Genomic DNA, 140,854 nt, shown 5'->3' on the forward strand with positions numbered 1-140,854 from the left:
AGTAGATAACCAACAAGTACCAAATATATCACACAGGGAACATTACTCAGCATCTTGTAGTAAGCTACGATAGAAAACAACCTGAACAGAATATATACGTATGTATGTATATGTGTGTGTGTGTGTGTGTGTGTGTATAACCAAAGCACTTTGCAGCACTGTGAAACTAACACAACATTATAAATCCATTAACTACAATTTTTAAAAATAAACATACAGAAAAGTGAAAGTGAAGTCGCTCAGTCGTGTCCAACACTTTGGGACCCCATGCACTATAGCCCACCAGGTTCCTCTGTCCATGGGCTTCTCCAAGCAAGAATACTGGAGTGGGTTGCCATTTCCTTCTCCAGGGCATCTTCCCGACCCAAGGATCGAACCCAGTTCTCTCGAATTGCAGACAGGCGCTTTAACATCTGAGCCACCAGGGAAGCCCAAACATGAAGAACTCAAATCCTTTTTTTTTTTTTCCAAAAAAGGCTGCCCAATTTTTAGTATTAAATGAACAAGAAACCAAACAGGGATTTCACAAAAGGAAAGTCAAATGGTTCAGCATCATTGTGAATGGTTGTTGCGCTGAGTCATGAAAGACACCAGGATTCTTGACCTCCAGAGGAGAGGAATTCAATCTGGGGCAAGGATTGATCCCACAGAGCTTTTGCATAATAAAGTTTTATTAAAGTATAAAAGAGAGAAAGAAAGCTCATGACATAGACATCAGAAGGGGCCAGAAAGAGGGCCCTCTGCTAGTCTTTAGCTGGATGTTACATAGCTACTAGCAGGCTGCTAATTGGAAAAAGGAAATGTGTCAAAACTCAGAGACTGGCATCAGGCCCCTCACCCACAGCATGCATTTTGAGATAACATTGGCACAAGGTGAGCTGTCCAGGGCCATAAAATGATTGACATGAATCTTGAAGAAAGGCAGGTTTCCAAGCATATACAGTCTCATTGACAAAGCTTAAGAGAACATTTGCATGAGTAAAACATACTGGTTTGTCAAGTCAGTTCTGAGTTTTAGGCAGAACTAACTTGAAGATAGAAGTGAAGTGAAAGTTGCTCAGTCATGTCTGACTCTTTGTGACCCCATGGACTATACAGTCCATGGAATTCTCCAGGCCAGAATACTGGAGTGGGTAGCCTTTCCCTTCTCCAGGGGATCTTCACACCCAGTGATGGAACCCAGGTCTCCCACATTCCAGGTGGATTCTTTACCCACTCAACTATGAGGCAAGCCCATAGCCTGGAGATAAAGATTTGAAGGGCTGACTCATTTGAAGAGACTCTGGTGCTGGGAAAGATGGAAGGTGGGAGGAGAAGGGGATGACAGAGGGTGAGATGGGTGGATGGCATCACTGACTCAATGGACATGAGTTTGAGTAAATTCAGGGAGTTGGTGATGCACAGGGAGGCCTGGCATGCTGCAATCCTTGGGGTCACAAAGAATGGGACACAACTGAGCAACTGAACTGAACTGAACATAGTTCATTAACATAGCTTAAGACAAACATTTCCATAAGAAAAATGCATTGGTTAGTTCAAGGTTTGAGGAAAGTTAAGTTCAGGTGGAATCAGGTGTCATCATGGCAACAAAGAATTTTAAAAGAAACCTCTTTTTAAATTTGTGTAAATAAGGGGGAAAAAAATCTTACACTTGTAGTTTGTTTCCTCTTGCTGCTTAAGGGAGAGATAACAAATGTCTGAAACTTGCAGCCTCCTTCCCCCATTTGGTGACCACTGGCCTTTCTGCCTTTTACCCTGTCAATTGCACCAAAGGGAAATAAATGAAAAGGGCAACAAGATACTACCAAGTGGAGTGCAGCGCTGAAAACTGACCCTGCAGATAACCCAAGTGCAGCTGAGAATGAAGAAAGCTCAACCCGCCTAGATGATGCTGGGATGGAGATTCAGTTGGCTGATCAAGAGAACTCTTGGAGGCTACCTTCTAGAATTAAATAAATGCCGGCCTTATGGCAAAACACGTGCATCCCCACCAGGAAAGAAGAGCTGTGCTGCTGTGCTTATTACCAGGCATGTCCTACACTTTGCGACCCCATGGACTGTAGCTCGCCAGGCGCCTCTGTCCATGGGGATTCTCCAGGCAAGCATACTGGAAGTCAGCTGCCATGCCCTTCTCCAGGGGACCTCCCCAACCCAGGGATCAAATCCCAGTCTCCCCGATTGCAGGTGGATTCTTTACCAGCTGAGTCACTAGGGAAGCCCAAGAACACTGCAGTGGGTAGTCTATCCCTTCTGCAGGGGAACTTCCTGACCCAGGAGTTGAACCAGGACTCCAGCACTGCAGGCAGATTCTTTTCTGACTGTGTGGATCACAACAAACTGTGGGAAATTCTTCAAGGGATGAGAATAACCTGTTTGCATGTCAAGAATCAACAGTTAGAACCGGACATGGAACAAAAGACTCGTTCAAAATTGGGGAAGGAGTATGTCAAGGCTGCATGTTGTCACCTTGCTTTTTTAACTTATATGCAGAGTACATCATGAGAAATCATGGGCTGGACAAAGCACTAGCTGGAATCAAGATTGCTGGGAGAAATATCAATAACCTCAGATATGCAGATAACACCACCCTTATGGTGGAAATGAGAAGGAAACTAAACAGCCTCAGCATGAAGGTGAAATAGCAGAGTGAAAAAGCTGGCTTAAAACCCAACATTCAAAAAACTCAGATCATGGCATCTCGTCCCATCACTTCAAGGCAAATAGATGGGGAAACAGTGACATCCTTTATTTGGGGGGCTCCAAAATCACTGCAGATGGTGACTGCAGCCATGAAATTAAAACATGCTTGATCCTTGGAAGAAAAGCTATATTTTCTTCCAAAGCTAGACAGCATATTGAAAATCAGACACATTACTTTGCTGATAAAATTCTGTATAGTCAAAACTATGGTTTTTTCAGTAGTCATGTATGAATGTGAGAGCTGGCCTATAAAGAAAGCTGAGTGCCAAAGAACTGATGCTTTTGAACTGTGGTGTTGGAGAAGATTCTTGAAAGCCCCTTGGACTGCAAGGAGATCCAACCAGTCCATCCTAAAGAAAATCAATCCTGACTATGCATTGGAAGTGTTGCAGGAAGGGGATCCCTTCCAGGGCCCGAAACTGGGCTCTTGTCTAACACTCAGAAATGAGTTGTCTGAGGACACACCTGTGCTGACAAAGCAACATATTTTATTGGGAAAGGGTGCCTGGGTGGAGAGCAGGAGGGTAAGGGAACCCAGGAGAACTGCTCTGTCACATGGCTCACAGTCTTGGGTTTTGTGGTGATGGGGTTAGCTTCCGGGTTGTCTTTAGCCAATCATTCTGATTCAGAGTCCTTCCTGGTGGTGCATGCCTTGTTCAGCCAAGATGGATGCCAGAGAGAAGGATTCCGGGAGGTGGTCGGACATGTGGTGTCTCCTTTTGACCTTTCCTGAACTCTTCTGGTTGGTGGAGGCTTATTAGTTCCCTGTTCCTTACCAGGACCTCCAGACGTAGAACAACTCAGGCAAATGGTTACTATGGTGCCTGGCCAGGGTGGGCGGTTTCAATCAGTGTGCTTCCCCGAACAGAAGGAATGATGCTGCAGCTGAAGTTCCAATACTTTGGGCACCTGCTGTGAAGAGCCAACTCATTAGAAAAGGCCCTGCTGCTGGGAAAAATTGAAGGCAGAAGGAGAAGGGGACAACAGAGGATGAGACGGTTGGATGGCATCACGGCTAAATGAAAAAGAGTTTGAGCAAGCTGCGGGAGATGGTGAAGGACATGGAAGCCTGGCATGCTGCCCTGCAAAGAGTCGGACATGACTAAGCAACTGAAGAGCAACAACAAGCCTTGTCTCTCCCGAGGAAACTCGAAGAAAGGCTTCCCCACTCTCCTGCTCCTTGAGCACAGCCTGGTGCTTCCCCCTGGGCCCTGCCCTGATGAGGGACCATGTATCCTTGGAAAAGGAAAGTAATAAAAGTCTCTTTTCAATGGAATTTACTCTTTGGGACATCGCACAATCACTTCTACAAATTAAAAGGTTAAAACCCTTGGGTGGAAATGAGACAGATTTGGAGTCAAGCATTCCAGGGAGAATCAGACAGTGATGTCCCCATATCTGTCCTCTGGAAACGTGCTGGGAGAAGGGAGGGTTCTGAGTTCGCCAGATGAACTCTCTGCAGGTCCTAATCCCTGCATCTCCAGGATCCCGGTGCTGGAGTTGGGGGCAGTGTCCAAGGAGGGAGTCCCTGGACACCAGCTCTGCTGTCCACGGGGGTTGCCGTCAGCAACACAGATCAGCTGCGGCACCTGGCTCTCTGCGACGAGAAGGGATGAGGTGTTCTGCAGAATCGAGGGTTTTGGGGAAAAGCACAGCAGGAGAGCTTGGGGAGGCTGAGGTCTCCTCCTCCCTCCGTCCCAGGATCTATTAATATCTGTGCATATGTCTTTGTGTGTTTTGCAGATGTGTGTGGTCTAGTGCATGGGAGGTGGGGCAGGGTGGTGATTTTCTCCTTGCTCTTCCCATATCTGATCACACTCAAGCCCACTCCCCCCGACCCCCACCGTGGCGGCGGTCCCAGCAGCAGGACCCACGCCTGGAGAGAAGTCGTGTCCTACCTGTGACAGTTCTGAAGGAGAGGCTGATGCGGAGGTGCCTGGGGGCATCTGGGGCAGAAAGACATGGGCTTGCTGCAGAGAGAGGAGTGGGATGGAAACTGACCAGCACCCCAGGAGGGAAACCAGGAAGGGGGGTGGTGTCCTTCACAGCCACTCCCCACCCCAGCTCCCAGGGCTCAGACCCATGGAGGAGTAAGGCTGGCCTTCTCCTTACACACACACACCCCACTGCCCTCAGGGACTCAGCCACCCCTCCACACTCACAGGAGACATTGAGCTGGATGTTTCTCTCCATGGTCACCTGATATCCTTGGAGATTCACCCAACAGGTGAGGTCGGTGCTGTGGTCCTGGGCCTTGGGGTGGGGGTGAGCTGCAAGGAGAGGAGAGTCTCTGGGTACAGCAGCAGGGGTACCATGTCCACATCCTCCAGCCCAGGTCCAGGTGCCTCCGCCAGGGAGGAAGTGCCCCGAATGCGGGGAAGGAATGAGGAAGCCCCAGCAGGAAGCCAAGAAGGCAGCAGGTGATGAAGACTGGCTGGTGAAGAAGGGGAAGGTGGCCTCCATAGGCGGGGCTGGGGGAGTCGATGAGAAGTCTGGCTGTTTCAAGTTCTCCCTCCAACCCCTCCCCGCTCCGCCCTGCTGCAGGCTGCAGGGGAGAGCATGAAGCCCCCAGAGCTGGCGAGTTTTCACCAGATGTGAGGCTGAAATGTTGTTGCTTACTCACTATGTTGTGTCCGACTCTGCGACCCCAGGGACTGTGTAGCCCACCGGGCTTCTCAACCCAGGGATTTCCCAGGCAAGAATACTGGAGTTGGGTTGCCATTCCCTTCTCCAGGGGATCGTCCCAACCCAGGTACTGAACCCGCATCTTCTGCATTGCAGGCTGACTCTTTACCACCGAGATACCAGGGAAGCCCAGATGTGACATGATCACCTTCCGAATGATGTTCATGTTCACCATGGGATCGCCCCATGAGCAGCACAACCAGAAAAAGAGAAACGGGGTCCAGCTCCGGTCATCCGGTGGGACCTACCTGCAGCTGTAAAACACCGAAAGTTCTGGAAAAGAATATTGAAATTTTTCTCAAAACCATTCCACTTCAGGCAGGAAAAAAGTTCCCAGACCCAAAAACAGTGGAGGATGGTGCCCAGGAAGAAAACTTCATTAAAGATCCTTTGCCCAGAAGGGTTCTCAGAACATGGCACAGGCCTACGGGTCTTCGTGGACCTGAGGGTGTGTCGGACCAGCCCCGGGGCACAGGCCCATGCAAAATGGGGTGGCTGAAGTGAGAGCCTTGTCCCACTCTCTGCGGACCCCAGAAGCCTGGACTTCACAAGAATGGCATTCAGGACCCCTCACACTGCAAAGTCACATGAAGGCTCAAGCCATCTGTGGAAATAACCTGTGATCTCGATGGTCTTTAGGATTGATATTTCATAAAGGTTTCCTAAATTTGGCAGTGCCCGTAAACATTTTACACTCCCCCCCGACCCAGTAACCAGTCCTGGAAACCAAAAAAAAAAAAGCTTTCTTTAATATTGATTTAGAAATACTCTGTTTACATTTGTTACTTTCTTAAGGTATAAATTTCTTCAAATTTTTTCAGAGACAAGAAGCATCAATCGGGAGATTGGGATTGATAAATACACACTACTGTATCTGAAATAGATAACCAAGAAGGACCAACTGTACAGCCCAGGGAACTATGCCCTCAATCTTTTAAAAAACTATAATGGGAAGGAATCCGAGGAGAATATATGTATATAACTGAATCACTTTGCCGTGCTGTGAAACTCACACAACATTATCAATCAATTCTATTTTAATTTTTAAAAAGTCACATCCAGAATAAAGAACTCAAATTAATAAGAAAAAGGCTGTCCAATTTTTATTTTTAAATGGGCAAAGATCCAAATAGGAATTTCACTCAAGAAGATATTCAAATGGCTCAACATCATTGCAAATGAGAGAAATAAACTAAAAAGGCAAGGAGATACTGCCACAGAGGAGTGCAGCGCTGAAAGCTGAGCATGTGGGTAATACAAGTGCTGCTGAGGGTGTAGAAAGCTCAGAGCCCTCGTGTATGACCATGGGATACAAACTCATCTAACGACTCAAAAGAACTCTCTCAGGCTACCTTCTAGAACTAAATACATGCCAACTTTATGATGAAGCAGTTCCACACCCACCAGGAGAAAAGTGCTAGCCCTCCTATTTTCATCATACCATTCACATCAACATTACTTTGAATGAGCCAAAATTTGCAAACAAATGCAATGTCATCGTATTTTAGAGTCCATACATAACTGGAGGAATAGTCATACGTAAAATACCATTTTCAAGACAAAATCCAAGCAAAACCAACAATGAATTATTGATACTTGCAAAACCATGAGTAACCTCATACTAAGCGAGGTAAGTCAGAAAGTGTCCTTTCAATGGTATTGACTCTTCCTGCTGTCACAAGTCATCTCTACAAATAAAGGCTCGTGGATGCAAACGACACAGGGTTGGAGGTAAGAGTTTCCAGGAAAAAGCACACAGTGATGTCCCCACGTCTGTCCTCTGGGCTCTGCATCCTCAGGTGAATCTCGTCATGACAGGGAGCGAGGCTCAGCCACACCCCTCAGCCCAGCTCCCTAGTGGCCGCCACACCTGCAGAGCCAACGCGGTCTCAGGTCAGAGACTCAGACCCATTTCACTCATTCTGGGCTCTGCCTCATGGCATGTGGGATCTAAGTTCCCCAACCCGGGATCGAGCCCCTGCCCCCTGCAGTGGAAGCCCGGAGGCTTAACCACTGGACCCACTCGGAAGTCCCTGGAGAGTCACACACTTTAGCTCCAGGCAGGACAGGACCGCCCAGCCCCACTGACAACTCCGACCCATTCCCAGGACTTCCCCGCAGGGGGACAGGTGAGCTCACCTGGTGTAGTAGATCCAGGTGAGCCCATAGGTGAGGAGGAAGCCAGCCCCCATGAGGGCCCCTCTGATCAGGGTGACGACCAGGGGCCAGGAGCCCTGTGGCTCCTCAGTCTCACAGCTGCAGGAAGGGGGGCCTTCTGGGGAAGGGAGAGGGGGTGAAGCTCAGTCCCCAGACCCAGCTCTCCCAAAAGCACACACCTGCCCCGGCTGCCCGCCCCCAGCACCTGTCCTGCAACTCACTCTGCACAGAGAGGCTGAAGGAAACTTGCTGGGAGCCCAGCGGGTTCTGTGCTTGGCAGGTGACTTCTCCTTCATCTCCAGCCCCTACTTGGGTTATCTCCAGGACCCCGGTGCTGGAGATGGGGGCAGCCTCCAGGGCTGGGGACCCCTGGAACCAGCTCAGCTGTGCAGGGGGGTTGCTGTCAGTGACACACAGCAGCTGCACCGCCGGGCTCTCCGAGATGAGAAGGGACGAGGTGTCCTGCAGAATCTTGAGGGCTTTGGGGTAAAGCGCAAAGGATGAGCTGGGGGAGGCTGAGGTCTCCTCCTCCCTCCTTCCCAGGATCTCCTGGCCTCACTCTCTTCTCCCCAGCCAGCCAGCTGGGTTCCCTGTGGTCCCAGGGCTTGACCTTCCCACCCTACGCAGGCTGACCTAATGTGTCCAGCCTCGTATCTTCAGGGGAGGCATGGTGTGTCAATGGGACAGGCCTGGGCTGTTTGGTGGAAAGAAAACAGAGAGCCTCAAGGCTTGAGAAGTTGATTCAGTGAAGGCACCAGGAGATGGGACTAAGGAGGCTTTTGTGGGGAAAACCACACAATAGAACCATGGAGAAGGGAAATGGGCTTTGAACAGAGTGTGTTAGTGTGTAAATGTGTGGGGTGTGTGTGTGTGTGCCTGTGTGTATGTGTGCATGAGTGCACATGTGTATGTCCATGTGTCTATGTGTGCGTGATGGGTGCTTGAGCTGTGGGTATATCTCTGTGCATATGTGTGTATGTGTGATGTGTATGTGCCTGTGTGTATGTGTGCATGATGGGTGCCTGAGCTGTGGGTATATCTCTGTGTATCTGTGTGTATGTGTGATGGGTATGTGCCTGTGTGTATGGGCGTTTCTGTGTGTGTCCCAGTGTATGTTCATGTGTATGTACTGTATGTGTGTGCCTGTGTGTGTGAGTCTATGTGTGTATTGCATGTGTGTGTGGTCTAGTGCATGAGAAGTGGGGCAGGGTGGTGATTGTCTCCTTGCTCTTCCCATATCTGATCACACTCAAGTCCACACCCCCCTCCTTGGAGGCGGTCCCAGGAGCAGGACCCAGCCCTGGAGAGGAGAGGTCCTGGCCTACCTGTGACGTTTCTGAAGGAGAGGCTGATGCGGACATTCCGCGGAGCATCTGGGGCAGAAAGACATGGGCTTGCTGCAGAGGGAGGAGTGAGATGGAAACTGACCAGCACCCAGGAGGGAAACCAGGAAAGGGGGTGGGTGTCCTTCACGGCCCCTCCCCACCTCAGCTCCCAGGGCTCAGACCCATGGAAGAGTAAGATGCCCTTCTCTCTGCACACACATACACACACACACACACACACACATACACCACCGCCCTCAGGGACCCCGCCACCCCTCCACACTCACAGGAGACGTTGAGCTGGACGGTTCTCTCCAGGGTCACCTGAAGTCCCTGGAGTGTCACCCGACAGGTGAGTTTGCTGTCGTGGTCCTGGGGCCTCGGGGTGAGGGTGAGCTCCGGGGAGTGGATGGTGTTTAGATTCATGGCATCAAGGGCATCCCCCACCCAGGAGAACAGGAGAGGGTGTCTATCATCACAGGCTAGCGAGAGGCTGCAGGTCAGCTTTGTGGGGCGGCCAGACTCCAGAGGCTCCAGAAACTGGATGTTGGGTTTCTCTGGAGAAAGGGAGATGAGGAGACAGAGAGAGATGCCTGGACACAGGGGTGTGGGGACCCAGAGGGTCAGGGTCACAACTCATTCCCAGTTCTGGCTCTCTTCTGAACCCTCAAACCCCAAGACCCGGAGCAGCGAGGGCTCCTGTGCCCTGGTCCGGTTCTAATAGAGGCGTCTCCATGTGCCAGGGTCCTCTCCTAGGCCCCCTCTCATACCTGTCACCTGCAAATTCAGCTTCTTATCAAGGTAACTATATTTCTCATTAGGTGCTTTCTCCACTCGCAAGTAGTAGGCTCCTGAGTCGCTCAGCCTGGCCTCTTTGATGATCAGGGAGCAGTCCTTGTCCCTGGGGTCCCCGACGAGGCGGAATCGGCCCCGGGTCTCTGGCTTCACTGGTTTATTTCGGTCGTTTGTGGCCACAGCATCATTGTATGGCTTGTCTCCTTCCCGGAACCAGTAGATGGAGGTCACAGGAGACCAATACCCCCAATTCACGGGGTAGGAGAAGGAGCAGGCCACGCAGACGTCCATGCACGCCTGCACCGTCACGGATTCCTGCACTCGGAGCTCGAACCCTGGAAACTCCTGCAGGGACCCTGGGGGACACAGAGGCTCAGCGGCAGCTCCAGCCCCTCCCCACGCGTGCCCCCTCCCCCAGCCGTGCCCCTTCCCCCCACCCCTCCCCCACTCACCCCCCCAGAGCAGGGGCAGCAGCAGCAGGGGCCCCATGTCGGCATCCGCCAGCACAGAGCCGGTTCGGGTCCCTCTGCTGGGGAGGGAGGCGCCCCGAATGTGGGGAGGGAACGAGGAAGCCCCAACAGGAAGCCAGAGGGTGACGGAGACAGAGCCGTGGGCAGGCACAGAAGGGGAACTTGGACGCCCCGGACCGTGGAGGAGGGGCGGCCCTGGGAAGGCAGGAGGTCCCAGCCCACAGCCCACGCCCCACGCCGCAGGGGGAGATCCTGAGGCCCCCGGAGGCCGAGAGGCTTCACCGCACGGGGCTCTGACATGCCCACCCGTCCAGGGATGCTCGGGTCCACGGTGGGACCGCCCAGCGGCCGGCGCACCCAGAAAAGACAAACGGGGTCCAGCGCTGGTCCTCGGGTGGGACCGACCCTGCAACAGAGAAACGCTGGAGTTACTGAGAACGGTTTTTCAAAACCGTTCATACTTGGGTTGGAAGAGTCACACACGGTGGAGGGTGGAACCCAGGAAGGAAAGCTGAGCGTGAAAAGCTCCTTTGTCCAGAAGGGTTTTCAGAACAGGGCACATGGGCTGAGGGTCTTCATGAATCTGAGGGTCTGTGGGACCAGCCGACCAGGACACAGGCCCACGCAAAATGGGGTGGTAAAGGAAGAATTTTGCCCCATTCAGCTGGGACCCCAAAGTCTAGACCTCACACAGAAACACAGTTCACGAACCCTCACTCTGAATGGCCTTCTTTTCAAAGCCACATGAAGCCTTAAGTCATGTGTGGAAACAACCTGTGAACTTACTGCCCTTTCGGGAAAAAATTCTTTAAGTTTCACAAGTTTGACTACAAGCGTAAATGTTTAGACACTTTCAGGAACAAGCTGTGGGACTGACTGGACGTTTCTTTTATAGTTAGATAGAAATGTTAATGTATTGTTTACTTTCTTAAACTACAGAAACAGATTATCCATCAATCAACCATGCCAGTCGAAATACTGTATCTTCTTTCTATTCTATTTTAGATATAATTAATCTTATTTCTTCATATAATGGTTTTCCCTGCTAGCTCAATGGTAAAGAATCTGCCCTCAGTGCAGGAGACCAGGGTTCCATCCCTGGGTCAGGAAGATCCCCTGGAGAAGGGAATGGCCACCCACTCCAGTATCCTTGCTTGGAGCATCCCATGGACAGAGGATTCTTACAGGCTACAGTCCACGGGATCACAAAGTCAGACACGGCTGACTAACACTTTATTAGTATGACACTCATGTTAATTAATATACATGCAATTCCCCTAAAAAGAGGCAATCAAAGAGGATCAGGCCAAAAGTATGGGGAACAGGTGTTATGCAGGTGTGATACAGGTGCCTGACTCCTGAGAAAAATGGTATGGTGGCCCAGTGCTTAGGACTCCACTCTCACTGCCTCTGGCCCAGCTTCAATCCCCGGTCTGGGAACTAAGACCCTAAAGCCCTAGGTCCTAGTTCATGGCTGAAAAAGAAAAAGGAAGAAAGAAAAATAGTCTGCAATAAATGTCTTTTGGTTTTCAGCATTTTATGTTTTGTGATTGATTACATAGGTTTCTCATTTCGAAAGAAACTCAGATGTGATGTGCCTGTGATAATGAGACTTTTAGGAAATATATATTATATATTTGGCCTTCATCCACAGTTCCTGGCTCACAGATTCATGAATTGTTGGAATTCTCTGACTGATAAGAGACATGGCCGCTTCTGTGTTCACACATTTACTTTGTTCTCAGGCCCTGAAAACACTCCAGGGCCACACCGGACCTGGGGGTCACATTCTGTATTTGGGGGCCATGTCTGTGCTCTATTCAGTGACACCATTGTTTTGCCGAAGGAGGCATCTGAATGCTTGAGTCAATGTCAGGCTCCACAGAACCCAGGACCGGCCCTGCCCAGGGTCCAGGTGAACAAGCGGGGACGGGCTCCCCCCCTCGCTCCTGAGCTGCTGCGGGAACATTGCTGGACAAGCAGGCACTGGAGAAGGCCAGGATCCGAGGGCCGGGCAGCACACCTTCCCAGCGGCCGGCGTCTAGCAAACGCCAAGCTGGGCCGGTCAAAGAACAAGAAACAAGCGTGTTGGTGAGGACGTGGGGTAAAGGGACCCTTGGGCACTGCTGGTGGGAATTGAATTGGTGCGGCCACTATGGGAACGCTCTGCAGTTTCCTCAAAACTGAAATAGAACCTCAAGCACTTTCACTTTTGGGCCTTTACAGAAAATGAAAACAGCAATTTTTTTGTTCTTGGAAGCGTTATGTACAGTAGCGAAGACATGGAAACAACTTCCATATCCAATGATGAATGAATGAATAAAGAAACCGCGGTGTGTGCATACTCATGATCATTCTTCAGCTGTGAAAGAGAAGGAAATCCTGCTTTTACAATACATGGATGGTATGCCAGGGCATTAGGGTAATGAAATATGTTAGACAGAGGAAGAAAAATACTGTATGGTCTCACAGGTGGGTGAAACTGAAAAAAAACAAACATTATAAAGTCATAGATACAGAGAAATAACTGGTGGTTCTCAGAGATAGAGAGCGGGGTCATTGGCAAAAATGGGTAAAAATGATCAGAAGGTACACATTACCAGGAATAAAATAAATAAGTCATGGACATGTAATGTACACCATGGTGACTATATTTAAAATATTAAGGACACTAATACAGTTAACAATACTGTACTGTATATTGGAAAGTTGCTAAAAGATTAGATCTTAGAATTTCTCATCACAAGAAAAATATTTTAGCCTTATAGATATAAATGTTAATTAGGCATATTTGGTGATCATTTTGCAATATGTACATATATTAAATCATTATATTCTACACCTGAAACTAACACAATGTTATACCTGTATCTCAAAGAAAATATGTATCTATATATGTAAAAGATTTGAAAAATGTCAAGTTGGGAGCTTAGATTCGAGTGGTCCCAAACTAAGAGAGTGTTCCCTGGTTGACAGGCTCCACTGGCCTTTCAACACCTGCATAATCAATTACTTATGTTACATTTCCTCTGTGGAAATATACAATATGTAGTGTGGCTTCTAGTGTGGCTACTGTCCCTGATTTTCTGATTAAATCTCTAGAGATGAAAAAATGAACACTGGGTGATTTCAAATGCCTTTGTGATAAAATTCAGAGTGCATTGGAAATAAAAGAGAAATTCCCTAAAACGATGAAGGGTGTCTTTAGAAAACATCATACTTAATGGAGTAGCATAGGTTCCACCCTAGCAAGTCATAAATATCGGTAAAAGATATGACAATTGAAAGGAAAAAAGAAAGTGATCTCTGTTCATAAAAGTTCTGCTTGTAGAAAAATCCAAAAGTTTATACAGATACATTTAGAGGTTTAACAAGAGACCACGATGACTTGAGACAAATTCCAATTTAAAAAATCCATTGCAGAATTCGCTGTGGTCCAGTGATCAAGCATCTGCCTGCCAAGGCAAGGGATGGGGATTTGATCCCTGGTAAGGGAACCAAGATCCCACATGCCTTGCTACTCGGCCAAAAAAGATCAATTACTTTCTCACATCAATTACTTTCTTGTAAAACATTCTCTCTGTATGAGAGCCATGGACACTTGCATCAAAAATTAGGAAATACCTGGAATCTATCTGACATTTAGAAAGGTATACAACAAAAGGATATACAAGACCTCAATGGAGAAAATTATATATCGGTTTTGAAGGACATTAAAGATATAAACAAATGGGAAAATACACCACACTAGGGGTTTGAAAAAAGAATATAAATGTCCATTCTACTCAAAATAATATGCAGAATGAAAACATATGTCACCACATCTCCAGTGGACATCTGTGGAACTCAATAACGCCACTGTAAAATGTATAATGAAGCAGACATTTCAAGGATGGCAAGGGTACCTTGTAAAAGAATAATGTGTGAGTCTGGCTCTGCGAGCTGTGAAAATATAAAAAGCCTGCCTTCTTGCTTAGTTGCTCAGTCGTGTCTGACTCTTTGCCACCCCATGGACTGTAGCCCCCAGATTCCTCCGTCCATGGGATTCTCCAGGCAAGAATCCTGGATTGGGTTGCCATTCTCTTCTCCAGGGTATATTAGAGCATAGTAGAACAAAACTTTTGGACCGAAAGAGAAATGGTCCAGTAGACTAGTGGAACAGAATAGGGAACCTAAAAATAAACCCCAACCACAGGAAGCATCATGTGTAATAGAAAAGGTGATAGAAAGAAGTGACAAAGAGATAGGCATTTCAATCACTCTGTGGTCAACAGGGGATCTGAACCCAGTCAGATGAAACTGCACCCCTAGCTCATATGGGAAGCAAAATCAAGTGCAGATGGGCTGAAGATCTATTTAGAGAGACAAACAGTAGACCTGCTGCAAGATACTGGAGCAGGTATGTCCATGAACGGTGGTGGGGAAGGATTCCTGAACAACCCAGAAAGAACACCATGTCTAAGAGAGACGCTGAAATCTCGAGATGTATTAGAATGAAGAACTCTTCATGTCAGACATCCCTGGGAGTGCTGAATTGAAAGCCATCAGGTGGGAGAGGATACGGATGACACAGATAACGATCAGAGTAACAGTAGCCAAAATATGAGTTTCTAGAATGCCTAAGGTAAAAGAAATATACAGATATGGGCCCAAACGAGCAGGAATTTCATCGAGGACAACGTACAAGGAGACTGTCAAGGAATGGAAAGCTGCCCCACATCACTGCAATCAGGAACCCGCACATTAAGACAATAATAGGGTATGACTGTATGTGCTCCAAGTTGCCACCTATTAAAGTCTCTCAAAACACCAACTGCTGGGGAAAGTGTGGAGCAGTGGTTATTCAAATGTAAGTTGGCCCTCACATGTGAGAGGAAAACAGCTTCATACAGCAAGCCAAGCATGTTCCTACATGAGGACCCAATATTTCCACTCCTTGGATGCATGTTCCAGAGGGGGCATGACTAATGGTGGCCAGTCCCCACATGTGCCAATTGAGGAGTTTAAGGACGGTTATAAGGATGGGTGTTGGGAGGGGCCACAGGAGGTGCTCTAACTTTAAACGACACTGGGTTTCCAGATTTAGTGTAAGAAAATGAATGCAGATGATTCTGGGCCCAATTCCAACGTGTCTATCAGTTCGACCACATCACCCACAAGCAATTCTGAGACACCAGCAGTGCATCCCAGAATTCAACTCAACTCAGTCCAACTCAATGTTGACACTGTCTACCTGTAAATAGCATCACATACTATAAGACTTCAGTCCTTCCAGGCTGCCCCTCCAGTTTCAGATGCCTGTTTCACCTCCAGGTTGTCACATGTACATCTGACTGCTGGTTACACATGATTCAGTTCAGTTCAGTCACTCTGTTATGTCTGAACCCTTGAGATCCCATGGACTGCAGCATGCCAGGCCTCCCTGTCTATCACCAACTCCCGGAGTTTACTCAAACTCATGTCCATTGAGTTGGTGATGCCATCCAACCATCTCATCCTCTGTCGTCCCCTTCTCCTCCCACCTTCAATCTTTCCCAGCATCAGAGGCTTTTCCAATGAGTTGGCTCCTTGCATCCGGTGGTCAAAGTATTGGAGTTTCAGCTTCAGCATCTGTGCTTTCAATGAATATTGAGGACTGATTTCCTTTAGAATGGACTGGCTGGATCTCCTTGCAGTCCAAGGACGTTCAAGAGTCTTCTCCAACAACACAATACAAAAGCATCAATTCTTCAGCACTCAGCTTTCTTTATGGTCCAACTCTCACAACCATACATGACTACTGGAAAAAAACATGGCTTTGCCTAGACAGACCTTTATGGGCAAAGTAATGTCTCTGCCTTTTAATATGCTGTCTAGGCTGGTCATAACTTTCCTGCCAAGGAGCAAGTGTCTTTTAATTTCATGGCTGCAATCACCATCTGCAGTGGTTTTGGAGCCCAAAAAACAATGTCTGCAACTGTTTCTACTGTTGCCCCATCTGTTTCCCATGAAGTGATGGGACTGGATGCCATGATCTTAGTTTTCTGAATGTTGAGCTTTAAGCCATTTTTTCACTCTCCTCTTTCACTTTCATCAAGAGGCTCTTTAGTTCTTTTTCACTTTCTGCCATAAGGGTGGTGTCATCTGCATATCTGAGGTTACTGATATTTCCCCCAGCAATCTTGATTCCAGCTTGTGCTTCATCCAGTCCAGCACTTCTCATGATATACTCGCCATATAAGTTAAATAAGCAGGTGACAATATACAGTCTTGATGTACTCCTTTCCCGATTTGGAACCAGTCTCTTGTTCCATGTCCAGTTCTAACTGTTGCTTGCTGATCTGCAGACAGATTTCTCAAGAGGCAGGTCAGGTGGTCTGGTATTCCCATCCATCTCTTTAACAATTTTCCAGAGTTTGTTGTGATCCACACAGCCAAAGGCTTTGGCATAGTCCATAAACCAGAAGCAGATGTTTTCCTGGAATTCTCTTGCTTTTTCGATGATCCATCAGATGTTGAAAATTTGATCTCTGGATCCTATGCCTTTTCTAAATCCAGCTTGAACATCTGGAAGTTCACAGTTCAGGTATTGCTGAAGCGTAGCTTGGAGAATTTTGAGCATTACTTTACTAGCGTGTGAGATGAGTGCAACTGTGCAGTACTTGGAGCATTCTTTAGCATTGCCTTTCTTTGGGATTGAAGTGAGAACTGACATTTTCCAGTCCCGTGGCCGCTGCTGAGTTTTCCAACTTTGCTGGCATATTGAGTGCAGCACTTCCACAGCATCATAGTTTAGGAATTGAAATAGCTCAGCTGGAATTCCATCACCTCCACGAATTTTGTTCCTAGTGATGCTTCCTAAGACCCACTTGACTTCCCATTCCAGGATGTCTGGCTCTAGGAGAGTGATCACACCATCGTGATTATCTGGGTCATGAAGATCTTTTTTGTATAGTTCTTCTGTGCATTCTTTCCACCTCTTTAATATCTTCTGCTTCTGTTAGGTCCATACCATTTCTCTTCTTTATTGTGCCCATCTTTGCATGAAAAGTTCCCTTGGTACCTCTAATTTTCCTGAGGAGATCTCTAGTCTTTCCCACTGTATTGTTTTCCTCTATTTGCAATGATTACTGAGGAAGCCTTTCTTATCTCTCCTTGCTGTTCTTTGGAGCTCTGCATTCAGATGGGTATATCCTTCCTTTTCTCCTTTGCCTTTCACTTCTCTTCTTTTCTGAGCTATTTGTAAGGCCTCCTCAGACAACCATTTTGCATTTTTGCATTTCTTTTTTGGGGGATTGTCTTGATCACTGCCTCCTGTACAATGTCACGAACCTCCATACTCCATAGTTTATCAGGCACTCTATGAGATCTAATTCCTTAAATCTATTTGTCACTTACACTGTATAATCGTGAGGGATTTGACTTAGTTCATACCTGAGTGACGTAGTGGTTTTCCCCAATTTCTTCAATTACATTCTGAATATGGCAATAAGGAGTTCATGATCTGAGCCATAATCAGCTCCTGATCTTGTTTTTGCTGACTGTATAGAGTTTCTCCACCTTTGGTTGCAAAGAATATAATCAACCTGATTTCGGTATCATCTGGTGATATCCATGTGTAATCTTCTCTTCTATTGTTGGAAGAGTGTGTTTGCTATGACCAGTGCGTACTCTAGGCAAAACTCTATGTGCCTTTGTCCTGCTTCATTCTGTACTCCAAGGCCAAACTTGCCTGTTACTCCAGGTATTTCTTGATTTCCTACTTTTGCATTCCGGTCCCCTATAATGAAAAGGACATCATTCTTGGGTCTTAGCTCTAGAAGGTCTTGTAAGTCTTCATAGAACTGTTCAAGTTCAGCTTTTTCAGCATTACTGGTTGGAGCACAGACTTGGATTAATGTGATATTGAATGGTTTGCCTTGGAAATGAACAGAGATCACTCCATCATTTTTGAGATTGCATACAAGTACTGCATTTTAGACACTTTTTTTGACTATGATGGCTACTCCATTTCTTCTAAGGGATTCTTGCCCACAGTAGTAGATATAATGGTCATCTGAGTTAAATTCACCCATTCCAGTCCATTTAGTTCACTGATTCCTAAAATGTCAATGTTCACTCTTGCCATCTCCTGATGACCACTTCCAATTTACCTTGATTCACAGACCTGACATCCAGGTTCCTATGCAATAACGTTCTTTACAGCATTGGACTGTACTTCCATCACCAGTCATATCCACAACTGGGTGTTGTTTTTGCTTTGGCTCCGGCTCTTCATTCTTTCTGGAGTTATTTCTCCACTGATCTCTAGTAGCATATTGGGCACCTACCGACCTGGGGAGTTCATCTTTCAGTGTCCTATCTTTTTGCCTTTTCATACTGTTCATGAGGTTCTCAAGGCAACACTGAAGCGGTTTTCCATTCCCTTCTCCAGTGGACCACGTTTTGTCAGAACTCTCCACCGTGACCCATCCGTCTTGGGTGGCCCTAATGGCATAGCTGATAGTTTTATTGAGTTAGACAAGGCTGTGATTCATGTGATCGGATTGGTTAGTTATCTCCCACTGAAACGTGAAACTGAAATATGCTCCCGGAACCAAAGGATGAATTCTGTAAACTCAAAAATACTCCCATGCGCAAAGTTTATTTTAAAAGATAGAGATGCAAAGTTCTCAGCATAGACAATTGTTATGCCCGATGTCCGAATCCCGAATGGAAGAGAGAAGGCTTCCAAGACAATGCAACTCGCAGGAAGGGAAGTTTATTACTGATTCCAGCCAGGACTCTCCGCCCGCAACCAACGCAGTGGTGCGGGTCAGAGAGCCCCCAGCCCAAGTCGTTACACAAATTTATAGGGTGAGAAGCGGATTGGTTACATGATTGCAAAGCAATTTCATTGGTCAATACTTTTGCGCGCGGGACTTTCCTGGGGGTTTCCGCCCCGTTCCTAATTTCCTAATTGGCAAACATCGGTGAAAGCTAATTGGTCCTAATTGGCAAACAGTGGTCATTGTTAATCGAAAGCTACCTGATAGTAGGAAGGCCTACTCCTAATCTAAGTTGCTTACTTCTGCTCGCCTCACACAATGAGAGGGTGTGACATAACCACAAAGATGGGAATAACAGCAGATGTGTGTCTTTGTTAGAATTGATCTGTTCTCTTTGGTTGGCTCGGGGCTAGCGGTGTATGATTTCTGACCAATCATTCTCAATGTTCCCATACCCTGCGTGTCATTTTATGGCTTTCTTGGATCCCCCAGTTTCTCAGTATCTACAGACATCGTGCTGCCATCTGTCAACCCTTCTCAAGACCCCACATCATTGTTTAGGGACCAAATGCATCTTTAAGTGGTAATGCCCATCCTATTAGAAAATAAAATAACCCAAACAATTGAGCGGGGGACATGAAGCAACCACTTTTACATTCCAAAAGAGTTACAACTTCCTGTCAGTGAAAAGTGTATATATTATACCTTTTAAAAGATTTATTCCTTTATTTACTTACTTTTGCCTGTGCTGGGTCATAGTTTCAGACAACAGGGTCTACACTCCAATTGTGGTGTTCCCATTGCAGTGGCTTCGCTTGTTCTGGAGAACAGACTCTGGGCCCACAGGCTTCAAAAGTTTCCACTGTGGGCTCAGTGGCTCACTTGTGGTTCTCGGACTTAGTTGCTCAAGGACATGTGGAATCTTCCCAGACCAGGGATCAAACCGGTGTCCCCTGCATTGGCAGGTGCATTCTTGACCACTGGACCACCAGGGAAGTCCCATGCATAGATTTTTAAAAAACAAATCAATAGTAATGTTTTATTGAGGTGGTATTCACTTGACAATGAAATACTAATGACAGTTTTGGATGTGTAACCTTTAAAAAGATGAGATGAAGAGGAAACTAAATGACCTTGGATGATAAAGTAATGTGGCCCGGGAGCCTCCCTCTTGTGGAGGAGAGAGGAAGTGCTGTTGAAGTTCTAGACCCCAGGACAGTGGGAGGAGGACTGGGGAGATGACTCGGCCCCACCAGATGGGAACCAGACAGACACCCGGGGAAGGGCCTTCTCTGGGAGAATGAAGGGTGAGTTTTTGCAACATGATACCTAGTATCTGATTGAAGCTATTTCCTGTCCTCAAGGACCATTTTCTCCTGCTGTCCCCAATACATTAACCAAAAAATTGTGTGTAGTGCTGGGGAAATGCAGGAAGATATCTACCAGAAAGAAAATCTTTAAAAACATTCCCATGGACAATTGCATCAAATGAATAAAATACCCAGGAATACATTTCATCAAACAGAAAAGACGTAAGTATTGATAAAGAAACTGAAGAAGACACAAGGAAATCGAAAGACATACCATGCTCACAGATTGGAAGAATGAATACTGGGAAAAAGTCCATTGTAGCCTTGCAATACAGATTCAATTCAATCCTTATCTAAAATACCCATGGCATTTTGAAGAATGCTAGAACAAATAATCCTCAACTTTTATTGACGCCATCAAAGACATCAAATAGTCAAAACAACTTTGAGAAAGAAGAACAAACCAGGGAAGCTGGAGGCATGACACTCTCTGATGTCAACTCTACTACAAAGTTATAGTAATTGAATACAGTCATTAACACTGTATATGCTGTCAGCTGGTAACTGGGTTCTGTCAAGGTGATCATTTATAATATATTTTGTGTGGGGCATTCTGTTGTACACCTGAAACTAACATCAATTTATATATCATCTATACTTTGATTTTAAGAAGATACTGAGATATGCAAAGATTCCATAATTGGACAGCCAGCACACAGCATACAAATGAAAAGACTGACGAGAGGATTTCATAAAATCATTTTTAGACTTCTGCCCATCAAAGAAGAGAGAGAGTTGAGGGGAAAGAAAGTCACAAGTCAAAAGACTCACGTTGTAAAGGGTAAATTAGAAGTTTGGAATTACCATGTACCCACTACTATATATAAAGTAGATAACCAACAAGTACCAAATATATCACACAGGGAACATTACTCAGCATCTTGTAGTAAGCTACGATAGAAAACAACCTGAACAGAATATATACGTATGTATGTATATGTGTGTGTGTGTGTGTGTGTGTGTGTATAACCAAAGCACTTTGCAGCACTGTGAAACTAACACAACATTATAAATCCATTAACTACAATTTTTAAAAATAAACATACAGAAAAGTGAAAGTGAAGTCGCTCAGTCGTGTCCAACACTTTGGGACCCCATGCACTATAGCCCACCAGGTTCCTCTGTCCATGGGCTTCTCCAAGCAAGAATACTGGAGTGGGTTGCCATTTCCTTCTCCAGGGCATCTTCCCGACCCAGGGATCGAACCCAGTTCTCTCGAATTGCAGACAGGCGCTTTAACATCTGAGCCACCAGGGAAGCCCAAACATAAAGAACTCAAATCTTTTTTTTTTTTTTTCCAAAAAAGACTGCCCAATTTTTAGTATTAAATGAACAAGAAACCAAACAGGGATTTCACAAAAGGAAAGTCAAATGGTTCAGCATCATTGTGAATGGTTGTTGCGCTGAGTCATGAAAGACACCAGGATTCTTGACCTCCAGAGCAGAAGAATTCAATCTGGGGCAAGGATTGATCCCACAGAGCTTTTGCATAATAAAGTTTTATTAAAGTATAAAAGAGAGAAAGAAAGCTCATGACATAGACATCAGAAGGGGCCAGAAAGAGGGCCCTCTGCTAGTCTTTAGCTGGATGTTACATAGCTACTAGCAGGCTGCTAATTGGAAAAAGGAAATGTGTCAAAACTCAGAGACTGGCATCAGGCCCGTCAGCCACAGCATGCATTTTGAGATAACATTGGCACAAGGTGAGCTGTCCAGGGCCATAAAATGATTGACATGAATCTTGAAGAAAGGCAGGTTTCCAAGCATATACAGTCTCATTGACATAGCTTAAGAGAACATTTGCATGAGTAAAACATACTGGTTTGTCAAGTCAGTTCTGAGTTTTAGGCAGAACCAACTTGAAGATAGAAGTGAAGTGAAAGTTGCTCAGTCATGTTTGACTCTTTGTGACCCCATGGACTATACAGTCCATGGACTTCTCCAGGCCAGAAGACTGGAGTGGGTAGCCTTTCCCTTCTCCAGGGGATCTTCACACCCCAGTGATGGAACCCAGGTCTCCCACATTCCAGGTGGATTCTTTACCCACTCAACTATGAGGCAAGCCCATAGCCTGGAGATAAAGATTCGAAGAGCTGACTCATTTGAAGAGACTCTGGTGCTGGGAAAGATGGAAGGTGGGAGGAGAAGGGGATGACAGAGGGTGAGATGGGTGGATGGCATCATTGACTCAATGGACATGAGTTTGAGTAAATTCAGGGAGTTGGTGATGCACAGGGAGGCCTGGCATGCTGCAGTCCTTGGGGTCACAAAGAGTGGGACACGACTGAGCAACTGAACTGAACTGAACATAGTTCATTAACATAGCTTAAGACAAACATTTCCATAAGAAAAACACATTGGTTAGTTCAAGGTTTGAGGAAAGTTAAGTTCAGGTGGAATCAGGTGTCATCATGGCAACAAAGAACTTTAAAAGAAACCTCTTTTTAAATTTGTGTAAATAAGGGGGAAAAAATCTAACACTTGTAGTTTGTTTCCTCTTGCTGCTTAAGGGAGAGATAAAAAATGTCTGAAACTTGCAGCCTCCTTCCCCCATTTGGTGACCATTGGCCTTTCTGCCTTTTACCCTGTCAATTCCACCAAAGGGAAATAAATGAAAAGGGCAACAAGATACTACCAAGTGGAGTGCAGTGCTGAAAACTGACCCTGCAGATAACACAAGTGCAGCTGAGGATGAAGAAAGCTCAACCCGCCTAGATGATGCTGGGATGGAGATTTATGTGGCTGATCAAGACAACTCTTGGAGGCTACCTTCTAGAATTAAATAAATGCCGGCCTTATGGCAAAACACGTCCATCCCCACCAGGAAAGAAGTGCTGCTGGGCTATGCTTATTCCCTCAGTCAGGTCCTACACTTGCAACCCCATGGACTGTTGCCCGCCAGGCTCCTTTGTCCATGGGGATTCTCCAGGCAAGCATACTGGAAGTCAGCTGCCATGCCCTTCTCCAGGCGGCCACCCCAAACCAGGGATCAAATCCCAGTCTCTCCCATTGCAGGTGGACTCTTCTCTGAGTCACTAGGGAAGCCCAAGAACACTGCAGTGGGTAGTCTATCCCTTCTGCAGGGGAACTTCCTGACCCAGGAGTTGAACCAGGACTCCAGCACTGCAGGCAGATTCTTTTCTGACTGTGTGGATCACAACAAACTGTGGGAAATTCTTCAAGAGATGAGAGTAACCTGTTTGCATGTCAAGAAGCAACAGTTAGAACCAGACATGGAACAAGAGACTCGTTCAAAATTGGGGAAGGAGTATGTCAAGGCTGCATGTTGTCACCTTGCTTTTTTAACTTATATGCAGAGTACATCATGAGAAATCATGGGCTGGACAAAGCACTAGCTGGAATCAAGATTGCTGGGAGAAATATCAATAACCTCAGATATGCAGATAACACCACCCTTATGGTGGAAATGAGAAGGAAACTAAATAGCCTCTGCATGAAGGTGAAATAAGAGAGTGAAAAAGCTGGCTTAAAACCCAACATTCAAAAAACTCAGATCATGGCATCTCGTCCCATCACTTCAAGGCAAATAGATGGGGAAACAGTGACATCCTTTATTTGGGGGGCTCCAAAATCACTGCAGATGGTGACTGCAGCCATGAAATTAAAACATGCTTGATCCTTGGAAGAAAAGCTATATTTTCTTCCAAAGCTAGACAGCATATTGAAAAGCAGAGACATTACTTTGCTGATAAAATTCTGTACAGTCAAAACTATGGTTTTTTCAGTAGTCATGAATGAGTGTGAGAGCTGGCCTATAAAGAAAGCTGAGTGCCAAAGAACTGATGCTTTTGAACTGTGGTGTTGGAGAAGATTCTTGAAAGCCCCTTGGACTGCAAGGAGATCCAACCAGTCCATCCTAAAGAAAATCAATCCTGACTACACATTTGAAGTGTTGCAGGAAGGGGATCCCTTCCAGGGCCCGAAACTGGGCTCTTGTCTAACACTCAGAAATGAGTTGTCTGAGGACACACCTGTGCTGACAAAGCAACAGATTTTATTGGGAAAGGGTGCCTGGGTGGAGAGCAGGAGGGTAAGGGAACCCAGGAGAACTGCTCTGTCACATGGCTCGCAGTCTTGGGTTTTATGGTGATGGGGTTAGTTTCCGGGTTGTCTTTAGCCAATCATTCTGACTCAGAGTCCTTCCTGGTGGTGCAGGCCTTGTTCAGCCAAGATGGATGCCAGAGAGAAGGATTCCGGGAGGTGGTCGGACATGTGGTGTCTCCTTTTGACCTTTCCTGAACTCTTCTGGTTGGTGGAGGCTTATTAGTTCCCTGTTCCTTACCAGGACCTCCAGACGTAGAACAACTCAGGCAAATAGTTACTATGGTGCCTGGCCAGGGTGGGCAGTTTCAATCAGTGTGCTTCCCCTAACAGAAGGAATGATGCTGCAGCTGAAGTTCCAATACTTTGGCCACCTGCTGTGAAGAGCCAACTCATTAGAAAAGGCCCTGCTGCTGGGATAAATTGAAGGCAGAAGGAGAAGGGGACAACAGAGGATGAGATGGTTGGATGGCATCACGGCTAAATGAAAAAGAGTTTGAGCAAGCTCCGGGAGATGGTGAAGGACATGGAAGCCTGGCATGCTGCCCTGCAAAGAGTCGGACATGACTAAGCAACTGAAGAGCAACAACAAGCCTTGTCTCTCCCGAGGAAACTCGAAGAAAGGCTTCCCCACTCTCCTGCTCCTTGAGCACAGCCTGGTGCTTCCCCCTGGGCCCTGCCCTGATGAGGGACCATGTATCCTTGGAAAAGGAAAGTAATAAAAGTCTCTTTTCAATGGAATTTACTCTTTGGGACATCACACAGTCACTTCTACAAATTAAAAGTTTAAAACCCTTGGGTGGAAATGAGACAGATTTGGAGTCAAGCATTCCAGGGAGAATCAGACAGTGATGTCCCCATATCTGTCCTCTGGAAACGTGCTGGGAGAAGGGAGGGTTCTGAGCTCGCCAGATGAACTCTCTCTCTGCAGGTCCTAATCCCTGCATCTCCAGGATCCCAGTGCTGGAGTTGGGGGCAGCGTCCAGGGAGGGAGTCTGTGGACACCAGCTCTGCTGTCCAGGGGGGTTGCCGTCAGCAACACAGATCAGCTGTGGCACCTGGCTCTCTGAGACGAGAAGGGATGAGGTGTTCTGCAGAATCGAGGGTTTTGGGGAAAAGCACAGCAGGAGAGCTTGGGGAGGCTGAGGTCTCCTCCTCCCTCCGTCCCAGGATCTATTAATATCTGTGCATATGTCTTTGTGTGTTTTGCAGATGTGTGTGGTCTAGTGCATGGGAGATGGGGCAGGGTGGTGATTTTCTCCTTGCTCTTCCCATATCTGATCACACTCAAGCCCACTCCCCCTGACCCCCACCGTGAAGGTGGTCCCAGCAGCAGGACCCACGCCTGGAGAGGAGAAGTTGTGTCCTACCTGTGACAGTTCTGAAGGAGAGGCTGATGCGGAGGTGCCTGGGGGCATCTGGGGCAGAAAGACATGGGCTTGCTGCAGAGAGAGGAGTGGGATGGAAACTGACCAGCACCCCAGGAGGGAAACCAGGAAGGGGGGTGGTGGGTTTTCCTCACAGCCACTCCCCACCTCAGCTCCCAGGGCTCAGACCCGTGGAAGACTAGGCTGGCCTTCTCCCTACACACACACACACACCCCACTGCCCTCAGGGACTCAGCCACCCCTCCACACTCACAGGAGACATTGAGCTGGATGTTTCTCTCCATGGTCACCTGAGATCCTTGGAGATTCACCCAACAGGTGAGGTCGGTGCTATGGTCCTGGGCCTCGGGGTGGGGGTGAGCTGCAAGGAGAGGAGAGTCTCTGGGTGCAGCAGCAGGGGTACCCTGTCCACATCCTCCAGCCCAGGTCCAGGTGCCTCCGCCAGGGAGGAAGTGCCCCGAATGCGGGGAAGGAAGGAGGAAGCCCCAGCAGGAAGCCAGGAAGGCAGCAGGTGATGAAGACTGGCTGGTGAAGAAGGGGAAGGTGGCCTCCATAGGCGGGGCTGGGGGGAGTCGAGAAGTCTGGCTGTTTCACGTTCTCCCTCCAACCCCTCCCCGCTCCGCCCTGCTGCAGGCTGCAGGGGAGAGCATGAAGTCCCCAGAGCTGGCGAGTTTTCACCAGATGTGAGGCTGAAATGTTGTTGCTTACTCACTATGTTGTGTCCGACTCTGCGACCCCAGGGACTGTAGCCCGCCGGGCTTCTCAACCCAGGGATTTCCCAGGCAAGAATACTGGAGTGGGTTGCCATTCCCTTCTCCAGGAGATCTTCCCAACCCAGGTACTGAACCCGCATCTTCTGTATTGCAGGCTCTTTACCACCGAGATACCAGGGAAGCCCAGATGTGACATGACCACCTTCCGAATGATGTTCATGTTCACCATGGGATCGCCCCATGAGCAGCACAACCAGAAAAAGAGAAACGGGGTCCAGCTCCGGTCATCCGGTGGGACCCACCTGCAGCTGTGAAACACCGAAAGTTCTGGAAAAGAATATTGAAATTTTTCTCAAAACCATTCCACTTCAGGCAGGAAAAAAGTTCCCAGACCCAAAAACAGTGGAGGATGGTGCCCAGGAAGAAAACTTCATTAAAGATCCTTTGCCCAGAAGGGTTCTCAGAACATGGCACAGGCCTACGGGTCTTCGTGGACCTGAGGGTGTGTCGGACCAGCCCCGGGGCACAGGCCATGCAAAATGGGGTGGCTGAAGTGAGAGCCTTGCCCCACTCACTGCGGACCCCAGAAGCCTGGACTTCACAAGAATGGCATTCAGGACCCCTCACACTGCAAAGTCACATGAAGGCTCAAGCCATCTGTGGAAATAACCTGTGATCTCGATGGTCTTTAGGACTGATATTTCATAAAGGTTTCCTAAATTTGACAGTGCCCGTAAACATTTTACACTCCCCCCCCCACCCAGTAACCAGTCCTGGAAACCAAAAAAAAAAAAAAGCTTTCTTTAATATTTATTTAGAAATACTCTGTTTACATTTGTTACTTTCTTAAGGTATAAATTTCTTCAAATTTTTTCAGAGACAAGAAGCATCAATCGGGAGATTGGGATTGATAAATACACACTACTGTATCTGAAATAGATAACCAACAAGGACCAACTGTACAGCCCAGGGAACTATGCCCTCAGTCTTTTGAAAAACTATAATGGGAAGGAATCCGAGGAGAATATATGTATATAACTGAATCACTTTGCTGTGCTGTGAAACTCACACAACATTATAAATCAATTCTATTTTAATTTTTAAAAAGTCACCTCCAGAATAAAGAAGTCAAATTAATAAGAAAAAGACTGCCCAATTTTTATTTTTAAATGGGCAAAGATCCAAATAGGAATTTCACTAAAGAAGATATTCAAATGGCTCAATATCATTGCACATGAGAGAAATAAACTAAAAAGTCAAGGAGATACTGCCACAGAGGAGCACAGTGCTGAAAGCTGAGCATGTGGGTAATACAAGTGCTGCTGAGGGTGTAGAAAGCTCAGAGCCCTCATGTAAGACCATGGGATACAAACTCATCTAACGACTCAAAAGAACTCTCTCAGGCTACCTTCTAGAACTAAATATATGCCAACTTTATGATGAAGCAGTTCCACACCCACCAGGAGAAAAGTGCTAGCCCTCCTATTTTCATCATACCATTCACATCAACATTACTTTGAATGAGCCAAAATTTGCAAACAAATGCAATCTCATCGTATTTTAGAGTCCATACATAACTGGAGGAATAGTCATACATAAAATACCATTTTCAAGACAAAATCCAAGCAAAACCAACAATGAATTATTGATACTTGCAAAACCATGAGTAACCTCATACTAAGCGAGGTAAGTCAGAAAGTGTCCTTTCAATGGTATTGACTCTTCCTGCTGTCGCAAGTCATCTCTACAAATAAAGGCTCGTGGATGCAAATGACACAGGGTTGGAGGTAAGAGTTTCCAGGAAAAAGCACACAGTGATGTCCCCACGTCTGTCCTCTGGGCTCTGCATCCTCAGGTGAATCTCGTCATGACAGGGAGCGAGGCTCAGCCACACCCCTCAGCCCAGCTCCCTAGTGGCTGCCACACCTGCAGAGCCAACGCGGTCTCAGGTCAGAGACTCAGACCCATTTCACTCATTCTGGGCTCTGCCTCATGGCATGTGGGATCTAAGTTCCCCAACCCAGGATCAAGCCCCTGCCCCCTGCAGTGGAAGCCCGGAGGCTTAACCACTAGACCGACTCGGAAGCCCCTGGAGAGTCACACACTTTAGCTCCAGGCAGGACAGGACTGCCCAGCCCCACTGAGAACTCCAAGCCGTTCCCAGGACTTCCCCGCAGGGGGACAGGTGAGCTCACCTGGTGTAGTAGATCCAGGTGAGCCCATAGGTGAGGAGGAAGCCAGCCCCCATGAGGGCCCCTCTGATCAGGGTGACGACCAGGGGCCAGGAGCCCTGCGGCTCCTCAGTCTCACAGCTGCAGGAAGGGGGGCCTTCTGGGAAAGGGAGAGGGGGTGAAGCTCAGTCCCCAGACCCAGCCCTCCCAAAGGCACACACCTGCCCCGGCTGTTCACCTCGAGCACCTGTCCTGCAACTCACTCTGCACAGAGAGGCTGAAGGAAACTTGCTGGGAGCCCAGCGGGTTCTGTGCTTGGCAGGTGACTTCTCCTCCATCTCCAGCCCCTACTTGTGTTATCTCCAGGACCCCTGTGCTGGAGATGGGGGCAGCCTCCAGGGCTGGGGACCCCTGGGACCAGCTCAGCTGTGCAGGGGGGTTGCTGTCAGCGACACACAGCAGCTGCACCGCTGGGCTCTCCGAGATGAGAAGGGACGAGGTGTCCTGCAGAATCTTGAGGGCTTTGGAGGAAAGCGCAAAGAAAGAGCTGGGGGAGGCTGAGGTCTCCTCCTCCCTCCTTCCCAGGATCTCCTGGCCTCAGTCTCTTCTCCTCAGCCAGCCAGCTGGGTTCCCTGTGGTCCCAGGGCTGGACATTTCCACCCTATGCAGGCTGACCTAATGTGTCTGGCCTCCTATCTTCAGGGGAGGCGTGGTGTGTCAATGGGACAGGCCTGGGCTGTTTGGTGGAAAGAAAACAGAGAGCCTCAAAGCTTGAGAAGTTGATTCAGTGAAGGTAGCAGGAGATGGGACTAAGGAGGCTTTTGCGGGGAAAACCACACAATAGAACCATGGTGAAGGGAAATGGGCTTTGAACAGAGTGTGTGAGTGTGTAAATGTGTGGGGTGTGTGCCTGTGTGTATGTGTGCATGAGTGCACATGTGTATGTCCATGTGTCTATGTGTGCGTGATGGGTGCCTCAGCTGTGGGTATATCTCTGTGTATCTGTGTGTATGTGTGAAGTGTATGTGCCTGTGTGTATGTGTGCGTGATGGGTGCCTGAGCTGTGGGTATATCTCTGTGTATCTGTGTGTATGTGTGATGTGGATGTGCCTGTGTGTATGGGCGTTTCTGTGTGTGTCCCAGTGTATGTTCATGTGTATGTACTATATCTGTGTGTGCCTGTGTGTGTGAGTCTATGTGTGTATTGCATGTGTGTGTGGTCTAGTGCATGAGAAGTGGGGCAGGGTGGTGATTGTCTCCTTGCTCTTCCATATCTGATCACACTCAAGTCCACACCCCCCTCCTTGGAGGCGGTCCCAGGAGCAGGACCCAGCCCTGGAGAAGAGAGGTCCTGTCCTACCTGTGACGTTTCTGAAGGAGAGGCTGATGCGGACGTTCCGCGGAGCATCTGGGGCAGAAAGACATGGGCTTGCTGCAGAGGGAGGAGTGAGATGGAAACTGACCAGCACCCAGGAAGGAAACCAGGAAAGGGGGTGGTTGTCCTTCACGGCCCCTCCCCACCTCAGCTCCCAGGGCTCAGACCCATGGAAGAGTAGGCTGGCCTTCTCTCTGCACACACACACACACACACACACGCCCCACCGCCCTCAGGGACCCCGCCGCCCCTCCACACTCACAGGAGACGTTGAGCTGGACGGTTCTCTCCAGGGTCACCTGAAGTCCCTGGAGTGTCACCCGACAGGTGAGTTTGCTGTCGTGGTCCTGGGGCCTCGGGGTGAGGGTGAGCTCCGGGGAGTGGATGGTGTTTAGGTTCATGGCATCAAGGGCATCCCCCACCCAGGAGAACAGGAGAGGGTGTCTGTCATCACAGGCTAGCGAGAGGCTGCAGGTCAGCTTTGTGGGGCGGCCAGACTCCAGAGGCTCCAGAAACTGGATGTTGGGTTTCTCTGGAGAAAGGGAGATGAGGAGACAGAGAGAGATGCCTGGACGCAGGGATGTGGGGACCCAGAGGGTCAGGGTCACAACTCATTCCCAGTTCTGGCTCTCTTCTGAACCCTCAAACCCCAAGACCCAGAGCAGCGAGGGCTCCTGTGCGCTGTTCCTGATCTAATGCAGGCGTGTCCATGTGCCAGGGTCCTCTCCTGGGCCCCCTCTCATACCTGTCACCTGCAAATTCAGCTTCTTATCAAAGTAACTATATTTCTCATTAGGTGCTTTCTCCACTCGCAAGTAGTAGGCTCCTGAGTCGCTCAGCCTGGCCTCTTTGATGATCAGGGAGCAGTCGTTGTCCCTGGGGTCCCCGACGAGGCGGAATCGGCCCCAAGTCTGTGGTTTCACTCTTTTCTTTAGGTCGTTTGTAGCCACAGCATCATCGTGTGGGGTGTCCCCTTCCCGGAACCAGTAGATGGAGGGCTCAGCAGGCCAATACGCCGAACTCCAGGGGTAGGAGAAGGAGCAGGGCACGCCGACGTCCATGCACGCCTGCACCGTCACGGATTCCTGCACTCGGAGCTCGAACCCTGGAAGCTCCTGCAGGGACCCTGGGGGACACAGAGGCTCAGCGGCAGCTCCAGCCCCTCCCCAGCGTGCCCCCTCCCCGCGCCGTGCCCCCTCCCCCACTCACCCCCCCAGAGCAGGGGCAGCAGCAGCAGGGGCCCCATGTCGGCATCCTCCAGCACAGAGCCGGTTCGGGTCCCTCTGCTGGGGAGGGAGGCGCCCCGAATGTGGGGAGGGAACGAGGAAGCCCCAACAGGAAGCCAGAGGGTGACGGAGACAGAGCCGTGGGCAGGCACAGAAGGGGAACTTGGACGCCCCGGACCGTGGAGGAGGGGCGGCCCTGGGAAGGCAGGAGGTCCCAGCCCACAGCCCACGCCCCACGCCGCAGGGGGAGATCCTGAGGCCCCCGGAGGCCGAGAGGCTTCACTGCACGGGGCTCTGACATGCCCACCCGTCCAGTGATGTTCGGGTCCAGGGTGGGACCGGCCAGCGGCCCGCGCACCCAGAAAAGACAAACGGGGTCCAGCGCTGGTCCTCGGGTGGGACCGACCCTGCAACAGAGAAACGCTAGACTTTCTGAGAACGGTTTCTCAAAACCGTTCATACTTGGGTTGGAAGAGTCACTCACGGTGGAGGGTGGAACCCAGGAAGCAAAGCTGAGCGTGAAAAGCTCCTTTGCCCAGAGGGGTTTTCAGAACAGGTCACACAGGCTGAGGGTCTTCATGAATCTGAGGGTCTGTGGGACCAGCCGACCGGGACACAGGCCCACACAAAGTGGGGTGGAAAAGGACGAACTTTGCCCCATTCAGCTGGGACCCCAAAGTCTAGACCTCACACAGAAACACAGTTCATGACCCTTCACTCTGAATGGCCTTCTTTTCAAAGCCACATGAGGCCTTAAGTCATGTGTGGAAACAACCTGTGAACTTACTGCCCTTTCGGGAAAAAATTCTTTAAGTTTCACAAGTTTGACTACAAGCGTAAATGTTTAGACACTTTCAGGAACAAGCTGTGGGACTGACGGGACGATTCTTTTATAGTTAGATAGAAATGTTAATGTATTGTTTACTTTCTTAAACTACAGAAACAGATTATCCATCAATCAACCATGCCAGTCGAAATACTGTATCTTCTTTCTATTCTATTTTAGATATAATATAATTAATCTTATCTCTTCATATAATGGGTTTCCCTGCTAGCTCAATGGTAAAGAATCTGCCCTCAGTGCAGGAGACCAGGCTTCGATCCCTGGGTCCGGAAGATCCCCTGGAGAAGGGAATGGCCACCCACTCCAGTATCCTTGCTTGGAGCATCCCATGGACAGAGGACCCTTACAGGCTACAGTCCATGGGATCGCAAAGTCAGACACGGCTAACACTTTATTAGTATAACACTCATGTTAATTAATATACATGACTATTCTCCTAAAAAGAGGCAATCAAAGAGGATCAGGCCAAAGGTATGGGGAACAGGTGTTATGCAGGTGTGATACGGGTGCCTGACTCCTGAGAAAAATGGTATGGTGGCCCAGTGCTTAGGACTCCACTCTCACTGCCTCTGGCCCAGCTTGAATCCCTGGTGTGGGAACTAAGACCCTAAAGCCCTAGGTCCTAGTTCATGGCTGAAAAAGAAAAAGGAAGAAAGAAAAATAGTCTGCAATAAATGTCTTATCTTTTGGTTTTCAGCATTTTATGTTTTGTGATTGATTACATAGGTTTCTCATTTCGAAGGAAACTCGGATGTGAAGTGCCTGTGATATTGAGACTTTTAGGAAATATATATTGGCCTTCATCCACAGTTCCTGGCTCACAGATTCATGAACTGTTGGAATTCTCTGACTGATAAGAGACATGGCCGCTTCTGTGTTCACACATTTGCTCTTTGTTCTCAGGCCCTGAAAACACTTCAGGGCCACACTGGACCTGGGGGTCACATTCTGTATTTGGGGGCCATGTCTGTACTCTATTCAGTGACACCATTGTTTTGCCAAAGGAGGCCTCTGAACACTTGAGTCAATGTCAGGCTCCATGGAACCCAGGACCGGCCCTGCCCAGGGTCCAGGTGAACAAGCGGGGATGGGCTCCCCCCCTCGCTCCTCAGCTGTTGCGGGAACATTGCTGGACAAGCAGGCACTGGAGAAGGCCGGGCTCCGAGGGCCGGGCAGCACACCTTCCCAGCGGCTGGTGTCTAGCAAAGGCCAAGCTGGGCCGGTCAAAGAACAAGAAACAAGCGTGTTGGTGAGGCCGTGGGGTAAAGGGACCCTTGGGCACTGCTGGTGGGAATTGAATTGGTGCGGCCACTATGGGAACGCTCTGCAGGTTCCTCAAAACTGAAATAGAACCTCAAGCACTTTCACTTTTGGGCTTTTACTGAAAATGAAAACAGCAATTTGAAAAGATATATGCACCGTATGTTCTTGGAAGCGTTACGTACAGTAGCAAAGACATGGAAACAACTTCCATATCCAATGATGAATGAATGAATGAATAAACTGTGGTGTGTGCATACACGTGATTATCCTTCAGCTATAAAAGAGAAGGAAATCCTGCTTTTACAATACATGGATAGGCCAGGGCATTAGGGTAAAGAAATATGTTAGACAGAGGAAGAAAAATACTGTATGATCTCACAGGTAGGTAGAACTGAAAAAATAAAAACCAAATAAAATAAAGTCATAGATGTAGGGTAAGGGAGTTAGAGAAGGTGAGGTTCAGAAAAAGATTGAGACCAGCACTTTACAAGAACAGATGACCTTTAATGAGGCGAGAAGGGGCAGCAGTCATAGTAGTGAGCTGCTGCACTAAAACAAGAAAAGAGTAAGTATATATAGGCATAGATGTGGAAATCTACTGTCTTAAGGGGCCCTGTTTTTCCCCAAGGTTGTTCAGAGTAGTTATCTCTCAAATGGCTGGGGCAAGTCTTTTCTTCAGATGAGAGAGTTCTCTGTTTTGCATAGAATGGTGGGAGGACCTGGAGGGGAGTTTTAACTCCAGGCTATTTTGAGCCATGTAACTTTCCTTCATTTTAGACCCTAAGGAATATATACAAAAGCAGAAAGAGATGTGGGCAACATTAATGTTCAGGGCTTCTTCGAGCTGATAAATGAGGGTCAGGGGTTTGTGGTCTGGGAGGAAGGAAGTCTAAGGCCCGTAGTGTTGATTTTCTAGTCTAGCTGTCAGGGTCTCAAGCAAAAGAAGAGTCTTGACTTGGTCTTGAGAGATGCCCCAAATCCGTTCTTGGAGAAGCCTTTGAAAGAGATTGAAGAGACAGTGTCCAAATAAGAGGAATAAAATGATAAGTACCAATGGTCCCAAGAAAGGGAGCAACAAAAGGAAGGCCTGTTGGAACAGGTTTTGGGGAGTGTAAAGGTTTTGTAACTCTTGTCTGCTGTGTTCAATTTTGTCTCTAAGTTCTTTGACTCTGCCCTGGACTATGCCCGTCTCATTAACAAAATAGCAGCAGTCCTCTCCTAGGAAAAGGCAGGTCCCTCCCTTTTCTGAGGTGAGAAGGTCCAGGACTCACCTATTTTGTAGGGCCACAGAAGCTAATGAGTTAATTTGTCTTTGGACTGAAACGAAGGACTCCACTATCTACTCCATATCCTCATTAAGTTCTTGGGACAGCTTGTAGTAAAAATGGGCCAAGGTGGAGATGCCCGCAATCCCGGTGTCTAGGGCTGCTGCTGTGCCGATCCCAATCAGGAGGGGGGCTATGATAGCTCATCTTTTTCTGTGAGAAATTTCCCCTTGGGGGTAGACTATTGGTTCTACCTCTTCTTCTTTGAGGAATGTTAGACCTGGGGTCAGGAAGACGAAGATGAAAGGTCCAGGGGGGTCCCAGGGGAGACATGAATATGCATAGGTCCTGCAGAAAATGAAGATTCCCAGGTTGGTGCAATTGTTTGTGCTGTTCCAGAGAACCCAAATAGAACAGAAGGAGGGAGCAGAGTTTGTAAGACCAGTGTAGTTGGGACTAGAGTAGTTGATACAGGTTAGGTTTGAAGAGGCTGAGAGTGGGACATTGTCAGAGACTGGCCCAATGAGTTGTGTAGTTTTCTGTTGGGAAGGGGAGGTATAGTTGCTCTCTGACAGCCAGGTTGAGGGTAAGGGAATTGCTATGTGTGGTGAGGGAGACAGTGACATGCATATCCAATGCTGGGATGTGTGTTGTGTGTACTGGAAGAATTGGAAAGAAGACTTGAGAAGGCAGGTAAGGTGTTGGTTGTCGGAGGGAGGCTCTAGGACAGGCTGTAATTGAGAAAGGAGGTCTAGGTGTTTATAAGGCTCAGGGGTTGCCTGTAACCGGGAAATTATGTTCTTTATAACTTGTTCTTGTTTCTTTTCCCGATATTGATCTAGTACTCCCTGCTGTCTGAGTACCCACCCACCACCCCCCCCCTCCCCCCGCAGTGGGTAATGGGATAGAAACATGTGATTCTTCCATTTGGCTTATGGCAGGTACTCACGAAACTCCCTCTCTTTTGTACTTTGACAGTGAGTAGGGATTTGGACTTCCCGCCCCTGAGGTTCATGGTGCATGGCCTTGGAGCTGTATTATAACATGAGGAATGTACGTAGGAATAAATGTCTGAGCAGGGGCAGGGAGTGGCCAGAAGGCTGGGGAGCGCAGCGAGGATAAGGAACCAGAGGAGCCATGGGCTGTTGGTTAGGCAGTGCAGGGGAAATAGCGCCCTAGGAGCAGAACACAGCCAGCAACGTAGGCGATGCCCACGGAAAGACGAAGGATAGGCGGCCAGTCCTGAGGGGAGATGGTTACTAGGCCTACAGCAAGGACTAAGATTAACAGTGAAGTTATGGTTAGAGAGATGGGGAGAGGCCAGTCAGGGCGAGGGGCAGAAGGCCCCAAGTTGGTGGTTGCTTGAATCTGAGGAGGAACAGTGTTCATTAGGATGAAGAATGATGTAGAGGATGAAAGTAAAGAAATCAGTTTCATCTGGAGTCAGGTTGTAGAAGGTTCCCTGAAGCCACAGTTGAGATACCAGTGGTCAGGTTTTTGAAGGAGGTTCCTGTCGGGGCACTGGTCCAGAGGTCTTGTAGTAGTTGGATCAGGAACAGTTGTAGGTTGAGGAGTGTCCAGGTCATTCAGTGTCTTCTTCGATGGTTGACAGAGGTTGTTGCCAGGTGATTTTTAAGGAGGTGGGCCCTGTGAGGGAGACCTGATAGGGGTCACTTAAGGAGGGCAGCACAGGATCGGAGGTGACCCATTTTAGGAGAGAGAGGTGTACCCAGGAGGTGACCTTCTCGACTTTAGCTGCAGTCGGGGTAAGGAGGATAATTTTGAATCAATTCAGTTCAGTTGCTCAGTCATCTCCGACTCTTGGCGACCCCATGAACCACAGCACACCAGGCCTCCCTGTCCATCACCAACTCCTGGAGTCCACCCAAACCCATATCCATTGAGCCAGTGATGCCATCCAAGCATCCCATCCTCAGTTGTCCCCTTCTACTCCTGCCTTCAATCTTTCCCAGCATCAGGGTCTTTTCAAATAAGTCAGCTCTCTGTGTCAGGTGGCCAAAGTACTGGAGTTTCAGCTTCAACATCAGTCCTTCCAATGAACACCCAGGACTGATCTCCTTTAGGATGGACTGGTTGGATCTCCTTGCAGTCCAAGGGACTGTCAAGAGTCTTCTCCAACACCACAGTTCAAAAGCATCAATTCTTCTGCACTCAGCTTTCTTTATAGTCCAACTCTCACATCCATACATGACCACTGGAAAAACCATAGCCTTGACTAGATGGACCTTTGTTGACAAAGTAATGTCTCTGCTTTTTATTATGCTGTCTAGGTTGGTCATAACTGTCCTTCCAAGGAGTAAGCGTCTTTTAATTTCATGGCTGCAATCACCATCTGCAGTGATTTTGGAGCCCCCAAAAATGAAGTCAGCTACTCTTTCCCCTGTTTCCCCATCTAATTGCCATGAAGTGAAGGGACTAGATGCCATGATCTTAGTTTTCTGAATGTTGAGCTTTAAGCCAACTTTTTCACTCTCTTCTTTCACTTTCATCAAAAGGCTCTTTAGTTCTTCTTCACTTTCTGCCATAAGGGTGGTGTCATCTGCATATCTGAGGTTATTGATATTTCTCCTGGCAATCTTGATTCCAGTTTGTGCTTCCTCCAGCCCAGCATTTCTCATGATGTACTCTGCATATAAGTTAAATGAGCAGGGTGACAATATACAGCCTTGACGTACTCCTTTTCCGATTTGGAACCAGTCTGCTGTTCCATGTCCAGTTCTAACTGTTGCTTCCTGACCTGCACATAGGTTTCTCAAGAGGCAGGTCAGGTGGTCTGGTATTCCCATCTCTTTCAGAATTTTCCATAGTTGTGATCCACACAATCAAAGGCTTTGGCATAGTCAATAAAGCAGAAGTAGATATTTTTCTGAAACTCTCTTGCTTTTTCAATGATCCACAGATGTTGGCAATTTGATTTCTTGTTCCTCTGCCTTTTCTAAATCCAGCTTGAACATCTGGAAGTTCACAGTTCACGTATTGCTGAAGCCTGGCTTGGAGAATTTTGTGCATTACTTTACTAGCGTGTGAGATGAGTACAATTGTGCGGTAGTTTGAGCATTCTTTGGCATTACCTTTCTTTGGGATTGGAATGAAAACTGACCTTTTCCAGTCCTGTGGCCACTGCTGAGTTTTCCAAATTTGCTGGCATACTGAGTGCAGCACTTGCACTGCATCATCTTTCAGGATTTGAAATAGCTCAACTGAAATCCATCACCTTCACTAGCTTTGTTCCTAGTGATGCTTCCTAAGGCCCACTTGACTTCGCATTCCAGGATGTCTGGCTCTAGGTGAGTGATCACACCATCGTGATTATCTGGGTCGTGAAGATATTTTTTGTACAGTTCTTCTGTGTATTCTTGCCACCTCTTCTTAATATCTTCTGCTTCTGTTAGGTCCCTATCATTTCTGTCCTTTATTGAACCCATCTTTGCATGAAATGTTCCCTCGGTATCTCTAATTATCTTGAAGAGATGTCTAGTCTTTCCCATTCTATTGTTTTCCTCTGTTTCTTTGCATTGATCGCTGAGGAAGGCTTTCTTACCTCTCCTTGCTATTCTTTGGAACTCTGCATTCAAATGGGTATATCTTTCCTTTTCTCCTTTGCTTTTTGCTTCCCTTTTTTTCACAGCTATTTGCAAGGTCTCCTCAGACAGCCATTTTGCTTTTTTGCATTTCTTTTTCTTGGGGATGGTCTTGACTCCTGTCTCCTGTACAATGTCACAAACCTCCATCCATAGTTCATCAGGCACTCTGTCTGTCAGATCTTGTCCCTTAAATCTATTTCTCACTTCCACTATATAGTCATAAGGGATTTGATTTATGTCATACCTGAATGGTTTAGTGGTTTTCTCCACTTTCTCCAATTTCGTTCTGAATTTGCCAATAAGGAGTACATAATCTGAGCCACAGTCAGCTCCTGGTCTTGTTTTTGCTGACTGTATAGAGCTTCTCCATCATTGGCTGCTAAGAATATAATCAGTCTGATTTCAGTGTTGACCATCTGGTGATAACCATGTGTAGAGTCTTCTCTTGTGTTGTTGGAAGAGGGTGTTTGCTGTAACCAGTGCATTCTCTTGGCAGAACTCTATTAGCCTTTGCCCTGCTTCATTCTGTACTCCAAGGCCAAATTTGCCAGGTATTTCTTGACTTCCTACTTTTGCATTCCAGTCCCCTGTAATGAAAAGGACATCTTTTTGGGGTGTTAGTTCTAGAAGGTCTTGTAGGTCTTCACAGAACTGTTCAACTTAGTTTCTTCAGCGTTGCTGGTCAGGACATAGACTTGAATTACCGTGATATTGAATGGTTTGCCTTGGAAACGAACAGAGATCATCTGTCATTTTTGAGATTGCATCCAAGTACTGCATTTCAGACTCTTTTGTTGACTGTGATGGCTACTCCATTTCTTCTAAGGGATTCTTGCCCACAGTAGTAGATATAATGGTCATCTGAGTTAAATTCACCCATTCCAGTCCATTTTATTTTGCTGATTCCAAAAATGTCGATGCTCACTCTTGCCATCTCCTGTTTGATCACTTCCAACTTACCTTGATTCACGGACCTAACATCCAGGTTCCTATGCAATATCATTCTTTACGGCATTGGACTGTACTTCCATCACCAGCCACATCCACAACTGGGTGTTGTTTTTGCTTTGCCTCTGGCTCTTCATTCTTCCTGGAGTTATTTCTCCACTGATCTCCAGTAGCATATTGGGCACCTACCAACCTGGGGAGTTCATCTTTCAGTGTCCTGTCCTTTTGCCTTTTCATACTGTTCATGGGGTTCTCAAGGCAACACTGAAGCGGTTTGCCATTCCCTTCTCCAGTGGACCACGTTTTGTCAGAACTTTCCACCATGACCCATCCGTCTTGGGTGGCTCTACATGACATGGCTCATAGTTTCACTGAGTTAGACAAGGCTGTGGTTCATGTGATCGGATTGGTTAGTTATCTCCCACTGAAACGTGAAACTGAGTTCTGTTCCTGGAACTGAAGAATGAATTCTGCAAATTCAAAAATACTCCCATGTGCAAAGTTTATTTTAAAAGATAGAGATGCAAAGTTCTCAGCATAGGCAATGAGAGAGTGTGACATAACCACAAAGATGGGAATAACAGCAGATTGTGTCTTTATTAGAATTGATCTTTTCTCTTTGGTTGGCTGGGGGCCAGAGGTGTGTGATTTCTGACCAATCAGTCTCAATGTCCCAATGTCCAATGTATCATTTTATGCCTTTCTCGGATCCCCCAGTTTCTCAGTATCTCCAGACATTGCGCTGCCATCCGTCAACCCTTTCTCAAGACCCTACATCATTGTTTAGGGACCAAATGCATCTTTAAGTGGTAATGCCCATCCTAATAGAAAATAAGATAACCCAAACAATTGAGCGGGGGACATGAAGCAACCATTTTTACATTCCAAAAGAGTTACAACTTCCTATCAGTGAAAAGTGTATATATCACACTTTTTAAAAGATTTACTCCTTTATTTACTTATTTTTGGCTGTGCTGGGTCTTAGTTTCAGACAGCAGGGTCTACACTCCAATTGTGGTGTTCCCATCGCAGTGGCTTCTCTTGATGTGGGGAACAGACTCTAGGCCCACAGGCTTCAATAGTTGCGCCTGTGGGCTCAGTAGTTGTGGCTCATGGACTTGGTTGCTCAAGGACATGTGGAATCTTCCCAGACCAGGGATCAAACCACTATCCCCTGCATTGGCAGGTGCATTCTTAACCACTGGACCACCAGGGAAGTCCCATGCATAGATTTTTTAAAATCAAATCAATAGTAATATTTTATCAAGGTGGTATTCACATGACATGGAAGTTCTAATGATAGTTCTGGATGTGTAAACTTTTAGAAGATGAGACAAAGAGGAAACTAAATGACGTTGGATGATAAAGTAATGTGGACCTGGAGCCTCCCTCTTGTGGAGGAGAGAGGAAGTGCTGTTGAAGTTCTAGACCCCAGGACAGTGGGAGGAGGACTGGGGAGATGACAGCCCCACCAGCGTGGGCACCAGACAGACACCCAGGAAAAGGCCTTCTCTGGTGAGAATGAAGGGTGAGTTTTTGCAACACGATACCTAGTATCTGATTGAAGCTATTTCCTGTCCTCAAGGACCATTTTTTCCCTGCTATCCCCAATACATACACAAAATACAATTGTGTGTAGTGCTGGGGAAATGAAGAAAGATATCTATCAGAAAGAAAACATTTTAAAACATTCCCAAGATGGTAACGATAACCCTACATGCAAGACAGCAAAAGAGACAGAGATGTATAGAACAGTCTTTTGGACTCTGGGAGAAGGCGAGGGTGGATGATCTGAGAGAATAGCATTGAAACATGTATATTATCATGTATGAAACAGATCACCAGTCCAGGTTTGATGCATGAGACAGGGTGCTCGGGGCTGGTGCACTGGGATGACCCTGAGGGATGGGATGGGGAGGGAGGTGGGAGGGAGGTTCAGGATGGGGACACATGTACACCCGTGGCTGATTCATGTGAATGTATGGCAAAAACCACGACAGTATTGTAAAGTAATTAGCCTCCAACTAAAATAAATAAATAAAACGTCCCCGTGGATAATTGCATCAAAGAGAATAAAACACCCAGGAATAAATTTCATCAAGGAGAAGAGACATAAGCCATTGATGAAAGAAACTGAAGAAGACACAAAGAAATTGAAAGATATACATGCTCACAGATTAGAAGAATGAATATTTGGAAAATGTCCATTGTAGCCTTGCAATACAGATTCAATTTGATCCTTATCTAAAATACCCATGGCATTTTGAACAGGGCCAGAACAAATAACCCTCAAATTTTTATGATGCCATCAAAGACCTCAAATAGTCAAAACAATCTTGAGAAAGAAGAACAAAGCTGGATGCATGACATTCTCTGATGTCAACTCTACTACAAAACTATAGTAATTGAATGCAGTCATTAACACTGTATATGCTGGCAGATGGTAACTAGGTCCTGTCAGGGTGATCATTTTGTAACATATTTTGTGTGGAGCATTCTGTTGTACACCTGAAACTAACATACATTTATATATCATCTATACTTTAATTTTAAAAAGGTATTGAGATATGCAAAGATTCCATAATTGGACAGCCAGCACACCGCATACAAATGAAAAGACTGATGAGAGGATTTTCATAAAATAATTTTTAGACTCCTGCACAGCAAAGAAGAGAGAGAGAAGAGGGGGAAAGAAAGTCACAAGTCAAAAGACTCACTTTGTAAAGGGTAAATTAGAAGTGTGGAATTAACATGCACACACTATTATATATAAAGTAAATAACCAACAAGGACCAAATATATAGCACAGGGAACATTACTTGGCACCTTGTAGTAAGCTATGATGGAAAACAACCTGACAAGAATATATATGTTTTATATATTATACATGGAAAAGAACCTGAAGAGACTATATATATATGTAAAACTGAATCACTTTGCTACACTGTGGAACTAACACAACATTATAAATCCATTAACTTCAATTTTTAAAAATACACATACAGAATAAAGAATTCAAATTTTTTTTCCAAAAAAGACTGCCCAATTTTTATTATTAAATGAGCAAGAAATCAAACAGGAATTTCACAAAAGCAAATATTCAAATGGTTCTACATCATTGCACGGAGGGGAAAGAAATGAAAAGGGCGATGAGGTACTACCACAGTGGAGAGCAGCGCTGAAAACAGCCTGCGGGTAACACGAGTGCTGCTGAGGATGCAGAAAGCTCAGAGCCTGCACAGATGATGCTGGGATGGAGATTCACATGGCTGATCAAGAGAACTCTTGGAGGCTGCCTTCTAGAAGTAAATAAGGGCCAGCCTTAGGACGAAACACGTCCATCCCCACCAGGAAAGAAGAGCTCTGCTGCTGTGATGTGCTTATTCCCTCAGTCAGGTCCTACACTTTGCGACCCCGTGGACTGTAGCCCGCCAGGCTCCTCTGTCCGTGGGGATTCTCCAGGCAAGAATACTGGAAGTCAGTTGCCATGCCCTCCTCCAAGGGATTTCCCCAACGCAGGGGTCAAACCCCAGTCTCTCGCATTGCAGGTGGATTCTTTCTTTACCAGCTGAGTCACTGGGGAAGTCTGAGAACACTGGAGTGGGTAGTCTATCCCTTCTCCAGGGGAACTTCCTAACCTAGGAATTGAACCACTTCTCCAGCATTGCAGGCAGATTCTTTACCAACCGAGCTACCTGGGAAGCCCAGAGAAGTGCTAGCCTTCCTATTTTCATCACAACGTTCTGATCAAAGTGGTTTGAAAGAGCCAAAATTGGGAAACAAATGCAATGTCAGAGTATTTTAGACTCGACACATAACTGGAGGTGTAGTCCCACAGAAAATATTATTTGAAAGGCAGTAATTATAGCAAAACCAAAAAATCCTTGATACATGTAAAAACACTGATAGCCTGAAAAACAGTGCTGAGACACAGCACACAGTCTGGCTCACGGATCTATCAGGAGAGAAAAATGAGAGCCTGACACTCAAGGTTGCAAAACATCTGACCTGCTTTCTCTCAAACACTGTTGTGTCCCTGCTGCTCCTGGACCTTCCTGCCAAGCTGGAGATATAGGTGTCTCTCCCCTCACCCTATAAGCTGTCACACCTCTTAGCACATCACCATCTGAGCTGCCCACCTCCTTCTCTTTATCCCGCTTTCAGTCTCAGCCCAGCCCCCTTCTTTCTGACAGTGTTAGCTGACCACCAGAGGGAGGTGGAAAAATCTGGTTGCTGAACTTTGTGCTATAAGCACGGTGTTCAGTTCAGTTCAGTGCAATTCAGTCGCTCAGTCGTGTCTGACTCCTTGCGACCCCGTGAATCACAGCACGCCAGGCCTCCCTGTCCATCACCAACTTCCAGAGTTTGCTCAAACTCATGTCCATAGAGTCGGAGATGCCATCCAGCCATCTCATCCTCTGTCGTCCCCTTCTCCTCCTGCCCTCAATCCCTCCCAGCATCAGGGTCTTTTCCAATGAGTCAACTCTTCAGATGAGGTGGCCAAAATATTGGAGTTTCAGCTTTAGCATCAGTCCTTCCAATGAATACCCAGGGCTGATCTCCTTTAGTATGGACTGGTTGGATCTCCTTGCAGTCCAAGGGACTCTCAAGAGTCTTCTCCAACACCACAGTTCAAAAGTATCAATTCTTCTGCGCTGAGCTTTCTTCACAGTCCAACTCTCACATCCATACATGACCACTGGAAAAACCATAGCCTTGACTAGATGGACCTTTGTTGGCAAAGTAATGTCTCTGCTTTTTATTATGCTGTCTAGGTTGGTCATAACTTTCCTTCCAAGGAGTAAGCATCTTTTAATTTCATGGCTGAAATCACATCTGCAGTGATTTTGGAGCCCCCAAAAATAAAGTCAGCCACTGTTTCCCCTGTTTCCCCATCTGTTTGCCATGAAGTGATGGGACTGGATGCCATGATCTTAGTTTTCTGAATGTTGAGCTTTAAGCCAACTTTTTCACTCTCCTCTTTTACTTTCGTCAAGAGGCTCTTTAGTTCTTCTTCACTTTCTGCCATAAGGGTGGTGTCATCTGCATATCTGAGGTTATTGATATTTCTCCTGGCAATCTTGATTCTAGCTTGTGTTTCTTCCAACCCAGCGTTTCTCATGATGTACTCTGCATATAAGTTAAATAAGCAGGGTGACAATATGCAGCCTTGACGTACTCGTTTTCCTATTTGGAACCAGTCTGCTGTTCCATGTCCAGTTCTAACTGTTGCTTCCTGACCTGCATATAGTGTATATACATAAACCTCCATCCAACTGTACTCTTCAAAACTGCAACTTTGCTCAATTTAAGGTAGGCATCAAAAATAAACAGGAAACCTTCATGTTTGAAACAGATCAACCAAAAATATTGGTGCAATAAGAGATTATTTTGCTTTAAAAAGTCTCACAAGAAAACCAAATGGTAAGATTGATGTTCATATTTGTATATTGCTTAATAAAATGCTTAAATTTTAAATGTTGTGATAATTTTACCAGTAATGAAGAAGTAGGTGACTTGACACCAGAAAGAAAAACTGTGTTACTGATTCTACTCTATGTGGACCTCCACATTGATAGGGAAGTTGAAGACCGGTAACTCAGGTGTTAACCAGGTCACTTTTGGGTCATGAGGGGAGAAGGTGATGTAGGGCTTGACAGGGAGGGAGAGGATCAGGGCGGGAGGGGCGGGTTCAGGCAGGACCAAGAGCAGAAGCAGGTAGTAGATGGTGAGTGGACTTCAGAAACATGAGGAGGCAGTAGTAGGTGGGGGGCGGTGTGTTCAATAACCATATTTTATTTTCTATTCCTTATGATGATTTCACATCTTAAAAATCCTGATGGCCCATAAAGGACACTGCCTCCAAGGGTCAGCCAATTCTTAGAAACAGAAAAGGGCTCTAACAAGACCTCATCCTGCAAATGAAAACTAACCAATCCATACCCCCATAATGCCCAATCACCCCCTTTGATCTACCCCTCAGTCCCAAACTCACTATTTCCCTTAGCCTAAATCACCCACTACAGACAATAGCTACTGAAGGTCACCCCTTCAACCCAGAGGCCAAAAGAATCATTCATAGGAGAAGATCCTAAAGAATTCTCCCCTCTCAGCCTTGCCTCCTTCTTTGGGATTGGAATGGGAACTGACCTTTTCTAGTCCCGAGGCCACTGCTGAGTTTTCCAATTCACTGGCATATTGAATGCAGCACTTCCACAGCATCATCTTTTAGGATTTGAAATAGCTCAGCTGGAATTCCATTAACTCCACTAGCTTTGTTCATAGTGGTGCTTCCTAAGGGCCCACTTGCCTTGCACTCCAAGATGTCTGGCTCTAGTCGATAGACTGCACCATCGTGATTATCTGGGTCATGAAGATCTTTTTTGTATAGTTCTTCTGTGTATTCTTGCCACCTCTTCTTAATCTCTTCTGTTTCTGTTAGGTCCATACCATTTCTGTTCTTTATTGTGCTCAAATCTGCATGAAATGCTCTCTTGGAATCTCTAACTTTCTTGAAGAGATCTCTAGTCTTTCCCATTCTATTGTTTTCCTCTGTTTCTTAGCATTCTTCACTTATGAAGGCTTTCTTACCTCTCCTGGCTATTCTTTGGAACTCTGTATTCAGATGTATATCTTTCCTTTTCTCCTTTGCCTTTTACTTCTCCTCTTTTCTCAGCTATTTGTAAGGCCTCCTCAGACAACCATTTTCCTTTTTTGCATTTATTTTTCTTGGGGATGGTTTTGATCACCACCTCCTGTACAATGTTATGAACCTCCATCCACAGTTCTTCAGGCCCTCTGTGTATTAAATCTAATCCCTTGAATCTATTTGTCACTTCCACTGTATAATCGTAAGGGATTTAGGTCATACCTGAATGGTCTAGTGGTTTTCCCTGTTTTCTTCCATTTCAGTATGAATTTGGCAATAAGGAGTTCATGATCTGAGCCACAGTCAACTCCTGGTCTTGTTTTTGCTGACTGTATAGAGCTTCTCCATCTTCAGAGGCAAAGAATATAACCAATCTGATTTCAGTATTGACCATCTGGTGATGTCCATTTGTAGAGTGGTCTCTTCTGTTGTTGAAAGAGGGTGTTTGCTATGACCAGTGCGTTCTCTTGACGAAACTCTGTTAGCCTTTGCCCTGCTTCATTTTGTACTCCAAGGCCAAACTTGCCTTGAAGTTACTCCGGGTATCTCTTGACTTCCTACTTTTGCATTCCGGTCCCCTCTAGAATGGCATCTGATGAAAAGGCATCTTTTATGGTGTTAGTTCTAGAAGGTCTTGTAGGTCTTCATAGAACCATTCAACTTCAGCTTCTTCAGCATTACTGTCAGGGCATAGACTTGGATTACTGCAATACTGAATGGTTCATCCTGGAAACAAAACGACATCATTTTGTCATTTTTGAGATTGCACCTGAGTTCTGCATTTCAGACTCTTTTGTTGACTATGATGGCTACTCCATTTCTTCTAAGGGATTCCTTTCCACAGTAGTAGATGTAATGGTCACCTGAATTAAATTCGCCCATTGCAGTCTATTTTAGTTCACAGATTTCTAAAATGTTGATGTTCACTTTTGCCATCTCCCGTTTAACTATTTCCAATTTACCTTGATTCATGGAACTAACATTCCAGGTACCCATGCAATATTACTCTTTGCAGCATCGGACCATCACCAGATACATCCCTAACTGGGTGTTGCTTTTGCTTTGGCTCCATCTCTTCATTCTTTCTGGAGTTATTTCTCCCCTCTTCTCCAGCAGCATATTGGGCACCTACTGACCTGGGGAGTTCATCTTTCAGTGTCCTATCTTTTTGTTCATGGGGTTCTCAAGGTAAGAATACTGAAGTGGTTTGCCATTCCCTTCTTCAGAGGACCACATTTTGTCAGAACTTTCCACCAAGTCCCGTCTGTCTTGTGTGGCCCTACAATGCATGGCTCATAGTTTCACTGAGTTAGACACTGAGTTGTGATCCATGTGATCAGTTTGGTTAGTTTTCTGTAAGTGGTTTTCATTCTGTCTGCGCTCTGCTGGATAAGGATAAGAGACTTGTGCATGCTTCCTGATGGGAGGGATTGGCTGTGGGTAAAACTGTTAAAGTGCTCAACTCAATGTGCCACCAAGTGTGGAGAACTCGGCAGTAGGCATAGAACTGGAAAAGGTCAGTTTTCATTCCAATGCCAAAGAATGCTCAAACTACCACACAATTGCACTCATTTCACACGCTAGCAAAGTAATGCTCAAAATTCTCCAAGCTAGGTTTCAACAGTATGTGAACTGAGAACTTCCAGATGTTCAAGCTGGATTTAGAAGAGGCAGAGAACCAGAAATCAAATTGGCAACATCCACTGGATCATAGAAAAAGCAAGAGAATTCCAGAACATCTACTTCTGCTTCACTGACTACACTAAAGCCTTTGTGTGGATCACAGCAAACTGCAGAAAATTCATAAAGAAATGAAAATACCAGACCACTTTACCTGCCTCCTATAAAATCTGTTTGCAGGTCAAGAAGCAACAGTTAGAACTGGACATGGAATAACAGACTGGTTCCAAATTGGGAAAGGAATATATCAAGCCTGCATATTGTCACCCTGCTTATTTAACTTATAGGCAGAGTACATTATGTGAAATGCCGGGCCTGATGAAGCACAAGCTGGAATGAAGATTGTTGGGACAAATATTAATAGCGTAGATATGCAGATGACACCACCCTTATGGCAGAATGTGAGGAGGAACTAAAGAGCCTCTAGATGAAGGTGAAAGAGGAGAGTGAGAAAGCTGGCTTAAAACTCAACATTCAAACAACTAAGATCATGGCATCCAGTCCCATCACTCATGGCAAATAGATGAGGAAACAAAGGAAACAGTGAAGACTTTATTTGTGTGTGTGTGTGTGGGGGGGGCTCCAAAATCACTGCAGATGGTGACTGCAACCATGAAATTAAATGATGAATTAAATTAAAATTAAATATTTCCTTCCAAAGCTAGACAGCATATTGAAAAGCAGAGACATTACTTTGCTGATAAAGGTCTGCATAGTCAAAGCTATGGTTTTTCCAGTAGTCTTGTATGGATGTGAGAGATGGACTATAAAGAAAGGTGAGCGCCAAAGAATTGATGCTTTTGAACTGTGGTGTTGGAGAAGATTCTTGAGAGTCCCTTAGACTGCAAGGAGCTCCAACCAATCCATCCTAAAGGAAATCAATCCTGAATATTCATTGGAAGGACTGATGCTGAAGCTGAAACTCCAATACTTTGGCCACCTAATACCAAGAGCCAACTCATTAGAAAAGGCCCTGATGATGGGAAAGATTGAAGGCAGAAGGAAAAGGGGACGACATGGTTGGAAGGCATCACCAACTCAATGAAAAAGAGTTTGAGCAAGCTCTGAGAGATGATGAAGGACATGGAAGCCTGGCATGCTGCGCTGCAAAGAGTCAGACATGACTGAGCAGCTGAACAACAACAATAAGCCTTGTCTCTCCCGTGGGAACTTGAAGAAAGGCTTCCCCACGCCTGCTGCTGCTTCTTAAGCACAACCTCGTGCTTCCCCCTGGGCCCTGCCCTGACTGAGGGACCATGCATTCTTGGAAAATGAAAGTAATAAAAGTCTCTTTTCAATGGAATTTACTCTTTGTGTCATCACACAGTCACCTCTACAAATTAAAAGGTTAAAACCCCTGGGTGGAAATGAGACAGATTTGGAGTCAACAGTTTCCAGGGAGAAGCAGACAGTGATGTCCCCACGTCTGTCCTCTGGGCTCTGCATCCTCAGGTGAATCTCATCATGACAGGGAGCGAGGCTCAGCCACACCCCTCAGCCCAGCTCCCTAGTGGCCGCCACACCTGCAGAGCCAACACAGTCTCAGGTCAGAGAGTCAGACCCATTTCACTCATTCTGGGCTCTGCCTCATGGCATGTGGGATCTTAGTTTCCCAACCCGGGATCGAGCCCCTGCCCCCTGCAGTGGAAGCCCGGAGGCTTAACCACTAGACCGACTCAGAAGCCCCTGGAGAGTCACACACTTTAGCTCCAGGCAGGACAGGACCACCCAGCCCCACCAGCAACTCCGAGCCGTTCCCAGGACTTCCCCGCAGGGGGACAGGTGAGCTCACCTGGTGTAGTAGATCCAGGTGAGCCCATAGGTGAGGAGGAAGCCAGCCCCCATGAGGGCCCCTCTGATCAGGGTGATGACCAGGGGCCAGGAGCCCTGCGGCTCCTCAGTCTCACAGCTGCAGGAAGGGGGGCCTTCTGGGGAAGGGAGAGGGGGTGAAGCTCAGTCCCCAGACCCAGCCCTCCCAAAAGCACACACCTGCCCAGGCTGCCCGCTCCCAGCACCTGTCCTGCAACTCACTCTGCACAGAGAGGCTGAAGGAAACTTGCTGGGGGCCCAGCGGGTTCTGTGCTTGGCAGGTGACTTCTCCTCCATCTCCGACCCCCACACGGGGTATCTCCAGGACCCCGGGGGCTGAGCGCTGGGAGGGGCTCAGGGGTTTCCCCTCCCAGAGCCAGCTCAGCCTGGCAGGGGGGTTGCTGTCGGCCACACAGACCAGGCGCAGGAACTGGCCCTCCAGGACGGGCAGTGACGTGCCATTCAGATCTGGGTGACAGATGCACACATGAGTGGGTGGGGCCAAGGGCTGTCTCACTCTCGCTCCGCCCACTTCCTGATGCGGAAAGACGGGCCGTGAGCCAACAGGCCTGGTGGTCCTTTCAGGCTCCCAGAAGAAATGGGAGCTGATCTGAGGATGGAAGGGAGCAAAGTGGGTGGGAAGCTCTCGGGAAGATGTGCCAAGAGACAGAGAGCCAGGAAGATGGGGAGAAAGACACGTGTGTCTGCATCGCTGCAGAGAGGACCCGGAGCAACAGAGACACCATAAGAGTGGGAGAGAGAAGGGAGGGGCAGATGTGCTGGACCCCGACAGCAGCCCCAAGAGCGCTGGGCTTTGCTCCAAGGTGACGGGCAAGCAGTAGGAGCCTGTGAGGAGGGGAAGTTTCGGAGTCAGGCGCTGACTCTCACAGGACCCTGCTGGGGCCGAGTGGGGCCTGGACTGGAGATGAGACTGGAGGCCGGGAGGCTGAGGGAGGAGGCTGATCAGTGGCCCAGGGTCCAGGACAAGCCTGCAGCTGGCCCTGGGGCCAAGGGCATGGAAAGGGGGAAGTGATTTGAGCAGTGAAGCTCTGCAGAGTCCCTGAGTCATGGGTGCAGCCGGTGAGAAAGGGAGATGGGTAGAGGGCTGTCCAAGCACAGCCTGGTTAAAGGGGGCACAGGGTGCAGTTGACAGGCATCAGCAAGAGGTGGTTCCTCGCATGCTCAGTTACTCAGTCATGGCCAACTCCTTGGAACCCTATCATCTGTAACCTGCCAGGCTCCTCTGTCCATGGAATTTTCCAGGCAAGAATACTGGAGAAGGTTGCCATTTCCTGCACCCGATCATCCCCACCCAGGGTTCGAACCCATTTATCCGGTGTCTCCTGCATTTCAGGTAGATTTTTACTATCTGTGCCACCAGGGAAGCCTAGTAAACAGGGGTGGCTCCTGGCAAAGATGGTGCAATCAGAGCTGAAAGAGGGCGCAGATCATAGGAGATGACAGACAAAAAATTTTTTTTTACAAAGAGCAGAATGTACACAGTAATACAAATCACAGAGACAAAAAGCGGAATGCTGGTTGCCAGGGGCTGAAAGGGGTAGGGCAAGGGGAGACCATATCTGATGGGTTTCGAGTTTCGATTCTGCAACATGGACGGGGCTGTGTGGATGGATTGCACAATACCCTGCCTGGATGGACTTCCCGCGGCTGGGCTCTACCCCTAAAAATAGTGAAGATGGTAACTTTGATCGTCTGTGTGTTATCTCACAGTTAAAACTAAAATTTTAAACAGAATAAAAGGAAAGGGAGCAGGCAAAAGTAATAGTCCATGGATGCGAGACATTGGGGAGAGAGGAGGACAGGTCCAGAGCTTGGGGGCTGAGGAGTGAGGGATCGTCTCATCTCCAAGCCCTGAGCCCTGAGCTGGCAGAGACCTGCTCCCATCACAGCCCCAGAGGAGAGACCATCTTTCCTACCTGTGAAGCTTTCCTGAGATATTCTCGTGATCACCAACTGTGGAGCATCTGGGAGGAAAATGGGAGAGGCAGGGAGGCATCAGTGCTCCACCCTAGGAGCCACCTGAGAGGACGGGGCTTTATTGCCCCAATCTCGTCTGGAAAGGGATGCGGGGACACCACCCGCCTCCTGCCAACACCGCCCCCCGGGACCCCGCCGCCCCTCCACACTCACAGGAGACATTGAGCCACACGGTTGTCTCCAGGGTCCCCTGAGATCCTTGGAGTGTCACCCGACAGGTGAGGTTGGAGCCATGGTCCTGGGGCCTCGGGGTGAGGGTGAGCTCTGAGGAGTGGAGGGTCCCTGGGTCCAAGGTGTCAACTGCCTCCCCCGCCCAGGAGAACAGGAGAGGGTGTCCCTCATCAGATTCCAGTGACAGGGTGCAGGTCAGCTTTGTGGGGCGACCAGCCTCCAGAGGTTCCAGAAACTGGATGTAGGGTTTCTCTGGTGGGGCTGAGGAAGAGAGAGGGAGATGCCTGGGCCCCATGGGGTGTGGGGACCCAGAGGGGGACCCTCAGAGGGACCCGTGCTAAGGGTCACAGCTCACTCCCTGTCCGGGGTCTCTTCTGCACCCGCACATCCCAAGACCTGGAGTGGTCCTACGTCCTGTTCCTGTTCTAACAGGAAGGTCCCCACGTCCCAGGGTCCTCTCCTGGGCCGCCTGCCGTACCTGTCACCTGCAAATTCAGCTTCTTATCTCTGTAACTATATTTCACATCGTCTCTCTCCACCCGGAAGTAGTAGACTCCTGCGTCGCTCATCCTGGCGTCTCTGATGCTCAGGGAGCAGTCGTTGTTGCCGGGGTCCCCGACGAGGCGGAATCGGCCCCGGGTCTCCGTCTTCACTCGCCTCTTTGGGTTGTTGGTGGCCACAGGATCACTGCGTGGGTCGTCCCCTTCCCGGAACCAGTAGATGAAGGGTTCCACAGAGGAATACCAGGAGCTCCAGGGGTAGGAGAAGGAGCAGGGCACGTGCACGCCCAGGACCGCCCGCACGGTCACGGATTCCTGCACTTGGAGCCTGTATCCTAGATTCTCCTGCAGCGATTCTGCGGACACGGAGGCCGAGCTGCAGCTGCAGCCCCCGCCCCACCTGAGCCGCCCCTCCCCCACCCTGGACCCCCCCGCCCCCCGCCCCCCGCGGCCACTCACCCCCCCATAGCAGGGGCAGCAGGAGCAGCAGGGGTACCATGTTCGCGTCCCCCGGGGTCCAAGTCTCTCTGTCGCGGAAGGTAGTGCCCCGAATGCGGGGTGGGAACCAGGAAGCCCCAACGGGAAGTCAGTTGCTGCCAGAACAGAAGGGGAACTCGGAAGCTAAAGGCTGTGGGGTTGGGGTGAGGGCTGGAACGTCATGCCATCCCCCACCCCCCACCGCCTCCCCATCCCCCCCTACACTGCAGGGGGTGATCATGGGGCCCCCCAGAGTCCCAGAGGCTTCCCAGCACGTGGCTCTGACATGATCGCCTTCCCAATGATGTTCGCGTCCACCGTGGGTCGCCCAGCCCGCAGGGCAACGAGAAAAGAGAAATGAGATCAGATCCATTCGGAGCCACCCACCCTACAGCAGAAAAACTGGACTTTCCGGAAAAGATACTGAAAATTTTCTCAAATATGTTCCACTTGGGGCAGAAAACAAGCTTCCTGACCCAAATGCGGTGGAGGGTGGAAGCCAGGCAAGAAAGCTGAAGGTGAAAAGCTCCTTTGCCCTGAAGGGTTTTCATAACATGGCACACGGGGCTGTGGGTCTTCCTGGATCTCAGGGGCTGTGGGACTAGCTCTGGGCCAAAAGACCATGAAAAATGGAGTGGGTGAAGGGAGACCCTTGCCCCATAATTGGGGACCCTGGGCTAGACCTTACCTGAAACACAATTCAGGACCCCTCAGTCTTTCTTCACCATTAAGAAGGGTGAGTGCAAAAGAATTGATGTTTTCAAACTGTGAGAAGACTGTTGAGAGTCCCTTAGACAGCAAGGAGATCCAACCAGGCAATCCCAAAAGAAATAATCCCTGAATAGTCATTGGAGGGAATGATGCTGAAGCTGAAGCTCCAATACCTTGGCCACCTGATGTGAAGAGCCGACTCAATGGAAAAGACCCAGATGCTGAAAAAGACCTTGATGCTCAGAAAGATAGAAGGCTGGAGGAGAAAGGGAAGACAGAGGACGAGATGGTTGGATGGCATCGCCGACTCAATGGACGTGAGTTTGAGCAGTCTCCAGGAGATAGTGAATGACAGGAAGCCCTGCCTGCTGCAGTCCATGAGGTCGCCAAGAGTCGGACATGACTGAGAATCTGAACAACGACAATCCTCACAGCCTTGTTTTCAAAGCCACGGGAAGGGCTCAAGCCACGTGTGGAAACAACCTGTAACCTTACTGTTCTTTAGGGGACAAATTTCATGAAGATTTCCTTTTTAAAAAATTTATTTATTTTAATTGGAGGCTAATTACTTAACAATATTGTAGTGGATTTCCTAAATATGACCATAAACATAATACAGTTGAGACACTCCCAGGAACAAGTTGTGAGAACAAACGAATATTGGTTTCATACTTATTTGGATATATGTTTACATCTTTGTTTCTTAAAGAATGAACACTTTTAAAAGAAGGAGGGATAAATTGGGAGATTGGGATTGACATGTGCACACACCTGTGTATAAAATATGATAACCAACAAAGACCAACTGTATAGCACAAGGAACTCTACTCAGGATCTTGTTATAACTTATAGTGGAAATGAATCTGAGAGAAATATACATATATAATGGAATCACTTTGCTATACTATGACACGAACACAACATTATACATCAATTATACTTTAAAAATAAAAATCATACCCAGAACAAAGAACTCAGTAAGAAAAAGATTGCCCAGTTTTTATTTTTAAATGGGCAAAAACTCAAACAGGAATTTCACCAAAGATATTCAAGTAGCTCAATATCACAGATAAAGGAAATAAAAAGGTATGGAGACACTGCCACGGTGGAAGGCAAGACTGGAAACTGAGCCTGCTGGTAATACAAGTGATGCTGAGGATACAGACAGCTCAGAACCCTCAAATATGATGGGGGGGATGGAAATCCACTTGACCACTCAAGAGAACCCTTTGAGGGTACCTTCTAGAACTAAATATATGCAGTTCCATACCCACCAGGAAAACTTGCTAGCCTTCCTATTTTCATCACAACATTCATATCAACGATATGTTGAAAGAGCCAAAACATGGAAACAAATGCAATGTCATCGTATTTTAGGGTTCATACATAACTGGAGGAATAGTCATACATAAAATACCACTTTCAAGACAAAAACCATAGCAAAGCCAACAATGAGTTATTGATATAAAAACATGGATAATCTCATACTAAGTGAGGTGAGTCAGAAAGTCTCCTTTCAATGGAGTTGACGCTTCCTGTTGTCATGCAGTCATTACCACAAATAAAAGCCCATGGATGCAAATAACACAGGGTTTCACTGGAGGGTCTCCAGGGAGAAGCAGACAGTGATGTCCCCAGGTCTGTCCTCTGGGCTCTGCATCCTCAGGTGAATCTCATCATGACAGGGAGCGAGGCTCAGCCACACCCCTCAGCCCAGCTCCCTAGTGGCCGCCACACCTGCAGAGCCAACGCGGTCTCAGGTCAGAGACTCAGACCCATTTCATTCATTCTGGGCTCTGCCTCATGGCATGTGGGGTCGTAGTCCACAACCCAGGATCCAACTCCTGCCCCCTGCAGTGGAAACTCGCAGGCTCAACCACTAGACCGACTCGGAAGCCCCTGGAGAGTCACACACTTTAGCCCCAGGCAGGAAAGGACCGCCCAGCCCCGCTGACAACTCCGAGCAGTTCCCAGGACTTCCCCGCACGGGGACAGGTGAGCTCACCTGGTGTAGTAGATCCAGGTGAGCCCATAGGTGAGGAGGAAGCCAGCCCCCATGAGGGCCCCTCTGATCAGGGTGACGACCAGGGGCCAGGAGCCCTGCGGCTCCTCAGTCTCACAGCTGCAGGAAGGGGGGCCTTCTGGGGAAGGGAGAGGGGGTGACGCTCAGTCCCCAGACCCAGCCCTCCCAAAAGCACACACCTGCCCTGGCTGCCTGCCCCCAGCACCTGTCCTGCAACTCACTCTGCACAGAGAGGCTGAAGGAAACTTGCTGGGAGCCCAGCGGGTTCTGTGCTTGGCAGGTGACTTCTCCTTCATTTCCAGCCCCTACCTGGGGTATCTCCAAGACCCCGGTGCTGGAGATGGGGGCAGCCTGCAGGGCTGGGGACCCCTGGAACCAGCTCAGCTGTGTGGGGGATGTTGCTGTCAGCAACACACAGCAGCTTCAGCGCCTGGCCCTCTGAGATGAGAATACATGAGGTGTTCTGCAGAATCTTCAGGGCTTTGGGGGAAAGCGCAGTGGGAGAGCTGGGGGAGGCTGAGGTCTCCTCCTCCCTCCTTCCCAGGATCGCCTGGCCTCTCTTTCTCCTCCTCTAGCCGGCCATCTGGGTTCCCTGTGGTCCCAGGGCTGGAACTTCCCACCCTAAGGAGGCTGACCCAACGTGTCTGGGCCTCGGATCTTCAGGGGAGGCTTGATGTCTCAATGGGACAGGCCTGGGCTGTTTGGTGTAAAGAAAACAGAGAGCCTCAAGGCTTGAGAAGTTGCTTCAGTGAAGGCAGCGGGAGATGGGACTAAGGAGGCTTTAGCAAGCAAAACTTGGGGCCAGGCTGCCCCCCCACCCCCAGCACCTCTCCTGCAACTCACTCTGCACAGAGAGGCTGAAGGAAACTCGCTGGGAGCCCAGAGGGTTCTGTACTTGGCAGGTGACTTCTCCTCCATCTCCGACCCCCACACGGGGTATCTCCAGGACCCCGGGGGCTGAGCGCTGGGAGGGGCTCAGGGGTTTCCCCTCCCAAAGCCAGCTCAGCCTGGCAGGGGGGTTGCTGTCGGCCACACAGACCAGGCGCAGGAACTGGCCCTCCAGGACGGGCAGTGACGTGCCATTCAGATCTGGGTGACAGATGCACACATGAGTGGGTGGGGCCAAGGGCTGTCTCACCCTCGCTCCGCCCACTTCCTGATGCAGAAAGACGGCTGTGAGACAAGGACCAAGGATGAGCTCACTGGGGCCGATGAGCCAACAGTCCTGGTGGTCCTTTCAGGCTCCCAGAAGAAATGGGAGCTGATCTGAGGATAGAAGGGAGAGAAATGTGTGGGAAGCTCATGGGAAGATGTGCCAAGAGAGAAACAGCCTGGAAGATGGGGAGAAAGACACGTGGTCTGCGTCGCGGCTGAGAGGACCCGGAGCAACAGAGACACCATAATAGTGGGAGAGAGAAGGGAGGGGCAGATGTGCTGGACCCCGACAGTAGCCCCGAGAGCGCTGGGCTTTGCTCCAAGGTGACGGGTAAGCAGTAGGAGCCTGTGAGGAGGGGAAGTTTCGGAGTCAGGCGCTGACTCTCACAGGACCCTGCTGGGGTGGAGTGGGGCCTAGACTGGAGATGAGACTGGAGGCCGGGAGGCTGAGGGAGGAGGCTGATCAGTGGCCCAGGGTCCAGGACAAGCCTGCAGCTGGCCCTGGGGCCAAGGGCATGGGAAGGGGGAAGTGATTTGAGCAGTGAAGCTCTGCAGAGTCCCTGAGTCATGGGTGCAGCCGGTGAGAAAGGGAGATGGGTAGAGGGCTGTCCAAGCACAGCCTGGTTAAAGAGGGCACAGGGTGCAGTTGACAGGCATCAGCAAGAGGTGGGTAAACATGCAGAACGTCTCTGGATGTACAGAGTAGGGACAGGACAGGGTGGGTCAGGATGGGGCCACGACCGCAAGTGGAGACTTGGGATGGGAGGAGTCCACCCAGGAAGGTAAAGAGAGGTTGGAATGGGGTCCAGGGTGGAGCTGTGGGCAGTGGGAACATGAGTCCCTCTGAAAGATGATGACATCAGAGCTGAAGGAGGGTTCCTATCATAGGAGGTGATGACAGACAGAAACTTTTTTTTAAAAAAAGCAGAAGCTAGAGTAGTCCAAATCACAGACACTAAAAGTGGAAAGCTGGTGGCCAGGGGCTGAAGGGGGAGGGGGCGGGGACACTGTGTCTGATGGGTTTGGCGTTTCGGTCCTGCCAATCAGGAAGAGCTCTGCGGATGGGTGGTACAAGACTGTCAGTGGACCTCACCCTACTGAGAGCTACCCTTAAAAGTAGTGAAGATGGTAACTTTGATCGTCTGTGTGTTATCTCACAGTTAAAACTAAAATTTTAAACAGAATAAAAGGAAAGGGAGCAGGCAAAATAGTTCATGGATGCGAGACATTGGGGAGAGAGGAGGACAGGTCCAGAGCTTGGGGGCTGAGGAGTGAGGGACCATCTCATCTCCAAGCCCTGAGCCCTGAGCTGGCAGAGACCTGCTCCCATCACAGCCCCAGAGGAGAGACCATCCTTCTTACCTGTGAAGCTTTCCTGAGATATTCTCGTGATCACCAACTGTGGAGCATCTGGGAGGAAAACGGGAGAGGCAGGGAGGCATCAGTGCTCCACCCTAGGAGCCACCTGAGAGGACGGGGCTTTATTGCCCCAATCTCGTCTGGAAAGGGATGCGGGGACACCACCCGCCTCCTGCCAACACCGCCCCCCGGGACCCCGCCGCCCCTCCACACTCACAGGAGACATTGAGCCACACAGTTTTCTCCAGGGTCACCTGCGCTTCCTGGAGTGTCACCCGACAGGTGAGGTTGGAGCCATGGTCCTGGGGCCTCGGGGTGAGGGTGAGCTCCGAGGAGTGGAGGGTCTCTGGGTCCATGGCGTCAAGGGCGTCCCCCACCCAGGAGAACAGGAGAGGTTGTTGCCCAGCACAGGCTACTGACAGGGTGCAGGTCAGCTTTGTGGGGCGACCGGCCTCCAGAGGCTCCACAAACTGGATGTCATGTTTCTCTGCTGAGGTTGAGGAGGAGACAGAGGGAGATGCCTGGCTCCCGGGGTGTGAGGACACAGAGGGGGACCCTCAGAGGGACCCGTGCCTCACGGCCACAGCTCACCCCCAGTCCTGGGTCTCTCCTGAACCCTAAAACCCCAAGACCTGGAGCAGGGAGTGGTCCTACATCCTGTTCCTGTTCTAACAGGAAGGTCCCCACGTCCCAGGGTCCTCTCCTGGGCCCCCTGCCGTACCTGTCACCAGCAAATTCAGCTTCTTTTTTCTGTAAGTATATTTCACATCAGGTCCTCTCTCCATTTGCAAGTAGTAGACTCCTGAGTCGCTCAGCCTGGCCCCTTTGATGCTCAGGGAGCAGTCATTGTTGCTGGGGTCCCCGACGAGGAGGAATCGGCCCCGGGTCTCCGTCTTCACTCGCCTCTTCGGGTTGTTGGTGGCCACAGGATCGCTGTGTGGGCCGTCCCCTTCCCGGAACCAGTAGATGAGGGGTTCCACAGAGGGATACCAGGGATACCAGAGGTAGGAGAAGTAGCAGGACACGCGGACGTCCAGGCACGCCTGCACCGTCACGGATTCCTGCACTCGCAGCTCAAATCCTGGAAGCTCCTGCAGGGACCCTGGGGGACACAGAGGCTCAGCGGCAGCTCCAGCCCCTCCCCACGCGTGCCCCCCTCCCCCCGCCGTGCCCCCTCCCCCACCCCTCCCCCACTCACCCCCCCAGAGCAGGGGCAGCAGCAGCAGGGGCAGCATGTCGGCATCCGCCAGCACAGAGCCGGTTCGGGTCCCTCTGCTGGGGAGGGAGGTGCCCCGAATGTGGGGAGGGAACGAGGAAGCCCCAACAGGAAGCCAGAAGGTGACGGAGAGAGAGAGCTCTTAAGATCCATAGAAGGGGAAGTTGGGTACCACAGACGGGGGGCGGGGGCTGTCTGAGAAATCTCGTTTCCCCATCTCTCTCATTTGCACCTGCAAACTGTGAGCCTAAAACATGAGGCTGGAGACTCCCAGGGCCCCGCCTCTGCCCACACTTTCCCCGTGTACTGCGCTTTCTACATGGGGTGGGGTGGAGGGTCACCTGGCTAGCTCCCCAGGGATCAGAGCCCCTGAGACGTCCAGAGGCAAATTCATGATCGGGGTGGGGAGGAGCCCAGGCTGAGCATCCAAGAGACGGAGGGCTGCCCCCAACTCAGGAGAGACGCTGAGATCTCAGGGACAAGTGTGTCTAGATCCCCTGAGATACGGTCCCTGCTGCGAGCCTGGAGCCTCCTGACCCCTTGGAGTTTGGTCCCCATTCCCATCAGTGCCCTAGTCCCAGGCAGGCTCAAATTCTGGTCCTGCTGTTGACGGTTAAAGCAGACCTGAGCAGCCCGGTGTTTGGAATGCAGAAGCTGAGGGCATAGAGTGTCTGGTTGGGAACCCAGACGTCTGCCACTTCACCTGCCACCTGTTCAACTTTCCCAGAATTACTTCGCCGCTCTGTGCCTCAGTTTGCGCATCTCAAAAACAGAGACACTAGCAGAAATGCCGATTAAATGAGTTCATGTCTGTCACATGCTTAGGACAGAACCTGGCACTGGCACTTATTCATTCAATTAAGGCTTTGGGGATACAGAGCTTCTGCACACTCCCAGGCTCTGTCTAGGGGACAGACCAGAGCAGGGCCAGCCCCACACCCCACCTCACCCACCTTCGGGGGTTACCCAGTCACTAGCAGGGAGGGCAGAAGCATCACTAGGTTGGAAGGTCAAGACCCTGCCCTTGAGACAGACTAGGACCCAGGACCCTTTATGGCAGTGCTTGTACCTGGACAAATGTCTCCCAGAGGGACAAAATACAAAGAAACTATAAGGGACTAAAAATAACTCCACGCATCTGCAGTTGGTGCAAATTATGAGCAATAAGATACAAAAAGACCAAAACCTAACTGCCCCTTCTGCAGTGTAGGGAGCAAAAACAGGGTACTGGGCCTGATCCCTGCACACGGCACCACGGAGGACCTGGGCAGACCACCTAAACCATGCCCCTGACCCCACCCACTTATCCACCCACTCCCATCCCATTTAAGGGACCAGCTCGCCCCACTTTGGAGTGTCAATAAAGCCTGCCCTGAATTGCTTCTCTGGCCTCTCATCAATTTCTTTTGTTTAGAGAGCCCAAGGACGCAGTTCCGTAACACCCTGTGATTACATCATTATCTTACCCCGTGCTCTGATTCATCTGTCAGAGTCGGGAACACAGATAAGATCAGTTTTTATCTGGAAGGAAGTTGCATCTAGAAGCCACAACCTGTAGAAAGAAGGACCATGATTTTGAACAGAAGAGGAAATTTTCCTGTAACCTTGTTACTGAAAACAAGTTCGCCTGTCTGAGGAACAGTCAAGTGTCAGAGTTTGAAGGGAAAAAGGTTTACTGCAGGGCCATAGAAGGAGATAGGTGGCTTGTGCTCAAAAACCCCCTGAAATCCACAAAGGGTTTTAGCAAAGCATTTTTAAAGGCCAAGTGAAGGAAGGTTGCCCAGGGTATGTGATCAGCTCGTGCAAAATCCTCTGATCGGTTGATGATGATCAATACTCAGGTGTCAGAAGGCCTGGGGGCTACTTGCTCCTAATCTTCAAGTGGTTAATTTCTTCCCTTTGGTGGCGGTTTTTAGCATCTGAAAACACCCGGGGAAGACACTCTGGAGGGGGAAATGGCAACCCAGTCCAGTAGCGCCTGGAGAATCCCATGGACAGAGGAGCCTGGCGGGTACAGTCCATCGGGTCGCCACGAGTCGGACGCGACGGAATGACTTAGCACTCAACGCACGCGTGGATGAGATCCTGCTGTCTGGGTACTTCAGAGAGGGGCTAGAGCAGAGGGTGTGGGCGAGGGTTTCTCCCAGGAAGGCCCCACAGGGTGCTGCTCAGTCGCCAACATCTCTAGGGAAGGAAGAGTCTGGATTGGAGGTCCCCAGAGCTGAGTATGTGGGGAGAGCCTGCCTGAGAACAAGGCCAGCAAAGCCACAGGGTTGACAACTTTTTTTTAACATATTATATATTTCCCTATGCTCTTTAGGAAAAAAAAAAAAAAAAGATCTGTTTGTTGGCCGTGGTGGGTCTTCTTTGCTGCACAAGGACTTCCTCTGGTTGTGGAGAGCGCAGGGCCTCTTCACTGCGGTGTGCGGGCTTCTCACTGCCCTGGCTTCTCTCCTGTAGTTCAGCACAGGCTCTAGAGTTGGGGCTCAGTAGTGCTGGCACACGGGCTTAGTTGCTCCTCCTCATGTGGGATCTTCCCAGACCAGAGATCGAACCTGTGTGCCTTGCATTGCAAGGTGAATTCTTAACCACTGGACCACCACGGAAGCCCACCGCCCCCCCCCCCCCCGTTATTATTATTTTTTTAAGGCGTTTGCTGACATTGACCAAGTTCCAAAGCCCTCAGTGTCTGAAGCCATGGCGTGTGTGTGTGCATTTAGTCACTCTGTCGTATTCGCCCCTTTGGACAACAGCCCCCCAGGTTCCTCTGTGCAGGGGATTTTTTAAACAAAAAACTACATATACACCATGGAATACTACTCAGTCATGAAAAGGACGGCATTTGAGTCAGTTCTTATGAGGTGGATGAACCTAGAGCCTATGATACAGAGTGAAGTAAGTCAGACAGATGAAAACAAATATCATATATTAACACATATATATGGAATCTAGAAGGATGGTACTGATGAATCCATTCACAGAGCAGCACTGGAGATGCAGAAATAGAGAACAGGTTTATGGACACAGACAGATGTATGGAATTGGAGAGAGTGGCATGGATGCATATACACTAACATATGTAAAACAGATTGCCAATGGAAATTTTCTGCATGACCCAGGGAGCTCAAACTGGGGCTCTGTAACAACCTAGAGGGGTGGGAAGGGGTGGGAAGGGGTGGGAGGTGGGAGGGAGGTTCAAAAGGAGAGGACATATGTACACCTATGGCTAACTCATGTTGATGTATGGCAGAAATGAAACCAATAATGTAAAGCAATCATCCTTTAATTAAAAACAAATAAATGTCATTTACTTTAAATAGATTTTTAAAAGGAAAAAAGAATACTCCAATGGGTTGCCACTTCCTTCTCCAGAGGATCTTCCTGACCCAGGGGTCAAACCTGAGTCTTCTGTGTCTCCTGCATTACAAGTGGTTATCTTTACCCGCTGAGCCCTCAGGAAGCCCAAAGCCCGTACACTTCAGAGATCTTCAGGTTAAGTGAGTCAACACTCTGCTTTGTTTTGTTTTCCTCATCAGGTCAACTGGAGCTGGAATGATCTCGGATGTGCCTAACACAACCTTGCCCCTCACCACCAGGCCCTCACACCCGCACCTACTCAGCCTCAGCACCCAAAACTGCCCCACACCTCCCCACAAGACTTGCCTTCAATGTCACAGCTCACAACCCTTCCATGGACTTCTGGGAAACCTGCTGACATATGTTCATGCTTTTTGGCAAGTCCTTCTCTGATGCCCATTAACATACAATAAAAATGACCAAAATCTGCTGTAGAAAGAAATAAGGACCAGTGTCTTAGTCAGTTCAGGCTGCCATAATGAAATACCAAATCTGGGAGGCTTAAACAAAAGGAATTTATTTCTCACAGTCCTGGAGGCTGAAAAGTCCAAGATCAAGGGGCTGGCTGATTCAGTTCCCTGGTGAGGAGGCGCTTCCTGGCTTGCAGACAGCCACCGTCTCACTGTGTCTTCCCGTAGGGGATCAAGAGAGAGCACGCACAGTGTTCTTTCTTTTCATTATTTGCTGTTGTTCAGTCACTAAGTCGTGCCCCACTCTTTGCGGCCCCATGGACTGCAGCACATGAGGCCTCCCTGTTTTTCACTGTCTTCCGCAGTTTTCTCAAACTCATGTCCATTGAGTCAGTGATGCCATCCAACCATCTCATCCTCTGTCGCCCCCTTCTTCTCCTGCCCTGGCTCTTTCCCAGCATCAGGGTCTTTTCCAATGAGTCGGCTCTTTATATCAGGTGACCAAGGTATTGGAGCTTCCGCTTCAGCATCAATCCTTCCAATGAATATTCAGGGATGATTTCCTTTAGAATTGACTGGTTTGATCTCCTTGCAGTCCAAGGGACTCTCAAGAGCCTTCTCCAGCACCACTATTGGAAAGTATCAATTCTTCAGTGCTCAGCCTTCTTTATGATCCACCTCTCACATCCGTACATGACTACTGGAAAAACTATACCTTTGATTATCGGGACCTATGTCAGCAAAGTGATGTCTCTGCTTTTTAATACGATGCCTAAGTTTGTCATTGCTTTTCTTCCAAGGAGCAGGCATCTTTTAATTTCATGAGGGTAGAAGCTCCACGATGAAATTAATGTCCTTATTATGATAAATACTAAAACCAAATCCAGGTACCATTTGTCATAACACGTGCCCAGTTGTCCTTCTTACACATTTCTACTTCACTCATTAACCATAACTGCCTTATCCATGTAAGGGATTAAGCAGGGAGGCCCTGAAACTACCAAGAAAAATCTTACAAGCTGGAGTGTTTCTCTCTACCTGGATTTAGCAGCAGTTGATCACACCTTGAGAAAGGGGAAGAAACCGATGCTCAAGAGCTCCTTCTGCTGGACATAGTGAACTTAGCACTTTCAACATACTTCAAAGATTAAGTTTACAAAGTTTCTTAGTTCCTTTTTCAAGAGGCAGTAGTCATGTATGGATGTGAGAGGTGGATCATAAAGAAGGCTGAGCACTGAAGAATTGATGCTTTCCAACTGTGGTGCTGGAGAAGACTCTTGAGAATACCTTGGGCTGCAAGGAGATCAAACCAGTCCATCCTAAAGGCAATCAATCCTGAATATTCATTGGAAGGACTGATGCTGAAGCGGAAGCTCCAATACTTTGGCCACCTGATGCAAAGAGCTGACACATTGAAAAAGACCCTGATGCTGGGAAAGATTGAAGGCAGGAGGAGAAGGGGATGACAGAGGACGATATGGTTGGATGGCATCACCAACTCGAGGGACATGAATTTGAGCAAGCTCCAGGAGATGATGAGGGACAGGGAAGCCTGGCATGACGCAGTCCCTGGGTTTACAAAAAGTCAGACATTACTGGGTGACCAAACAACAACAAAGTTTAGGAAAACCATGTTCTCAATGTGCAGATGGGCAAGGTCCAGCTTCCAACAAAAATAAAAAATATTCCATACACACACACAAAGAACAGAAATAACATAGCAAGAGACTTCTGGTTTCAGTCCTAATGTTCAAATTGCTTGGAAGTTGTCACTTCTATTCTTACAAGGAGAAAAAGGTGAAAAAACTGGGTGATCAATTATTTTTCTTAGAGATCACAGAGCAAGGCATCATCCTAAAATCTAGACACACTGGAAAATCCAGGAAGTTACAGCTGAGATCTTTCTCTTCACTTTCTGCTCAGTTTTGCTGTGAACCTAAAACTGCTCTGAAAAATTGTCCATTACAACAGCGCCACTACCACAGTCTAAGGAGACAAACCAAGGATCATAACAAGACTCTGACACGACCCAGATGTTGGAATTATCACACAGGGGGTTTAAAACAGCCATGATTACTGCGTTAAGGGACATCACTCGAGGCTCAATGGTAAGGAATCCGCCTGCTAATGCAAGAGACTCATCACTAGGTAGGGAAGATCCTCGAGAGAAGCAAAGGCAACACACTCTGGTATTCTTGCCGGCAAATCCCAAGGGCAGAGGAGCCGAGCGGGCTACAATTCACCGGGTCGCAAAAGAGTCGGACATGACTTAGCAACTAAACAACTATATTAAAGGTTCTAAGAGAAAAAGTAGGCAACATGCAAAAACAGACGGGATTGTTGCAGAGAGATGGAAGCTCTAAGACAGAATCAAAATGAAATGCCAGAAATAAAAAACACGGTAACAGAAATGAAGAACTGACTCCTCTCCTCAACACTGAGATGGGTCCAGGAGAGACGAGCCCTCAGTACCTATGGTCCTGGCTTGAGGAAGTATTGGCTTTTAAAAAATATTGAATATTCTAATTCCTGAATATGATATATCTCCTATTTAGGGCTTCTTTAATTTCTCTCTGCAATATTTTCCAGTTTTCAGTGTAGAGGTCTTGAAACTGTTTTACTAATTTTACTTTTAGAAACACTGTGGAGTTTTATGGTTTTTTTTTTTTTTTAAAGCATTGTACTTTAATTTTCTGCTCTTGCTAATATGAACATACAAGCTATTTCTATATGCTGATTTGGATAAGCGACTCTGTTAAATTACATACTAATTCCAATAGTTTGCTTGTATATTTCGTTTTCTCTGTACACTATCTCATCATTGGAAACAATGAGATTTTACTTCTCCCTTTCCAATCAGGATGCCTTTTATTCTTTTCATGTTTCATTGCACCCTCTAGTAATTTCATTACAATGTTGAGTAGAAGTGGTTGGGAAGGATATCCTTGTCTTTTCCTTGACCTCAGGTGAAAGTATTCAGTATTTCACTATTTAGTATAACTGAAAGCCCATGCTACATAAGGACAGTGAATCCAGGGCTGCTGCTGCTGCTAAGTCGCTTCAGTCGTGTCCGACTCTGTGCGACCCCATAAACAGCAGCCCACCAGGCTCCGCCATCCCTGGGATTCTCCAGGCAAGAACACTGGAGTGGGTTGCCATTGCCTTCTCCGAATCCAGGGCTACTCACCCAAAAAAAAAAATCTAGATCATAAATTGTATTGAGTTTACATACAGGATTTTCTTAACATTTATTTGGCTGCATCAGTTGTGACACTTGGTGAGGCCATCCAACCATCTCATCCTTTATTGCCCCCTTGTCCTGCCCTGCCCTCAATCTTTCTTAACACGAGGGTCTTTTCCAGTGATTCAGCTCTTCGCATCAGGTCGCCAAAGTATTGGAGCTTCAGCATCAGTCCTTCCAATGAATATTCAGGGTTGACATATTGTTTTTAAAACATTTGAAATTTATCTGTCACTGTTTAATATCTGGACACATCTAGCAACACTCTGAATGGCTAACTTCTCTTGAAAATCTTGACTCTCTGGCATTCCCACGTGTTAGACATCAGCTGAGCTAAGAGCTGTCCGCCTTTATTCTGCCACATTCTCCCAGCAAGTGCTATGGTTTCCCCTGCACAGAGGCCAAAGTTCAGGTACCACTGGTCATACACTTACCCTGCTGTTTTTCCTACCCCAGACCTCCTGCACTCATTTTTATACCTGCTTTACTACCGTGGGGACTTAATTTTGCATCTCCTGGAAAAATAGATGCACTGACTCCTCTAACAAAAATCCCTCCAGCCAGAGGCTTACTTCTAACTTCCTTTCTCAGGAGGGAATTTGCTCACGGTCAGGCACGAAGACAAAGTCCAAGCCTGCCCCCTGCTGGACGATGTGCACTCAGCAAGCTCGACTGGTAAATTCAAGGAGACTCAAGATCTCCAGTTTCTTCCAACACATTTAAAAAATATATATATTTATTTATTTGGCTGCTCCAGATCTTAGCTGCTGTGCTTGGGATCTTTAGTTGTGCATGTGGCATCTAGTTCCCTGACCAGGGATTGAACCTGAGCCCCTGGCACTGGGACCACGGAGTCTTAGCCACTGGACCACCATGGAAGTTCAACACACTTTCGAAAAATAAAATTTTACAGAAACTTATTTTATTGAAGTATAGTTGATTTGCAATGTTGTGTTAATTTATATTGTACAACAAAGTGATTCAGATATAGATATAGATATAGATACATTTATATATATGTTTCCTATTCTTTTCCATTATGGTTTATCACAGGATCTTGAATATTGTTCCCAGTGCTATACAGTACAACATTGTCATTCATCTATCCTATATTGAATAGTTTGCATCTGCTAATCCCAAACTCCCCATTCGTCCCTCCCCCACCCTCCCTCCACATTTTACAAATAATAAAATATAAAAGGAATATAGAGTGAAAAAAATTGTAGAGTATTTTAATTGATTAACTTTTTCAAACAAAAGATGGTAGACTTTTGCAGCTTCCCACTTACTGGAAATTAAAGAAAGTTCTCTTTTTAGATAGAAGCAATGAGGCAGCCCACTCCAGTATTCTTGCCTGGGAAATCCCATGGACAGAGGAGCCTGGCGGGGTACAGTCCATGGGGCTGCAAAGAGTCAGACATGACTAGTGACTAAACAACAACAAAAAGCAAAATGATAAGACAACAAAATCAAAACAGAACTAGAAATGCTCAGGGAAAAATTAGTGACAATTAAAAATGAAATGTACGTATGAGCATAACATACAGTCCTTGGCACACAGAAAATGAAAACCAGGGGCATAGACTCCAAGGTCTGTACAATCACACAGTGTGCAGAAGAACCAAGCATGAAAGTGATAAGAGAGAAGCGGGTAGCTCTGGAGAAACCTAGTTACTCAGAGAATTCTTCGCTTAGTTCATTGCTAAAAACTAGAACGCTGGGGGTAAATGGATGATTTTTTAGGACCATGTAAATTTCAAAAATATTCTCAAGAAGAGATGAACATGTTAAACAGATGGTGCTCAGTCACTCAGTTGTGTCTGACTCTTTGCAACCCCGTGGACTGTAGCCTGCCAGGCTCCTCTGTCCATGCGATTATCCAGGCAAGAATACTGGAGTGGGTGCCCATTTCCTTCTCCAGGGATTAAGTAGATTAGTAACTATACAATAAACTGACAGAATCATATCAAATTATTTCAAACTGTCCACAAACAGACGATGCTGATTCAATGTAAACTAAAGATAAAAATTAAAAGTTGGGGTGGGGTTGGGAGGGAGGTTCAAGAAGGAGGGGGCGTACACATACCTATGGCTGATTCATGTTAATACTTGGCAGAAAACAACAAAATTCTGTAAAGCAATTATCCTTCAATTGAAATAAATAAATAAAATCAGAAAAAGAAAAGTTGGAGTGGGGGTGGGAGGGAGGTTCAACAGAGAGGGAACATATGTATACTTACGGCTGATTCACGTTGTTGTATGGCAGAAACCAACACAACATTTTAAAGCAATTATCCTCCAATTCAAAATACATTTTAAAAAAGAATGAAAAGTTGGGGACATCCCTTGTGGTCCAGTGGGGAAGGCCCTGTGTGTCCACCACCAAACTGGGAATGAATGGTGGTTGAGACAGGGAACAAGTTACACTCAAGAGAAACTAACCCAGGGTTAGAACTCTGAGCTTCCATGCTGGGGGGCTTGGGTTCAATCTCTGGTCAGGGAGTAAGAATCTGTGTGCCATGTTGTGTGGCTGCTAAAAAAAGGGGGGGGGGGGAACGAATCAAATAAATAAACACATGATTGATAATGGAGAACTGGTTTCCCTTTCTCAGAGAAGGGATTTACACATATGGGAAGGCAGAAAACCAGAATGACCCAACTGGTATTGGGTTGGAACTAGAAATAAAGGAGTTGACGCATGAATTTCAATATGTGTTTTACGAATAGATGAATGAATGTGTACAGACTATTTCCAACTAAGTCAGAAACTAGGCAATTAGCTCACTATCACAATGAATGGGCTTCCCTGGTAGCCAACTGGTAAAGAATCTGCCTGCAATGTAGGAAACCCTGGTTCCATTTCTGGGTCAGGAAGATCCTCTGGAGAAGGGTTAGGTTACCCACTCCAGTATTCTTGGGCCCCCCTGGTGGCTCAGATGGGAAAGAATCAGCCTGTAACGCGGGAGACCTGGGTCTGATCCTTGAGTTGGGAAGATCCCCTGGAAGAGGGGCAGGTCAACCCACCCCAGTATTTTTGCCTGGAGAATCCCATGGACAGAGGAGCCTGGCAGGGTCACAAAGAGTCAGATACTACTGAGTGACTAAGCAAGCAATCACAATTACTATTTAACATTCTCACTGTGGGATTCTTGGTTGTGAAGGAAACCAATTCGGGTTAACTTAAGCAAAAAGGGGGTTCATTCATAGGACACTGGGCAGCTGACAGAGAGGATGAGAAAGCTAAACTTCCAAGTTTAGAAAGTGGGTCAAAACCCAAGGAAACAATGGGAGGAGAAGCGTAGCCAAGTTTGCCAAGGGACAGCCTGGTTCAGTGCCAAGGCCATCAGAGGGTGCACAGGGCCCTTCCTGACGTCTTTGTTGCTGTCGTTTAGTCGGTAAGTCATATCTGACTCTTTTGCAGCTCCATGCACTGTAGCCCACCAGGTTCCTCTGTCCATGGGATTTTCCAGGCAAGAATACTGGAGTGGGTTGCCATTTCCTACTCCAGGGGATCTTCCCAACACAGGGATCAAACTTGCGTTTCCTGCATGGCAGGTGGATTCTTTACCACTGAGCCACTCGGGAAACCTCCTGAGGTCTTTTCAGAGTCTCAGTGCAGACACCCGCACACTAGGCCCTCCGTTTCAGGAAAAGCAAGTATCTAGCCTTGGTGGTAGGAAGTAGAATCTTACCCAATGATGGAATTCCCAAACAGAAGTATCGTTCAGTTCCTGGGTGCATTGTTCTGAGAGTGCTCAGTTCAGTTGCTCAGTCGTGTCTGATTCTTTGCGACCCCATGGACTGCAGCACGCCAGGCTTCCCTGTCCGTCACCAACTCCTGTAGCTTACTCAAACTCATGTCCATCGAGTCGATGATGCCATTCAACCATCTCATCCTCCTCTGAGGAGGATGCAATTACGAAACAGAACCAAATAAGAGGAATAAATATGGGAGGATGTATCCTTATCATCTGTAGTTAGTATGATTCTATACCTGGGACATCCAAAAAGTAACTGGAAATCTATTAGAAGCAATCCGATAACTCGTTAAGGTGTCATGTTACACCACAGTCTTTCCACTTTAACACTACCGGTATTTGGAACGGGCAATCCTTTTTCGGGGGAGAGGGAAGATGTTCTGTGGGATATTTTGCAGCTTCTCTGTCCTCTACTCACTAGATGCCAGTGGCATCCCCCTCCCTGACTCAGCTGGGACCAAAAAAACTGTCTCCAGCTTGTGCCAAGTGTCCCCTGGAGGGAGAACAAAATCCATCCCATTAGCAGCAGATTAATTCATTTGTCAAATTCAATCAGTTTCTTCCATTAAAAAATAATGGAAAATCATTTTTGTTCCACCTGGAATGGCAGTGTGTGGTGTGAGACAGGGATCTAATTTTACTTGTTGCTTCCTCATCAGATCTGAACTAGTGTGTATAACTTATAGTTTGCCAGCTCAAAGAACCTGATAATGAGTTCTATTTTTCTGCAAATTCTCTTGGGCTTTCTAAGTAGGGGATCTTATCATCTGCAAATGATGATGCTTTTGTCTTTTCATTTCTCACATTTACACTGCTTGTTTCAATTTCCTGTCTAGCTGCTTTTCCTGGCACTTCAGGAGCAATTATAATCATGTTAATAGTAAAACTCTGCCTCATTTTAACAATAGCCAACATGTGGAAACAATCTAAGTGTTCATCAACAGATAAACAGATGAAGATGTGGTATATATATACACAATGGAATACTGCCGCTGCTGCTACTGCATAGGCGCTTCAGTCATGTCAGAGTCTGTGTGACCCCGTGGACCACAGCCTGCCAGGCTTGTCAGTCCATGGGATTCTCCAGGCAAGAATACCAGAGTGGGTTGCCGTTTGCTCCTCCAGGGGATCTTCCCAAGCCAGGGATCGAACCCAGGTCTCCTGCATTGCGGGCAGATTCTTTACCACCAAGTCACCAGGGAAGCCCAATGGAATCCTACTCAGTCATTAAAAAAAAAAAAAAAAGATGACATGCTGCCATTTGTAGCAACATGGATGGACCTAGAGATGATCATACTAAGTGAAGTCAGTCAGACAGAGAAAGACAAATATCATATGATATCTCTTATATGTGGACTCTAAAAAAAGTCATACAAATGAACTTATTTACAAAGGAGAAATAGAACCACAGACAGAAAACGAACTTGTGATTACCAAAGGGGAAGGGGAGGGATAAATTAGGGGGTTGGAATTAACACATACACACTACAATGTCTAAAACAACAAACAACAAAGACCTACTACATAGCACAGGAATTGTATTCAATATTTTGTAATAATCTATAAGGGAAAAGATATAATTGAATCTCTGTACACCTCAAACTGACAAATTGCAAATCAACATTTCAATAAAATTTTCAAAAATATTTTAAAAGATGAAAAAATCTTAGATTCTAGTCATCTCTGTTAGGGGATCACAGCTGAATGAATGAATGTTCTGATTGGCCCATAGTGGTTCACTTGTCCAGGGGGGAAGGAGGAAGGGCATTTTATTAGAACATTCTTGTTAGAATCACCTGGAATGGGTTTCTCATGGGAAAGGCAGATTCTATCACCAGAGGAAGGAGAAGTGGATGACTGATGGGCTTGAAGAAACAGTATCCACTCCCACTCCACTCTCCATGAAGCTCAGAACCATCTTCTCTCCCATTTGCTGAGATGTGAAGAGTGGACTAGTTGAAGGCCCTTCACCATTCAGATGACTAGAAGGCATGGCCGTAAGGGAAAGAGATAGGCCGTGGAGAGACCCTCCTTTAAAAACCACACCAACCCTCCACCCAGAAAAGAGTTAATAGTGGGAATAAGATCTGTCATCTTCTGGGTCTTCCCTGGTGGTCCAGTGTTTGAGAAGCCACCTCCCAATGCAGGAGACACGGGTTTGATCCTAGTTCCAGGAAGATTCCACGTGCCACGAAGCAAGTGGACCTGCGAGCCACAACTGCTGAGCTTACACACCCATGCTCTGCAATAAGAGAAGCCACCGCAATAAGAGACCTGCACACCACAACTGGAGAAAGTCCTCATGCAGCAACAGAGACCCAGTACAGCCAAAAATAAAAAATAAATTGAAAATTTTTTGTCATCTTCTTCCCACCCACTACCAGCCTAAATGCACAGAAAAGGTGGCCCCCTCCCCAACTCCTAAAGTCCACTGGGGTAAACTGCCATTTGGGATTACTTAATGGCATGATCGGAGAAGGCAATGGCACCCCACTCCAGTACTCTTCTTGCCTGGAAGATCCCATGGACAAAGGAGCCTGGTAGGCTGCAGTCCATGGGGTCGCTAGGAGTCAGACATGACTGAGCAACTTCACTTTCACTTTTCACTTTCGTGCTTTGGAGAAGGAAATGGCAACCCACTCCAGTGTTCCTGCCTGGAGCCTGGTGAGCTGCTGTCTATGGGGTCACACAGAGTCAGACATGATGAAGCAACTTAGCGGCAGCAGCAGCCATGGCATGATGGGAGCATCTGTTGCATTTGGATCATCTGACATTAATATTTTGGGTGATCTGCTGTCTGAGGATTATCCCACCTGTGGGGATTAAGCGGTGTTGTGGGGCACTGTCTTGAGTTTGGAAGCATTCTCTGATGGTGCTATAGGATTATGTCAGGTTTGGGGTTGATTCCTCCCATGGAAGGATCCTCTGCTACTTGGAAGTTCTTCATAATTTCTTCATAACCTTCGTGTCCCTGTTTCTACAGCATTAATAAGTGAGTCCTTGATTCAGACCTACTTCAGGGCAGGTTGAAGTGTCTTCCTGGCTCACAGTTTCTGTTCCAGGGAATGGCGGACAGCCTTGTGAAGGGCGGGGGGTTTGTATTTTCCATTGGCATGCTGTTCTAAAGGGATATGGGCTTCCCTGGTGGCTCAGAGGTTAAGGCATCTGCCTACAATGTGGGAGACCTGGGTTTGATCCCTGGGTTGGGAAGATCCCCTGGAGAAGGAGATGGCAACCCACTCCAGTATGCTTGCCTGGAGAATCCCATGGATGGAGGAGCCTGGTAGGCTACAGTCCAGGGGGTCGCAAAGAGTCGGACATGACTGAGTGACTTCATTTTCACTTTCTAAAGGGATAACAGGAAAGGTGGAACTCCTATCTCAGGAGTTGATGGGAATGGTGGTCGCCCTGTATTGTAGTAGGATAGAAATTATGGATATTGGGTACCAAGGACTGACAAGAACTGTGGTACTGTGTGTCAATATCAGATGGAAGTGGTGGACCCTGAGTCCCAGGGGCTGATGGGAACAAATGGTGGATCCCGAGTCTCAGGGGCTGATGGGAATGAATGGTGGGTTCTGAGTCTCAGGGGCTGATGGGAATGAACAGTGGATCTTGAATTTTAGAGATGTGTGGAAATGGCAATAGTTCAGTATTAGCTGTCAAGGGAGTTATGAACTCTGTATATCAAAGACGATGGAAACGGTGCTTCCTATGAGTCACTAACAAATGGTAACTGAGGCCTTATGCTTCAGCAACTAACGGAAATTAAATTCTTTTATCCCAGAACTTAGGCAAGTCTCAGCCTAACCCATCAACCACTTGTTATTCATCCATCTCTCCATTCATTCATTTGGCAAACGTGTTCCCGAGCCCTTCCTCTGAGCCACACCCTATGCTGAGTGATACTGAGGACGCAGAGATGACTCAGATCTCCATGGCGCCTTCAGTGAACTCTGAGACAGACCCAGATGGCGAGAATCACCAAACAAGGGAATCGGGGCAAGGACAAGACAGCAGGGTGGTGTGGTTTTCGTCCTGATATGAACGCAGGGCATCTGAAGATGAGAATAGACTGCCAGTCATTCTGGATGCCAAGTAAGGTGCAGGGGCTGACAAAAGATCCTTAATCAAGTGTGAATCTACCTGCATGACAAGTCTAACCTGTGCTGGACAGCAACCCCCAGCAAGTTGGACATTTTCACATAGGCAGCCCGTCTCCAAAGAAAGGGCATAGAACGTGGACCCAGAGAAGCCTGGGTTCAAATCCTGGCTCTGCCATTCACTTTGTAAGCATGGGCAACTCACTATTCAGAACCTCAGTTCTCTCATCCTTACATGGAGATAAAACAATCCTTAAAAATAAGACTGCTGCTGGGAAGTCCCTGATGGTCCAGTGGTTGAGACTCCATCCTTCCTGTGCAGGGGGCATGGACTTGATCCCTGGTGAGGGAACTAAGATCCCACAAGTAGCAGGGTGTGGCCAAAAAATACCAAAAAAGTTGACTGAGATAATGTGTAACAAGTACTCAGCCCAGAGGCTGTCCTTAAGTAGACATCTGAGAAAGGATTGGCATTTGTTATTATTCCTATCATTAGTAATTAGTGACAAAATTTAAAGAACCTAGAAGTATTTATCAAATAGCTGGGTCCAGAGGCTTCAGAGCAGTGGAAGAAATCAGTTTTAAAAATAACAGTAAAAAAATAAATAAATATAACAGTAATTTGCATATTCATAAGCATTAGTTTCTTTATGTGAAAAACCCCTCCTAGTTGATAACAAGTATGGATGAATAAGGGTTTCCCAAGTGACACTAGTGGTAAAGAACCCACCTGCCAATGAAAGAGACATAAGAGATGAGAGTTCGATCCCTGGGTCAGGAAGATCCCCTGGAGAAGGCCATGCCACCCACTCCAGTATTTTTGCCTGGAGAATCCCATGGACAGAAGAGCCTGGTGGGCTACAGTCCGTGGGGTCGCAAAGAGTCGGACAGGACTGAAGCGACTTAGCATGCACACATGGATGAATAAATTTATACAATGGAATACTACTGCTGTTTAATCACTAACTCGTATGCAGCTCTGCACGACCACGCAGACTGTGGCCTGCCAGGCTTCTCTGTCCATGGGATTTCCCAGGCATGAATACTGGAGTGAGTCGCCATTCCCTTCTCCAGGTGATCTTCCTGACCTAGGGCTCAAACTACATCTTCTACACTGGCAGGCAGATTCTTCACTGCTGAGCCACCAGGGAAGCCATGGAATACTATAGAGCCACTAAAATGAATGAGGTACCTCTATAGCTACATTGACATAGGAGGATCGTCAGGATATAGTGTTTAAAAAAAGCAAAGCATAGAATAATGCGATCCCACCTGGGGACAAAATAGAGGCGGTTAATATAATACATGCGTGAAAGTGAAAGTTGCTCAGTCGTGTCCAACTCTTTGCAACCCCATGGCCTCTACAGTCCACGGAATTCTCTAGGCCAGAATACTGGAGTCGATAGCCTTTCCCTTCTCCATGTGATCTTCCCAACCCAGGGATCAAACCCAGGTCTCCCGCATTGCAGGTGAATTCTTTACCAGCTGAGCCATAAGGTAAACCTGATACGCAAGAACTGCTGCTGCTGCTAAGTCGCTTCAGTTGTATCTGACTCTGTGTGACCCCATAGACGGCAGCCCACCAGGCTCCCCCGTCCCTGGGATTCTCCAGGCAAGAACACTGGAGTGGGTTGCCATTTCCTTCCCAATGCATGAAAGTGAAAAGTGAAAGTGAAGTTGCTCAGTCATGTCCAACTCTTCGAGACCCCATGGACTGCAGCCTACCAGGCTCCTCCGTCCATGGGATTTTCCAGGCAAGAGTACTGGAGTGGGTTGCCATTGTCTTCTTCATATGCAAGTACAAAAGAATATTCTTCTGGAAAGATACAAAAGAAACTGGTAAGCATGAGCTGTCCCCAGAGAGGAGTGGGTGGCCAGGGACAGGGCAGGAGGAGACAGCATTTTTCACTGCTGGGACCCCAGGACTTTACACTCACCACTGCCTCAATAAGTCCTCAATATGTCCTCTGGCCCCTACTGTCCACTAGGTCCCAATCGGCACACAGCACCTGCCCTCTTCTGCACCCCCTTCTGCCTCTGGTTCCCCATCCAGAACAACTCCTGTCCCCGCCAGTCTCAGGGCCAGGCTTCTGATTGTTGCATCTTCCTCACCCCTTCCATCCTCATCACCCTCCTCACATTCTCTGCCCCGCCCCTCCTCTGGGTCCCCAGGGTCCCAGCCTCGGATCAAGCAACCGCCTCATCAGCCTCCAGCAGTCTCTTCGCCCCAACTCATCCCCCACAGGCCCCAGAGGGATCGCTCTGACACCCCAAATCTGGCCCTGCCCCTCCCTTTGCTCCCAGACACCCACAAGGGGGAGTTCCCCCGCCCCCGGACAGCCTAGCGCTGGGCACCTGGCCCCGCCCACCACCTCAGCCTCCTCTTGCAGGCTCGGGAGTTCCCATCAGACTTGACCGCCTGCCCTTCTCCCAGAATCGGCCCCTGGTTTCCTTTGGGCCTCTGCTTCAGCTGTGCCCTCCGCCTGCAACGCCCTTACGGCCGCCTCTCTCTCTCTCTCACAATTCAGATCTAACTTCTCCTAGTTCTTGGAGGTCACAACCACCGCCTTGTCTGGAGGCCCTTTCGGCTGTCGCCAGCTGAAAGGATTCCAGCCCCCTACCCCGGAGCTCCCACAAGCCGCTGGTCCCTCCCTTCGTCATACCCCGATCGCCCAGGATTGGAACTGTCTGCGTCTGGGTCTGTCTCCTCCATCAGACTGTGAGCTCCGTCTGCAAGGGCAGATCTGGGTCTGATTCACCTTTCTGTCCCCCAGTGGGTGGGTGGCTGGAGAGACCGAAGCGGAGGGAGGGGAAGGAGGCTGGGAGAGCAGAAAGGGGGAGACAGGGGGGAGAGGAGAAGACCCTGATTGCGGGGGGGGGGGGGGGGGCGCGATGTAAGGAGAGAGAGAGACGCGGAGACGGAGACACGGGGGCGGGGGTTTGGGGGGAGCACAGGGCCAGGAGGAGGCAGGCATAGTGAAGGAAAGGGAGGAGAGGTGGAGGGGACGAAAGAAAGCGGAAAGCAGAGAACCGGCCCCGGCCCCGGCCCAGGGAGGAGGGAGGGAGGGAGGAGCGGGAGCGCCACCGGCTCACCCTGCCGCCTCCCGGCCCCTTTTGTCCCTTCCCTCCTCCCTGCGTCACGCTCCCCGGCCCGGCCTCCCCGCCCCACTCCCTCCCCCGCCCCGCTCCCTCCTCCCCGGGGCTGGATGGAATTTTTTCCCCTGGACCGGGGCCAGCTCCGGGGCAGGGGCGGGGCGGGGGGAGCCGGTGGTGGTGGTGGTGGTGGTGGTGGTGGAAGCCAGGCAGGACTGGGCCGGGCGGTGGGGAGGGGCCGGGGCGGGGGCCCCCTGGGTAGGGGGCTGGTCCGGCGGGGTCCCAGGCGGGGGAGCCGGGCCCGCAGAACCGGGAGGAGGCCCAGGCCAGCGGGAGTCGGGGAGGAGGCAAGGAGGATGGCGGGGACGCCGGGAGGAAGGGGAGAGGCCGTCGGGCGGCGAAGGCGGGGAGAGGATGGAGAGCTGGCGGCGGCGGCGGCGGCGGCGGCGGCAGCAGCGGGGCCCGGCTCGGCCCGGCCCCGGGGGGCTGCCCGCCGAGACCCTTCCCCCGACGCGGGAGCGGTGGAGCCGTGAGTCTACTGAGAGGGAGTGGCGTGGGACCCGGGGCCCGGATCCAGGGTCCCTGGATTTCTGGGTTCCTGGAGGAGGAGGAGGAGGGGGCTGGGGACCCAGAGTCCCGAATCCTTGGAGGTGGGGATTGGGGGGCTTGGATTCCGGGGTTCTGGAGGAGGAGCGGGCCAGGAGCACCTCCTGGATTCCACTGGGAGGGGAGAGATGGGGCTGGGGTAGCTAGCGAGGCTCGGAGCCGGAGGAGACTCGGGAGGGATGCCCTCCTGCGCCCTCAGGGGAGCTCGAGGGAGAGGCTGGCTCTGGAGGTGCCTCTGGCCGCGGAAGGGTTAACGTCTGGCTGGAGGGGCGGGGGAGGGGCAGGGAAGGGGCTGCGGGGCTCTGAGGGGTCAAGGGTGAGCCGTGCCAGTGGGAGGGGGCTGCCGAGGAGGGGGAGGTTGTCTGGGCTGCCAGACAGGCCAGGGTCAGCGGCGGGGGCAGGGGATGTCTGGCGCAGGAGAGGCCCAGCGTCCAGACTCCCTTGGGGACCGGGATTCCAGGCCCTGGCCCCCTCCTCCCTCAGACCGGTGCGTCCGCGACCCGGCCCCTCCCGCAGAATTCCAGCGTCCGAACCCCCAGCCCCCCTTTTTTAGCCCCGGACCCTGGAGTCTGGGCCTGCAGCCTCTTCTTCCCTCAGCCCTGGGCGGGGAGGGAGGGGCTGCGCATCCACATTCCAGCCCCGCGATGCTCCACGAAACCCCAGAGTTCGGGCCCCCAGACCCTTCCTCCCGCGAACCCAGGCGTCCCCACCTCCTCCTCTTTGGCCCCAGCTGGAGTCCAGCCCTCTGGGGGTTAAGGGGGCGGGGCCACTGGTTGCCATGGTGCCAGACTGTTTGGGTCTGCTCTCTGACCCTTGGGGGCTCCCCAGGGTCTGCGGGGAGGGGGAGGGGGGCCCAGACCTGGGCGAAGTCCCGCGCCAACCCTTTCCCTGGGTCGGGCCTGCGGGCCCGGGGAGTCCGCGTCTCCGCCGAGGCCCGGTGCGGTGACCTCGAGCGGGTCCTGACCACCCCCCGCCCTCCCCTCTCTGCGGGCCTCAGTTTCCCCAGGAGAGACGAGCGGAAGCCGCGGGGCGATGCTGCGGCCCCGCGAACCCTGAGGACGCTCGGCTTCCCTCGGCTCGCACCCCCTCCCCAGGCCCCCGGCAGCCCCGGGGCATGCTGGGAGCCCGGGCCTGGGCTCCGGGCCAGGTTGGGGGGGCGGGGGGGCGGGGGCCGCCTCCTCCCTTCCCCTTCCTCCCCACCTTGGCCCGGCTCGCGCCCCCGCCGGAGGGTCGGGGAGGCCGGGAAGGAGGGAAGCGGGATGCGAGCGGGGTCCGCGGACCCGTCCCTGGGCCCCCCCACCTCCGCCCTTCCCCCCGGCCTCCCCCGCCCCTCCGCGCCTCCCCGCCTCCCCAGCAGGTCGCTACCCCGGCCCTGGGCCCCTGCGCGAACCACCCCCACCCCACCCCCAGCTCCAGACCTGGCTCCGAGCTGCGGCGAGGGGGAGGGAGAGAAGGAAGGAGAAAGGGGGGGGGGGCGGGGAGGGAGGCGAGAGACCCGGGAGGGAGAGAAGGAGAAAGAGAGAGAGAGGCTAGGAGGGAGACGGAGGGGGAGAAGGAGGCCGGGAGATGGAGAGACGGGGGAGGGAGGCAGGCAAGGGGGAAAAGGCGGGGAGGAGAGGAGAGTGAGACGGGGAAATCGAGGGAGAGACGAGAGAAGAGGGACAAAGACAGAGGGAGGGGTGCGGAGCAGGGGAGGGGGCAAGACCGGAGGGAAAGGGAAAGAAGCAGAAAGGAGGAGAGGAGAGAGCGCGAGGCGGGGGAGGGCGGAGAGACACGGCCCGAGAAAGGCCCCTGCGAGCCGGGGACGGCCGCGCGCGGGGGGAGGCGCGGATGGGCAGTGCAGAGCCGGGGAGGAGCACACGGAGGCTGCAGGAGACGGGGGCCAGGTGAGGCCGAGGGCGAGCGGGCCGGACCGGGAGAGAGGACCGGGAAGATGGAGCTGGAGCGGGAGACGGCGGGAGCGAGACCGCCGGAGCCCTGGACCGAGGCGGAGGTTCTCAGGTGCACTGTCTCAGCCCCGGGCTGGGGAGGGGGGGCGCTGGGCCCTCTTGCCTGGAAGGCCTGGCCCCTCCCACTTCTCCCCCCAACCCCGCCACCCCACCCTACGGCTGGCTGGGGATCAGCCTTCCCACCTGCGAAATGGGGGTGCCGATGGCACCTCGCGCCCCGCCGGAGAGATGACACGGGCCTGGGGCGGCATCCGCGCGCAGGCATCCCAGTTGTCAGTGTGGTACTTGATGAGAGGCCAAAAGCAGGGGTGAGAGAGGAGCAGATACCCAGACAGGCTTTCACGGCGGTTTATAGCCCCTGGGCGGCCTCCGCCCCGCTCCTGAAATTTCCGACTATCTGACAGGTAGGGAGGGAGGGAGCTGGCCCAAGTGGCCAAACTCTGAAACTGGTGAGGTTCTCTCGGACCGGGGATCCAGGAAGCCGGGCTGCGTCTTCTCCAAAGGAGACAGGCTTGGCTGGATTCCCGGGTCTGAGGGAGGGGCCGGGGGCCTGGCCTCCTGGGTCCCCTAGGGAGAAGAGGGACTTGAGGACTTGGACTTTTGAATCTCAGGGAGCAGTGGGAGCTAGGGGGCCTGGATTCCGGGGATCTTCGGGGAGGAAGGGGCCGAGAGACTGACTCCTGGGTTCCTTGGGGAGGAGGGGGCCGGGGGCCCGGATTCCTGGGTCCTGGCACCCACCCGTAGAACCGACCTTGCGGGGCCTTCGCCGCACACAAGCTCGTGTCTGTGGGTCCGTGTCGGGGGCTCACCATCGCGGCTGGGGCCTCCCCGGCCCTCCCCGCCCTCCCTGGCCCCCGTCTGTCCGTCCATCCGTCTGTCTGTCCACCTGCCGCGCCCCCCGGGCTGAGGTAGGAGGTTGTATAGTTGAGGAGGACACCCACGGAGATCACTATACGGCCTCCTAGCTTTCCCCAGGCTGCGCCCTGCACGGGACGGCCCGGCGGGGACCCCTGGACCCCGGTCCCTTGCCCCACCCGGCCAGGCTGGGGAGGGGGGGGCTGCCGCAGGGACCCTGGGAGAGAAGCAGGCCTGTCCCTCCTGTCCTCGTCCCTGTCCTTTCTCCCCTTTCCTTCAGGGAGTTTCTCTCCCATCCGGAAATCTCTGCTTGGCTTTCTCTGTCTCTCCATCTCCACTGGGCCTCTGTGCAGTGGCCTCTGAAACTCTGTCTGCATTAGTCTCTTATGGTGCTTTCTGGATCTCTGACCTCCCGGTGTCTCTCTGTGGCCCAGTTTCCGTCTTTCGGGCCCTTACGGCGTCTCTGTGCCATGTTCATTTCTCCGGCACCGCGTCCCCACCCCAGGGCCTGGCAGGCACCCCCCACCACAATGCACTGCCGGCCTCTGCGTCCCTGAGACCCTTTAACCTGTGAGGACGTCCAGGGTCACAGGTGAGGTTCTTGGGAGCCTGGCGTCCGGCCCAACCACCAGCCTGGGGCTTGCCGGCCTGACCCCCTGTCCCCTTGCTCCCTGAAAACCCCCACGGGTTGGGGGAGCCTGACACTGGATTGGTGACTGAGACCTGACCTCTGACCCCTGCATCTTGAGCCCCTCCCCCACACCACAGTGACCTCACAAAAGTCACCAGCTTCTCCCCCAGGCCGCGACCCTCTGCCATGGCCTGGCTGGCCCCTTGGAGCGCCATCCTGCCCTCCCTGGCGGCCCTCGTGGTCTTCGATGCCTCGGCCTGGGCCTGTCTCCTCTGCTTCACGTCTTACGAGGAGCGCCTCCAGATTTGCCAGATCTTCGCCGGCCTGGACAGCCCCGACCTCGGGAAGTGTGAGGAGGCCTTCGAAGACGCCTTTAAGGGGCTGCTGGACACTGAGATCAGTGAGGAGACCGCACCCCCTCCCCAGCATCCTCCCCAGTGGGGGGCGGGGGTACACGGAGGGAGGGACCTGAGAGGCCTGGAGAGACTTGAGAGGGACAGAGATGCAGAGATGGGAGAATGGAGGCGTGGGGAGCAGAGATCGGAGACCAAGGGATGACCACCTCAGGGCCGTGGTGCCGGGGGAAGCGGTTCCCCCCAGCCCCTGCCTCCCACCGCCAGACTACGAGGAGAGGGGCCAGCTGCACGATGCCTTCACCCAGATGACCCACTCCCTACAGGAGATGGCCGCCGCCCAGGGTGAGTGGGGCGGGGTCCGCAGCGCTGGGAGATGGATGTCTGAGCCTTTGGCGGGCGGGGGGCAGGGGGGAAAAAGCCCAGAATGTGACAGTGATCTTGATGGTAGGACGCCAAGGGAGCTGGGTGATCTTGTCAGGGAACAGAGACGGGCAGGGCCTGGTGGGTTCAGGGCAGAAGGAACTTGAGAGTCTGAGGCCAGTGGGGCTCGGGGAGGTGAAAGCCTGTCCTCTCTGTGTGGCTTGCCCTCTCCCTGGCTGTGAAATTCTGGACGCATCACTGCCCCCGTCCCCAACTTCGGGCCTCAACTTGCCCATCTGAGAAAGGGGACAAGGGCTTTGCCTTCCTGCAAGGCATGGGAACTCAGTGAGATGGAGGGGGCTCCAGCATGGAGACAGACTTCAGGGAGGAGAGCTTCCTTTAGGATAAAACATATTCCCTACAGTTAGCAAAGTGGTTCCACATCTTTGACCTATGGAAGCTATCAGGGGGTCAGGGGGCCGGAAGACAGGTGGGAGCAGGGAGGGAGAGGATCACTGGGGAGACACGCACATGTGACAACCTCGAGGGAATGAGAAACACACGCCTTTGACAGCGTGAAGGGACCACAGGGCTGGGGTGACCCTCGTGGCCAAGGGCCAGTGTGAGCAGTGATCACACCAGGCCGCCGTGGTCATGTCACACAGGACTCCCCCCAACCCCCAGCCCCACATGCTGGAGACTGGAACCATGGGTGGGGGAGCATTCATGGCCGTGTCCGTGGTCTGGGGGCTGCACACATTTCTATATCTCGGTTCTGTTACTTCTTTTGCTTCCTACTCTTGCCTCCGAACTTTTAGACGAACATGATCCCCAAACATGAGGAGGTTCCCATCCATCAGGGGGGCTCCCAGGGCAGGGTGGGGGGTTGTGCAGCTTGGAGAAGACTTCAGCTGCAGATTCCCCCACCCACAAAGGGAGAGCTGAGGAACTCAGAGCTGGGGGGTGCGGGGAGAATTCCGGGAGATGCCCTTCTCCCCTACGTCAGAAGGTTTCGAAAAGAGCAGAAACAAGTCCTGTTCTGGGTGCAGAAGACCCCCGAGGGCAGTGTGTGGGACCAACTGGAGCAGGGGAGGGAGTGGAGGCCGGGAGGCCCAGGGTGGAGGCTGTGGTGAAGGAGGCCAGACCTGCGGCGGGGAATCTGTGCAGGTGGAGAAGAGAGGACCAGGCCTGGGTCTGATGAGCTGTTCAGGGAGAGGGGTTTGGGACTGTGTGCCGGGGCTGGCTCTGTGCCTGAGGGGGCAGTGGTCATCTCTGGGATGCGGGAGTCTAGGAGGAAGAGCAGGAGTGGGGGTAGATGGGCAGGATGTAGTGACTGCAAGGGGCCTGGGGGACATCCAGGGTTCAACTGGGAGTCGGGGAGATTTGAGACTGTCCCGAAGGAACAGGGCTGTGAGCCAGGGAAGGGCAGGGTCAGCTCAGGGTGTAGAAAGACCCTCAGGGGCCATATGGAGGATGGACTGGAGGGAGAGTCTGGGGGCCAGGAGAAGCTGGGCCTTTACATTCCATGGGTATTTATTGACTGTGCCAAGAACACCACCAGGGACACAGCTGTGACCCAAACTGCAAGCCACCTGCCCTCAGGTTGCTTGCATTGATTATTAGGCGTAATCAGTGAAATGCCGTAGATGTCAGCTGGTGATCCATGCTATGGAGGGAAACAAAAGGGGGAGGAAAAGAGGGGGTGAACTGTGGGGTGATCATTTTACTAAACAGGTTCATCAGGGGAGGTGCAAATGAAAAAGATCCAGTTGTGCAAAGACTAGAATGAGGGGAACAGAGACAGCTGTGCACGTGACCTGGGGAGAGAGCTTCCAGGCAGTGGGAAGAGCCAGTGCAAAGGCCCTGGGGCCAGTGGGGCTGGCGTGGACCATGTAGGCTAATGGTTCTCCAGCCCCACAGTGTATGTCAGAATCTCCTGGAACCTTATTAAAATGTAGGCTCCTGGGCCCCACCCTCTGTTTCTGACCCTTAGGTCTGAGGTAGGGCCCAGAAATGGACATGTCTAACAAGTTCCCAGGTGCTGCTGCTGCTGTTCTGGGAACACACTTGGGGAACCCCTAGGGTGCGTCCCCAAGCCAACTTCAGCCAGAAGACCCCCTCTTTCTAGCTCATACCCAAAGATCACTTCAGCTGTTGCTCTTGATGTGGGGAAACCCTTTGGAGGATTTTTAAGGAAGGAAGGGTTCTGACTAAGGTCATGTGGGTCAAGGGCAGAAGCAGAAAGTCCAGGGAGGAGACAGTCAGTGGTGACTTGAACCTGTTGTGATGGTTGGTGGGGGCTGAGATGAACCAGCCCCTTGCATGGAAGATGCTGTGACTGCAAAAAGTGATTTATGTTAATAATCCTCCCAAAGGATGTCCTTGTACCAGCCCTGTGAGGTGGAGTTTTATAGCCCCATTTTCCAGATGGGGAAGTTGGAGCTCCCCTGGATGGACCCAGGGGATGTCTGGACCAGACGTATGTAGGGTGATGAGGATGGGAAGAATCAGGATGACTCCTGGGTCTCTCCCGAATGGAGAGATGGACAGGTGGACTCAGAGTGGCTCCCGGTGGTGGCTGCTGACACTGTTAGAGTGGTGTTGAGGGCAGTGTGTGTACTGCAGATAGGGGCCACCCGTGGACGCTCTGGAGTTTGGCCACATGGATTCCAATCTAGCTGTGTGACCTTGGGCCAATTTCCTAACCTCTCTGTGCCTGGGTTTCCCCATCTCAGATTAGGGGAAGATAATGCCAGTAGTTGACTCTTCTATAACACAGACATTATCCCATCATGTTCATTAAATGGTACCTAGCACATAGTTTGGGAGGAGGAGGCTTTTATATTGTATGACATGAAATCCTCACCACCAGTGCTGTGAAGTAGACACCGATGTTGTCCCCATTTTATGAACGAGGAAACCAAGGATCAGGCAGGTTAAATACCCGGCCAAGGTCACACAGGGAGGGGTGTGTGTGATGGGTAGCATGGAAGTGAGACAGGTGTGCGCATAGTTGGAAGAGAGAGGACTCAAATTCAGGTGATCAGCAAGTTGAGGCTCCCAATGAAGCACCGCTTTGGAGGAGACGTTATAACTCGTGCCCCTTTGTGGTTAGTACAAACCTGCCTCTTGCCGCTTTGGACATTTTGCTCCATCCCTACTTGACTCCCATGCTTCTCCCCTGCCCCATGGCTGACTTGGTATATCCCACACACCCTCCCCCGAGAGTCATTTGGTTTGGCCCATAGATATCCCTTGGCTGCCTTCTCCAACATCATCCCGGCCTCTCATTTGAGCACTGCTACTCGGACCACATCCTCCTGACCATCCTGCCATCACCAGACCACAGCTCCTGCCTGCCGTGTGGCCAAGGAGAGACTGCTAAGTCCTTGACCCCTCATTGTGCACCTGCTTCCTGGCTTCAGAGCCCCCCTCTCTCCAGCTTCTACCATCACTTCTACGATCATTACTTCAGCAGATTCTTATCAGAATCCTCAATTCCCTCCCTTTACGTATGGTTTAACCTAAGGTTAAAAGCTGCAGTGTCTTAAGCAGGTAGACGTTTATTTTGTCTATATAAAATAAGTCTTGAGGTAGGCACTTGAGGTAGGCACTTGAGGTATGGCAGCTCCATTTTCCTGGGGACTCCGTACTCTTCCAGCTTTCTGCCTTACCATCCTAGGGTATACTACTTATCCTCATGGTCCTATATAACTGCCAGAGCAGCAGCCATCAAATCCAAGTTTCAGGCAACAGGATGAAAGAAGGGGAAAGGGGCCAATAAAATGGCACCATATCTCTTTTAAGGCTACTTTCTGTGACTCATACATCACACTTAAACTTACATCTCAACCATCAGAACTTGGACACATGACCACAGCTAGGTCACATGACCACAGCTAGCTGCAGTGGAGGTTGGGAAATGTAGTCTTTTAGCTGGGGCAGGGTGGGGGTGCTTTCTCTGCTGAAACGTGGTGATATGTTATTAAGGAGAAAATAGGTATTTTGAGGCAACTGGCAATCCCTATGTATTAGTTTGCTAGGGCTGCTGTAACAAAAAAAAAAACAAACAAAAAAAACAGAGACTGGGTGGCTTAGCTAAAGGAAGTTTATTTGCTCACAGTTTTGGAGCCTAGAAGTCCAGGATAAAGGTGTCAGTGTCAGCAGGGTGGGTTTCTTCTGAGGCCTGTCTCCTTGGCTTGCAGAATGACTGTCTTCTCTCTGTGTCTGTGTCCAGATTTCCTTCTCTTCCAAGGAAATCAGTCATGTTGGGTTAAGGCGCACCCAAAAAAACCTCATTTTAATGTCATTGCCTCCTTAAGATTCCATCTCCTAATACAGTTGCATTCTGAAGGACTAGGGCATAGGACTTTACCGTATGAATTTGGAAGAGATGAAATTCAGCTCATAGCACCCCACCAGTACTGGGGGCTCAGCGGTAAAGAATCTGCCTGCAGTGCAGGAGACACAGGTTCGATCCCTGGGTGGGGAAGATCCCGTGGAGAAGGAAATGGTAGCCCATTTCAGTATTCTTGCCTGAGAAATCCCATGGACAGAGGAGCACAGCAGGCTACAGTGCACGGGGTCACAGAGTCAGACCTGACTTAGCGACTAAATAACAACAACAAAACCCTGCCACATTTCTGACTTCCAAAACCACCTCCACCTGTAAATCATTGCAACCATCCACTTTGAGAAAGTCCCCAACCTTTTTTTTTTTTTTTTGAAGACCATTACAGTGGTGAAAACTCAAACATCCATAAGAGCAGAGAACATAAAAAGAGTGAACTGCTGCTAAGTCACTTTAGTCATGTCAGACTCTGTGCGACCCCATAGACGTCAGCCCACCAGGCTCCCCCATCCCTGGGATTCTCCAGGCAAGACCGCTGGAGTGGGTCACCATTTCCTTCTCCAATGCATGAAAGCAAAAAGTGAAAGTGAAGTCAGTCGCTCAGTCGTGTCCGACTCTTAGAGACCCTATGGACCACAACCTACCAGGCTCCTCCATCCGTGGGATTTTCCAGGCAAGAGTACTGGAGTGGGGTGCCATTGCATTCTCCAAAAAAGTGAAAGAGGGGTAGAAAAGAAGAGACTGGGAACTCTGGATAAGTGGGTGTGTGCCCTGTCTAAAGTGGGTGGCTGCTGCTAAGCTCCAGCCAACTGCTGCCTCATGGAAATACTGCCTCTGTTACAGCTCTTCCAGATTTCGTAAAGGGATGCCAAACATTTTATGTGACTTTTCCCAAACTTTATATGACAGCAACTGGGTCATTTTTTAAAAACACTTTCCAGGCCAAATATAACACATCCAGCGGATGGATTGTGGCCCCAGGCTTCCAGCTGTGGTACTCATTCCAGTTGAATCCTGGAATTCATTCTACACATACTTATTCCTAAGACTCCGGGCCCTTTCCTGGTTTCTGAGGACACAGCACTAAAGAAGGACTTGTTTGCCTACTTAAGAGACAGTCTTAAATGCTCACTATGTATATGTGAATATATGTATTTGCAAACTGGTGAGAGCTATGAATGGAACAGATGCGGTATTGTTAGAGACAAAAATAGGGGACTGGATTAATTTAGATTTGTGGTCAGGGAAAACCTCTAAGGAGGTGACATGAGGTATGACAGGAAGGATGAGTAGGGGTAGGGGGAGAGGTGTGCTGCAAACTGAAGCCAGCATGTGCAAAGGCCCTGAGGTGGTAGAGAACATGATGCTTTCCTTATCAGGGGAAATGAATTGCAGGAGACTTAAGAGTTGCGGGTTCCATACCTGGGTCAGGAAGATCCCCTGGAGGAGGACATGGCAACCCACTCCAGTATACTTGCCTGGAGAATCTCCATGGACAGAGGAACCTGGTGGGCTACAGTCCACAGGGTTGCAAAGAGTTGGACAAGACTGAAGCAACTTAGCATGCAAAGAGGAAGACCACAGGCCAGACCACACAGGGTCTCGTAGGCCATGGGAGAAATTTGACCTTTATCCTCCCTTTTCTCCTTAACAAGAGAACATAGATGCAGAGGAGTTCTGTCAGAGTGATTAGTCCGAGGCAGCAGAAGGAGATTTGGGGGTGTGCCCACCATCCAGATAGATAGAGTAGGAGGATGTGGCATATATCAGAGTCCCGGAGATAGCAGGGGCTGGGGGAGGGGCACAGACATGATGACAGCCAGGCCTGTTGAGCTCCGGCAGCCTTGGGGAAGGGTCTTTACTACAATGACTCCCTCCACCCTCCAGGGTCCTTTCGGGTTGCCTTTCTTCATGCTGCGGAGAAAATGCAGAAGATTATATTACAGCTTAAGGAAGGTAAAATAGACTGTCTCCTTCCCCCAGGCACAATTAGAAAACCCCACTCCGGAGACCCCCATGCACTCCCATCGAGCCAACCCTCCCGGCCTGATTTCCGAGCCGAGCTTCCCTTGTGGGTCACTCTGGGCACAGCCTCTTACCCTGCTAGGACTACTCTGGGTCCGGCCCCACCTCTGATGCAAGGTTACCTGTAGCTGGGACCGCTTCGTAGGACAGTCCTGTCCCAGACTAGCCCGGGCCTCTTCATGGATCTGTGTCTGACCCTGGGCACTCTGTGACAGGATTCCTTTCATCTCGGGCGTCTTAGTGGGCAACAATCCAGCCTGACCACACCTCTAATTGGGCCCCCTAATTAGGCTCTGTCCCCTCCGATGATCGCCCAGGATCTAGGCCCGTCCCGCTCGATGGAATACACCGGGGCTGGACCTGCCTTCTGGGTGCGAGCAGCAGGCTTGTACCTGACGTCTTAGTGGAATGTTGCAGGGCTGGCAGGGTCCCCAGGTGAAGTACCGCAGGCCTGGCCCCGCCTACAGGTGAGAAGTTGCAGGCTTGGCCCCGCCTCTTTTGTGGAGCGCGGCATACCTGGCACCGGTCCCTTGGAGGAATGAATACATCCGGCCCCGAAACGTTTCCTCTAGGGGAATTTCAGGTGAGCACCTGCCGCGACTTACAGTGTGGTAACGCTTCTTCTCTCTCCACAGTGCAGGCCTGCATTCCTCCCTGCGGTAAGCACGTCATTCAAAGCTCAGAATTGCGGGGGCGGGGAGGGAGGTGGTAAGGGCCGAAACCTGGGACTCTTGGGTGGCCTCTGATCCGAAGGGGCCAATGCGAGCCCAGGAGAAAAGGAGTAAGTAAACCAGGCATTGTTCACAAACCTCACGAAAGGCGGGTCCGAAAAAAAAAACCCAAGGCAAACCAATAGGGATCCTAGAGGCTGGAGAGTAGTGAGAGCCAACCAATGAGCGCGGGAAAGGCGGGGTCCAGATTCTGTCCAGCAGGTAGAACCCGGGGAAGTTAAATAGACCTTATGGGCTTTTCAACTGTGGTGTTGGAGAAGACTCTTGAGAGTCCCTTGGACTGCAAGGAGATCCAACCAGTCCATCCTAAAGGAGATCAGTCCTGGGTGTTCATTGGAATGACTGATGCTGAAGCTGAAACTCCAGTACTTTGGCCACCTCATGCGAAGACTTGACTCATTGCTGGGAGGGATTGGGGGCAGGAGGAGAAGGGGGCGACAGAAGATGAGATGGCTGGATGGCATCACCAATTCGATGGGCATGAGTTTGAGTAAACTCCGGGAGCTGGTGATGGACAGGGAGGCCTGGCGTGCTGCGATTCATGGGGTCGCAAAGAGTCGGATACGACTGAGCGACTGAGCTGAACTGATGGTGGCCGAAGGGACCCTAGCTAGGGGAGGCAGATGGACCCCGGACCCAGCGTTCCCACCCCATAGGGCTCCAGGAGGTCACCCGGCGTTTCCGCTGCCGCGGATGCTACTCCAAGGTCTGCGATCTCCCGCTTGACTGCCCAGGTGAGGGGCGTGGCCTTGAAGGGTGAGAATCCTGAAAAACTGGAAGAGAGGGCTGAGCGAGGAAGGGGCTGGGGTTGGGGGGTCGGACGTGGGCGGGCCGAGGTGGCGACGCGAGACCTGTCTTCAGTTCAGGAGCTGACGGTGACTCGGGGTCGTCAGGCCATGTTCTCTTGCACTGTGAACTTCCAGCTGCCTAAGGAAGAGATCACCTATTCCTGGAAGTTCGCAGGAGGTGTGAGTCGGGGCGGGGCCAGCGTGAAGGGCTTTAGGAGGCGGTTTATGCTTCACTAGAGGATGGAGAGTCAGGAGGCAGGGAGTGGGATTCGAGGAGGCTCGGTCTAGACTCAAGCTTCGTGCAAGGGGAGGGTGCCGGCATTTGGGGGTAAGGGTCAAAGCTCCCAATGCAGTGACGGAGCCCAGGGGAGGGTTATCCGTAGGGGTTTCAGGCGGGAGAGCAAACACTAGGCCCACGAGGCGGAGTCAAGGCCTAGGGGGCGGGGCCGTGCGTGAACGCTCGGCGAATAAGAGGGTGAGGCCGGGGCTCGGGGGCGTGGCCTGGCTCAGGGCGGGGCTTCACGTAGCGGTTTGGCGAGTCAGGGCGGAGAGAATCTCTTCTGCGCTCGGGGCGGGGCCGGCCGCCCTCGGCCTCTCGCCGCTTCAGCCCGGGCGTCCTGCAGCTCCGGACTCAGGACCCGACCTACTTCCGAGATATTCCGCGGGCCCAAGGTTACCTGGCGCGGATCCGGCCGGTGCAGCCCACGCACCGCGGGACCTTCTCTTGCGTGATCACGCACGACCAGCGCCCCCTGGCGCGGCTCTACTTCTTTCTTAACGGTGCGGGCCGGGCGGGGCCGCGCGGCGGGAAGGAGGCGGGGCCGCGCGGCGGGGGCGGGGCTGGCGCCCGGCTGACGTGCGCGTCCCCGCAGTGACGGGCCCGCCCCCGCGCGGGGAGACCGAGCTCCAGGTCTCTTTTCGGGAAGTGTTGCGGTGGGTGCCGCAGGAGGCGGAGACGATCGAACCCTGGAGGCCCAGCCTGGGCGAGCTGCTGGCCACACCCGGGGCTCTGACGCCGGGCAATCAGTGCCTGCTCGCGGCCCTTGTGGCCTTAGCATCAGCCAGTGTGACCGTGCTGGCGTGGTGAGTCCCCGGGACCCCGGAGTCCCAGCCTCCGGCTCTCTCCTTATTCAGACTGGGACGTTTGGGTTTCTCAGCCCCTCCTCCCTCAGATCCGGAACTCCGAGTCTCCAGCTCCCTCTTACTCAGGAGTCATAACCCCCCGCCCCTGGCTTCTCAGATCCAAGAGCCCAAGCCCTATCACCCGCCTTTGGAACCTAGGCTCCAGGACCCAAACTTCTGGTCCCCAGCCTCTTTCCCCGCCACATACTAACATCTCCTTGTTTCCCCAGGATGTTTTTTCGATGGTACTGCAGCGGCAACTAACAAAGGTATCTCTTCTTATCCTATTTTCATCCTTAAAATAAAGAATCTATTTTGGCTCTCTAGATTATTTCATCGTTGCAAGTGATCGCTGCAAACCACTTAGGGGGAAGGGCGGCATATGCCCAGGTGCACATGCCCCCATAATGATGGTGAGAGGCACAGCTGTGGCAGCGCAGGGCCCTGTGCTGAGGGCTTTAGGTGCACGCCCAGGCCCCTCCCCAGATTTCCGGCAGTGTCCTGGACGTTTACGCCTGCATCAGTCACCCTCAAATAAAGACCTTCATGTCGCCCCAAAAGCCTGATCCTCCCTCAAAACTTTCTTGCTGTCGTCAAGGGCGTCACCATCCACCCAGCTGCTCGACTGGAAGCCTAAGTTGTATTTAATTTCTCCTCCATGTCTCAGCCTATTTCCAAGTCTCAGCCTTTTCATATATAATTCCTAAATATCTCATGGAGTTGCTCCCTCTCTGTGGTCCACCACCATCTCGTCTGGGTCTCCGCAGCAGTATTCACACTGGTCTCCCTGGCTGAGAGTGGGCTCAGCCTTGTCCCAGTGCGATCCATTCTCCACGAAGCAGCCAGAGTGTTCTTGTTTTGTTTTTTGGCTACTTTGGCTAAGGTTTTAATTTTTTTAATTAATTTTTATTGGAGTACAGTTGATTTATGGTGTCGGTTAGTTTCTGCTGCCCAGCGAAGTGAATCAGTTATACATATACACATATCCACTCTGTTTTAGGTTCTTTCCCCATATATGTCATTACAGAGTATTGAGTAAAGTTCCCTGTGCTGTACAGTAGGTTCTTATGAGTTATCTCTTTTATATATAGTAGTGTGTATATGTCAGTTCCAATCCTTGGAGTGATATTCTAAAGTTTGTCAGGTCAGGTCACTCCTCTGTTCAGAACCCTTCAGTGGCTCACTATTGCCACTGGGCCAAAATCCACCTCCCCTCAAGGTCTCCAAAGCACCCCCTCTATTCACCATTCTTCTTCTTGTTCTATCTAGGATCTAGGGTACATACTATTTTCTTCCTAGAATAATGTTTCTTCTCCTTTTTGTCTAGTTAACTCAGTTATGATTTCCCCTGAACCGCCTTTATGTTCATTAACTTATTTGATCCTCAGGACAACTCTGTGGGCAGGCACTATGTTGGTGTGCCTGACTTCCCTTCTCTATTACCCTCCTCTTTACTCTCTAACCCACTGGGCTTCTTTGCAGGTCCCTGGAACATACAAAGCTCAGTCCTGCCCCTGGGCCTTTGCATTTGGGCCTTCCTACTTGAAATGAGATTACTCTGATCCTCACGAAGCCACCTCCTTCTCACTTCACAGGTCTCAGCTCAGATGACACCTCTGATTACTCCCCTCCTCCCACATGATACCCCCCCCCCATTTTTTTTTTTTTAAATTTTTTTGTGTGACTGGCTTGTGGGATCTTATTTCCCTGACCAGGGATTGAATCTGGGCCCTTGGCAGTGAAAGCTTGGAGTCCTAACCACTGGGTAGCCTGGAAAATCACGACATCCCCCAATTTTAGCTTGCACACAGCATGCACTCAGACCTGATGTAAACTTATTTTTTAATTTGGTTTTGTGGCTTCCCCACCTAAAAGGTAAGCTCCCTCATAGTGTTCTTCACCAGTATGTTCCCTTTCACTGATTCATTTCAATCAGAAAATATTTACTGAGCATTTATTATGTGTCAGGCATTTTCAAGGCACTGTAAACACAACAATGAAGAAATCAGAACAGACAAAAATCTGCACCCTCAAGACAGGCGCAGGGGATTAAGAGATACAAACTATTATGTGCCTGTTAGTTGCTCAGTTGTGTTCGGCTCTTTGGGACCCCGTGGTCTGTCCATGGAATTCTCCAGACAAGAATACTAGAGTGGGTTGCCATTCCCTTCTCCAGGGGATCCTCCTGACTCAGGGATCAAATTCAGGTCTCCTGCATTGCAGGCAGATTCTTTACCATCTGAGCTACCAAGGGCTAATGGATTATGTTCCTGAGAATCCTTAACTAAGGATAACACTGTCTTTGCTTAATGGAATAGGAATTCCTGGAAAGCAGACTCAGACTCTTAATAGCTTCTTAATACTTTGCAAATAGTATTTGCAAACCTGACAATGTGTGTGGAATTGAATGGGAACTTGGTAAATGTGTTTTGTGGTTGACTGACTGAATCAAAGAATGATTTAAGTGAAATGACAGTGTCCAGCACATAGTAGGTGCTCCATAGTACCTGAATGAGGAGTTGAGAAATTCCACCTTCAAAACAACCCCATCCCACGGCATTCCTATCCCTGTTTTCCAAAGAGGGCGTCCAGGCTAAAAGGAAGGAGGGTATCCTGTCCAGTTTCAAACAGGCTCCTCTGTCCATGGAATTTTCCAGGCAAGAATACTGGAGCAGGTTGCCCTTTCCTTCTGCAAGGGACCTTCCAAACCCAGGGATCGAACCTGTCTCCTGAGTCGCCTGCATTGACAGGCAGATTCTTTATCACTGTGCCACCTGGGAAGCCCCAAGACCCAGCCAGGAGCCCTCAGTTCTCAATCATGCAGCACCCCACCCCCCTCGCTTAGTTCTGGAAAAGAAAAAATAATGGAGGAGAGTAGGCTGAGAAGAAAATAAATAAAATTCTTTATTATATTCTAATACACAGTACAAATAAGTAAGAACAGAGAAATCAGGGGCCCCAGGACAGCCTGTGGGGACCCCTTTCGCCCTGCCCCTAAAAGTCCACACCCTGATCAATAAATACCCCTCCCAAGAGACCCAGAAATCCCAGCCCGCCCCCCGAAAAGAGTCCAGGCTGAGAAGTCTTGGGTCGAGCCCCTCACTTCACAGAGGAGGGCCACTGAGGCCCAGGGGGTCACCCAGCAAGTGCGTGGCTCCGGGAACCCCGCTAAGTCCCCTCTGGCCGCCCCCGGAGCCAGCGTCCCGTGCACACAGCCTCACACCTGGACGCGGTAGCCCCCCGCCCGCCGCCGGCAGAGCCTCCGCACGCCCACCCAGTAGAGGGTCAGCATGACGGCCCAGTAGCCCACGTAAGCGCCGGCGCCCGCGGCCAGGTGCTGGGCCTCGGCCGCCCGGGAGGGCCCGCTCCAGTCGGCCCGGGCCTCGTGGACCACGCTGCGGACCAGGCCCCCGAGCAGCAGCAGCGCCCAGAGGGCCAGGGGCAGCACGGGCACGTAGTTGGCGGCCAGCTTGCGGCGGCCCGACGTGCCCCAGCCGCTCTGGTTCATGGTGGCCAGCGCCAGGAACTTGGCCGGCAGGAGGCCGCCCATGTAGAGCGGCGCGTAGAGCGAGAGCAGCAGCATCCGCAGGCAGCCCCGCAGCCAGGCCGCGAAGGCCGCCTTGGCCAGCGCCACGCCCTGCACGCACAGCAGCACCCAGAGCAGCGCCCAGGGGCGGCCCGCGTAGAAGAGCCGCAGCACCGTGGCCGCCACGAAGAAGGGGAAGAGCCCCGAGACCACCGCCTCGTAGGTCATCCACGCGTGGTGCCGGTGCCACCAGAGCGCGTTGTACAGCCACTCGCGGAAGTACGACTTGGACCAGCGCGTCTGCTGGCTCAGCCAGCGCAGGAAGGACGCCGGCGTCTCCGAGTAGCAGCGCGACCGCGAGGTGTACCTGGGAGGGAGGGAAGAGACGGGGGCTGTTGGCGCGGCTCTCCTTCGAGCCCACGGGGACAGATCGGAGCCAGGAACGGCCCCTAGGGCACGTGTGCTCAGCCTCTCTTGGAGAAGGAAATGGCAACCCACTCCAGTATTCTTGCCTGGAGAATCCCAAGGACGGAGGAGCCTGGTGGGTTACAGTCCATGGCGTCGCTAAGAATCAGACAGGACTGAGTGACTCTCTTTCTTTCTTCTCTTTCTGGACCTCAGGGGTTTTGATACCCACCTGGGTCCCTGGACTTTTTATCCAAATGTGTGTGCTCTTTGGGACCCCATGGACGGTAGCCCGCCAGACTCCTCTGTCCATGAATGAATCCTCCAGGCAAGAATACTGGAGTGGGTTTCCATTTCCTTCTCCAGGGGATCTTTCCGACCCAGGGATCAACCCCAAGTCTCTTGTGTCTGCTGTACTAGCAGGTGGATTTTTACAACCTGGGAAGCCGCTCTTTATGCAACAGGAATTGATTAAAAGGCCAGTGGAGGAATTCAGGGGAGCCTTTACTGGGACTCCTGCTGCAAGTAACAGGTTCCCTTGGTTGCTCCCTCCCCTATGGGGCTGGGGAAGCACTGGTCCCTTAAATGGGATGAGGGTAGGAACAGATCAGTAGATCAGGTGGAGGGGTAGTTTCGGTAGTCTGCTCACACTGTTGGTGGTGCACTGTGCAGGGATCAGGCCCCATACCCCACTTTTGCTCCTTACACCTCAGAAATGGCAGTTGAGTTTTGGCTGTTTTGCATCTCATTGTTCATAAGTTGCCCCAGCTGCACATGCGTGTGGGTTACTTTTAGTCCCTTATAGTTTCTTTGTATTTTGTTAATGCTGGAGGAGGCATTTGTTTAGGTGCAGGCACTGCAGTAAAGGTCCCAGGTCCCAGCCTGTCTCACTCTCATATGTAAAATGGGATCAACAATGTTTCCTACCTAATAGATGAGGGTTGAAGGAGGATTAAACGCCAAGTGCTTAAGACCAGTATATTGTACTTGCTCAACTGATGGTGGCTATTATGACTATTTTTACTATGACTAATGTAACTTGGCATTACTAATATCATTGCAGTGGATGACACTATTACTATCACTAATCTATTACGAATACTGTTATTGGCAGACCTCAGCGTGAGGAAGGAGCCAGGCATGGTTCCTATTCCGGGTAGCCCGTGCCTTAGAGCTTCTCAAGGGAACCATTAAGCTCCCTTCCTGTGGCCCTGGCAGACATTACTAATCAATCCCTCCCGGGTTTCCAGCCAAGTCCCCACAAAGCTAGAATCACTTATGTGAGACGTCATCGAGGTGGCCTCCAGCAGTCAGCTTGTTAGGAGGGATTAAACCATTCTGTCCCCAGGGGCATTATTTGACAGTGTCCAGTCTCCTTCCCCTGTGCCAGCTGGCATCCTCAGTGACCCCCATGGTAATCCTCTTCCTCCCTCAGTCCGTACTCAAAACAGCTGGGAGGGATCCTGTTACAACAGCATGCTACCCTTCTGCTCAAAACCACCAATGGCTCCCTCTCCTTAGCTCCTGATTCTTGACCATGGAGGCTTTCCTGAGTGGACCCTCCACCCTGTGAACTCTCTGTCCCCTCCCGACGCGCTCTCCCTTGCTACTGGTCAAGCTGCTCTATTTTCAGTCCCCATTCCTATCTTACCCTAATTTATCATTTCACTCCCTGCCTGGAAACTTCTATCTGCCTTCCTGGCTTTATATGTTACCTTAGCATTTTGTGCTATTGTGCAGTTGCTAGATGTGTCCGACACTCTGCAACCCCATGGATTGCAGCATGCCAGGCTTCCCTGCCCTCCACTATCTGCCGGAGTTTTCTCAAACTCATATCCATTGAGTCGGTGACGCCATCCAACCATCTCATCCTCTGTTATCCCCCTCTCCTCCTGCCCTTGATCTTTCCCAACCCCAGGGTCTTTTCCAATGAGTTGGCTCTTCGCAGCAAGTGTCCAAAGTATTGGAGCTTCAGCTTCAGCATCAGTCCTTCCAATGAATATTCAGGACCAATTTCCTTTAGGATGGACTGGTTTGATATCCTTGCAGACCAAGGAAGGGACTGTCAAGAGCCTTCACCATCATGTATCATTCTCTAATATGCTATATTTCCTACTTCTATATTTTACTTATTGTCTATCTCCGCAATGAGTGTAAGCATGAATTTGCAGTTCTTTTGTTTGCTGCTGCATCCCCAGAGCTGAAAACATGGGAGGCACTTGAACAATATTTGTCAAGTGCATAAAAGTATTGGGTTCCCTTGGTATACCCCAAGTTCTCTCTGGCACTGTCACTGGCCTAACTTGGTAGAAATATCTTTCCCCTGTATGTCACCTGGTCTAGCCATACTCCCCCCAATCTCCTTCAGTTACATCCCTTCTTCCTGAAGCACTTATTGGGGTTTAGGAGCTCCCCTCCTCTCCCACATGAATCTTCTCACTCTCTAACTAGTTGATCCCACTCTGTTGATGTCTTTCTCTTCCCACAGATTGAGGAGTCTGTGCTCTCAGTGGTGGAGCCATCTTGCCCAATTTCATGTTGTATCTTATAGGTGGAATTCCCTCCCTCCCTTCACCCTATTTGGTAGAGCCCACTGGGTCACGTGGTTCCCTGTAAAGGCCACCCCTGCCCCTATGGTATCTTCCACTCTCCTCTAGTGTCTCATTTGGTGCATTGGATTGGCCAAAAAGTTCACTGGTAACATGTTACGAAAAACCCAGATGAACTTTTTGGCCAACACTATAGCTCATGATTCAATACAACTGCCCCTTCTGTTCCTCATGATTTCTTTCTGTCTCCTCTGAAATCTTGCTAGAGAGACCCCAAGGTCCTATGATTTACTTTAAGTTTGGAGGATCCCCAACACACACACTGGAGAAGGCAATGGCAACCCACTCCAGTATTCTTGCCTAGAGAATCCTGTGGACAGAGGAGCCTGGTGAGTTGCTATCCATTGAGCCGCACAGAGTCGGACATGACTGAAGCGACTTAGCATGCATGCATGCATTGGAGAAGGAAATGGCAACCCACTCCAGTATTCTTGCCTAGAGAATCCCAGGGACAGAGGAGCCTGGTGGGCTGCTGTCCATGGGGTCGCACAGAGTCGGACATGACTGAAGTGACTTAGCAGCAGCAGCAGCACACACACATCGGCTGAGATACTCATTGGCCCCTGCACACACCCAACCACCCAGTGCCCTCAGCTTACTTGGTGGCATAGCCCATGCTGAGCATGCGGTTGGTGAGGTGACGGTCATCCCCAAAGGTGCAGTGGGTGCCCAGGAACTTCTGGTTGTACCAGGCCTCGAGGAACTGCTGCAGGAGGTTGTTCCTGTATAGGCCTGGGTGGGGGAAGGGCACACAGGAGCCTCAGTCGCTGCTATTGCCAGCACCATCCCTAGCCCAACTCATCTCCAATTCCAACCCCATCCTTTCTCTAAATATTTATTTTTATCTATTTATTCAGCTTCTCTAGGACTTTGTTGTGGCATGTGGGATCTAGTTCCCCCACCAGAGATGGAAGCTGGGCCCCCTGCCTTGGGATGATGGAGTCTTAGCCACTGGACCATCATGGAAAGCCCTCCAGCCCATCTTTAACCATCTCAATCCCATTCTTAACCCCATCTCCAATGACAACTCCAGCCGCAATCCTGTTCTCAATCTCACCTCCTTCCTCAACCCCACACTCATCCCAAACTTGCCCCTGACCCATAGCCACTCTGACTGCAAACCAATCCCCAATCTGGTATAATTCTTAGCTCCACCACCTACTCATCTGCATCCAAAAAACCCATCTCCAGCCTCAAGCCTACCACCAACAGTGTTCTTAAGTTCCAAACCCATCTCATCCCCTTCCCCAATCTTCACCCCGCCACAGTCCAATCACCATCCACATGCTTTCTCCAGACCATTCCTACCACCAGACACCATCCCCACCTCCAGCTTCCAATCTTACCCCTGTCCCCAGTTCCTGCCCCAGCCCCATCTTTGTCTCCAGTCTCAATCCCATCTTCAACCCATCTGCCTCCTCTTCTCCCTTCCTTCTCCACCCCATCCACGGCCCTCCCAGCCCTGCCCCTGCTCACCTAGGGGCCCACTGATGCAGGACACACAGTGGAAGTAGCTCTGACAAGCCCGCTCCACATTGAAGGCCACCCAGTACCGCAGGCTGCTTAGGAAACTGACCCAGGAGTCCAGAGGGTTCAGGATCCGTACATCACCCCCAACAGCCCCTACTCGGGGGTCCTCATCCAGCACCCGCACCAGCTCCAGCAGCGCCATGGGGTCCAGCCTTGTGTCTGAGTCACAGACCTGACAAATGGAAGGGGCCAAGGTTCAGGCGAGATCCTTGCACAGGGCTGGCAATTGAGGGACCATCCTTGATCCCCAAGGGACGAGAACCAGCTCGGACAGTCTGCAGCCAATCTGAACATAGCTTGAGTTTTTTAGTCATGTTCAATGTCTTATCACATTTTAAGATGACCACCCACCTCCCCCCCCACACACCCATGCTCTTGTAAAATACCCTCTGGTGTGTGGGCAAGATCTATAACTTGCTTTTAACCTATAGAATATGGCCAATAGCCAAAGTGATGATACAGAACTCCCATAACTGTATTCCCTTATTTGGAAATGGTGAAGGGGTTCTGCAGTGTAATTAAGGTTCCTAATCTGTTGGCATTAAGTTAATCAAAGGGAGAGTATCCTGGGTGGGCCTGACCTAATCAGGCGAGCCCTTTAAAAGAGGGTCTAGAAGTCAGATTCTTGCTGGTCGTGACAAAGCAAGCTGCTATGAGTTCTACGGTTGCAAAAGAACAAATTCTGCCAACAAACACATGAGCTTGAAATGGGCCCCAGAGCCTTTGATAAGACCCAGTTCCAACTGACACCATGACTGCAGCCTGATGACACCCTGAACAGGGGATCCAGTTAAGCTTTGCCCAGACTCCTAACCCATGGAAACTATGAGGTAATAATAAATGTGTTTTGTTTCAAGCTGCCAAATGTGTGGAAATGTGTTATGCAGTGGTAAAAAAGACAACAACAAAAACTATTGCAATGCATTAATGAATGAATTACTGCATTGAATGGATGAATGAATGATGAAGTAAATAAATCTCTATACTGATAAGTAAATGGATGGATAAACTAAAGAATCTCAACACTGAATGAATGAAGAAACAGGATGAACCAATCTCTACATTTAATTACTTAATTTAAGTGAATGAGTAAATGAGTGAGTGATCTTCATACTGGATGGACAGATGGATGCATGAAAGAATGAGTGAAAGAAAGAATTTCTACCTTGGATGAAGAAAAGATGAAACCTCTACAGAGAATGGATGAATAAATAAAGGAATGAATGATCTCTGTAGTGGATGATGAGATGAATGGATGAAGAAAAGATACAATGAAAGAAGGAAGAGAAAGAAGGACAGGGATATTCTGTATTGAATGGGTAAATGAATCTTTATGTTGAATGGATGGATACATGGATGGATGAGTGGGTTAATGAGAGTTTCTGCATCAAATGGATGAATGAATGAAAAAGGAAGGAAAGGAGGAAGAAATCTCTTCACTGAATGGGTAAATGAATGAGTAATCTCCCTAATGGTTGGATGGATAAACGGGAATATGAATGGTGGAAGGAAGGAAAGACACTCTCCATTGAATGGATGAATGAATAAAGGAAGCAGAGAGGTTCATTCCAATCTGTAGGATGAATGAAGGATCCGAAAGAAGTGGGATGGGGGTGTTCGGGTCACAGACGCGGCGAGGGCGCCTCCCACTCACCTGCACGTAGTCCACCGAGTCGCCGAGCGCCTTGAAGGCCGTGTACATGACCTCGCGCTTGCCGCCCCAGCGCTGCGCCACGCACACGCACCGGCGCGTCTTCACCAGCGCCTCCACCGCCAGGCGCCCGGGGTCCTCGGCCTCCACCTCGCGGTAGGCGCCCTCGCCGGCCGCGCCCGCCGCCGCCGGCTCCCAGGGCTGGTGATAGTTACCGTCCCACACGTAGGTGGCGGGATCCTCGTCGGCGAAGACCTCGCGGAACATGTCGACCATGTACAGGTCCTCGGCGCGGTTGCCGTCCACCACCATGAGGACGCGCAGGCGCGCGCGCGGGTACACCAGGGCTCGGGCCGACACCAGGCACTGGCGCAGATACGCGGGGTCCTCCTGGTACGCCGAGATGGTGAGCGCCACGCTACGCGCCGTGGCCGCCTCCGGGGGCCCCCGCGCCGCCGCGCGCCGCGCCGCCGCCGCCACCCGCCGATGCTCCAGGTAGGCGAAGAGGCTCTGCGCCACCAGGTGCGCCGAGAGGAAGGCCCCGTAGAGGCCGAAGGCCAGGAGGCCGTAGCGATCGGAGGCCAGCGGCACGCCGGCGGCGTAGGCCCAGGTCATGAGGCCCAGGATGAGCAGCGCGAAGGCGATGGTCAGCACCCGGCGGACCAGGCCGGAGCAGTGGCGGGCTGCCTGGCTGGGCTTGGGCATGTCCTTCGGGAAGAGAAAGGGGGGGAAAAGAGTCCTGAGATGCTCTCCGGGAAGGGAAGACCTCCTGGCTTTTGTTTCCAGGCCAACGGTCACATCCCCTTTTGATAAAGAGAATCCTCTGGGTACTGCAAAGTTACTTTCATTCATGAAAGTAAACGTGGCAAGCAGTTACCAAGGCTGAATACCTGCTTACCCTGCTTCTAATGCTGTTTCCCTCCACGTTTTTAACGCTTTAAAATCCACGAGGATTACACTCAGTGGAGTGTCACAGTTGAATTAACAGGGGTTCCCTGCCTCCTTCTTAGTGGCAGGGAAAATGATTCATCTCACAAAGCTTTCTTAGTGTTAAGATGATAATAGTGATGAAAATATACATCTCAGAGAAGAATGCAATGCGCTTTAAACGTTTTACAGAAACTAACTTATTTGAATCCTCGAAACAGCCCTCTGAGGTGGGTACTATTAGTGTGTGTGTGTGTGTGTGTGTGTGTGCGCGCTCTAAGTCGCTTTAGTTGTGTTCAACTCTTTGTGACCCCATGGACTCTAGCCCTTCAGTCTCCTCTGTCCATGGGATTTCCCAGGCAAGAATACTGGCGAAGGTTGCCATTTCCTTCTTCAGGGCATCTTCCCAACCCAGGGACTGAACTTGTGTCTCCTGGGTTGGCTGGTGGATTCTTTGCCACTGAGCCACCTGGGAAGTCCCATCCCCATTTTACAGGCGAGGCAACTGAGTCACATAGAGGTGCAGCGACCTGCCCAAGGTCTGCCTGGAAAGCAGAGAAGTCAATCCTTTGTGTGTTTTCTTTGGGGGGGGGGGGGGGATGTTGCATTAAAAATTATTTTTATTGAAGTTTAGTTGATTTACAATGTTGTGTTAATTACTGCTGTAGAGCAGTGAGTCAGTTAAACATATATATTCTTTTCCATTATAATTTATCACAGGATATTGAATACAGTGTCCTGGACTGTACCTTGTGGCTTATTCTATATATGACAGTTTGCAGCCGCTAATCCCAAATTCTCAACTGTTCCCTCCGCCACCTCTCTTCCCCTCTGGCCACCATAAATGTGTCAGAGAAGCCAAGATTTGAACCCTAAGAATCCAATCACTCAGCCACAACCTTATATATTGGCTTTACTCCTCAGCAGCACCCCAGGGGGTGGGGGTGGACAGATAATCTTTCCTGCCACCGCTATAGAGATGGCAAAGCCAAGGACTGATTAGCCAGGAGGAGTGGCTGGCAGGGCCAGAGGCCCAGTACCCGTGACTGGCAGAGCTCATAATCAAAGGGAAGGAGGTGCCTCTGTTTGCTTGTCTGTAAAGTGGGGGTTTAGCCCCTTCCACGTGCCGAGCCCTGGTTAGGTGAATACTGTTAACGCTTCCTGTTACAGATGAGGAAACTGAGACCCAGGGGGCTGTGTTCTCTCATCCAGGGTCACTCAGGCTCCAGCCCCTGGCTCCACCGTCCTCTATGCTCAACTGCCTTCTCCCTCTGTCACCAGTTCGCACCTCTTGGGCTTACTTTGAGTTGAATGAATCACTAAAGCTATAGATCTGCACGGTCCAATTCGTGACCCGTGGGCCACCTGTGGCTACAGACCACTTGAACTGCAGCGGGTACCACTGAAGAACTGAATTTTTAATTGTATTCAATTTAAATGTTTGGATTCAGAAACTGGGACTTCCCCAGTGGACCAGTGATTAAGAATCCACCTTCCAATGCAGAGGACCTGGGTTTGATCCCTGGTCGGGGAACTAAGCCTGCGTGGGCTGACTGTGCCACAACTCGGGAGAAGCCCGTGTGCCGCAACTCAGACCTGACACAACCAAAAATAAATAGATAAGTATTTTTAAAAACAAAAATAAATTTAAAAACAGATCCTTAATTCAGTTATTGGAAGGCTTTAACACATGTTTGGAACAAGTAGGATCTGTGAAGCTTCTTTTTCAGCTAACTGTTATGAAATCTAAAAATGCAGATCAAGCATCTCCAGTGAAAATACAGCATCTGCGTGAGATGCGCTACACATCTCGACTGGGAAGCCTGAGTGTGGAAAAAAGAAAGTAAAACATGTCATTCATGTGTTTGTACTGAAATGATAATTTTTTGATATATATAGCAGGGTGTAGGCCCCCTACAGCCTCTTGGACCAAATGCCTGCCTCCTTCTTCACTACAGCCTGGCAAGCTAAGATTAGTTTTTACGTTTTTAGAAGGTTGAAAAAAGTCAAAACAAGAATAATATTTTGTGGGACATGAAAATTATATTAATACACATAATACTGTGTATAAAATAGATAAACAAGGACCTACTGTATAGCACAGGGAACTACACTCAATATTTTATAATAACCTACATGGGAAAAGAATCTGAAAAAGCCTATATATATATATATATATATATATATATATATACACATATACATGTAATTGAGTCACTTTGCTGAACACCTGAAACTAACATGACATTGTAAATCAACTTCTTGTTGTTTAGTCACTAAGTCATGTCTGACTCTTTTGTGACCCCTGTGGACTGTACCAGGCTCTTCTGTCTGTGGGATTTCCCAGACAAGAATATTGGAGCAGGTCATCATTTCCTTCTCCAGGGGATCTTCCCGACCCAGGGATGGAACCTGCGTCTCCTGCATTGGCAAGCAGATTCTTTACCACTGAGCCACCTGGGAAGCCCTGTAAATCAATTATACTTCATTCAATAAAAATAAAGGAATAAAAAAGATTATATAAAATTCAAATGTTATCATTCTTAACGTCGTTTCCTTGGCACACCACACACATCTGGTTACATATTGTCTACAGCTGCTTCCTTATTATGCCAAAGTTGTGTAGTTACAGTGGAGACCATATGGTCCTCAAAACCCTGAATACTGACTGTCTGGCCTGGTACAGAACAAGTTTGCCGACTCCTGATACCATGGGTTAAAGAAAATTTTATTATTAAAATTAATCACACCTGTTTCGTTTTCCTTTTTAATGTGGCTACTAGAAAATTTTAAATGATGTCTGTGGCTTGTTTAATGTTTCTCTAGGACAGAGTTAAGTTACAGCTTTTAGCCTGGTGCTAGTAATTGCTCAGTATTAACCACTGTTGTTATTTCTTCTGGAATCTTCCTTCTGAAACCCTTTGCCCCAAACCTAACTGTGCCTGAGTTCCTGGGGATGGGCCAGTTCATGGGGGGGATCCCAGGGACAGGTGGGCGTCCGGAGAATCCTAACCCCAACAACAGTCACAGTCACACGTCACCATGGACACACAACCCAGACAAGATGACCCCAAAGACCTGCCCATAGAATTTAGTGATCCGGAGACCCCCTCCACTGACAGCCACACAGGTGAACTCAGGGACATGTGCCCTTCAGGTAAGAACACCACCACCAGCAAACACACACAAACACCCCTGGCAAGGTCAGAAAAAAAAAAAAAGGTTAACAGTTGAGATCGAACCATAGGAAATTGCCAAAAGTGACCAGAGATGGGCGATTTCATTTGGTCCACCTTAATATTTGCCAAACACAAGAAAATAGAATTCTAGACCACGTGTGGCGCAAAGACAGCTCTTCTCTGCTGCTCCAGGGCCCACGGACCCACACGGACTTACAGGCAGGTTGAATCTGACATGCATTCAGGCCAGGCACACAGACTCACGGGGCCGCTGTCACGCACAGGAGCACCCGTGCTCACAAAGGCGCGGGGAGGCATCCCGCCCTCCGCAGCCTCACGCGTGCCCACGCACACTCCGGCACGCACCTGTGTCATCGCTGCGGCTCCGGCGGCCTCTCTCCTCGCCCGCTGGCTGCTCCCGAGTCTCCCTGCTGCCCCTTGAGCTCGGGGGAGATTTGAAGAGCCGGGCGGGCGGGGGCGGGAGGAGGGGCTGACGTCAGGGCTGAGCTGGGCCAGGGGCTCTGAGGTCACGGCCCAGAGTCCGGCAGCCACACCCGCTTCCCGCCATCACCCCGCCCCCCTGTACCAGATGGACCTCCCCGTCCAGCCCCCACCCACCCTCGCTCCCCTTCCCTCTCCCCTCGAAACCCCCCATCACCCCCATCACTCCCACTCCTGGCCCCGTCTCTCCCCTCCATTTCTCCTGCTCTCTCTCTGCCCTCATCTCCTCCCTCTGTTTCTGGACTTCTCACCCATCCCTTTCGTTCTCCCCACTCCCTCTGTCTCTCCTCACACCTCTTTCTCCCTCTCTCCCCCATTTCTCTCTCTTCCCCCCCACCCCCAGCCCCTCTAGCGTGCCCCCTTTATCCTCCCACCCCCAACACACAATGCCCGCCTGTCCCCTCGAATCCTTGGAATCTCTCCCATGTTGGCTCCACCGGGGACTGGTCCTGGCCACTGGCAGACGGAATGAGATGCACACACGTGCGTGCTGGTGGGTGTGACTGTGCGTGCGCTGCTCTGGGAGGTCGCTGTCTGGAACTGGAGCTGTGAGTGAACGTCTGAACGTTCGTGCCTGGTTGATTCCGATCCACATCCACGTGCGTGTGCATGTCTGTGTGTGTGTGTGTGTGTGTGTGTGTGTGTGTGTGTGTGCGCGCGCGCGCGCGGGGTGGGGGGGTGGGGCGCTTGCTTCTGTGCCAGGGTCTGGGGAGGCGGCTGGGGCACTGGGGTTTGTCTCCCCAGCGTCTCCAAGGTGAACTCTTGAGTTGTGGGTCAGCTGCCTCAGGGAGTCTGGGCAACTGAGTCAGAGCACAGGCGGAAGTGGAATGGGGATTACTGGGGAGCCTGAATCCCCAATTCCTAAGAACCAGAAGACTCATACATGTCGTTGTTTCCATGCTTAAAAAAAAAAAAATCTCTGGAGGTGATGGAATTCCAGTTGAGCTACTTCAAATCCTGAAAGATGATGCTGTGAAAGTGCTTCACTCAATATGTCAGCAAACTTGGAAAACTCAGCAGTGGCCACAGGACTGGAAAAGGTCAGTTTTCATTCCAATCCCAAAGAAAGGCAATGCCAAAGAATGCTCAAACTACCGCACAATTGCACTCATCTCACACGCTGGTAAAGTGATGCACAAAATTCTCCAAGCCAGGCTTCAGCAATACGTGAACAGTGAACTTCCAGATGTTCAAGCCTGCTTTTAGAAAAGGCAGAGGAACCAGAGATCAAATTGCCAACATCTGATGGATCATCGAAAAACCAAGAGAGTTCCAGAAAAACATCTGTTTCTGCTTTATTGACTATGCTAAAGCCTTTGACAGTGTGGATCACAATAAACTGTGGAAAATTCTGAAAGAGATGGGAATACCAGACCACCTGACCTGTCTCTTGAGAAACCTGTATGTAGGTCAGGAAGCAACAGTTAGAACTGGACATGGGACAACAGACTGGTTCCAAATAGGAAAAGGAGTACGTCAAGGCTGTATACTGTCACCCTGCTTATTTAAGTTATATGCAGAGTACATCATGAGAAACGGTGGGCTGGATGAAGCACAAGCTGGAATCAAGATTGCCCGGAGAAATATCAATAACCTCAGATATGCAGATGACACCACCCTTCTGGCAGAAAGTGAAGAAGAATTAAAGAGCCTCTTGATGAAAGTGAAAGAGGAGAGTGAAAAGGTTGGCTTAAAGCTCAACATTCAGAAAACTAAGATCATGGCATCCAGTCCCATCACTTCATGGCAAATAGATGGGGAAACAGTGGAAACAGTGCGAGACTTTATTTTTGGGGGCTCCAAAATCACTGCAGATGGTGACTGCAGCCATGAAATTAAAAGATGCTTACTCCTTGGAAGGAAAGTTATGACCAACCTAGACAGCATATTAAAAAGCAGAAACATTACTTTGCCAACAAAGGTCCGTCTCGTCAAGGCTATGGTTTTTCCAGTGGTCATGTATGGATGTGAGAGTTGGACTATAAAGAAAGCTGAGCACCAAAGAATTGATGGTTTTGAACTGTGGTGTTGGAGAAGAGTCTTGAGAGTCCCTTGGACTGCAAGAAGATCCAACCAGTCCATTCTAAAGGAGATCAGTCCTGGGTATTCATTGGAAGGACTGATGTTGAAGCTGAAACTCCAGTACTTTGGCCACCTGATACAAAGAGCTGACTCATTTGAAAAGACCTTGATGCTGGGAAAGATTGAGCACAGGAGGAGAAGGGGATGAAAGAGGATGAGACGGTTGGATGGCATCACCGACTCGATGGACATGGGTTTGAGTAAACTCCGGCAGTTGGTGACGGACAGGGAGGCCTGGCATGCTGTGGTCCATGAGCTCGCAAAGTCGGACAGGACTGAGCGACTGAACTGAACTGAATTCTCTCTGCTCCTCTTAGAATGAACTGCTAATATCTCTCTGTGACCCTGATTATGTTTCTGTGTGCCTGACCGTCTCCTCTCTCTTTATATTTGTCTTTCTCTAAATCTCACACTTTGTCTCTCTCTCCCTGGCTTTGTTTCTCTGTCCAACTGTCTGTCTGGTTCTTTCTCTCTGTGTTCCAGTCTCTCTCTATGGCTCCCTCTGTGTATGTGTGTGTGTCCATTTCTACCTGCTTTCCTCTGGGTTTGCGTCTTTCTGTCTCTTAATTTCTGACTCTGCACCTCCTGACTTCCTTATTCTATTGTCTTTCTTTCTCTCTCTTTCTTATCCTTTTTCTCTCTTTCTCTGTTCCTCGTTCTCTGCGGGTTTCTCTCTGCCGCTGTCTGTCTTTGAGTACATCTATCTCCTTCTCTCTGATTCTGTCTGAATCTTTAACTCTTTCTTTTTTCCTGTCTCCCAGGTTGTGTTTCTCTTTCTCCCGGATCCTCTCAGTGGCTGCCTGTTTCTCCTTTCTCTGTGTCCGTGCGTCTGTCCGTCTGTTTGTTTGTGCATCTGGGTGTGTGTGTGTCTGCTCGCTAAGTCTCTCTGCGTCTCTGTATCTCCGAGGCTCTGAGTGTGTGTCTCTCTCTGACTCACGCTCTTTTTCTCACACTGTTTGTCTCTGTTTTTCTGTCTCCAGGTCCTCCTATCTCCCTGCTGCTCCGTCTCTCCCCGCCTGTTCTGGCGCTTTCCCCTGCAAGGTGCCAAGTTCTCACTCCCTGAGTTTCCCGGGACAGGCAGGGTGTGGGGGAGCCCCGGCCAGTTTGGGCCTCTGTCTGAGCCTGGCTGTCAGGGAGAAGAAGGCTACTTCAGGCCCCAAGTCAGGGGTACCCCGCCCCTCACCAGGGCAGGGCGTCTCTGACGCGGTTGCCGGGAGCCCGGCCACCGCCAGACACCAGGGTGATGGGTCCTCCGGTGGGAGCCCAGCCCAGAGCATGAGGGCGGCTGGGGGGAGCCTGGGCTCCACTCAGAAGCCGGGCATTTGGCTGCCCAGCCCCCACCCCGCCCTGCCCGGGTGGAGCAGCTGTATAAAACTAGATGTTTCTAAAACCAGAGTGCGGACGAGGAAGGAGGGACCAAGACTTTAAACCCAATGATGTCTTTCTCCAGGACCCAGGATTCAGGGCCCGCAGGCCCCAGCCCCTCCTCCCTCAGACCCAGAGGTCCAGACCCTCAGCCCCTTCTCCCTCAGACTCAGGGGTCCAGGACCGCAGCCTTCTCCTCCCTCGGGATCCAAGAGTTCAGGACCCTAATGCTCTCCTCCTTCAGACCTAAATGGCCAGCCTCCCAGAATTCCTTGCAGGGCGACATGACCAAGGCTGGAAACAGCCACGACAAGAGCTGAAAGACAAGGACAGATAAAACGGGCACTTGCAGAGGAGGCAGTGGCTGGTAGTGGCAGGACCACCATCCCCTCACTAAGAGCCATCTCTCCCAGAATCCTCCACTCCAATGGCGGCCCTCAGGTCCCTTCCCTGGGTCCACAGTGACCCTCCCAAGATTTCCATCATCATCGAAAAACTCAGGGTGTGGTTTACAGAATGCAGGACGGAAAGAACGAAAGCGGGGAGACCATAAGGCCGCAGTGGAGAAAAGGCAGCGGGAAGGACATGTGCTCACTGGAGAGATGTCTCCTGTGCCCCCAGCTCCTGGTGGGGCTGGGCTCTCAGCTGGGCGATGCCTGGCACACAGAAATGACTCAGACGTGGGCCCTGCCCTTGAGGAGATGCCAATCTGGTGGAGCAGACAGCTGTGTAAACAGAGGATAACAGACCAGTGCAAGCAAGGATGCACGAACCCAGCAGGAGAGTCAGGGAGGGCTTCCTGGAGGAGGTGATATCCTGGAGGAGGTGATTATCCTGGAGGAGCCGAGTCCTTGAGTGTGGAGGAGTTAGTCAGGGTAAGGGCGGCTGGGGGTTGAAAGATGGAACAAGAAGGGCATCTGAGGCAAGGAATGTCCTTGACAGTACCTGGGAGTTGATGTCGTGGAAGCTGAAAGGGTGAAGCACAGGGGTGGGTGCATAACACAGTCCACCCCGAGCAGGGTTTTGAATGCCAGCTTCAGAGGCTGGGACTTTGTCCTGGGTGCTGGGGAGCCAGGGGAGGGCTGGGAGCAGGGGAGGGACAGGGTCCACTCCAGGTGCCTGAGAGGGACACAGGCAATGGAGAGACTAGGGGCGTTTGGCCAGGGTGTGTGCGTGGCCAGTTCACGTCAGCATCTTCTCTGGGCACGGAATGTGAGCTGGGATGCAGGCAGCAGCCGCTGGTCTGGGGGAGCATTGGGGACCTGCGGAGCTGGAGGAGCAGAGGCCAGAGGGGAAGCCCTGAGGGTGGATGAGAGAGGGAGGCAGACAGCAGGTGTGGGGGGTGGACACACTGACCCTTTTTGTCTGTGTGCCCTCTTTGTTTTTGGCATATTTTTTAATTAAAAATCTAGAATTCTATTCATACGAAGTCAAACAAGTGGAATCAAAATGTCATAAATTTTTTAGTTAGGTAAAAATTCATAAATTTTCTAAAATACATATATTATACATATTATTTATATATATGGACACAAAAACTTTTCTACTGCATAAAGGCTTGAGAAACAACATCAAAAAAAAAAAAAAAAAAAAGGGAAGAGATGGAGAAGTTGGAAAACATTAAATGAGATGGGAGCACTGAATAAGAAATAGAAAAAGTGAAACAAACTAGATAAAAGTAAATGATCATCATCTAGTCCAGTTGTTTTTAAACAAGACTGCTCATTAGAAATATATTTCATGAGCTCCTTCTTTTAAACTTTTTCTTAAATTTTAATAGTTTGGTCACACTGCAGGGCATGTGGGATCTTAGTGGATCTTAGTTCCCCTGTGCCCCCCGCATTGGCAGCTCAGAGTCTTAACCACTGAACCACCAGGGAAGTCCTCCTTCTGAGCTCCTTCTGACTACATTTGCCTCCTTTCAGAATTAGGGAGGGTGCCAGGCCTAGGGAGGCAACTTGAAGAAGTGTGTTTTGTTAAATGCTTGAGTCCAGGCAAATGACTTCTCTGCAAGGAGTCCTGGGTGGGAGCGAAGTGCTTTGGGAGAATTTAGACTCTGAGAGTCAGAGGAGAAAGGAAGAGAGGGAGGGGGAAGGGAGGGGGAGGACCGGAGGGAGGAGGAGGCGGGAGGAGGGGAGGGATGCTGGTTAGCCTGACCACCCTATTTAATACGGAAATCTGTCCCACTCTGGAACTCCTGAATCTCACTGCCCTCTAACTCTCTTTTTTCCCCACAACATATACTTCTATATAAAGCATAACCTGTCCATGGAGTCTCTTTCCTGTATAACCTGCATCTCCCTTGTCAGGATGCCAGCTGCTCACAGATGGCCATCTTTGCATCGTTGCTGACTCCGTTTCCTCAGGTCTGGACTGCTACCTGTTGCGTGGCAGGTGTTGGATGGATAAATACGGGGTGAGTGAGTGAGTGAGACTGGGATGGAGAGTCAGAATGGTGGGTGGAGGCAGGAAAGAGGAAGAAGACAGAATTCCCTGGTGGCCCAGTGGTTAGGCCTTCCTGCTTTCACGGCCAAGGGCTGGAGTTCCACCCCTGGTTGGGCAACTAAGATGCTGCATCGCACAAGCCTCTGGGTGCTGTCAAAGAAATAAAAATTAAAAGGGAAGAGAAAGAAGAGGAGGAAAGGGGGGAGGGGAACAGGAGGGAAGGAGAGGAGGGAAAAGGGAGGGGGACGGAGGGGGAGGGGGTAAGGAGGAGGAGGGCAGAGGAGGAGGAGGAGGAGGGAGAGGGGGGGAGATGGGAAAGTGGGGAGCTGTGGGGGAGAAAGCCCAGAGCTGAGGACCCCCAACTACCCACAGCTCTGGAGGGATGGGAGGTGTTCCCAGGAAGGTGGGACCCTGGACAAGCCTTCCCAGGATGAGTGAGGATCCGAATCCGGAAGCAGATGGCCTTCCAGGAATTCCAGGGCTGGATCTCAGCACTCTGAGCTGAGCCCTGGACAGGCTGCAGCTGATTCAGCTGGCCATTCCTCCTGCTCAGCAGCATTCTGGGAAACACCTAAGCCTCCAGATTCTGCCGAAATCAATGCCTAGGCCTCCAGATTCTGCAGAAATCCTGGGAGCGGGGAGGAGAGGGCAGGGTGGAGGGAAGGGGGTGATGGCCGCAGGTCCGCCCTCCACCCTTGGGAGAAGCTGGCGGGCCTCTGAGGCCGGAGGAGAGGGCCGCCCAGTCAGGCTGTAACCCTTCCTCCAGCTGCAGACAGCTTGTCTCTGCTCCTACCCTTCTCCTGGAGGGAGACAGACAGATAGGACCAGGCGTCCCAGGTCAGCAGCGCTCTCCTCTTCCAGGAAAACAAGAGAGGAGTCTCATCTTGAGAGATGGGAGACAGGCCTGGGAGGAGCTGTTTCCTGGTCAGAGGGATGCAGCCTGGGGACAGCAGAGACGGGTGGACAGGCCACCTGGAGGGAGGACTGGAGGGAGGAGGGGCTGGGGGCTGGACCCCTGGGACTGAGGGAGAAGGGGCTGGGGGAGGAGGACCCCTGGGTCTGAGGGAGGAGGAAATGGGGGAGGAGGACTCCGGGTCTGAGGGAGGAGGGGCTGGGGCCCTGGGATCCTGGGTCTGAGGGAGGAAGGGCTGGGGGAGGAGGACTCCTGGGTCTGAGGGAGGAGGGGCTGGGGGGCTGGACTCCTGGGTCTGAGGGACGAGGCAGTGAGGAGCTGCACTCCTGCGTGCTGAAGAGGAGGCCCGGACCCTGGCCCTTCGAGTCCACCACCTTCTGAGCTCTGACAGCACTGTTGGAGCCCCAGGTCACTCTGCACATACGACTTTGGTTCTGTGCCTCCCCGGCTCCCTTCCCGAGCAAAGTTCTCGTTGTCCACGTTGAGTCCTGGCTGTGCCTCCACACAGACCAGGGCCTGAAGAGCCTCCCAGGAGAGAAACACAATGATCGGAGTCAGAAGACAGGCTGATGGGGACCAGGAGGGACCGCCTGGGCCCCCCAGGTGGGAGCCGGCCACTTGTGTGTTCTTGAGTCCCTGAGCCTCTCTTTCTGCCTCTGTAAAATGGAACCATCTCAAGTTGTCCTTTGTGCTTCCCTCCTGGCTCAGGGGTAAAGAATCTGCCTGCAACACAGGAGACGAAAGAGACGCGGGTTCCATCCAACCCTGGAGAAGGAAATGGCAACCCACTCCAGTATTCCTGCCTGGAGAATCCCATGGACAGAGGAGCCTGGCAGGCTACAGTCTATGGGATTGCAAACAAGCTGTCTCTCATGGGCAGTGCTACGGGTTAGGAGAGAGCATATGCACCTCGCACTGGAATTGGAGGTGAGTTTTAGTTGTTCCTGAGCCAGCCACAGCTGAGGGTCTGCATGACTGCCTCAGCTTGCAACAGGCGGGCCCCCGACCTTCCCCCGGCAGCCTCGGCACAGACCTGGGGACCACACCAGCTGATGGAAGGCACCCAAAGCTCAGAACCAGAAACCTGCTCTAACATCTGCTCTTATCATCCATCCAAGGGTCCTGCAGAGTGGTCTAGGGGCCTCAGAGCATCTGCTGTGTGCATTTGCTAAAAATACAGATTTCTGGGTCCTGCTCCCATATATTCTGACTCATTGAGCTCAGGACCCCGCAAATGACTCAAACATATGCCCCATAGAGTCCCTAGGACTGCAAGAAGATCCAACCAGTCCATCCTAAAGGAAATCAACCCTGAATATTCATTGGAAGGACTGATGCTGAAGCTGAAACTCCAATATTTTGGCCACCTCTGATGCTAAGAGCCAACTCATTGGAAATGACCCTGATGCTGGGAAAGAGAGAATGCAGGAGGAGAAGGGGCCGACAGAGGACGAGATGGTTGGATGGCATCACCGACTCAATGGACTTGAGTTTGAGCAAAGACAATGAAGGACAGGGAAGCCTGGCGTGCTGCAGTCCATGGGGTTGTAATGAGTCTGACAGGACTTAGTGACTGAGCAACAAAACATCAGGGTGTTCCCTGGTGACCTAACGGTTAGGATTCCAGGCTCTCACTGCTGTGACCTGGATTCAATCCCTGGTTGGGGAACTGAGAGCCTGTAAGCTGTGCAGTGTGGCAAAAACAAAAAACAATAAACAAAACCTCCTACATGGTTCTTAGACACTGTGAAGTTTGAGAACCATCTGATGAGGGAAAAAGTGACTTCTGAAGTGGCATTAGCCCTGCACCCTCCCCAGGCTCCTGTTTCATGCTTAGCATTGATCTATGTGCTTGCCCTCATTTAACTTCTTTGAAAACCTTTTGAAGCAAGTATTATAACCTCATTTTACTAATAAAGAAACTAAGGTCTTGATACACTCAATGTTCTTCGGAGAGCTGGAGGTCCCAAGCCCAGAAACTGCCTTAAATGAGCTCCCAAATTCATGGATAATTTGTTATTTATAGGAAATATTTGCACAAGATTGCTTTCTGTGCCTGTGACTAATGTGCCTCATTCTGGCTCGAATGGTAAAGAATCTGCCTGCGACGAGGGAGATATGGGTTCGATCCCTGGATTGGGAAGATCCCCTGGAGTAGGAAGTGGCTACCCACTCCAGTATCCTAGCCTGGAGAATCCCACGGACAGAGGAGTCCATGGGGTTGCAAAGAGTCAGACACGACTGAGCGACTAAGCCACAGCACATTCACTGACTCATCAAACACTGTCACCGGGGCCTCCTGTGGGGCAGAGCCTGGATGAGCAGTAGGTTGGAGGGACCTGTATTCTTTTTTTAAGAAAAAATTATTTTTTTTGGCTGTGCTGGGTCTTCACTGTTGCCAGAGCTTTTCCCTAGTTGCAGTGAGCCAGGACTACTCCTCACTGTGGTCCTCAGGCTTCTCACTGCTGTCATCCTCTTAGTGCGGAGCACGGGCTCTAGGCCCACAGGTTCGGTAGTTGTGGCTCATGGGTTTCGCTGCCTGGAGGCCTGTGGAATCTTCCCAGATCGGGAATCAAACCTGTGTCCCTTGGGTTGGCAGGCGGACTCAACCACTAGACCACCAGGGAAGTCCGTGATTTTAAGAAAAAAATTAAAAAGGGAAGGAAAATCTTTATTTTAAATTAATGAATTAGTTTCTGGTTGCTCTGGGTCTTTGTTGCTGTGTGCGGCTTTTCTCTAGTTGGGGCGAGCGGAGGGCTGTGCCCTAGTTGGGGTCCTCGTCTTGTCACTACGGGGGCATCTCTTGTTGCGGAGCGTGGGCTCTAGGCGAACCGGCTTCAGAACCTGCAGCATGCTGGAGGGACCTGTATTCTAAGCCCACCTCCGACCGGAGCGTGTGGGTTTGGAAAAGTGACTTGTTCGCTCATAGCCTCAGTTTCCCACCCCTGACATCATATTTTTGGAGCGTGGTTTCATAAGAGGGTCGAGTGTCCAGGTATCCTGCGGTGACTGGTGTCCCCCCTCCGAGTCCCCACCCCCTATACCTGTGAGTGTGACCTCAGGTGGGAAAAGTCTCTGCGGGTGTGATGAACTTAAGGATTTTGACGTGAGATCACCCCTACCTAAATCCAATGCCGGAATCCTTACAAGAGCAAGGCACATAACTTTAACGCATGTATGTGAAATCTAGAAAAATGGCAGAGATGAACCTATTTCCAAGGCAGGAATAGAGACGCAGACATAGAGAAAGGACACATGGACATGGGGGGAGGGGAGGGTGGGACGAACTGGGAGAGTAGCATGGAGATATAGACACTGCCACGTGTGAAACGGATAGGTGGAGGGAAGCTGCTGTTATAAGGCAGGGGACTCAGCCGGGGGCTCTGTGATGCCCTAGAGGGGTGGGATGGAGGTGGTGGAGGGAGGCTCAAGACGGAGCGGATATATGTATTCATACAGCCGATTCACGTTGTTGTAGAGCAGGAACTGACACAACATTGTAAAGCAACTATATTCCAGTAATAAAATTAAAAAAAAAAAAATGAGTGACCAAATTAAAAAAAAAAAAAGAGGCTGAGGGAGATTAGTAAACAGTAGACACAAAGGAGAAGGTGATGTGAAGAGAGAGGTAGAAATTGGACGGATGTGTCTGTCAGCCACGTGTCTTCATTTTCCAGGACTTCTGTATAGCTTACTGCAACCTTTTGGCTAAAAACAACACAAAGTTGCTGCCCCATAGGTCTGGAGGCTGGAAGGTTGAGGTCAAGGTTTTGGTCAGGTTGTGACTCTGAACTGTGAACTGTGGTGTTGGAGAAGACTCTTGAGAGTCCCTTGGACTGCAAGGAGATCCAACCAGTTCATCCTAAAGGAAATCAGTCCTGAATATTCATTGGAAGGACTGATGCTGAAGCTGAAGCTTCAGCCACCTGAATCAAATACTTTGGCCACCTGATGCAAAGAACTGACTCATTGGAGAAGACCCTGATGCTGGGAAAGACTGAAGGCAGGAAAAGGGGGCAACAGAGAATGAGATGGTTGAATGGCGTCACCAACTCGATGGACATGAGTTTGGGCAAGCTCCGGGAGATGGTGATGGACAGGGAGGGCTGGTGTGCTGCAGTCCATGGGGTCGCAGAGTCAGACATGACTGAGCGACTGAACTGAACTGTGACTCTGAAGTCTCTGAGTCTTTTTCGGCCTTCTTCTTGAGTTTCTGGTGGTTTGCTGGAAACCTCTGTCTCCCTCGTTTTGTAGAAGCATCATCCGAATCTCATCTTGACATGACGTCCACCCTGCGTATGCGTCTGTGTCCTTTTTCCTAAGGACATCTGGTCATATCAGGGGCTGACCAGACTTCAGGATGACCTCATCTTAACTGAAATGACTATATAGGCAACAACCTCATATCCAAATAAGGTCACATTCAGAGGGGTTGGAGGGTTAGAACTTCAACTTAAGAATTTGGATGGGGGGGTGGTTTACAATTTAATTCATTGCATCAAGGATTGCTGGGAACCACAAAAAAGGAGGAAGAAGTCTAGAACAGACCTCCCTGAGAACCATCAGAAAGAACCCCCCACCCCCACCCCACACACACACCTTTATTTCAGGCTTCTAGGCTCCAGAGCTGTGAGAGAATACATTTCTGTGGTTTGAACCCACCCGGTTTGTGGTCATGAGTTACAACAGTCCTAGCAGACCAATACATCAGCCTGGTGCCTGGCCTGTGGTAAACCAGGAACCGGTCTTTGCCCTGGAGAAGCTCATGGGGACCCTCCTCTTCGCAGGCAGCAGGGACAAGAATGGGTTACAGGGAAGGTGTCCCCTTGCCTCCCTCCCCAGGTCCAAGGAGTCAGAGTAAATTCTGCTGAAGGATTTGTCTGTGTGTTGATTGCTGAAGGGTGGAGCCAGAGGAAGGAGGTTGTGGGGAGGAGGGGGAAGGCCACGTCATTGTGGTCTGGACCTCAGAGGGCTGAAAGGCAAGAGGGAGAACAGGCTTGTCTCCAGCAAGTCGAAATAGCCATACTGTGGAGGGTGGCCGTGATACCTGCCAGGTCCGGGGCTATCCACTTCGTATTCAACGTTGTTGTTGTTCATTCAGTTGTTCGTGTCTGACTCTTTGTAACCCCGGGGACTGCAGCACGCCAGGCTTTCCCGTCCTTCACCATCTCCCTGAGTTTGCTCAAACTCATGTCTACTGAGTCGATGATGCCATCCAAGTATCTCATCCTCTGCCACCCCCTTCGCCTCCTGCCCTGAATCTTTCCCAACATCAGGGTCTTTTCCAATGAGTCAACTCTTTACATTAGGTGGCCGAAGTACTGGAGCTTCAGCTTCAGCATCAGTCCTTCCCATGAAGATTCAGGGTTGATTTCCTTTAGGGTTGACTGGTTTGATCTCCTTGCAGTCCAAGGGTCTCTCAAAAGTCTTCTCCAGTACCACCATCTGAAGGCATCAATTCTTCAGCACTCGGCCTTCTTTATGGTCCAACTCTCACATCCGTATGTGACATTAGCTCCAGCAAAACATCAACGTCAGTTACTATAGCTTCCATATTAAAGAGGAGAAAAACTGAAGTTCAAAAAGGGGGGATGAGGTCTCTAAGGTCATATGAGTACTAACAGAACCAGGGTTTGAACGCAGCTCTTCCAGAATCCCAAGCACAGGTGCTCTCTGCACTGGGGTATGCTGGTAAACATTAACAGCCAGCTCTCAAGGGGAAAAAGTAGGTCTGTAAATAAATATGTATGTTTATGATAAATTTTACTGACTATAAATGATACATAGCAGATGCTTTTGGGCTTCCCTGGTGGCTCAGTGGTGAAGAATCCGCCTGCCAGTGCAGGAGACTCAGGTTCGATCCCTGGGCTGGGAAGAGCCCTTGGAGGAGGGCACGGCAACCCACTCCAGTATTCTTGCCTGGAGAACCCCATGGACAGAGGAGCCTGGTGAGCTAACAGTCCATGGGGTCACAAGAGAGTCGGATGTGAGTTAGCAACTAAACAATGACAACAAAGCAGACAGCTTACAAATCAGACTTCAACACACAATACTCTATTGTAAATTCCATACCATGGTGGTTTCTGGGCAACTTGCTACTTCTTACAACCGATGATGTGAGTGTCTGTTGGTATCTTTGTTTATGTTAATGAGAGGCAAAGGTAAAACACAGAATATGGATGTTGAAACTTCAAACGTTCATCAAAATATAACAAAGTAATTAGGAAGGGCTGAATCTGAGAATTTGTTACTTTTGTTTTGACTATCACTTATTCATTGTAATATTTTAGGACTGATTTCTTTTTAAAAAAATATTTATTTAATTTTTAAAAATTATTGATTGGCTGCACTGGGTCTTAGTTGCGGCACACAGGATCTCCGATCTTCCTGGCGGCATGCGTGCAGAATGTCCTGCATGCTTAGTTGCTGCATGTGGGATCTAGTTCCCCGACCAGGGGTTGAACCCCAGGCCCCTGGCATTGGGAGCAAGGAGTCTTAGCCCCTGGACCACTAGAGACGTCTCTACAGGATTGATTTCTAATAGTGGCTCATAAAATTCCTGAAATGTTAACGGCTGTCTGGAAGCCATCACGAGCCATCTCAACACACGGCTTGTGTTGCCTCCCCTGATATATGAGTGGGTGGGTGGGAGGGGGACAGACACGGGTGCCCGTCATGTCGGAGTCCCAGGAGTCAGACGCCCTGGCTCCTCTGAGGCTCGGGAGACGGAGGCCAGCTCCAGGGCCTGGAAATAGTCTTGACAACAGAGGGCCCTTGTCCACAGTGGCCTCTCTGCCTCGGGTGCTGTCCAGCTGCCCCAGGTCACTGGCGATTGTGCTCGGAACTCGGTTATTTCTGTCTGTGGTGCTGGTGTTTCTCCCAGCCTCCAGATGTGTGGATGGAGCAGGGTGGGGAAGGATAAGAAACTATTTTCACGGACTCTACTGAATGCCTGTATCCACTCACCCCGTGTCATCCGTTCAGCTGTGGAAGATGCTAAAACTCACCGCCCTTTACATTTGCTGTTCCAGGAAATAGCTTCCTCCACCCCCTCCTCCCTTCTCCATCCCTCTGTCCCTCCCTACCTTTTTCTCTCTCCCTTTCTCTTTCCTCCATCTCCTCTTCCTCACTCCTTCGCTTCTTTATCCATCTCTCACCTCTCTCCCATATCCCTCCTTTTTCCTCTCTCAGTAAAATTTTCACTGAAATGTAATATACACACAGGCCATTGCGCATGTCATAAATGTCCCACTTATTCAATATTCACAATGTCAACACATCTGAAGAACCAGCACCCAGAGAAGTGGAATGTCCTCACTGCCCCCTTCCAGACATCCTACACACATACACACACACACACACACACACACACACACACACGTGGTCCCCTTTGCCTGGCAAAGCAATAAAGCTACTCCTTTCTACTTCACCCCAAACTCTGTCTCCAACATTTGATTCAGCACCTGTTCGCAGAGGCCCATCACTACAGTTCAGTTCTGACACGGTCTAGATTCCACATCAGATTCCATCAGGTTAAGAAGGGCTCAGTCCCCTCAAGACTGCTCTCTCCCCCACTTCACACGCTGATCCCACGTCCAGGCTGTCACCTGTGCTTCTGACTGACCGACTATAAACTGGAGTTTCCTGTGGCATCTCCTCTCTGGGTTTATTAATTTACTAGAGCAGCTCAGAAAACTCCGGACACCCATTTATTCACGACATTACTGGGTTATTACAGAGGATATGAATCAACAGCTAGAGACACATAGGGTGAGGTCTGAACAAAAGGTCTTCTGTGCTGTTAAACAACACAAATCCAACTGAGTGATTTAAAGATCAAATTGGCTTGCTCGAACGACTCATGAATCAGATGGCATCCCATCTAGCAAATGGAAAGGAACTTCACTGAGCCACAGAAAAGGAAAGGTTTTTAAAGGTGGAGGCAGCCGGCGAGGAGGTGGGGATTATTAGCAAAGAATGCATTGTTTCAGGCAAGGTCAACCCCTACGCCAGGCAAAGTACCCTGCCTAACTTGTCGCCTAACTTTGTTTTGAAATAAATCAATCTGCAAAAGGACTTGGTCTTAATGCACTGGCAAAAGAAAGAACTCAAAATGAGTATCACCTGGTCCTATTATCAAAAACCCTTCACCCCCTCCACTGTTTTTCCTCCGTCATCTTCTCCCCCTTCATGTCATCCCTAAAGTTTTTGCATTTTCAATGCAAAGAAGTTTACCCATCTCATCTGCACTCTTGACTCCTAGAAAAGCATTTTAATTCCCAAGAAATGTATACTCTTCAATGCCCAACTAAGATATGGCTATAGAAAATAAGGAACAACTAATAAAGACAAGAGGCTTCCCTGGTGGCTCAGTGGTAAAGAATCCACCTGCCAGGGCTGGAGATGAGGGTTCCATCCCTGGGTCAGGAAGATCCCCTGGAGAAGGAAATGGCAACCCGCTCCAGTATTCTTGTCTGGGAAATCCCATGGACAGAGAAGCCTGGCAGGCCACAGCCCATGGGATCACAAAAGAGTCAGATATGGCTTAGCAACTAAATGACAGTAAAGATGAGAGGGCGAACCAGGAGGCCTGGACGATGGTGAGTACATCCTCTACGCAGGAGAATAAGTGCTTCCAAAGTGGCCGCCAGGGCAGGGAACTCTTACTATTCCTGCCCACTGGCCTTGGTTGCAATCCAATAGCACTTGTTGAATATCCTCTCCAGTACTCTTTTAATTGGAGTATAATTGCTTTACAATACTGTGCTAATTTCTGCTGTACAACATGAACTAGCTATTGTTGTTCAGTCGCTAAGTTGTGTCCGACTCTTTGCAACCCCATGGACTGCAGCACACCAAGCTTCCCTGTCCCTCACTATCTCCCAGAGTTTGCTCAAACTCATGTCCATTGAGTCGGTGATGCCATCCACCCCTCTCATCCTCTGCCTCCCCTTTTTCTCCTCCTGCCCTCATTCTTTTCCAGCAGTGGGATCTTTCCCAATGGCTTTTCGCATCAGGTGGGCAAAGTATTGGAGCTTCCGCTTCAGCATCAGTCCTTTCAATGAATATTCAGGGATAATTTCCTTTAGGATTGACTGATTTGATCTCCTTGCTGTCCAAGGAACTCTCAAGAATCTTCTCCAGCACTGCAATTTGGAAGCATCAATTCTTTGGCGCTCAGCCTTCCTTATGGTCCAACTCTCACAGCTGTACATGACTACTGGAAAAACCACAGCTTTGACTACATGAACCTCTGTCGTCAAAGTGATTATAGAATACTCACCACGAAGTTGGCTCAGCTGATAAAGAATATGCCTGCAATATGGGAGACCTGGGTTTGATCCCTGGGTTGAGAAGATCCCCTGGAGAAGGGAACTGCTACCCACTCCAGTATTCTGGCCTGGAGAATTGCATGGGCTGTAGAGTCCATGGGGTTGCAAAGAGCTGGACAGGACTGAGTGACTTCTAGACCTGATTGAGTCTAAAACTCCAAAATAAAACTTTGGCGCTGTCCCCCTTAGGAAGGATGGGTCTATTTGAGGAGAAGAGTATATAGGGATGTTGGGTAGACAAAAGGGTAGGATGCGGTAAAGACTGGCAGCTTCCTGCTCAATATTCATGCCTCTTCCTCGTGGCCAGACGTGGGTGGAAATTCATCTGCCTAAAACAATAGGTTTCTCAGCCACCCTTCCAGTTAGATGCCAGTAAATTCCAAGCAATGAGATGCAACTGTTTTATCACATCCGTTCATAATTAGGACGGGGAGAGCTGAGAGGTCAGACGGCAGCAGCAGTAAACAATTCAGGCACAACTTGGTTTGGTGCGGGGTCACTCTGTCTGTCCCAACGGGTAATGAAAACCAACTCGTTAGAAACCGAGCGCCACCTGGTGGCTGCTAAGACACAAAACAAGGAAATATGAGGCTTGCCTCACCCTCAGTTGTCTGAAGCTGAAGCTCCAAAACTTTGGCCACCTGATGCGAAGAGCCCACTCATTGGAAAAGACCCTAATGCTGGGGAAGATTGAAGGCAAAAGGAGAAGGAGGTGACAGAGGATGAGATGGTTAGATAACATCACTGATTCAATGGATATGAATCTGAGCCAAGTCTGGGAGATAGTGAAGGACAGAGGAGCCTGTCATGCTGCAGTCCATGGGGTCGCAGAGTCGGACACGACTTAGTGGCTGAATAGAAAGAAGAGCTCTCTGACCTCATTGGGAGAGAAAGTTTAGGAGAGTTAAATTATTTTCCGTGGGAGCTTCTAGAGTGAATCTCTAAGTGCATTTGAATGAGAAACTTTTTTTTCCCTTTCCCTTTATGGTTTATCACAGAATAGTGCAATACGATAAGACCTTGTTTATCCAAGGAATGTTTTTTTAAGTAATCTAGGAAGTCCCCTTCATTCCAGAATGTACATTCCAGAGACTGGAGATCTCTCAAGCATCTCATCCCACCCTAAGAGTTACCACGGCTACAAGGTAAGAGGGAACCTAGATAAATGTTTCATAACCTTGGGATGCTATGGATTGTTCAACTGTGCTTTCCCCCCCTCACATTCCCATCTCATGCCTCTCCAGGTGGTAAATATCATCCAGGTAACTGTTTCCCAAAAGTTGATTTACAGCCCATACTGTTCCATCAAAATCGCCTGAGGGTGGGTATTTTTTTTTTAACTGATTAATTACATTATTTATTTTTGGCTGTGCTGGAACTTCCTGCGTGGGCTTTCCTCTAGTTGTGGAGAGTGGGGGCTGCTCTCCAGGTGTGGCAGCAGGCTTCTCATTGCTTTGGCTTCTCTTGTTGAGGAACACAGGCTCTAGGACCCATGGGCTCAGGAGTTTCAGCTCCTGGGCTCTAGAGCACAGGCTCAGTAGTTGTGGCCCACAGGCTTAGTTGCTCCCGGCATGTGGACTCTTCCCAGATCAGGGACTGAACCCCTGTCTCCTATACTGTCAGGTGGATTCTTTACCACCAGAGAAAGCCGGGGAGGTACTTTTAAAAAATATAGGTTAGGGACTTCCCTGGCAGTCCAGTGATTAAGACCCTACAGTTCCGCTACAGAGGGCATGGGTTCAACCCTGGTCAGGGAACTAAGATCCCACATGACTCATGTCACGACCAAAAAATAAAAATAAATAAACTAGACTAATTAGAAACCCGGAGGATCAAAAGACAGCAAAAGTAAAACAGCTCTGGTGTGACCTGGTGATGGCACCCATGTCACCTTTCTTTGTCCCAAGAGTGGATGAAAACTCAGATTAGAACTCAGTTTCCACCTAGGCTTCCCTTGTGGCTCAGCTGGTAAAGAATCTGCCTGCAATGTGGGAGACCTGGGTTCAATCCCTGGGTTGGGAAGATCCCCTGGAGAAGGGAAAGGCTACCCACTCCAGTATTCTGGCCTGGAGAATCCCATGGACTGTATGTCCATGGAGTCGCAAAGAGTCGGACACGACTAAGCGAACTTCACTCACTTCCACCTAGTGGTTGCTTGGAGCTAGGACACATGATTAAAGAAGTTTTGCTAAATGTCACTGAGAGAGCCTCAGGAGAAACTTACAGTCCCCGTCAATTTCTCCAGAGTGAGTTTCCAGGGACCCCCAGGATAAATAACCTTCCAAGAAATCCCAATATCCTTACCTGGAATGTATTTCAGGAGATTGGCCCTCGCCTCACCCGAAAACTTACTGTTACTAGACAGATGAAAATTATTATTATACACGTTATGGCAATCTGTGACTTTTTTTCCTTCTGTCTGTGCTGTGTGGTACGTAGGATCTCAGGTCCCTGACCAAGGATCGAACCCTCACCCCCTGCAGTGGAAGCGTGAAGTCTTAACCATTGGACTGCCAGGGAAGTCTTTGTGATCAGTCATCTTTGATGTTGCTATTAAAAAAAAATTATGACTTGCTGAAGTCTCAGGTGATGGTTAGTATTTTTTTAGTTAAAAAAAAACACTTTTAATTGAAGTATAGTTGATTTACAATATTGTTTCAGGTATGCAGCAAAGTGATTTAATTATATTTATGCATAATTTTTTCAGATAAGCAAAAAACATATTTTAATCTCAAGGTATATAAATTGCTTTTTAAGGTATAATACCATTGCACACTTAACCCACTACAATATAACGTAAACATAACTTTTTTTTTTTTTTGCCATGATAGCAGGATCTTAGTTCCCTGACCAGGGATTAAAACCAGGGCCATGGCAATGAGAGCGCCTAGTTCTAACTAACCACTGGACCACCAAATAACTCACCAAGCATAACTTTTATATGCACTGGGAAGCCAAAACTTTTGTGTGACTCACTTTATTGCAATATTATCTCTGTTTTTGTGACCTGGAGCAAGACCTGCACTATCTGTGAGGTATTCCCTCTATTCTGCTTATTAGCCTTTCTTTGGGCTCACAATATTTTTTAGTCATTCTATTTTTGCTCTTTACTTTTGCCCTTGACTGGTTTGAAAGACACACATCCTGCTTCTATTCTGTTAATGATTAAAGATGCATTAAAAAATTTTTTTTCTTACTGAAGTAGAGCTGATTTACAATGTTGCATTAATTTCTGCTGTACACAAAGTGATTCAGTTATACATACAGATGCATTCTTTTTCATATTTTCCACTATGGTTTATCACAGCATATTGAATAGAGTTCCCCGTGCTATACAGTAGGCCCTTGTTTATCTATTCTGTATATAATAGTTTCTGAGTAGTAGTCAGTTATCTAATAGTGAGATAGCAAGAACTGTGAGATGTTTTTATGTCATCATCATTCTCATTGCCTAAGTATTTATCATGCAGAATATCATGTATAAGACTGGAGGTGGACAGCCTATCCTTACATAGGCCTAAGGTGAGTGATATTTAGTATAAAATTAATGTGTTAGTTTTCTGATTTATAACTTTGCTTCTCTTTCATTGTTGGAGAAACTGCGTATCAGCCTATCATCACAGGTGGTTTTTGTTTGTTTTGTTTTGACCACACTTCCTGGCTTGTGGGATCTTACAGGGATTGAACCCAGGCTCTCAACAGTAAGAGCGTAAGAGTCCTAACCACTGGATTGCCAGGGATCCCCTTATGACTTTCTTAATAACATTTTCTTTTCTCTAGTATATAAAACATAAAAAATATGTGGTTAGTCAACTGTTTATGTTATTGGTAAGGCTTCTGGTCAACAGAAATCTATTAGTAGTTAAGTTCTGGGGGAATCAAGTTATATACAGATTCCCAAATGCATAGGGGATCAGCACCTCTAAACCCTGCATTGTTCAAGGGTCAACTGTACTGGCTTTTTAAAAAAAATATTTATTTATTGACTATTCTGGGTCTTCGTAGCTTTGCGTGACTTCGTGACATGATTGAGTGACTGAGCATGCAGGTCAGGAAGACGGAGCCCTCAGGAGGACTGGTGAGGTAGAAATCGATTTATTTGAATTGGAAAAACAGACTTATAGAACTTGATACTTTATCTAAATCACACAAACCAGTGGAAAAACTGACATAAAAAGCTAGGATTCATTTGATTTCAAGCACTTACAAACACATGTGTACACTGGCTGACTCACACACACATAAACATATATTTACGGCAGTTCAGTTCAGACGCTCAGTCGTGTCTGACTCTTTGCAACCCCATGGACTGCAGCATGCCAGCCCTCCCTGTCCACCAACTCCCAGAGTCTACTCAAACTCCATTGAGTCAGCGATGCCATTCAACCATCTTATCCTCTGTCATTCCCTTCTCCTCCTGCCCTCAATCTTTCCCAGCATCAGGGTCTTTTCAAAAGAGTCAGCTCTTCACATCAGGTGGTCAAAGTATTGGAATTTCAGCTTCAGCATCAGTCCTTCCAATGAATATTCAGGACTGATTTCCTTTAGGATGGACTGGTTGGATCTCCTTGCAGTACAAGAGACTCTCAAGAGTCTTCTCCAACACCACAGTTCAAAAGCACCAATTCTTCGGCGCTCAGCTTTCTTTGTAGTCCAACTCTCACATCCATACATGACTACTGGAAAAACCATAGCCTTGACTAGACAGACCTTTGTTGATTTTAACAATTCATAGGTCTAAGTGGCAGCTATACTGCAGAACATTTTGCTATTCTTTCGATTTTTCTGTATGCTTGAAATTCTTCAGTCTAAAATGTTGGGAAATAAAGTACCTCAGTGTTCAGTATACACCCAAATATCTGTCCACCTGCGGTCTCTATGCTCCAACCCCTCTCAGCCTTTCTTAAGGATATCCACACAGCTCCCCACCCTGCACTTCGCTGTCACACCCATTCATGGTTCCCCAGACACTTCTTTTCATCCGGAGCACTAGCCCCTCTGAAGCTCAACCCCCAACAACAGGTATTCCAATGAATGACCCCCAAGCCCTATCCTCAACAACAGCACCCAGACGGGCCCCTTGATCATTGATTCTTCCATTGCCTCTCTCCACTGCCTGGGGGTTGGGGGGTTGGGGGCTTAGGGGCCAGGAGGTGTGAGCCGGAGCCGACCTGTCACTATCAACAGCAACAGTCTCTGGTGTCTTCCTCAACCCCACTCCCCAAGACTGACGCCGGCCCAAACCACCTACAACGCCCTTCCGAGGATGCCTTAAACAATAATCATCCATGAGTACCCACCACACACCACATCTCAAGCCACAGACTTTCCACTACTTTTAGGGATTCTAAAAGCCGCTCACAGAAATCTCCAGTAACGTCAAAGGCCAATTCCGCGACCTTAAGCTCGGGGAAGCTTCCAGCAGTTCCGTTTCCGCTGACATGAGTGGCAGGTCCCTGCCGTCACTCACATTCCAGGCCACTTTGGAAATGAGCGATGGTTTCTGACCCCTGGGGGGAACTGGTGCCACGCAATATGGCTGCGTCAACGTCCTTACGTTATGATGGGAGCTGCCATCTTGGCTAGTGCGTTGCCGTTCTGGATCACGTGACCTACTGAGCGCTGAGTTGGACACTGGGGCTGACCAGCCCGGCGATGTGCCAATCCAAGCGATTTTTTCTCTTTGACGTTTTTCATCTTGGGCACTTCCATCTAGCATTTCAGCACTTTCGGCTGACCTGACCTGAGATCTAAACCAATCACAGGCTAGGTTAAAGCAGAAAGACCCCACCCACTCTTTCTCATGGCACACACCACCACCGCCCCCCCCCCCCGCCCCCCAACCCTTTTGCAAAATTTGACTGTCCTGAGTCTTAGTTGTGGCATGAAGGACGTCGTGGCATGAAGGACGTCGTGGCATGGAGGACGTAGTTCCCTGACCAACAAATGAACCAGGGACCCCTGCATTGGGAGCAGGGAGTCTTAGCCGTTTGCACCACCAGAGAAATTGATCCCCACGGCTACAACTAAGACCTAGAGCAGCCAAATAAATATTACGGAAGAAAAATCTTTAAAAAGAGAGGGAGTACTACCTAAGATCCACCACTTTTCCTCCTCCTCTTTCGCCTGCTGGGTCTTCAGTGATGAACTCAATTGTTTTAGTCTTTTTCTATAGGCATTAGAGAACTTCAGTCTTAAATTTGACCAACCTAAAGGACTGTGGTTGTTCGGTCCCAAGACCTGATAACCACGTGGAAGTTTACATAGTGGGGGCCTGATTCTGAACCTGGTCATATGATTTTCAAATATAATGAAGGCTCTGTTGTTGCCTTACATGGTTTATTTAGTTTTGTCGCCTTTTTGGATTCAGGAAGCCTCATTGTGGCTTTCTTGGCTAAAACTTTTATTGAAATTAGACTTCTCTTTTTCAGTTTGCGGATGTCCTCCAGTATCTGGTCCTCTTTCTTTCCCAATACCACACTCGCAAAAGACTGGCATCATGAAGACCTTGTGGCTTGTAGGAGAATATTTTTATTATTAGGAGATTCGATTTGAGGTATTTGAGGGTGAAGGATCCTGATGTCTGCAATTTACTTTCAAAATAGTTCAGCCCAAAGAAGTAAATTGGATAGAAGACGGAAGGAGATGGATAGATACATGATAGCTAGAAGATATATACAAAATAAAATGGCAGAATTTAACATTTATTGAATCTATATGATAGTATAAGGATGTCCATGGTATTATGAGCTTTTATATATGTAAGAACCTTTTTTAAATAAGAAACTTGTGAGAAGCTACTGGTGACTGGTTTTGGATTATATGTAACTGATTTGGAAGTGATTTGCTTTTTGTGCAGCAGAAGTTGGAGAAGAAAGTAGAGTTTCTATTTATCATATCTCAGATCACTGTAGAAATGTTCTCAGCATTCATCCAGTAAGAACTCATTTTGTACCCATCTCTGGAAAGAACCAGTTTCCTGTTTAGTATCCTGAAATTAAAACCTTTGAGGAAGAAAATAATTTGATGCTACTTGGAGTTTGTTGACCTGATTGTATATGTAGATTGTTTTCATCAAATTTGGAAGTTGTTTTTTTTTTTTTTTTTTGCCACACTGGGTGGCTTGCAGGATCTTAGTTCTTCAACAAAAGACTAAACCCAGCCCTGCAGCAGTGAAAGTGCAGAGTCCTAACCACTGGGAATTCCCTTTGTCATTATTTCTTCAGATGTTCTTTATGCCCACTATTCTCTCTCCTCTGCTTCTAGGACTTCCATTATGCATATGTTGGTATGCTTGAGAATGTACCATAAATTTCTGAGGCTCTGTTTACTTTTTTTCACTTTTTTCTCTTCGACTTTTCCCTGTTTCTCACATCTTTACTGACTGATCTTCGTGTTTACCTAGTCTGTCTTCTAAAACTGAAATCTGCTGTGAAGCCCTTCTAGTAAATTCTTTTTTTTATCATCTCTTTGTTGATATCCTGCATTTCATGAAACATCATTGTCATACTTTCCTTCAGTTTTTCAGAGATGGTTTCTTTTAGTTTCCTGACTATATTTATAATAGCTGATTTAATGTCTTTGTGTAATAAATCTAATACATGAGACTGCTCAGTGACAATATCTATGGATTACTTTTTTCCTGTGTGTAAAGGTAAAAAGTAATACCCTCCGGTGCTTTGTGTATCACAACTTTCTATTGAAGCTAGACATTTTATTTTTACTAATTTTGGCCACACTGTGCATTATGTGGAATCTTTAGTTCCCCAACTTAGTTCCCCAATTAGAGATTGAACCCATCTGTGCCCCTTGCATTGGGAGATGGAGTCTTAACTGGAGGGGAAGACCCTGAATCCAATTGAATAACTGCCCTAGTAAACCGTTCAAATTTTTGATGTGTCCCAAAATTATGTCTATTCAACTTCACTTTCATCAGCTGTTTCAAAGAAAAAACAATCACAAAGCATCAAGATTATACTAACACCTATGCAATATTGTATTCATTTGATTATTTGCATTCTTAGTGAAGCTGAAAGCTTCTATACAGTTAAGTCAACGTCTTCTAAATCTTTCCATCGTCATCAAGATACATTCCAGTATCTTGAGTGTATGTGTCATGTGCTAGACATCCATATATCTTTGCTTTGAATAAATGAATAACCAGATTATTTGAAGAAGAGACAAAACTGTTGTGAATGGGCCATTAGTCATTTGGGATTTTTTCTTTTCACCATTTAAGAACAGAATCTTGGTGCTTGGAGATCTTGAAGCAACAATATCAGGGGGCTCAGGGAGGGATAACATGCAGCTAGAAAGGTGGTAGCATGCTGCACCCAGAGGTGAGACTTGGAAAAAACATTATAGATTGTAAGGAGAGAATTGGTGAAGTTAAACAAAATGAACGTGCTTGCTAGAAGCAGGACGGTTTGAGCGGCTTTTGCCTCAGGAGAGAAGCTGTGGCCGTTTCTGAGGGTGTGAATATGCTTCACTCGCTGGTGGTGTCTATGCAGGAGAAGGACCATGTAAACACTGGCCCCAATCATGAGTCCCATGAACACAACATCTGGGAAAGTCATGATAATGGTGTATTTTGCAGCACTAGACATTTCAGGATTTTTCGAAGAACACAGCCCATAATCCTGTAGCTTGGTTGAATTGTGATTATGCCGATGAGCCTCTAAATTTATAGGGACAAAGACATTTATAAGCAGGTTGGAGATCCAACACAGGAAGCAGCAAGAAAGGATGTTCTTCCAAGCTCTGTCCTTGAGCCTCATCCACCCACCGGTTCTGGGGCTGATGGTGATTGCCTGAAAAGTGCTCAAGAGGCAACTGGTGCAGAGAGAAAGCCCTCGGGCTAGTCTATGCATGTAATAGACAAGTTTACATCCCGTGTTGCCCAGGATATGTGTCATTCCCCAGATAAAAATCATCTGGGGGATCCCCTTGAAGAGAAGAACCAAAAAGTTGGCCACTGCCATGTTGGTGAGAATCAAGTGTATGGGCTTCAAGGCACAGCCAGTGCAGAATGTAGAAGCATAAGTTGAGAGCAGAAAGGTGTTTCCCAGGACCCCAAGCCCCATCTGGACCAGGAAGAGTAGCCTCAGGATCAAGTCACCAAAAATCATTCTCATGAGATGATGGGAGGAAGCAGCTCAGAAAAGAACCTGAGGGTCATGAAGTTAGAACTCAGAGTGATAGCACTAGTCACAGATTTGCTCCACTATTCCCAGATCTTATAGGGGCTCTTGGACCCTAAGGAACTCCCTTTCTGAGGATAGAGATTTCAATTCTGGGGAGGGGAGTCCACAGCAATGAGCTCAAAATTACCACTCAGAGTAGCCATCTTGGCATATGTCTGCTTATGCTCACATAGCCATGCAAAATGGTTCATTATTTAGTCCATTACCCAAATCCTTCAGTGTATGTGTTGAGGCCATAAGCTCCAAGGTATAAACCCTCATATTTCATTTAAAAAACTCTTCTTAAACATCTACTATATGCCAGGACAGGTTGTCGGTGCACAGATATACAAAAATTAGCTGACCTGGATCATTGTTCCAAAGGGGAGGGAGCCTAGTGTGGGAGACACCTATATAACATACAAGAAGATAAAACAGAAATCATGCAAAAATGAATAAAGGATATAAATAGTATTGTGGATACGTGTGTCAGGGATTCTAGCACTTAAAAGAATCTGTGATAATATATAGACATTTAATTTGGTAAAACTACTCTCCCAAATTATTAAATTAATACGTGCACCTCCTATTAAGGAATAAAATAATTACAAAGATATAGAGAGGAAAAAGTTCATCTGTGTCCTCTGTCTCTCATTTTTAGTCTTATTCCTCTCTCCCCTGAGATAATCATATATTTTAGGTGTGCTTTCTTTCACACCCATTCACACAAAAAGTGTGCATGTGTGTTAGCAATCAGTAATAAGTATAGGACTAAATGTGCCACTTATGTTTAGAAATTTAAAGCATTCTTTCTCATAAAACATGGACCAAAGGAAAAAAAAATCATACTGAAAACCTGACACTAAGAAAACAATATACATGGCCATGTGAAACAAGGAATGCAAGTAATTTTATTACCAAAATTCACCATATATATATCTTGATATTATAAAATCCACTTGATATATCTAAGAAGAAAATTCATATGACTATCTTCATTGACGTTAAAAAAGCCTTTGACAAAAATCAAACACATGATTTAAAAAAAAAAAAAACACTCAAGGATACAGGAGTTCATGGATACATCCTTGGCATGATTATGGATTTACATACTAGCACTTTACTGAAGGGGAAATATTGCCAAAACAAAGCAAGAAGGAATGGTATTTCAATTAATAATTCATAGTGTCCTCTAAGTGTAAGTCAATATAATTACACAACAGAAAGCAAATAAGCATAAACATTTTAAAAGAAGTAAAATTATTCTTGCATATGATATGATGGTATAGCATGAAAACCCTAGAGAATCCACGTTGAAACTAATTCAACTAATAAAATAATTTATGGGAATTCCCTGGCAGTCCAGTGGTTAGGACTCTGCTCTCTCACTGCCCATTGTTCAATGGGCCTGGGTTCAATCCCTGGTCAGGGATCTAAGATTCCCCCAAGCCCCATGGTAGAAAGCTTTAAAATTAATATATGAGTCATATACACATAAAACAATCAGATTATGTAATGGAAGAGAAATTTTATTTACAAAACCAATGAAGATTTATAATTTTTTAGGGATAAACTTAACAAAAACAGAAAAATCTAATGCAAAAAAATTTAAACACTCCACTAGGATATCAAAGTAATTCTAGTCAAGTGAAAGGGCATTGCATGCTTTCTAAACATTCTAAAGACGTCAGTTCTCTCTAAGATAATTTTAAAATTTAATGGACCTAGTAAAAATAACGACAAGCTTTTTTCTGGAACCAAATGAGTTGGTTTTTAAAATTACACGGAAAGTAACATGCAAGATTAGGTAAGAAGAGCATGAAAGAAGTGTGACGGGCTATGGAGTAGTTCTAGCAGGTGTTAAAACATAATTCAAAATCTCTGTAATTAATTACAAAGCGTTGTGCTCACATGTGTGTGTGTGTGTGCTCAGTCATGTCCAATTCTTTGCAACTCCAAGGACCGTAGCCCGCCAGTCTCCTCTGTCTATGGGATTTCCCAGACAAGAATACTGAATATGTTGCCATTTCCTTCTCCAGGGGATCTTCCCAACCTAGGAATCTAACCCACATCTTCTGCATTGGCAGGTGGTTCTTCAGCACTGAGCCACTAGGGAAGCTGAACTAACTGTATATTCATTGAAACATATAATATAATATATATATAATATACGGGCTTCCCTGGTGGCTCAGCTGGTAAAGAATCTGCCTGCAATGCGGGAGACCTGGGTTCGATCCCTGGGTTGGGAAGACCCCCTGGAGAAGGGAACAGCTACCCACTCCAATATGCTGGCCTGGAGAATTCCATGGACTGTATATTCCATGGGGTCACAAGGAGTCGGACATGACTGAGCGACTTTTACTTTTCTTTCATATAATGTATGTATAATATAATACATATAATTATATAATACATATAGTACATATACCTTATATTGCAGGTGGGTTCTTTACCACGGCGCTGCCTGGGGAGCCCATACTCGCATACAGATGGACAAACTGAGCAGAACAGATAAAAGATCAAAACCTTTTAAAAGATTTATTATGCATAAGAGACTATAGGTGAATTCCTCTATGACCCGGACATAGGGAAAGGCTTTCCAACTATGACTGAATACCAAAAGACAATAAAATATTGATAAAATCAACTATATAAAGGTTAAAAAGAAGAAAGTTTTCATGAAACACTATAAGTAAAATAAAAGACAAAGAACAGTTTCTGCTTCTGTTAACAGCTGGGCAAATTCTACAAATAACAAATCATAGACTCTGGACAAAAGATATATATATATACATATATTTATTTATATTGCTATATTTATATTATATTTTTAAACGAATATCTATAGAGTTAATTCAGCTTCCCTGGTGGCTCAGTGGTAAAGAACCGTCTGCCAGTGCAGGAGATGTGGGTTAGATCCCTGGGTTGGGAAGATCCCCTGGAGAAGGAAATGGCAACCCACTCCAGTATTCTTGCCTGGGAAATCCCACGGACAGATGAGCCTGGCGGGCTACAGTCCATGGGGTCATAAAAGAGTCAGACACGACTGAGCGACTAAACCACAACAGAAGTAGTTCACTGAAGAGTGAACAACAGCAGGCAAATCCTGCTGGGAGGACACTTGGAAGAAGCACGAGTTTCCTTTTCTTTCTTTTTTTTATGACTCTTCTTGCGGGCAGGCTGTAGCTAGCATCATGCCTAAAGCCCAAATAGATTAAAGAACCAAACGACAGGATAACCACAGAGGCTGCAAAGTAAAAAAAAAAAAAAATCTTAAAAAAAAAAAAACAACAAAAAGGAAGAAAAGAAAACAAAGAGAGCCAGAAAAGTGTGACCATAAATCTTAGCCAGAATGTCTATCCAAGACTCTGGCTGACCCCTGAATGTGCTTGCATGGGGCCAGATACCAAACAGTCCACCACAGCGTGTTGCAGTCCAGCACGCTTCTAGGACTGTAGGTTCTAGGGGTCCTGTCTCTACCCGCTTTACTACAGATGATAAGTTTCTGCAATAGGACTCAAGATGTCTCTTGGTTCTGCCTTTTCCACTGGGTGCCTGGTGCTTCAGGGGTGTCTCTTTATGGAAAAAAAAAAACATTAAACTGACAGCAAGGACAAGCGAAAAAAATGTCTTGAGTGTTCCAAGTGCCACAGGGGCAAGCATCGGGCAGAAACAAATATGAAAACGAAAATGGAATTGTGACGATCAGGTCAAGTGCTGGTGAGTCAAGCATGGTTAGACTTGCTCTTTGGAGTCGGGGACTGTGACGTTTGAGAACGCTACCAGCTGTAACAGCGCTGGAAATAAACCCTGAATCTTCAAGGAGACTGACGTGAAGACAGTTTAAAAAAAAAAAAAAAAGCAACGAAGAATGGCCTTAGAAGAGGCCTGATCACCCAAATGGGAATTCTTTGAGAGAGAAAAGAATTGGAAGTGATTAGGAAGACAGAAGTAATTAACAGAGCTACCAATTTCTGTAGCCTCCCTCGTAGCTCAGCTGGTAAAGAATCCACCTGCATTGCAGGAGACCCCAGTTCAACTCCTGGGTTAGGAAGATCCACTGGAGTAAGGGATAGGCTACCCACACCAGTATTCTTGGGCTTCCCTGTTGGTTCAGCTGAAGAATCTGCCTGCAATGCAGGAGACCCAGAATTGACCACAGGCTTGGGAAGATCCCCTGGAGAAGGGAACAGCTATCCACTCCAGTATTCTGGCCTGGAGAATTCCATGGACTGTACAGTCCTAAAGAGTTGGACACCACTGAGTGACTTTCACTTTCTCTTTTCACCAACTTCTGTATTTTTTTTTTTTAATTTAATATGCATAGGCTTAGTTGCTCTGTGGCATGTGAGATCTTCCCAGATCAGGGATCAAACCTATGTCTCCTGCATTGGCAGGCAGATTCTTTACCACTGAGTCACACGGGAAGCCCCAATTTCTGTATTTTTAACTCACTTCCCAATAAGTGGCTCACAGTTCATTCAGAGAATATACCAGGAGATACAATTTATTGATGAGCTTTTGCATATAGAGACAAGTTAATATTGAATGTTCAGTGTCAAAGATCATTATCCGATGAATATTATTATCCTATTTTACATGGATGGAAAATAAGCCAGAGAGATTTTTTTTTTAACCTTCTCAAGGTCACTCAGTTCCAGTAAATTGCACCCTAGGTCTGATGTGACCCAAGGTATGTACTTCTGATTTTTTAAAAAATAAGTTCATTCTTTAGTCTTGAAACCAAATCGGTTTCTCTTTTGCTACTAAAATTTACTCAATATGTTAAGTGAATCAGTGGGTAATTCAAATCCTACTAGCCAATTTTAAGAAGGCAGTTTTTTTTTTTTTTTTCTGCTGCACCACTCGGCTTGCAGGGTCTCGGTCCCCCAACCAGGGACTGAATCAGGGCCCTGGCAGTGAAAGTGCTGAATCTTAACCACTGGACAGGGAATTCCCAGAGGCAGTTTTTTGTCCTACCTTGTTGTTTATGCTACTGTACAGCACAGAGAACTAAATTTAATATCCTGTGATAAACCAGCATGGAAAATAATTCATAAAGTTACACACACACACACATAACTGAATCACTTTGCTGTATAGCAGAAATTAATACTGTATATCAACCACACTTCAATAAAGTTTTTAAAAAAGCAGTCCCCTCCTTGACCCCACTCCCGCCTTTTAAGGTCTAAGAGGCACTTTCACAAAGCTAAAGCAAAAAAAAAAAAAAAAGAAAGAAAGAAAAACACTGATCTGTGTTGTAAAGGGGTTATTCTTCTCTACTATGGAAATCTTTGCTAAGAAGAAACTCCTAAACACATCAATAGCCTTCTTTGCTGAATAAGACATCATGTTTGGATGTACTGTCTCATTTTTCATAAGTATCTTAGGATTAAATCACTGGTGGGCTGGTAAATGTGGGCATGGTCTAGGCAGTCTTTCTGTCTCTGTCTCTCTCTCACACACACACACACACACACACAGATACACCAAGTCATTCAGATCTGTCCCACAAAATCTTCAAAACACCATCAGATGGAATTGGGAAATCAACACAGAATCACCAAGAGATGGGGTGAAATTTGATGACAGCTGTTGCCAGCTGCGTGTATGTCTAGCTGCAGAATACTTGCTCTAGCATCATGCAGGTGAGACCATCACGACCATCATTTACCAGAGACCTGCGGTGCACCCGCCTATCACCCTCTTCAACATTCAGCCACCCTGCTCAGTATTCAGAGTGATACTGTACTAGTCCCGGCTCACCGACTGGGAGGCTGAGACTCGCTGTCAGGAGCCCCTGGTCCCCCAGGTTGTAGGAGGCAGAGCCAGGAATTGAAGATAAGCTGCTCCGGCCCCCAAAGACTGGACTCTTAACTCAGTGTTGCTTTGAAGCTGTGCCTTTTGGTGGCAAACAAAAGCATGTACGATATTACAACCCCACTAGGTCCCACGTCTGTCCATTTCTCCAGGTCCTTCCAGATTGTGGAATCGGTCTGTGAGGCAATAGTGGAGCAGTGTGAGTGAATGCCCACGTGTGTGCAGAAAACAGGGGCCATGGCACAAGGGTCTGCATGTTAACCTCGAGCTCTAAACATCAAAATATCTCAACTCTGGGTCCGGCGCTGAGTGGTTTGAGTTGATGGAAAACCTCATCTCAAATCTTAAGGGGCAAAAGCAGGAGGAAAAAAGCAACCCTTACTCTCAGGCTGGGCACAGCCTGGGCAACGTCCATCCCCCTTCCAGCCAAGTACCCACCGCCCTCCCCTGCCTGCTCTGGGGGTCTCTGCTGTTACACCTGCCCCGTCCCTCTCTCTGCCCAGGAAGGAGACCAGCTGAGACAAAGCTGTCCTGAGACGAAAGGGGGAAAAGCTGCTGTCCCGCCCAGTTCCCCAGCTGCCCTCTCCTCCTGGACACTGTCTCCCTCACCTTGTTGGAGTCTGAGCCATAAGGACACACTCACCAGGGTTGATCACTGCTGCTGGAACGGGCAGCAGGACCGTGGCTGTCAGTGAATATGTGCCATGCAAGCCATGGCAGCTATATGTCTTGAGATCCCCTGAGTTCATCTCCCCACCCGCCACCCAAAGAGCTGCAATTACCCTGGCACTTGCAAGGCACTGACAGCTTCTGCAGAGGGACCGTGGTACATCTGCAAAGCAGCTGTCAACGTTAGTCCCAAGACAAGTCGGCATCCGCAGTTCCTGGGGATTAAGACAGAACTAATTAAAAGCAGGTGCAGCTGAGGGCAACATTTTCCTGCCCCCACTGCAGTGAATCCTGTGTGTCCAAGGGAGTGCGGGACAGACCGGGCACTCAGCGCTGTGCTGGGATGACAAAGTGGATCCTCCAGTCCTGCCCCCCGCCCCTCCTACCTCCCCGCCCCCCGCTGCAAACCAGGGTCACAAAGATGAGACCTATCATGTTCATGTTGGACTCTGAGCTGTGGTGCTGTAAGAGGGAAGAGTAAATCTGACTCCGTATTAGATTTGTTTCTTTCTAAGCTTTGTGCTCTGTTGCCTGTGCTTAGTCATAATGCACATTTTGCAAAAGAATGTTGCCTAGAGCCTGAAATATATAGGAGAGCCCATCTCAAGACTCTGACCTTTAAGCCTGTGCTCCACAACAAGAGAAGACACCGCAGTGAGAAGCCCGTGCACTGAAACTCGAGACGAGTTCTCACTCTGCAACTAAAGAAAGCCTGCACAAAAGAGTGAAGACCTAATGCAGTAAAAAATAAATACGCATATTATTTTTAAAATGTTTTTTAAAAAATCAATGATTGCTTCATAAAGTGCTCCAACCTTTTTTTTTCAGTCTCACTTGAATCTCTCTCTCTTGAGAGTCCCTTGGACTGCAAGGAGATCCAACCAGTCCATCCTAAAGGAAATCAGTCCTGAATATTCATTGGAAAGGGCTGATGCTGAAGCTGAAACTCCAGTACTTTGCCACCTGATGTGAAGAACTGACTCATTTGAAAAGACCCTGATGCTGGGAAAGATTGAAGGTAGGAGGAGAAGAGAACAACAGAGGATGAGATGGTTGGATGGCATCACCGACTCAATAGACATGAGTCTTAGTAAACTCCAGGAGTTGGTGATGGACAGGGAGGCCTGGCATGCTGCAGTCCATAGGGTTGCAAAGAGTCGGACAGGACTGAGTGACTGAACTGAACTGAAGCAGAAATGAACAATGGTACTTCTTTGGTGTAGATTCAATGTCAGGCACTTTCTGTTGTCTACTAGCAACATTAAAATAGGAAGCAAGAATGAAAATATTAAAAAAGAAATAAAAGATCTATATATTTTACTCCCCTCATTAAAAAAAAAAAGTCAATTCATATAAAAAGTTGCAGAAGAGACAATAACCTTTGTCTTGTTGGAGGTTTACAGGAACAAAGTGAACTGACCTATGTGGACAACAGCTGCAAGAAGCAAGGATACCCACACCAAGAAGTCTGTGATAACCAACCATGCCCCTCCCTCACTTTGCCTTTAATAGGGCTTTGCTGAACCCTCCCAGGAGTTGGGGCTTTTTTGAGCACGACACACCTGTCTCCTTCATGGCCCTGCAATACGACCTTCTCTGCTCCAAACCCTCACATTGCAGGTTGTTTGGTTTCACAGTGGGTCGAGCACCCGAACTTGCATTGGCCAACAGTATGTCACTCTTAAGGAAACAGGCTGTGTCTGAGGTGCTGGATTGCTGGGAAGGCTCTGGCTGCATCTTATTCTCACTTGCAGGAGCCCTGATCACTCCTGCCAGTCCCTCCACCTTTCGTGCCCAAATCTGTCTTTTCGAACCATCTTGGGGCCAAGTCAACAAGTGACCCAATCACTTTTGAAAGTGCTTCTGCCCTAACTTCTTGAGTGCCTACTATATGTAATGATACGGTTCGTATAGTTCCACTTCCTCTGTTTTTTCCTTCTACTGCCCAGGGTTAACTGTACGCTTGTCTTCATGTTTCTTTTTATATTTTATGTGTATGTGAGATAAAATTCACACTTTATGGTAAGACGAGAAATATGTGTTTTTTTATATTATTATCCTTGGGCTGTGCCACAAGCCTTATGGGATTTTAGTTCCCCAAGCAGGGATCAAACTCCAGCCCTTGGCAGTGAGAGCGTGCAGTCCTCACCACTGGACCACCAGGGAATTCCCAGAAAAATTTAAACATAAAATTTTTTTTCTGTCCGGTGGCCTTCCCTCACCCCGCACCGTGCCTGTGTATCTACATTGGGCATCGACCAAACCTCCCCCATCAGGAGAAATACCGGCTTAACCATAAAGAGCAACATTCTCCCAGCATCAAGACAACTCCTTCACACTCCTTCTTGACTTTGTAAGGGACCACAATGATGCTTAGATCTGGACTGTGTAAACTGTCAACAGTATGCCATATAACATACAGTCATCTGTCTCAGAAAATGTATGTAAGTGTGTTTTGACTTCCAACAGGCAGAACAGGTTTTGGAACTTTCTGAGAGGCTGTTCCTGGGTTATAATTCTCAACTGAGCTCGAATAAAATTTTCCTTAGATTGACTAATTTTTCGTTGACATGTACTTGTCTTCTATTTTTTTTATGTCAGCTTGGATGATATCTAGCTTACTCCCTAGACGAAAATGATTAGACCAATGTTCCTACATTACCTTTTCTGTCCCCACTTGCCTCCCAATAGTTGATTTACAATGTTAATTTCTGCTGTACAGCAAAATAACTGTTATACACATACATCCTTTTTTATACTCTTTTCCATTATGATTTATCACAGGATATTGAATATACTTCCCTGTACTATGCAGTGGACTTTTTCTACATGATTGTCTATGGGTTCTCATCTCTCCACATAGGCAATCAAATCATCTGCAAATAATGACAATTTTGTTTCCAATTTTTAAACCCGTTAGTTGTTATTACTGTCATGCTATGTTGGTTAAGACCTCCAGCAGAGTGTTTAGCAGGAATAGAGACTGCAGATTTGTGTACCTCATTGATGAATAACTAGAGAATATCTTCAAAATTTCATTATTAAATATGATGTTAGCTATAAAGTTTTGGTAGCTAATATCTATTATGTTAAAGGCTGCATATTTACACTGGTTTTGCTGTGCAGGGTTTTTTTTCTTTTTTCTTTTTCTGTAAGTATCATCACTGACTCAATGGACATGAATTTGAGCAAACTCTGGGAGATAGTGAAGGACAGGGAAGCCTGGTGTGACCATAGGGTCACAAAGAGTCAGACATGACTTAGCTACTGGACAAGAACAAATGATTTTTATTTGCATTTTGAGTGCCAAGGTTCTTGCAATGTTATTCTTTTCAAATATTTTTTTATTGATGTAAAAATTCACAAAATATAGTTAACCATTTCAAACTATTCAGTGAGCATTTACTACACTGAGAATGTTATGCAACCACCGCCTCTATCTAATTCCAAAGCATTTTCATCATTCTAAAAGAAAACTCTGCAGCCATTAATCATTCAGTCTCTAGTCCCCATTCCCCCCAGGTCCTGGTAACCACCAATTTCCTTTATGCCTCTATGTTGTTGTTGTTCTTTAGTCGCTCAGTCGTGTCTGACTCTTTTGAGACACCATGGACTGTAGGCCACCAGTCTCATCTGTCCATGGGATTTTCCAGGCAAAGAATACTAGAGCGGGTTGCCATTTCCTTCTGCAGGGGATCTTCCTGACCCTGGGATCGAATTTGGGTCTCCTGAACTGGCAAGTGATTCTTTACCAGTGAGCCACCAGGGAAACTCTTATGTCTCTATAGAGTTATGCATTCTGGACATTTTATAGAAATATGTGATCTTTTTTTTTTCAGTTGGGTGGCATGTGGGATCTTAGTTCCCCATCCAGGGACCAAACTCAGGCTTCCTGCATCGGAAGTGCTGTCTTAGCGAGTGGACCACTAGGCAAGTCCCAGTCCGTGGTGTGTTGGGTCTGGTTTCTTTCACTCAGTGTACTGTTTCTAAGGCTTATTCATTTTATAATATGTATCAGTAATTCACTTGTATGGGTGATTAATATTCTATTACATATATACATGTATTTTGTTTATCCATTTAGCCACTGATGCGCATCTGGGTTGTTTCCACCCTCTGGTT

The 140,854-nt window shown here is 48.8% G+C and overlaps 6 protein-coding genes across 26 annotated transcripts; 1 reads left to right on the forward strand and 5 right to left on the reverse strand.

Annotated features, from left to right (window-relative positions):
* Window positions 1-6,462: 6,462 nt before the first annotated feature.
* On the reverse strand, window positions 6,463-10,260 carry LOC133054753 (sialic acid-binding Ig-like lectin 14). 2 transcript variants are annotated; one of them, XM_061140047.1, is made up of 7 exons: window positions 10,115-10,260; window positions 9,638-10,018; window positions 9,155-9,424; window positions 8,868-8,915; window positions 7,764-8,021; window positions 7,525-7,660; window positions 6,463-7,255 (listed from the first exon to the last, which is right to left on the reverse strand). In XM_061140047.1, exons 1-7 carry the CDS (start codon window positions 10,149-10,151, stop codon window positions 7,240-7,242), a joined length of 1,146 nt encoding a protein of 381 aa, XP_060996030.1. In that variant the 5' UTR covers window positions 10,152-10,260; the 3' UTR covers window positions 6,463-7,239. The 2 variants fall into 2 exon arrangements, with proteins under 2 accessions (XP_060996030.1, XP_060996029.1); XM_061140046.1 differs by having other exon boundaries at window positions 8,868-8,939.
* Window positions 10,261-24,244: 13,984 nt separating this feature from the next.
* On the reverse strand, window positions 24,245-31,313 carry LOC133054746 (sialic acid-binding Ig-like lectin 14). Of its 17 annotated transcripts, none has more exons than XM_061140034.1 (10): window positions 31,168-31,313; window positions 30,704-31,084; window positions 30,221-30,490; window positions 29,944-29,991; window positions 28,847-29,104; window positions 28,608-28,743; window positions 26,715-26,739; window positions 25,953-26,060; window positions 25,682-25,729; window positions 24,245-24,688 (listed from the first exon to the last, which is right to left on the reverse strand). In XM_061140034.1, the coding sequence occupies exons 1-8, from the start codon at window positions 31,202-31,204 to the stop codon at window positions 26,007-26,009; spliced, it is 1,209 nt and encodes a 402-aa protein (XP_060996017.1). In that variant the 5' UTR covers window positions 31,205-31,313; the 3' UTR covers window positions 24,245-24,688; window positions 25,682-25,729; window positions 25,953-26,006. The 17 variants fall into 17 exon arrangements, with proteins under 17 accessions (XP_060996017.1, XP_060996013.1, XP_060996012.1 ...); XM_061140030.1 differs by having other exon boundaries at window positions 29,944-30,015; XM_061140032.1 differs by lacking the exon at window positions 24,245-24,688 and adding an exon at window positions 25,386-25,402 and having other exon boundaries at window positions 29,944-30,015.
* Window positions 31,314-48,725: 17,412 nt separating this feature from the next.
* Window positions 48,726-52,529, reverse strand: LOC133054754 (sialic acid-binding Ig-like lectin 14). 3 transcript variants are annotated; one of them, XM_061140049.1, is made up of 7 exons: window positions 52,376-52,528; window positions 51,895-52,272; window positions 51,399-51,509; window positions 51,185-51,232; window positions 49,470-49,715; window positions 49,231-49,366; window positions 48,726-48,961 (listed from the first exon to the last, which is right to left on the reverse strand). In XM_061140049.1, exons 1-7 carry the CDS (start codon window positions 52,413-52,415, stop codon window positions 48,946-48,948), a joined length of 975 nt encoding a protein of 324 aa, XP_060996032.1. In that variant the 5' UTR covers window positions 52,416-52,528; the 3' UTR covers window positions 48,726-48,945. The 3 variants fall into 3 exon arrangements, with proteins under 3 accessions (XP_060996032.1, XP_060996031.1, XP_060996033.1); XM_061140048.1 differs by having other exon boundaries at window positions 51,399-51,677; XM_061140050.1 differs by lacking the exon at window positions 51,399-51,509 and having other exon boundaries at window positions 52,376-52,529.
* Window positions 52,530-53,628: 1,099 nt separating this feature from the next.
* Window positions 53,629-58,952, reverse strand: LOC133054755 (sialic acid-binding Ig-like lectin 14). 2 transcript variants are annotated; one of them, XM_061140051.1, is made up of 7 exons: window positions 58,840-58,952; window positions 58,363-58,743; window positions 57,859-58,131; window positions 57,645-57,692; window positions 55,971-56,216; window positions 55,110-55,245; window positions 53,629-54,841 (listed from the first exon to the last, which is right to left on the reverse strand). In XM_061140051.1, the coding sequence occupies exons 1-7, from the start codon at window positions 58,874-58,876 to the stop codon at window positions 54,826-54,828; spliced, it is 1,137 nt and encodes a 378-aa protein (XP_060996034.1). In that variant the 5' UTR covers window positions 58,877-58,952; the 3' UTR covers window positions 53,629-54,825. The 2 variants fall into 2 exon arrangements, with proteins under 2 accessions (XP_060996034.1, XP_060996036.1); XM_061140053.1 differs by lacking the exon at window positions 53,629-54,841 and having other exon boundaries at window positions 55,106-55,245.
* A 21,964-nt stretch (window positions 58,953-80,916) lies between these two features.
* SPACA6 (sperm acrosome associated 6) lies at window positions 80,917-93,629 on the forward strand. The gene is made up of 9 exons (XM_061140058.1): window positions 80,917-81,260; window positions 81,481-81,558; window positions 87,815-87,883; window positions 88,588-88,611; window positions 89,340-89,417; window positions 89,545-89,651; window positions 89,731-89,733; window positions 90,095-90,251; window positions 90,344-93,629. The coding sequence occupies exons 1-9, from the start codon at window positions 81,047-81,049 to the stop codon at window positions 90,556-90,558; spliced, it is 945 nt and encodes a 314-aa protein (XP_060996041.1). The 5' UTR covers window positions 80,917-81,046; the 3' UTR covers window positions 90,559-93,629.
* Window positions 93,630-93,810: 181 nt separating this feature from the next.
* HAS1 (hyaluronan synthase 1) lies at window positions 93,811-104,900 on the reverse strand. The gene is made up of 5 exons (XM_061140039.1): window positions 104,787-104,900; window positions 100,318-101,022; window positions 98,610-98,835; window positions 97,733-97,865; window positions 93,811-94,486 (listed from the first exon to the last, which is right to left on the reverse strand). The coding sequence occupies exons 1-5, from the start codon at window positions 104,793-104,795 to the stop codon at window positions 93,811-93,813; spliced, it is 1,749 nt and encodes a 582-aa protein (XP_060996022.1). The 5' UTR covers window positions 104,796-104,900.
* Window positions 104,901-140,854: the final 35,954 nt, after the last annotated feature.

This window comes from Dama dama, chromosome 4 (genome assembly GCF_033118175.1).
Source record: "Dama dama isolate Ldn47 chromosome 4, ASM3311817v1, whole genome shotgun sequence".
Taxonomy (NCBI): domain Eukaryota; kingdom Metazoa; phylum Chordata; class Mammalia; order Artiodactyla; family Cervidae; genus Dama; species Dama dama.

Coding starts and splice junctions, on each gene's coding strand:
- LOC133054755 (XM_061140051.1), bottom strand. CDS start 58,876: ATGCTGCCCCTGCTGCTGCTGCCCCTGCTCTGGGGGG. Junction 58,132..58,362: donor GCTGAATTTGCTGGTGACAG/GTACGGCAGGGG, acceptor CCTCAACCTCAG/CAGAGAAACATGACATCCAG. Junction 55,246..55,970: donor CTTCAGCCTCTCTGTGCAGA/GTGAGTTGCAGG, acceptor TCCCTTCCCCAG/AAGGCCCCCCTTCCTGCAGC.
- HAS1 (XM_061140039.1), bottom strand. Junction 97,866..98,609: donor CTGCATCAGTGGGCCCCTAG/GTGAGCAGGGGC, acceptor TCCCCCACCCAG/GCCTATACAGGAACAACCTC. Junction 94,487..97,732: donor AGCATGGGCTATGCCACCAA/GTAAGCTGAGGG, acceptor CCTCCCTCCCAG/GTACACCTCGCGGTCGCGCT.
- LOC133054746 (XM_061140022.1), bottom strand. CDS start 31,204: ATGGGGCCCCTGCTGCTGCTGCCCCTGCTCTGGGGGG. Junction 30,016..30,220: donor CGTCCAGCTCAACGTCTCCT/GTGAGTGTGGAG, acceptor CTCCCTCTGCAG/CAAGCCCATGTCTTTCTGCC. Junction 29,105..29,943: donor CTCCTTCAGAAACGTCACAG/GTAGGACAGGAC, acceptor TTTCCTCCAAAG/CCCTCAAGATTCTGCAGGAC.
- SPACA6 (XM_061140058.1), top strand. CDS start 81,047: ATGGCCTGGCTGGCCCCTTGGAGCGCCATCCTGCCCTCCCTGGCGGCC. Junction 81,261..81,480: donor GCTGCTGGACACTGAGATCA/GTGAGGAGACCG, acceptor TCCCACCGCCAG/ACTACGAGGAGAGGGGCCAG. Junction 88,612..89,339: donor GGCCTGCATTCCTCCCTGCG/GTAAGCACGTCA, acceptor CCCACCCCATAG/GGCTCCAGGAGGTCACCCGG.
- LOC133054754 (XM_061140048.1), bottom strand. CDS start 52,415: ATGGTACCCCTGCTGCTCCTGCTGCCCCTGCTATGGGGGG. Junction 51,678..51,894: donor GCTGAATTTGCAGGTGACAG/GTACGGCAGGCG, acceptor TCTCTTCCTCAG/CCCCACCAGAGAAACCCTAC. Junction 51,233..51,398: donor CGTGTGGCTCAATGTCTCCT/GTGAGTGTGGAG, acceptor TTTTCCTCCCAG/ATGCTCCACAGTTGGTGATC.
- LOC133054753 (XM_061140046.1), bottom strand. CDS start 10,151: ATGGGGCCCCTGCTGCTGCTGCCCCTGCTCTGGGGGG. Junction 9,425..9,637: donor GCTGAATTTGCAGGTGACAG/GTATGAGAGGGG, acceptor CCCTTTCTCCAG/AGAAACCCAACATCCAGTTT. Junction 7,661..7,763: donor CTTCAGCCTCTCTGTGCAGA/GTGAGTTGCAGG, acceptor TCCCTTCCCCAG/AAGGCCCCCCTTCCTGCAGC.